Here is a 129,487-nt window from a genome sequence, read left to right as displayed (position 1 = left end):
AGAACAGGATCGGTGCCCCGACCGGGACTAAAACCCGGTGTGCCGGCTCTGCAAGGCGGAGGATTAGCCTACTGAGCCACGGCGCCGGCCTCTTAGTCTCAGTCTTAAATTGAGACCTTTGATTCATATTGAGTTGATCTTCGTATATGTTGAGAGGTAGGGATCTAACTTCAGTCTTCTACAAATGTACACCAAGTTTTATCAGCACTATTTATTGGAGAGAATATCCTTTCTCCAATGTATGGTATGGGCACTTCTGTCAAAAATCAGTTATATGTATGTGTGTGCATTAATTTCTGGGCTCTCTATTCTGTTCCACTGATTTATGTATCCATTTTAATGTCAAAGCATGGTATTTTAATAACAATAGCTTTATGATATGCTGTGATGCCTCTAGCTTGCTTTTTTTCCCCTCAGGGTAGCTTTGGCTATCCTGAGTCTTTCGTGATTCCATGTGGTGGAATGAGGTGAAAAGGTCATATCAAGATGGCTGCTGAGGTGAAAAGGTCATATCAAGATGGCCACTGAGGTGAAAAGGTCATGCTAAGATGGCCGCTGACAACAGAAACTGCCTGGCAACAGGCCGTGATTGGATGGCTTCGGAAACCACATGACAACAGAGGAAACCACATGACAACAGAGCCTGACTGACAGCAGGCTGTGATTAGATGGTTTCAGAAACTGCCTGGCAACAAGAGCCTGACTGGCAACAGGCTGTGATTGGATGGCTTTGGAAACTGCCTGGCAACAGGCTGTGATTGGTTGGGGCATAGACTGCCCCTTGGCCAGATTGGCTGGTCTTGGCTATATAAGCTGTTGTACCGCCTGAAATAAATGAGTCTGCCGGCTGCTCGCCTCAAGCCTGCCTTCACCCGACTCCCGGGGTCTGTGTGTTGACTCCGCGCCTCTTGCCCCCACCACGCTGCTCCTCTCAGAAACGAACCCACTGCAACATTGTTGAGAACTCAACGGCAACAATTCCATATTAATTTTAAGATTTTTTTTTTCCAATTCTGTAAAGAAAGTTTTTGGTATGTTAATAAGAATTGCATTGATCTGTAGATTGCTTTAGGTAGCATAGACATTTTAATGATATTAATTATTCTAGTGCATGAGCAACAAATATCTTTCCAATATTTTGAGTCTTTGGTAATTTCTTTTACCAAATGTTTTATAATTTTCATTGTTCATCTCTTTAGCTTCTTCAGTTCAATTTATTCCTAAATATTTGATTTTTGTGTGTGGCTATTGTGAATGAGATTTCCTTTACTGATTTCTCTATGAGTTTGTCACTAGCATCTAAAGAAGCTACTGTTTATGTATATTTTCTTTGTAATCAGCAACTTTACTGAATTGATTTATCAGTTCTAACAGCTTTTTGGTGGAGTGTGTAGGTTTTTATGTGTACAACATCGTGTCGTCTGCAAACATGGGTATTTTGACTTCCTCTTTTCCAATTTTGTTGCCCTTATTTCTCCCAAGTGCTTCTGCTGATGTTTCCAGTACTATATTAAGAGTGGTAAAAGTGGAGATCCATGTCTTTTCCTAGATTGAGGAGAAATGCATTCAACTTTTCCCTGCCTAGTATAATATTGGCTGTTGGTTTGTCATATATAGCCTTTATAATTTTGAGGCATGTTCCTCTTATACTTAATTTGTGGAGGATTTTAATCATGAAGGGATGTTGAATCTTATCCGAAATCTTATCCAATGCTTTTTCTGCTTCTATTGAGAACACCAAACAGTTTTCGTCTTCATTTCCTGATGTGATTTCTGACATTTATCAATGTGCAGATATTGAACCATCCTGTACGAGATAAATCCCATTTGACTGTGATGCGTGATCTTTTTGACATGGTGTTGGATTCAGTTTGCTGATATTTTGGTGAGAATTTTTGCATGTATGTTCATCAAGGATATAGGTCTGTATTTTCTTTTTGTTTTGTATCTTTGTTCAATTTTGGTATCAGAATGATGTTGGCCTCATAAAATGAGTTTGGCAGCATTCCATCCTGTTCAATATTTTTGAATAGTTTGAAAAGTATTATAGTTAGTTCCTCTTAAAATGTTTTGTACAACACAGTTGTAAAGCCATCAGGTCCTGTACTTTTTCTTGATGGAAGATTTTTAATTACTGCCTTAATCTTATTAATGTTATGGGTCTATTTAGATTATCTATATATTCTTGATTTAATTCTTGTTGGTTGTATGGATCCAGGAATCTATCCATTTTTTGAGATTCTACAGTTTATTAGCATATAGTTTTTCACAGTAGTTTCTTATGATGCTTTGTATTTCAGTGATGTCAGTTATAGTGTCACATTTTTCATCTTTAATTTTATTTATTTGAAGTTTTCTTTTTCTTTGTTAGAATAACAATTTGTCTATTTTATCTTCTCAAAAAACCAGATTTTTGTTTTGTTGACCTTTTGTGATTTTTTTAGTTTCAATTTCGTTTATTTCTGTTCTTATTCATATTTTGTTGATTCGCTACTGATTGTACCTGCTCTGTGAATTTGGCAGTGTCATGTGTTTGTATGATGTTTACTTCTAATGTAGGACTCCCTTCAAAATTTTTTATAAGACTGATCTGGTAGAAATGAATTCTCTGAGTTTTTGCTTATGTGAGAAATACCTTATTTCTCCTTCACGTCTAAGTTTGAATTATAAAATTCCTTGTTGGAAGTTTTTTTTTTTTTCTTTTAAGATCTTCAATATCTAATACCCCTCTCTTCTGGCATGTAGGGTTTCTACTGAGGTCTGCTGTTAGTCAATTGGTTCATGTTCTATGTAACTTTGATGATTTTTTCTCACTGTCTTTAGGATTCTCTTTTTGTCTTTAAATTTTGGCAATTTGAGTACAACATACCTTGGAGAAGATATCTTTTTGTCAAGTCTGCTTAAGGTCATTTGACTTTATTGTATCTAGATGTCCATGTCCCTTTCAAGACCTGAGAAGTTTCCAATGATTATTTCATTTAGTAGATTCTCAATGCTTTTTGTTTTTTTTTTCTCTCCTTGGGAATCCCTACAATATTAATATTTGGTCACTCAATACTATCCCATATTTTGTGTACATTTTCTTAATACTTGTTGTCATTTTTATATCTTTGGAGAGATGTCTATTCAAGTATATTGTCTATTTTTTAATATGTTACTTTTTAGTTGTTGAATTGTAAGTCTTTATATATTCTGACTATTGATCTTATCATTTATATGATCTGTAAATATTTCTTCCATTCCATGACTTTTCAATCAGTTGACAATGTCCTTTGATATACAAAACTTTTTAAGTTTTTAAGATTTATTTTACTTATTTGAAAGGCAGACTTACAAAGAAGAGGGAGTGACAGAGAGAGACAGAGACAGAGACAGAGAGACACAGACTGAAAAACAGAGAGAGACAGAGATATCTTCCAGCTGCTGGTTCACACCCCAACTGGCTGCAATGGCCAGGGCTGGGTCAGGGCTCAGTGAGGAGCCTGGACCTTTATTCAGGTCTCTCATGTAGGTGGCCAATGGTGAGGCATTTGGGTCATTCTTTGTTGCTTTCCCAGGCACATTAGCAGGGAGCTGGCTCAGAAGTGAAGCAGCTGGAAATGAAATCAGCACTCATACACAATGCTAGTCTCACAGGCAGCAGCTTAACTTGCTGAGCCATCAAGCCAGTCTCAGAAATTTCTAATTTTGATGTGGTCATATATCTCTTATTTTGTTGCCAGTGGGTTTTGATGTCATATCCAAAAATCATTGTCAAATGCAATGTCATGAAGCTTGTCTCTTGGGTTTTATGCTGATAGTTTTATACTTTTAGCTTTACATTTAGTTCTTTGATCCCATTTAGTTATTTTTTGTATGTAGAGTAAGGCAGGAGAACAGCTTAATTGTTTTTCATGTGGATATTCAGTTTTCACTTTTTTTTTTTTTTTTGAGAAGACAAATCCCTTTCCTATTGGATACTCTTGGCACCCTTGTCAAAAATGATTTGTCCGTTTTTAAATGCTTTTAGCCCAAAACAAAACAAAACAAATTCCCCAGGTCTTTTAAATTTGACAGTGTGTTAGGGGCACTCCTTCAACACAGTTTGGCCATTTAAAATTCTTCCTTCTTTGCAACCTGCTTTCTCTGAGCCAAAAAAACAGCCAGTGATGGTCTTTTCTACGCATGCATCTTGCCCTGCACACGCACATGGCTTTCTCCATTCCCCACTATGTGTGAGAGTTTTCCAGTGTCCTAACTCCCTGAGTATCTTACTCTTTACCTTCTTTTTCAAGACTTTCGATGTCTCTGTTGTTGCCCCAGTAGTCATCTTCTGCACTAAGTGGCTTCTCACTGTTTTTGAGCAGGATCTTCTATCTTGAAAGAATTCTAGTTAGGAGCAACAAATTCAAACCTCTTGAGTTAGTGTGTCTCAGGGAGCCCTCAGACAGATCAAAAGGCAAATGTAATTTTTTTTTTTTGACAGGCAGAGTGGAAAGTGTGAGAGAGAGACAGAGAGAAAGGTCTTCCTTTACTGTTGGTTCACCCTCCAATGGCTGCCGAGGCCAGTGCACTGCGCTGATCTGAAGCCAGGAGCCAGGTGCTTCTCCTGGTCTCCCATGGGGTGCAGGGCCCAAGCACCTGGGCCATCCTCCACTGCATGCCCGGGCCACAGCAGAGAGCTGGCCTGGAAGAGGAGCAACTGGGGCAGAATCTGGCGCCACAACCAGGACTAGAACCCAGTGTGCCGGCGCCGCAGGCAGAGGATTAGCCTATTGAGCCGCGGCGCCGGCCAGCAAATGCAATTCTTTAAAACAACTGCTCTCATTCCCCTGATCTGAAACTCAGAAAGGGAACTGGACTATCTTCACCAAGACCACCACTCTGCCAGGGATTTAGGTGGAGCAAGAGTGAATTATAATACTGAAGATTTCCTCCCCGTTTCAGTGGATTTTCTCTTGATTATGTGCTCACTTGGTCATGGTAAACCTTTATTATCTTCCAGGGTTTCACTAAAGTTGATTCTGGCTATTTTTATTGATGTATTTTTTAACTTTATAATTTTCTTTTTGTCATTGACTAAGTTCATTTTCTTCTTATTTGTTTGATTTGTTGCTACCATGTCATTTTGATTTTTTTTTACTATGTGTTCATTCTTGGAAACTCATAAACTACAATAATGAAGCAAAGCAAAAACTATTTTCATAATCTCTTTTGTCTACTGTCAACTAGTGCTAAATGTTGAAGAATATTCTTAAAATCTTTTCTAATTCCATCTACTATTGTTTGACATTTAGCTTGGTGATATCTTTTTTGCTGTTATAAAGTATCCAGGGTTTGGCTAAGCATAAATTAGAATTTATAAAAGGAAATTATGAAAAATAACTATTGTTATATATACTATTAGGAATGTATAATAGTTTGCAAAACTGCTCAAAGAAGATATGTGAATGATTTTCAAAACTTAAATAAATGGGAAACCTTAGTTTTCAGTTACATATAAATGTCAATAAAATTCTGCTTCCAGTAACTTTTTAATTTTAATGTATATAATATGAATATATACATCCATGCATAGAAAACTTTTATATGTAATTCACTACAATAACAAAAAAAACTTCTTCAAATCTAAAACAATAATAAAACATTGTGAATATGTTGAGATAAATAATAACTGGAATTTTGGCAAATGCAAGAATTATATTTGGAACATATAATTTGCACCTTTCTACCCTTGTAGCTACCAACAGATGGAATGAATTGGCAGGTGATGTGGTGGGACTCTTCTTGATGACAAGCTAGGATAGATGGTCCATTTTACAGGATAGTAATGCATGTAATGAACTGAATGTGCCTCTACCTCTCTGATATTCATATGCCAAGCCCTAATCCTTAATGTCACTCAAAAAACTGGTACTGGGGGCCGGTGCCAGGGCCCAGTGGGTTAATCCACCTGTGGTGCTGGCATCCCATGTGGACACCTAGTTCTAGTCCTGGCTGCTCCACTTCTAATCCAGCTCTCTGCTGTGGCCTGGGAAAAGAGTGGAGGATGGCCCGGGTCCTTGGTACCCTGCACCTGCTTGGGGGACTGGGGAGGGGGCACCTGGCTCCTGGTTTTGGATCCGTGCAGCTTTGGCTGTTGTGGTCATTTGGGGAGTGAACCAATGGAAGGAAGACCTTTCTCTCTGTCTCTTCCTCTCACTGTCTGTAACTCTACCTCTCAAATAAATAAATAAAATATTTAAAAAAAGCTTGTAAAAAATAGAATAAAATATAATGCAAATTTCCATGAGCTTTAAGCATTTTTTATTTGTTTGAGAAATAGAGAGATAAAAAAAGATAGCTCCAGGCTGGCGCCGTGGCTTAACAGGCTAATCCTCTGCCTTGTGGCGCCGGCACACCAGGTTCTAGTCCCGGTCGGGGCGCCGGATTCTGTCCCGGTTGCCCCTCTTCCAGGCCAGCTCTCTGCTATGGCCCTGGAAGGCAGTGGAGGATGGTCCAAGTGCTTGGGCCCTGCACCCCCATGGGAACTGTGAATTCAATCAAGTCTCCCACATGGGTGGAAGGAAATCAATTACTTGAGCCATCACTCCTGCTTCCCACAGTCCACACCAGCAGCAATCTGGAATCAGAAGTCAGAGGCAAGCTTAAAACCCAGACACTAACATGAGATTCATGCATCTTAATCATTAGGCCAGATGCCCATTTCTCTGTGAACCTTTCAAAGCAACCTCATAGACCAGTAAGGAACTGATAAAAGAGGACAGTACTCTCTATTGGTCACAGTGGGAAGGCAGCAGTCTGCAAGGCAGGAAGTTAGTCCTCATTGGAACTTGACCAGAGGATGCCATGACCTCAGATTTCCAGCATCTAGAACTGTGAGAGAATACATTTCTATTGTTTAAACCTCCCTGTCTGTGGTGTTTTGTTATGGCAACCTGAGCCAACTAATACAATCTGGGAGAGAATTCGTTGCATGGATGGTTACAATAAATGACTTGCATGATCTCTTCAAACTCTAAAACTCTATGTTAAAAACAAACAAAATCTGGGGCTGGCACTGTGGTGTAGCAGATAAAGCCACAGCCTTGCAGTGCCAGCATCTCATATGGGTGCCAGTTCATATCCTGGCTGCTCCATTTCTGATTCTTCTCTCTGCCATGGCCTTGGAAAGCAGTAGAAAATGGACCAAGCCCTTGGGCCCCTGCACCTGCGATGGAGACCCAGAAGAAACTCCTGACTCCTGGCTTCAGATCGGCACATCTCCAGCCATTGTGGCCAACTGGGGAGTGAACCAATGGATGGAAGACTCTCTCTCTCTCTCTGCCTCTCCTTCTCTCTATGTAACTCTGACTTTCAAATAAATAAATAAATAAATAAATAAATAAATAAATCTTTTTTTAAAAAACAAGCAAAGTCCAATAAAAACTCATTCACAAACTAATATTAAAGTGTTTGTAGAAAACAATTTCTTCTAATGTCAAATCTATAGGCTATTCAACTTGTTGCTTTCTTGATCATTTTATAGTACCCTATGTTGTTAAATAATTTACTCCTAATGAAATTCTCTCCTCCTTTGGTTTACATAACAGTAACTGTTTGGCTTTCCTTTTTATTTCTCCCAATATCATTCCAATATCCATTTCACCACAGTGTTCCGTAGCATTGTTTTTTTATTGGGTAATGTAATCCATTTGATCCACAAATTTCTGTACATATTTGCTATAATTCTTCCACATTCAAGTTTTGGATTGTCTTTTGCCTCCTAGAATCCTTTGTGAATTTGTTTCTGACGTGTCAAATTCGATATGTGTAAACTAGGGATTATTCTCTAATTTCCCTCCATCCATTCCTTGGTCTGTCATATTCACTCAGTTGTCATGACCTGAATGTGCTCACCTCAAAATATCCCTCCCATTTACACTGGAATCTGAGCTTGCTTTTATTCTTATCACTGTTAAACTTGGGTCATAAAATATATCAAATATTCTCCTAGAACAATGAGTTCCAGTGGTTAATGATTTTTTGAGGGGAGGGATGACACAGTGGTTTAGTTTGTTCTGACTGAATTTTATTCTGTAGCTAAATACATAAAACAAACCACGTTGAAGCAGTTGTGGTTATAGTGGTTTGCGTGTACCGGGAATCTCATATACTCAGCATTTCTTTAATGTCTTATGAGGGATGTTCTCTGTGAAAGCAATTGTCCTGAAAGTTTCATGATTGTTTAACCTGTTCCTTGGAAAAGAGGGGAGAGGGAATAGCGGAAGGGAGAGAAAGAAAGAATGAGAAGAAGAAAGAGAAAGAAATGTAAAGAAGGAGGGAAGGTAGAAAGGTGGAGAAAGGGAAGGAAAGTGAAGAGAAGGGAAGGCAATGCAAGGACAGGGAAGGGAAGGGAAGGGGTTGAATAACTGTCTAGGAGGATCTTATCATAATTATCATATTGATTTAATTAATTAGGCCGAAAAGATGGGATTATGTTAATGTGCTTATGCTGTTCAAAGTTGTCAATTAGTTACAAATGTTTGCCATAGACATGACAACCTTTTAAATGAAAAGATTGGTGTTCAAAACCTTTCTATTTCTATTTTTCCAACTCTGAGAGATAAAATTATGTTGGCTATTTTACATAGAGTGGTTGGATGATTCTTTATCACTTACTCTAACAACCTTGGGAAATTTATTCAACCTGAGAAACTTCTCTCCTCACTTTGACAATTAAATATACAGCTGGATCATTGATTGTGTTCTAATCTGAAGAAAATGTATTGGCATACAATTTGACAGTGACTGATGTATGATATGGGATGCTACAGAATTCCTGGGCTGTTAGGTCGTGAAAATGCAGCATGATGAACAGTTAACTGCTTCAATATGCATTTCATAAATTTAATTCTTGCCTACACTTGACATTGTTCCACTTTGTCAGAGGCCACCCGACAAACCACACGGAGACACGCAGCACTCAGTCAATTCATCACCACGTTTATTGCCTCGTCGCGTTCCAAGCCAAAGTAGGGGGCCCGGCGATGAGGGACTGGAGGCAGTCTCCCTAAGGAAACCCTTCAGTCTCCAGCCAGGAGCACCAAGAAACACAAGGATATACACCCTAGGCCCCATACAGATAACATTCATTGTGTGCAATCATGCATAGCACAGGAACGAAACAAGTTTACAAGGTAGCAAAGATCAGGGTACAAGCTCTGCTGATAGAGCAAAGAACATCATACACCTTCATCAGAAGTCACATCCTGCCTGCAGGAATGTGTCTTGTGCCTTCAGAACAATAAGCACAGGAGACAGGATTAGATAAGGGACAGCCTCAGCCTGCTGCATCTCATGTCCGGCCAGGGCCACTAGCCCCGACACCACTTGTCTGTTAGGTGTAAAGTGATGTCTTACTTTTGTTTTAATTATATTTCTCTGAATATTAATTATATGAATATTATTTTCTTGCTTTATAGCTCTTTTTGGTAATTGCCTTTTCAAAACTAAGGTATTGGCCGGTGCCGTGGCTCAATAGGCAAATCCTCCACCTTGCGGCACTGGCACACCGGGTTCTAGTCCTGGTCGGGGCACCGGATTCTGTCCCGTTTGCCCCTCTTCCAGGCCAGCTCTCTGCTGTGGCCCGGGAGTGCAGTGGAGGATGGCCCAAGTGCTTGGGCCCTGCACCCCAACTAAGGTATCTAGGTTTTTAGGATCACGAGACAGCTGGCCAGTTTTACTATTTGTAAAACATCTTGTCTTTTGCAACAAGATGGATGCAACTGGAAACCATTATACTTAGTGAAATAAGTCCAAAATATCAAATGTTTTCCTTGATCTGAGGTAACTAATAGAGTACCTGAATTGTAATGTGTTAGAGTGAAATAGACAATTTTAGATTTGATGATTGTTTATAGCCTTTGTCTCTTCCATTGAGAAACAGCATTTTTTTTTCTTCTTTCTTTCCTTTCATACTATTTGTTGAACTCTTTTACTTAGAGTATGGTTAACTGTATGATCATTAAATATACTGAAAATAGATCTTTGTAAAAATTAAGAGTGGGAATGCATGAGGGAGGGGGAGGAAGAGTTAGAATGTTGGTGTGAGGGAGGGTGGGGGGGAGTGTCGCTATCTCCCCAAATCTGTATATATGAAACATGAAATTTGTATGACTTAAATAAATTTTTAAAAGTAGCATCTGAATAAATATGGATACTGGAGGCACAAAACATCATTATGGATTCCCCTGTTAAAGTGAGAATTTATGGAGACCAGGTGAATCTTGGGTATGAGATTTAGGTTTGTCATTTCTTTCTTTTAGTACTTCAAAAAAATATTCCTCCATTGCTATCTTGTTTCCAGTGTTTCTTCTGAGAAGGATGATACCATCTGATTTTGTTCCTTTTCGGTGATCGGCTGTTTTGGTAAATTTTGCAATGTTTTTGCCTTAATATTTTATAATATACTGTAACATGTCTAGGTATGGATTTCTCTTCATCTCCCCTACTTGGAGCTCTATGAACCTTGTAAAATAAAAGTTTTTCATTTTTCTTTGCTTATGAAATTTCACCTTCATTATTTTTCAAATGTTGCCCCATCACTATTTTTATTCTTCATTTGAGAATCCTTTTCTTGGGATGTTGGCATCGCTACTTCAATTCTCCATATCTCTGAAATTTCAAAAGTTAATGTATATCTTAAGTCAACAATAGGAGTCACTGTGCACTTACTCCCCATGTAGGATCTCTGTCCTTAATGTGTAGTTCAATGTGAATTAATGATATGACTAGTGCTCAAACAGGATTTGGCAATTTGTGTTCTGTGTGGGGGCAAACTGATGAAATCTTTACTTAATATATACTAAATTGATCTTCTGTATATAAAGATAATTGAAAATGAATCTTGATGTAATTGAATGGGAGAGGGAGCAGGAGATGGGAGGGTTGTGGGTGAGTGGGAAGTTATGGGGGGGGAAAGCCATTGTAATCCATAAACTGTACTTTGGAAATTTATATCTACTAAATAAAAGTTAAAAAAAGAGAAAAAAAGTTAATGTATATATGTTTATCCCTTCCTTCTGCCTTCTGCAAAAAAGTTTCTCTATTTGAGCTCCCAACTTATTAATTTGTTTTTCAGCCCCACTATCTGACTGTTCATATCATCAACTTTGCTTTTTTATTTAAACATATTTTTCAGGTCTAAAATTTCCATTTCACTCTCTTTTGTACATTCTTATTAATGTCTCAGATGACTGACATGAGCACTGACAAAGGACTAATAGCCTTCCATATTACGCATTGGTATCATGCTTATTTTGCTTTCTTGATTTGTCTTTTCTGATCCTCCTGCTTCAGAGATGTGATGACTTTCTTTTGAGGAAGTTGTTCTGCTCAGAGTCTGCTAATTTTGAACTAGGATCTCATATTTCCCATACTTTATCTGAAAGGATGCACTGTGGGAAGCAAAAGGCAGGGCTTTGCCATTCAAGTTGAGTTTAGGGGAGAGGGTGAGTTGCATAGAGAGCCCCCCAGGGCCACAATCACCGTATTGGTCTTTCCCAATGCTGCCTCTTGAGCAGCCCACTCTTCTAGTGGGAGATGCACTGACAAACTTAGAGTGAAGCAGCACCGGATGGAAGCACTTTCTCTACATTTTGATTCCCTAGAGGTCTGGATGGATAAGGATAGGAAAAGCAAAAATGAAAACAACTGATTAATGCCATACTTCCCAGAAATTCCTCTTCAGCAGGTTTTTTCTGTGATACTTCCAGAGTTAATGGTCTGGAATCTCAGAGTGGTTTCTGATATGAAAAGGCATGTAAACATTGACTCCAGGTAATACAGGGCAAGGCAGGGTGTTGGGGGAATGCAAGAATAACACTTCAAAAGCTTTTTCCTATTATTCTCTCTCATGCCACTGCAGTAGTCAACCTCCTCCCCTTCCTTGCACTGCAGTTCTGGATGGCCTCATTCTTATAGTTGTGGCCCCAAGTCCATGTTAGCCTCTTCCTCTTATAGTTTATCTGCAGTTGATATGGAAGAGGAAACAAGTGTCCTGTGCTAACTCACTGTTTTGGCAGAAAAAAATATACAGACACACATGTGTGTGCACTTATAAAAGGAGTATTTTTAAAATTTTTTTTATTTGCATATTTTATTTATTTGAGGGGCAGAGGGACACAGAGAGAGAACAGAGAGAAAGAGACAGAGACAAAAGGACATCTTCCATCCCCTGGCTCACTTCCCAAATGCCCATAACACTGCTCTAGACAAAGCATGGAATTCCATCCTGGTCTTATATGTGGGTGTCAGGGACCCAAGTATTTGAGCCATCACCTGCTGCCTCACAGTGTGAGCATTAGAAAGCTGGAATTGGGATACAGGTGGGAATACAACCCAGGGATTCCTATACAGAATTTGGGCATCCCAAGGGGCGTCTGAACTGCTGTGCCCAAAGTTTGCCACTAAAACCTTTTTTTTTTTTTTGAGATAGAAAGTGGGGAATCCCTTGATAAGCAAATAGATATATTTATATAGTTTGTTTAAACAGTGAAAAACATAAAAAGGATATACAGAACTTTAAACTTTTGTTTTCTTAGGAACAAATCATGGAAAGATTGCCATATTTTCCTTTATACCACTTTATGTTGGGAAAGTACTTTATAGCTTGAAATGAAATGCCAATTAGTATCTTGAAAGAAGTATCCTGGATCAGCAGGTGGCAGCATAGTAACACATTTGGTCTAAGTGTCTTCATGTTATTTCTCACGCAACTGTGTCACAGTGATCTGTTGCTTCCATGTTTTCTGCATTTAACCACAATAAAATGACATCAATAAATTGTGTGATCCAATTATTGTTTTATTTGGGCTGGATGCCTGCTTAAAATATTTTTTTTTCTTAATCTCTGTGATTAAGTTCCTTTGATTCCTCTCAATGAGGCATTCTCTTTTGTTTGGTTCCTATTAATGTATCTGTCTAAGTTATAAGAAATACCTTGGTGATTTAAAAATGATAAAAAAAACCCTTTTTTATTCTATGTACTATTAATTGGATAAGTTCTAGGAACTTTTCCAGGGCAGATTGAAAAGCTGGTTTGTGACCGCTTTAATCTTACCTATGGACCTGCTGTAGTACAAATGGAGAATTTCGTTTCTGTTAGTGGCCAGGGCCATCAGATAAAGCACAGTCTAAAAACAACGGAGCTATGCCTGGCCAGCACTTCCCAAGAGGGCTGCTGCTTTCAGCAGTGGTTACGAAAAATGCTTATGTCTCTTTATGTGGTCTTGAGAATGGGGACTTGAGTTTTTATTTTTTATTTTTAAGATTTATTTCTTTATTTGAAAAGCAGAACAACAGAGAGAGAGAGAAAGAGAGAGAGATCTTCCATCTGCTGCTTCACTCCCCAAATGGTCACAATGGCCAGAGCTAGGCTGATCTGAAGCCAGAAGCCAGAAACTTCATCTAGCTCTCCCACGTGGGTGGCAGGGGCCCAAATATGGGCCATCTTCTGCTTTCCCAGGCACATCAGCAGGGCACTGGATTGGAAGTGGAGCAGCCAGGACTCAAACTGGTACCCATATGGATTCCAGGGTCACAGGCTGTGGCTTTAACTGCTATGCCATAATGCCAGCCCTGGGGGAGGGGGGAGGGACTTGGGTTTAAACACAGTTGTACTCAACATCTAGAATATATGATACCAAACACATAGAGGTTCAGGAAATATCTGTGGGGTGAATGAACAAGTGATTATGGAAGAGGTTTGCTGGAAGCTCCAGCTCAGGGATGTCCAGTAGGATTTTCTGTGCTGATGGAAATGCTCTTTCTCAGTGCTGGTCCAAATGATAACCATAGCCCCAAGCAAGCATTTTGTGCTTGCAATGTGGTTAATGTGACTGAGGAAATAAAGTTTTAATTTGTTTAATTAATTTAAATCTAATTAGCTTAATGGAGCTGCCATACTGCACAGTGCAGCTTTTGGTATGTAGAGGTTTTCTGTTCTCCATTTTGCAGTGTTAGCAGGTGACAGATTGAGCCATTCTCACTCAGCTGCATACATAAACCCCTTTTCAAATAGGATCTATGTATGCACTCTGAGGTTATCAAACACAGTGTTCTTGGTGCAATTATTCAGGGTTTAGTGATTTGACAAATGTCTTGCTAAGTACACTCACATTCTTCTTGTAGGAATTATTTGCCTGTAGCGGCTCATCATTCAAAAAGAATCTTTCCTCCATCATTTTCCTGCCTGATTCAGTTCCCAGATGATCCTTATTTGGTGAAGACTGTATAGATAGGAGTATAACAAACGGGTTTTTGTTTTAGCACTTTCAAGGCATCATAACTAAAAAGAGAAATAAGAAAAATATTTCCAAATTTATGAAGAAAATTTGAGTGCATAAGTTTTAGTAGAAACCTTTTCAGGGCCAGCGCTATGATGTAGTATACTAAGCCTCTACCTGAAGCACTGGCGTCCCATATGGGCCCCAGTTTGTGTTCTAGATGCTCCTCTTCTGATCCAGCTCTTTGTTGATGGCCTGGAAAAGCAGTAGAAGATGGCCCAAGTGCTTGGGCCCCTGCACCTGCATGGGAATCCTGGAAGAAGCTCCAGGTTCTTGGCTTTGGATTAGACCAGCTCTGAGCATTGTTGCCATCTGGGGAGTGAACCAGCGGATGGAATACCTTTATCTCTGACTGTTCCTCTTTCTGTCTGTAACTCTGCTCTCAAATAAATAAATTAAAATCTTCAAAATATAGAGACTTTAAAAAAAAATAAATTAAAAAAAAAAAAAGCCGGTGCCATGGCTCAACAGGCTAATCCTCCGCCTTGTGGCGCCGGCACACCAGGTTCTAGTCCTGGTTGGGGCACCGGATTCCGTCCCGGTTGCCCCTCTTCCAGTCCAGCTCTCTGCTGTGGCCCGGGAGTGCAGTGGAGGATGGCCCAAGTGCTTGGGCCCTGCACCCCATGGGAGACCAGGAGAAGCACCTGGCTCCTGCCATCGGATCAGCGCAGTGTGCCGGCAGCAGCACACCAGCCGCAGCGGCCATTGGAGGGTGAACCAACGGCAAAGGAAGACCTTTCTCTTTGTCTCTCTCTCTCACTGTCCACTCTGCCTGTCAAAAAAAAAATATAGAGAGAGACTTTTTCTCTCCTACTATTGACTCCATTGTAGTGGTTCTTAACTGGTTCTTAATTTTTGCTCCCTAGGGGATATTTGACTTTTTCTGGATTTATTTTTGGTTATCACATCTTAGTGAGAGATATTATTGGCATCTAGTATGTAGAGGTAAGGAATGTTGCTAAATATTCACCATGCACAGGACAGTCTTCCCCAACAATTATCTGTGACAAAATCAAAGACACCATGATTGAGAAACCTGTATTCTAGTGATGATTCAAAAGTAATGTCTGAATTTATTATCATAAATATTTTTAATGTATACAATAACATATGTAGGGCAAGAGAGACTGCTACTTGATATAACCCCCCAAATCCTTTTATTTATTTATTTTGACTTTATTTCATTTGGAAGTCATAGATACAGAGAGGGGTAGAGAGAGAGAGAGAGAGAGAGAGATTTTCCATCTGCTGGTTCAGTCCCTACATGGCCTCACTGGCCAACCCCTTGGCTGAAGCTAAGAGTCAGTAGTGTCCTCTGGGTCTCCCACATGGATCTACTGCTTTTTCCAGGCCATTAACAGGGAGCTGGACCAGAAGTGGAGCAGTCAGGACTCAAACTGGCACCAATATGAGGTGCTGACATCACAGGCAATTTCAGCTGCTATGCCACAATGTTGGGCTACCCCTTGTCCCAATCTTAGCATATAAGTTATCTCATTTATTTATTTTTCATTTTGCTTGTTTATCTTTTTTAAAGTTATCTCATTAACTAAATTACTTGTAAATGGGAAGAAAGCAAATAAACATTCAAATTCAGCAAATTAGTTTTGTTATATACTAGTTGATAACCACATACAGTACTATAAAATATGTAATCAAATACATATGGAAATGACATTTCCATAATAATTTAACCATTCCAAAGATGCCTTCTTGATTATCTGAAGACTTTGTATAAATATCATTCTTCAAGAAATGCCTATGTTTATTTTAATTTAAATATTCACAATAAGGTCTTTACAAAATCCTTTATCAAATTGTTTATGAATATCTTATTTTATCTTGGCTTCTCATGTAGGTTGTTTAGGAATATCTAACTTATATTGACTCTCCACTCTGAAGGCCCCCAAATTGTCCTAAAGTGGGTTGAAAAAAATGTTTAAATAAAATGCATGAACAGATCATGAAACAGCAGTGAAAAGTAAATTTATGCCAAGTGTGGATCCTCTCTTGTTTTTGGAGACTGAGCTCAGTGCCGTCCATTCTTGTTGAATTCTTGCCTCTTCACATTCAACTTCATGAAAGGCCAAGAAACTTGATCTTTTGTTTCTGAGCATTAAAGGCACGTTTACATAGTTCAGAGCAGAATCCTATGCTAGACAATATTTCCAGTTCTTCTGCTATCTTATCCAAGGACTTATCAACTGCTTCAAAATAACCAACAGTGTAATATTTAAAGAAGTTGAAAACCGCACCATATCATTTGTGATAGAATTGACCAACACTAATTCTTTGATCTGTCTATTACATATAATGAGCCTCATCTGTTGAAGAAGACAGAAACTGTGGAACCATCAGGGAAGGGAAGTATGATGTGTCAGAGAAAATGTGGATTGCTTAGCCCCTTGCCTGGGTTGAATTGCCAGACTACTCTAAAAAGTAATAGTGACTGGAAGGCGAACAAGAACGTGATTAGTGACACTTGGATGCAATGGAAGATCTTCATGGAGTTGGCAGTGCCTCCTATGCTCTTGGTCAACAAAACACAGCCTTCCAGCTGTTCAAGGGGAAAGTTGTCAGATCGCAGTTACTTGCATCTTGAATTCAACGACAATGCACTTAGCTACACTAAACACAATCTGATAGAAACCACACATGACATTTGTAGTTAGAACGTAAGTGTAGTTGTTGCACTAGATGTTAGTTTTAGATTTAATCCAGTCCCGATAATGAGTCACTTTGGTATAAAGTCCAGGTTTGTTCTTTTTCCCACAGTCTATTCCCCAGCTTACTATTCCAATGAGATACCAGATGTTTCTGTTTTGTGCAATAACTAGAGGTCCTCCAGAGTCACCCTGGAGAAGGAGAAAAAACATGATCAGTGTGAAAAATAAAAGGATGTCAGAAGTAATGGCTAATTGGCATATGAATATCTAATAAATTTATCCAACAAATTTGAATTAAATATAGGAAACTAATTTTATTTATTTATTTTAGTTATCTAAATAACTGTCATACTAATGTGGTAATTAAGTTTATTATTTACCTCTTATTAATACCTTCAGTTGGAAGCTGGTGTGAATAAAGATAAGGTTTTCATGTTGTCTTCATAAAATTTTTAATTTTGCTGTAATTGGGTACTAGAAAGTGAACCTAAGGCCAGGTCATGCATCCATTATGACCTCAAGGCTCAACTAAATGTTATGTCCTCCACAAAACCTCTCCTTACTCTCTTATCTAGAAACAACCTCTTCCTTTGCATTTGAATCTCACCTTGTCCCACTCACATGCATTGATAGTGAGATGTTCTGGATGTTGTACTGCTATGCAGGAATAGATTGGAGAGGAGGGAGACAAGCAGAGGACACTCCAAGCAAATGTACACTATTTATTACTGAAAGGATTTTGCCCACAAACTAATGTTCCTTACTAGTGTGTCTTAGTGAACTGGTTTAAAATATGTGAATGAAGAGACTTCACTGTTATCTTTAACCCACTGTTTAGACAAATGTTTGTAAATGTATCTTTTAGTAATGGAGCTATCCTTTCAAAAGAAGTGTTATTTGGAAGCCTATTACAGATTAGCTTCACACACACACACACACACACATGAAAAATTAGTCTACTTGAAGCAGGTATTGAATTCTAGGGTCTTGTGCCCTTATCTCTAGTGTCTAGTGAGAAGAGTTTGAAACTCTGTCTGCTAAAACAATCCTCTGCAGTAATTATCCCTTGTGCCCATATGGTAATTTAGTTCCTCAGTGTTCTGCTATGCTAGTGGTGGAAAGAAATAAGGGAGTGTGAACCAATGGAAAGAGATTGTTTCTGTGTAGATTTAGTTATATTTCTCTCAAGTCATGAGATTGAGGTGTATTTTAGATCATCCACATGGTTTTTCCTTCACCTGAGACAGTAAAGTGAGTGAAAAGAGACCATGTATTCCACAATATGTAGCCAATTCCTGATTTTTGGTTAACATGTTTTAGTTACTTTTGTGTTATATTATTGGACTGTAAATCATGATGTGGATTCTTTATGATTTTTAAAACGAATTTGCTTATTTGATTGAGACAGAATTCTTATCCACATTTTCACTCCCTAAATGCCCAGAATGGCCAGGTGGACGGGGCTGGGCTGTGGCTGATGCTGAGAACTGTGAACACAATCCATGTCTCCTGTATGGGTGGCAGGGACCCAATTATTTGAGTCTTCATCACTGCCTCTCAGGGTCTGAATGAGCAGGGAGCCACAGTCAGCAGCTACAACCCATATGGGATGTAGGCTAGGCAAAACATCCGCCCTTGACTTTTTTAAATGTTCATATTGGCTTCAGTAACTACCACAATACCTCGCAGTTACAAAAAAAAAATGCTAATGCTAAGTGAATGAATGCTTACTACCATCATAGGACACACAGCCATTGGCAGATGAATTGTGGCACTTCTGCATCACATCAAATTCTCAGAGCCATTCTTAAATCTGCAAAGAATTGCTAAGCTGTTGGACTCATTTTCAAATGCTATAAATTAAACCTTTATTATTTTATTTTTTTAAAATTTTTATTTATATAGATGGAGAGAGAGAGAGAGAGAAAGAGAGAGAGAGAGCGCGCGCACTCTCATCTGCTGCTTCACTTCCCAGATGTCCATAATGACCAGATCTGGCCCAGGCTGAACACAGGAGCCAGGAATTCAACCAGGTCTCCCACTTGGATGGCAGAGACTAAGCTGCCTCAAAGAGTACACATTAGCAGAGAGCTGGAATCAAGAGTAGAATTGGGACTTTAACCCAGGCACTCTGATGTAAGTCACAGGTATCCAACCAACATCTTAACTGCTAAGCCAAGCACCACATCTTTTGGTTATTTTTATTTCATTAAATAACCAGACTTTAAAATTTGTGTTCTCCTTACATGCTAACTGCTTAAAATTAAAGCTTTGACTGTGGAAAAAACTATTTACTTACTTAGTTTCTAGAAATGACCTGTGAGGTGACACTTGAATGTTATTGTAGATGAATATGTACTATCGAATTTAGTTCTAAATAGTATAATTCTACCTATGGCCATACAACCTTCAAGATGCTCAATCTTGTCTAAATAGTGTAATTCTATCTGGATGTACACTGTGTAAAGATGAATGTTTAAACACTGGTGTTGCAAGAATTTATGGACGATGGAGATATTTGCAGATCTGTCCCACAGTGCCTTGCAATTAGCAAGGATTAGGTACCTAACTGTTGGTGATGACTATGGCTTGAAGCAATAATTACATGTCTTCCTGACTTGGTTTCTGCTATTTGCTTTTTCTCTAACCAAAGTTCTATTTTGCAGCTGACCACCATTTTTTACAGATGACTTTCCTCAACAGCAAATTATTAAATGAGTGTGTCTTGTGTATCTCACACTCCTTTTGATTGTTCTCCTCTCTCCCTTCTCATCCATGAATTAATTTGATGGAATCAGATGAAGTAACATGAATTTACAGTCAGCAAGTCCATCCTTGCTAAACAGAGTAACTTTTGTGAATTTGAGTCTACTCTTACCTCACATGCATCTAGTTTTCCTGTCAAGAATCCAGCACATATCATTCCTGATGAAACAGCACCACCATACACCTTAACTTGATTACAAACATCATTACTTATGATCTCTATCTCAACTTGTCGTAGAGTATTGGGAAAGGGACCTAAAGAAGGAAAAGATAAGTATATGAAGAATATCCACATTCTTGCTACAATGGTGAATTGTTGTGTCTTACAAAGGATGAACCAGTGATAAAACATAAATCTTAAAGTTTTAAGGTTTTGGGCTGGATGACAGTGTTCGAAACCAAGTCACATTTCTTGAGTGCTCTCCATGTGCCAGGCACCGTGTTTGGCATGCTTCTTCTTACTATCCTATTTAGTTCTTGCAATAACCACGAAAGTTAGATATGGGAATTTTCTTTCTCAATTGAGCAAACCAAAATTTACCTGGTCAAAAGTCTTGCCATGACCACATAACTAAAGGGGAGACAACGTTATATTTAAACTTGGGTTTTTTTTTCTCACTACCTGGGAGAATCTGTAATAGCTTAATTTACCCTACTTGGAAATTTATCTCATAACCCTACAAAGTACATAGCTGTCTTGAGGATTGGGAATTCTTTAGGGAAAGCAACACAGAACAAGACCTTACTACATGAAATAATGTTAATACTGTTGGAATCCTACTGCTTCATAGGAATGATCATGTTTACTTTGCTAATGGAAGTAGTGTAACTTGCTATTCAGAACAAATACCAGGGAAAGTTAACAAATGTTGAGATAAAAAAACAGATTTTGTTAGAAAAAAAGCACATAGACTCTGTGAATCTTATAAACGGTGACAATGAAATCTGAGAAATATACAAAATCATGAGAATTTTAAACTCTAATAAAATGTAAAATGCATTCTGAGTTTAAAAAAGAAATAATCTTTTATTAACTAATTACAAGTATTGATTCATTATTATAAGAAAGTATTATTTACTTGCATGTAGCATTGTTGTCATCTTAGTATTGTGTTCATTTTCCATTTATGGATTGTATTTTTAAATAAATTATTCACATAAAATAGAGGCTCTGTTTAAAAGGGCTCACAGTGAGAGACTTGTGTTATCAACTGTTCCTTTGACAGATTTTGAAATCATCTAAAGTATTTTTTGTGTAAGTGTTTCATCAACACTCAATACTATCCATTTTGTGGTCTCTAATGTCATTAAATGATTTGGGTATTCCTAGGCTTTAATCAACTGTATTTTAACTTATACTTTCCTTGTGCCAAGGACATTTTTATTTAACTAATTGGTATGCTTAATTTTAAATTTAAAAGGTTTTTTTTTTCCCCCACAGGCAGAGTGGACAGTGAGAGAGAGAGAGAGAGAGAGAGAGAGAGAGAGACAGAGAGAAAGGTCTTCCTTTGCCGTTGATTCACCCTCCAATGGCCGCTGCGGCTGGTGCACCGCGCTGATCCGAAGGCGGGAGCCAGGTGCTTCTCCTGGTCTCCCATGGGGTGCAGGGCCCAAGCACTTGGGCCATCCTCCACTGCCTTCCCAGGCCATAGCAGAGAGCTGGCCTGGAAGAGGGGTAACTGGGACAGAATCCGGGGCCCAGACTGGGACTAGAACCCGGTGTGCTGGCACCGCAGGCGGAGGATTAGCCTATTGAGCCCCAGCGCCGGCCTAAAAGTTTTATAAGTCTTTAATGTCAACTTAAAAAAAATGAATTCAAGTGCTTAGCTATATAACCACTATTTTTCTTTATCAAGCGTTCAAAGGAGATAATATCCAAGAGAGTAAAAACGTTGTGTCTTGCAAGTTGTCAGACAACAATAATTCTGATTAAATATAGTTGGTTAAATCTTGGAAGATAGAAGAAGAAAACCTGAATAGTCCTTGTCTTCAAAACGCAGGAAAAAAACCATAATCAAATATCTATTAATTAGGGACCTGAGTTGTGACATAGCAGGTAAAGTCGCCACCTGCAGTGCTGGCATCCCATATGGGTGCCAGCTCGAGTCCCTGCTGCTCCTCTTCTGATTCAGCTCTCCGCTGTGGCCTGGGGAAGCAGTGGAAGATGGCCCAAGTCCTTGGGCCCCTGCACCCACGTGGGAGACCTTGAAGATGCTCCTAGCTCCTGGTTTTAGATCAGCCCAGCTCTGGCAGTAGCAGCCATTTGAGGAGTGAACCAGCAAATAGAAGACTTCTGTCTCTCTGCCTCTGCCTCTCTGTAACTTTGCTTTTTAAACAAATGAACAAATCTTTTTTCTAAAAAAAAACTATTAATTAAACTTAGTCTGATGTCTTAAAAATTTATAACATTATTTCTATAAAATATTTAACTTATAGGAGTGGATAGCCAATTTCACAATAGTGTGTACATCACTGGGCTTTGAATGATTGATGAGAAATCTCAAATCACTCCCAAATTACTACTCTGGGAGGAGGAGATGATGAGTTTAATTAGATTCTAGAGGAAGCATATGATGCTATTTAAGAGGTAGATGTGTACCTTTTCTACTCTGATCAGGGAATAGCTTTACACACCAAAGGATTTAATTCCCCCTTCTCATGACTTTTTCTTGTAGAAGAATGTAGAAGCCCCAGAGTTGAAGAATGGAGCTCTCAGGTCATAAGGATAGTGTCTCAACTTGGAGTGCACATCAATGTTTATTGGAGAGACACAAAATTCCATAAACAAAAACAACTGATAAAAATGAAGTATACTGGAACTATAATTTGAACAAATACATAAGGCTACAACTTCATAATAAGTGACTAGAACTAGAATCAGAAATTTTAGAGCATAAACTATATGTAAAAAGTCCAATCAAGAGGCATAGGACCTGGGGACTCATATCTAGTCCTAAAAGTCTATGCTTGCAGTTTATTATGTATTATTAATTGAAGTAAAATTTTGTACTTATAGACTTTATAAATTTTAGGTTCAAGAACAACTCCACTGATACATGGATTACAGGGACCCAGAGTAATATTTAGCACCAGGTAAAGACCAGCCATTCAGACTCCTTGCTCAAGGCTACTTCTATTTACTTGCATGACACATTACAGAAACTTATCATTACTGTTGCTTGGAAATCATATACTTTATGAATTAGGCATCCATAGCAGACACTCTAGATATGAAAGATGGCAAATTAAAGGAAAGAAACGCATGTTAGTGATTTTTCAATAAAGGAAGTTCTAACCAGTTTCTGCAATAGTTTATTAAAAAGAAAATAAATGTAGGTATGCAGTAATAGTAACGGCAAAGTTTTTGGTATTAACCATATCAATTTTTTGTTTTAGTCATATTTGTCATAGTATATCTTGATTCCATCTTGTACATATTTCATTTTGCATGTTATCTTATCCTCCATTCACATGGGGGATGGTTTCGTATTTTTTGCTCTGTTGATTTTACTGATACTCACCATTCACTTTCAATGCTCCCCATCCAGTGACAAACACTTTACTCTGAGGCAAGACTTCAAAGGTAGCATTTGGGAGACACACTCTGCGCACATCTTCAGAAAATAGGACAGGGGTGGAGAGCTTCACCACAGCAATGTCGTCTTCGTGCTTGTGGGCAGCATAGTTTTCGTGAACAATAATTGACTGCACATTTCTTCTCATCAGTGGAGGGCTTAGGGTTGTTCCAAAACTAGCCATCCATAGTTTGGGGTTTTTGTAACTAATCACAGATTAAAAGGAGCACAGTTGGTTCATTCCTAATCTGAGGTTGCCCAAGACACTGGATGGGCATGGGATACAAGTGTGAGGGAAGGGCAAATTATTTAAGGTAATGGAAAGGTAATGGATGATGGAGATATTCCCATCTTCTTTTAAATAGTTTTTTTTTTTAATTGAGAGGCAGAGACAGAAAGACTGAACTAGAGATACAGACAGACAGACACACACACACACACAAATTTCATTTACTAGTTCACACCACAAGTGCCTGAAATGGCTGGCATTGGAACCATGAGGCAGCTCTGGAAAGGAGCCAGGAACTCAATCCAAGAGTCTGATGTAGGAATCCAGTTACTGAACCATCACTGCTGTCTCCCAGGGTCTCCATTGATTGGAAGCTGGAACTAGGAGCCAGAGCCAAGAACTGAACTCAGGCAAACTGATGTGGGACATGGCATGTAGCCCCTAAGATAAATTCCTGCTCCTCCTTCTTTTCTATTGATGCTCTGCTTCCAACTAGCTGATAACAAATCCCTCATTCCATAATAGCTTATTTTTGTCCTTGAAGGGATTCTATATATTTTTTAAAAAACTATATCATTGCCATTGTCAATTATAAAACTAATACAGATCAATAAATGAAAATATAAATAAAATCTAGACATATATACATACATACACACATACATATATATATATATATATACATACACACTCATATACATGTATGTGTAACTGTAACTATGGAGAGAGAGCAAGAAAGGTAAAATTTTATTATTGTTTTCTCATGCTTCCTTTTTATTTAGTATTGTATTTAGAATATTTTCTCATTTTTTAGAAATTTTACTAGCATTACTGTATCTCATCTTGTCCATATATCCCACATGCTAAAGATACTCTCTCTAATTTTTCTACTAATTATGAGATTAGAATTATTAGATGTGAAAGTGAGAAAATGAGATAGCATTGGTGATTTTTTGGGTCCCAACTGAATACTTACGTATCAAAACAGTGGGCGGCAGTCAGGAGCCAATCTTCACTGATCAAAGATGCTCCACAGAAGTGGACACCATCCATCTGTAGACTGGCTTGCCATGGCCAATCAGCTTTCTTTGCAATTTGACCATCAGCAATTCTTTCCATGGATGGGTATTCCATTCCTATACCACAACCTGTTGGAAGGAAATAAGATGGCTATTTCCTGAAAGTACTATATGTATGGATATATTTGGCATATAGTTAAAGATGGGAACATCTATACCTATGACTTGCTTTAAAAATTTGTGGGTATTAACCTTACATATAATAGAGTAATAATTAGTCACAGAGATAAAAGGTGACTATTTACATTTTAAATGTTTATTAGTATTTAAAAAATAATTATTGAATATTTTCCTAATGTATTTGAAGTAATTTTACTTTAAAACTTGCTTTTTCATATATTCTAGGGTCATGTTCTATATAACAGTTTACCCCAGTGAGAACTGACACACTTGAGTATTAACTGTACACTACTTATTATAGAAAAATGCCATTTGTGGTCTTTTAAAATACGTGTTGGACATTAGGAGCTTAGCAGTACTATAGTTTAAAGTTTCCATATTGAAGTTAATTAGTACCAGTTAATTTTAAACAAAATTTTCTACTTTAGCAAAATGAGGAAAATTTTAAAAATTCACAATAAAATAAATTGTTAAATAGTCATTAGTAAAACTTTCTGTGAAAAAGAAGTATTTCCAATAGACATTTTCAATTATTAGTAGTGATTTTTTCCCTTGAGAAGAATGACATCATGCATCTATTTAGAGATGTTCTATAATTTTGGGAAATTATAGGCATATGAATAGAAAAAGGCTAAAAGTATTTTGAGTTTTAGTGTTAGATTTAGAAGCATCTCAGTGAGATTCTTGAACTTACAGCTATTCAGAATGTGCTCTGCTTGTACTTCATTGATAACTGGAAAAAAAACAAGGTGATTAATCATCACTGGAATTATAATTTAAAACACTATATCTATTAAATGATTTTTTTTCTGATTGGGAGGAATTGTAGTAGTTAGTTTATCATTAAATTTAACTTAAAGCTATAGAGTAAATCCTATAAAAAGGAGAGAACTGGGGGGCGAGCCTTTTGGCATAGTGGGATAACCTGCTCTCTGGGATGCCAGCATCCCATATGGGTGCCAGTTTGCGTGCTGGCTGCTCCACTTCCAATCCAGCTCCCTGCCAGTATGCCTAGGAAAGCAATAGAAGATGACCCATGTGCTTGGGCTGCTACTCTCACATGGGAGACCCAGATAAATCTCTTGCCTCCTGGCTTCTGCCTGGCCCAATCCTAGCCATCAAGGCCATTTGAGGAGTGAACCACTGAATGGAAGATCTCTATCTCTTTGTCTCTCCCACTCTCTGTAACTCTGCCTTTCAAATAAATAGATCTAAGAAACCAAAAACAAAAATGGTAACTGAGATAGAAAGTTTCTGAAATTCTAGAAGACTCTGCTATTGCATAGGTCATTGAGTTCCAGAATAGGACTCTTTCCATAGTCACCTGCAGTCTCTCCTACGGTATACTCCATACATTTCTGATTTTTTAATATATAGTATATCTATCTATATATACATATATAGATATTTAAATGATCTCTTATCATATGAAACTCAACTTTGCTTGATAATATATATATTATATATATTCGCTTTCTATATATATATGTTTATGTACATATACATAAACATATATATATATATTCTCAAAATAATTCCCAAACACTCTTGCAAAGCAGAAGAATTAGGAAGATTCACCACTCTGAGAAGGTGACGAGGATGGTAATAAGGAAGTCTCAATGCTATCTTACTAAACAAGCAACTGAGGATCTGGTGAGGGGGAGGTGGATCTCCCAGCGTGGCCAATAGCAACCGACACCTGACACTCTCTTCTCAATGCAGCAACACTGTGAAGGACTAAGTTCCCCACATCAATAGCTTCTGAAATAATGAGTTTGTTTCTAACATTTGACTGGACAAGAGCTCAAAATCAAACTTAGATTTCTTAAAAAACTTCCATGTCACTTACACCTACATGTCCTCAAACATTCCCTCTGGAAACCTTGTCTCTGCCTTCTATAGTCCAGCGCCTTGGATGCAGTATGCCTGTGTGATTGATAGAACTGGACGTTGGGCATCCCTCACAGAAGGAGCTTCAAGTTGATTTTTCTTGTTTCTGACTTATGCCAAACGTAAAGTATAATCTTCTCCTCTGTTAGCATCTGCTACCTGCTGTACCCACCCGGAACTATTTTGTAGAATAGTACTGGGGGAAGATTTACTGGCAACTTGTAATTTTCTGTTACTTTATAATCTCATGTCATGGCTTAAACAAGTTCTGGTAAAATATGACAACTTCAGAGTTCACTCATTGTCCTGGAATTACAATGCTCTTTGTTTAATCTCATCTCACAAACATCCGTCAGTTAGCTCTTATGTCTGGGTTACAAAGGAGAGGCTGTGCTTATCCCAGAGACAGGTCCTATCAAGTCTGGCATCTTTCTTCTTCATTGGCCCCTTCATGTCCTGGGCAAAATCTATCCTGGGTGCTGAGGGAAGGATGGAGAGGCGGAGCTCTTCTAACTTGAGCCCAAGTCCTCCTTGAGTCCCACAGACTGTGCTCTGTGTGTCCAAACTGCTCTCACATTTTGGATCCAGACTGTAGACAGTATGGCAAGTGAAGAGTGAGGCACCTATGTCAGCGGTGCAGGTTAGTTTTTATCACGTGCATGCTTCACTAATTCAAACAATTTCAATATGATTTTTTTAAAAAGAAGAAATATTATTATATTTGCATTTTCATACAATGCTTGCTTTAAAATTATTTTGATCTTAGCCAAACAAAGATAATCTTTGGTGCTTTGTGGGGGTTGTTCATTTTTAAGTAAGTGAGAAACTTTCTCTGCAGCTGAGAAGATTAAGAAAGCAAGTAACTGTAGCAAAGGAAGAAAAACAATATTTCTTGCCTCTAAGGTAAGGAAATGAAGTATCGATCATCAAGAGGCTTTCATTTGAATTCAGCTTCTGATGTAAAATGTCATCAGCTTGCTTTCTCATTGTGGCTGCATTGTTAGCAGGGAACTGAAACATAAGTAATGCATCTGTTTTCAAACCATCTTTGCCTGGCCTGAAAAATAAAATCACCAGAATGAGTGAGGGCATAACCACAGAGTTACTATGTTATCCATTGTTACTTAACCATTAATTGTATCTTCAAGAAAATATAATAACAATAATTTTTTTGATTTGTCATGAAATTATCTACCCTTCATATGTACACAGATGTTAATACCTGAATTATTTCCTGCTTGTAAAACTTTTTCATACTCAAGGAGAAGAAATTTATATGAAACTTCTTAGAATTTTTTTTCTGGAAAAATGTCAAATGCACCTGTTAAATTCATTAAGCTTGTGTATATATACATATTTTGTGTTTTAAAAATTCAAAATATCTATATATTATTCTTATAAAGTAAATAAAATTGGGGTAGATGTTGGTCGCAGTGGTTAAGACAGTGCTTGCTGTGTCAACATTCCATATTGGAGTGCCTGGCTTCAAGGACCAGTCTATCCTGATTCCAGCTTCCTGCTAATGAGCATCCTGGGAGGCATCAGGTGATGGCTCACGTAGGTAGGTTCCTGCCACTCATATACAGAGCTGGCTTTGACTTGGCCTGCTGCTGGCTTTTGTGGGCATTTGAGGAGTGAATAAACCGATGAAACACCTTTCCCTTTCAATCTATTTGCCTTTCAAGTAAGTAAGTAAGTAAATAAATAAATAAAATTGAAAAAAGTAGCTAATGATTATAATAATCTTCAACTGGAATGCAAAAGTCTTAAAGAACAACTAGTAGAATGCATTTCATTACTTTTCAAGAACTTCTTACTACAGGTACACAGTGTGGGAGGAATAACAATTAAATATAATATTATAAAGTTGCTTTCATCCTTGGTATACATAAGATCTTTAGCTTTTTTCCAAAAAGCACTAATATAATCATTTTATATATAAATACAAATTAATTAGTTGTGGTTACCTAAAGTTGACAACATGAGATTTGATGTAATGATCTTTTAAACTGGATCTTTGAAATATGTTATCTATCTGAGAAGAGAAAAGAAAAACAGCAGAACAGAACTTTGTTAAATGTGAATTTCACACATGTCAATATGTCACAAGGTGCTTGTATAAAATCTACAATGACACAAATATGATTTGGTTCAATGTTTGTTTAGAGTTATCCACAAAGCTCATTTGGGCTTCATCCTGATGTCATAAAGGTCATACTTACAGTTGAATGTTTTGAACAACTTTTCACATGGCCAGAGATGACTGATATAAAGAATTAAATTAAGCTAGAATTGGAGGGTCAGTATTTTAGAATTTAGTGAAAGTTTTTAGATCATGTTTTGAACCTGTGGTGAATGAGGGAGTGTGAAGAGTATATTAGTAAATACAGACGCTTGTCTAAAATAAATATACTTTTTAAGAAAATTGCATGAAATTATTTCTTGGAATAAGACAATAAATGCCTCTTGGGCATCAATTCAGAATTTTTACATGTAATAATTTCTCTGTGGTATAAATTCATAGGTCAAACTATTTCTCAATAAAATCAAAGCTTGTTGCAGTATCTGTGATTGCATCAACTTTATTACAATTGATTCATCAAGGTGGCCTGTCAGAAATAAGACTGAACCATAAGTATACCCATATCTGAAGAGTTAGGCAGAAACTCAAGAGTAAATGTTGTACTGCAAAACTGATTGTAGGGCTAACAAGTGCTTGCAGTCACCTGGTTTGATTTATGAAATGCTCTTTGGTGAAGTTTCATGTGGTATCATGTTGGATAAGTTGGTGAGTACAAGTCTATTAAAAAATCTATAGTTATTCAAAAACAAATGACCATGTATTTTCCTTATAAAGGACTATGAAGGTAAATTATTTTTTGAGGAAATAATTTTATATACAGTACATACATGTGCATTAATATGATACATATATACTAATGCATATATATTATAAAAAAACTTAAGAAGCAACTAGTATAGAAGAGTAGGATAAAGACATTCAAATCATTTCTAATGTCTAGAGACCTGTTATTTACATTTTTGGTATATATCCTTCAAGATTTTACATATATGTTTTACATATTCATATGTAATATAAATAATGTATATGCATATGCATATATATATATAGTACCTATACATTTTCAGCTTGCCTCCTTCCATTTTCTTTCCAATACCATCACTTTTTTTCCTTTTTAAATCATAGCTTCATGGACCATATTTTATTCATGGCAAATGAGCACATAAACAGTCTGGGTTTTTAACTCTACAAAAAAAAATCTATAAAATTTATTTTAGGTTCTGTCTTTAGTCCTTCCTTCTAGGAAAATATTTGTTCTAAATGTTGTCCAAACTGTAAATCAGGGGTCAGCAAATTGCAGCATAGAAGCCAACTCTTGCCTGCGCCTAATTTTTATTGCTCATGATCTGGGAAAGGCCTTCACATTTTTTGATAGTTAAAAAATGAGAGAATAATATTTCTGAAAACTTAGAAATTTTACAAAATTGAACATTCGGTGTTTATAACAAAGCTTTATTGAAATATCACATTCATTTGTTAATATGACTTGTAATGACTGTTCACACTACAATGACAGCTATGAGTAGTTGTAGAGACTGTAGCTTCCAAGGCTAAAGAATTTTATACCTTGTACTTTATAGAAAAACACTGACTCCTAGTCTAAATCATTATACTTATTATATTACACATAATAAATAATATACTTTCCTTCTTTATCTGATTTCCACTTACACAGTAGGCAGCAGGACTAGTATTGACGACTTGGTCATTTGTTTACTTATCTCTTATATGAATATTTTTATGGTCCTACTAGGTGGCAGATACCTTGAGAGGTGCCAGAAATATAACAACAGGTAGAATTAGCCCAAATATCAATAAATTCACAAGTCTAGAAGGGGTATAGACATACAAGATAATAATGTTAAGACAGTAAGTACTCTCACAGAATGGTATAAAAAGGTTATTGAGACATCACTTTTCATACTTTTTATTCACTATGTTTATTACTTCTCAGATTGACTGAGAAGTGGGTGAAATTATAGCTATTTCAGAACTGAATTTGTGGGGTTGAGTAGCTTTTTCTAAGTTGTTAAGCTAACAAAGGATAAAATTAGGACATGAATCCAGATGATTCTGATTCCAACACTTGATTGGAATATATTGCTTGATGTGACAACATATTCTATACTCTATACTCTTCCCCAGTTTTTCCTCCCTTAATCAGAATACACTTAGGATTTGTTTTTGAAAGGCAAACCCATTCTACTGAATCACATTCTCCAATTCATTAAATCACTTTTCAATCTGAATTGGCTAAATTATTTCTTCAATTTTTGGATGAAAGTATGATCTTCCATCTTCGATTGGTCCTTGCTGGGCTCAGTAGAGACTGTAGCTATAGCTGAAGCCTCCAGGGAAAGAGTTTTTTTTTTTTTAATGGCATAACTTTAGGAGTAAATGTTGGCTATAAGCTGCCTAATGAGAAATGCACTGCTATCCATAGAATAGGTGATTAAATTCCAGGTAACTTAAGTAATATGTTTTGTATCTGAGCTATTTATTTTTTTGATAAGCTTATATTGTTTAGTTTCTGGTGCAGTTGTCTTTTGTCTAATATATTTGAATGAGCTTCCTGAGGTAATTTTGTTTAGAGATTTCAGAATTAACAAATAAATATAAAATGAAATTTGAATTTCAGAAAACCAATACATGAGGTTTCACTGCAAGCAAGTTTCAAATATTGCATGAAGACCTTTTCAGGAGAAAGTGAAATTGGAATTTAACTGGGCATTCTGCTGCTGCCAGGCAACCTTACCATAGGTGGACTTTGCTGTGCTGACAAGTTGGCTCTTGTTCTAATCTTCTCCACAACAGTATTGTCAGGGTAGACTTGATGATAGCAAAGCCCACACTTACCTCACTGTTGATTTTTTCTTTCATATAAGTCCTAACATTTGAGTGTTCTACTGACAACTCAGGATTATATTCCACACTGGGAATCTGAAAGGAGGTGTGGTAATAGTGGGACTTCTGATCTGAAAGGCAGAGCAGAAATAAATTGCTTCTGTTTGGTTCATTTCAGTTGTAGAAACACAAGAGGACTTCAAGAAGTTCATGCAAATGGAATTAAAAGATACATTTAATTTGGTACAAAAGGTTTTGAAATTCATACTTTTTTATAATATACATTTTCCATGTGCATGAATTTGAACTTTTTCCCACCCAAATAAACTATCTTTAAATTCTATTTTCTGGGGTTAGAATTATGGTGTAGCAGGTAAAGTCACGACCTGCGACACAGGCATCCTATACGGGTGCCAGTTCATGTCCTGGATGCTCTAGTTCTGATCCAGCTCCCTGCTAATGTCCTGGGAAAAGCAGTGGAAGATGGCCCAAGTGCTTGAGCCCTGCAACCTACCTAAGAGACCTGTGGCTTCAACCTGCACAAATGCTGGTCATTGAGGCCATCTAAATAGTGAACCAACAGATGGAAGGTGTGTGTATGTGTGTGTCCCTCTCTCTGTAACTATAATTTTCAAAATAAATAAATATTTTTAAAAATCCCGCTTTCCATGAGTTTTTAAGTACTCCTGTACTTAAAAAGAAGAGGTGATTATCATCAAAAAGGTTGCATAGAGATTGGTGTTTAGCCTAGCATTCAAGCCACCGGTTATCCCTTTCCTACATCAGAGTATGTGGCCTTAATATCTTGTTCTGGCTCCTGACTACAGATTTATATTAATGTAGACACTGGGAGACAGTGGCAACGGCTCAGTAACTGGGTTTTTGATACCCATGTGGGAGACCTGAATGGAATTTCCAGCTTCTGGCTTTGGCCTGGTCCCTGCCCTGGGCATTATGAGCATTTCAGGAGTGAACCAGTGGAGGCAAGTTTTCTCAGTCTATCAAATAAATTAAGAAGTTTCAAAAGTTGGTATAATTGGTGAATTCCTGGGGATTCAATTTTCAACAGTTCTGGCCAATAGCTCTCTATAACCCTTTTTTAAGATTTATTTATCTATTTGAAAGTCAGAGTTATATATAGAGAGAAGGAGAGGCAGAGAATGAGATAAAAAGTTCTTCCATCTGTTGGTTCACTCCCAAACTGGCTGGAATGGCTGGAGCTGTGCCGATCCGAAGCCAGGAACCAGAGGCTTCTTCTGGGTCTCCCATGAGGATGCAGGGGCCCAAGGATTTGAGCCATGTTCCACTACTTTCTCAGGCCATAGCAGAGAGCTGGATCAGAAGTGGAGCAGCCAGGACTCCAACCAGCACCCATATGGGATGCTGGCACTGCAGCAATATGGCCCAACCCGCCAGACCACATTTCTGGCCCCTCTCTCTTTTTTAAATGCATATATTATCACAGTCACTGTGGTTGTCTGTTGGATCCTGAAAAAACTGTCACTTGTTAATGACAATTAATAAATTGAAGCTGTTAATTTAGTAAAGGCAATATACAGCATTGTAAGTGCCTGATATTAAAGTTATAATTTTTACTGAAATAGTATTCCAATTACTAGTATATTAAATATTACTAAAACATAAAATCACATAGGAATCTATTGGATTGCTCAAGAGATACTATTATATCAATTGAACCAAATTTTAAATGTTGGAAGTAATTTTTACACAGAATTTTATCATTTTTCAAATGAATATGTTTATTCAAATGAAAATGGCATTGCAAATGTTAGAAGATTGTTAGACTTTCAGACAAATTGAATTTTCAGATTTTGAAAACAATGTGAAATAGGTACTTACCATATGACAAAAAATAAACAAGGAGACCAATAATTATTGCCAAAACCAACACAATGGCTGTGACAATAAGTGCAATCATCCATGGTTGAACCGTGCTTATTCTTCTACCCAGTATTGCTGGCCTTTTGAGAGAGAGAGAGAGTTGTGTATTAAAAACAAGTCTTTAAGACTGAATATTCTTCTCAGCATACAGAACTTATTCTGGAATTTTTAGTTAGCTTATATTGCATTTGACAACATTTAGGTATATTTTTCTATGAAATATTAGAAAAGCACTACCAAAAATCTAATTGACATTTAAGTTTTCTATTATGATTTTTGGAAGTAAGTATTATACTATAGTTGACTACTATTTCCTGATCATTTTACTAAACATCCTCAACTATTTCTTTATAAATGTACCAATATCACATATCTGGTCCAAGTGCTTCAAGTCACAAAGAACCTCAGAGAGCAAGAGCATCTGTATCACTTTTCTCATTATAACATGGACAGATAGCAGTTCACAGATTAAAAAAAACCTCAAAGTTGAGTATTGAGAGAGCCAGAAATAAAACTTGGGCTGTTGGGGGCTCTTTCCCAACTTTATACTTCCAACTTTATACTTTGACTTTATAGAACACGCAATCTGAAGTGCATATGAAGAACATCTAAATTAGGGCAGATTTAAGAAGATTAAAGAGAATTATAAGAGGCAAATCATTAGCAAAAAAGAAGAAATTCATAATAGAATGGACTCAGGCACTCTGCAGTGTGATACGGTTACTATCTATTACAGGGTTGTAAGGCTTCAAGCCTGTGATTTATATAGATGATGTTGCATGGGATAAGGCCATATTTGAGTAAATAGAAAATCAATTTATAGAAAACATTTTAAGACAATAATAGTATCAGTGTTAGATGAAGATGGCAAAATGCATGAAAATTATATGCAGATGACTGACATTTGGGAAACCCTCACAGAAGCAGGGAAATATGACAAAGCTCTGTATCCACACCAGGTCTGAGCAGTTCTAGAGTTGAGACGGTCTAAGATAACACAGTCTTGGGTTGTCTGGAGAGTTCTAATCCATAGAAGAAACGCATAGCATTATGGTTTTGGGAATTTAAGATGTTAATTCTTATTCTGTCAAATTACATATGGAAAAGAACAAGAAAGAATCACCCTCTCTGGGATTGGAACCTGGTTGTGGTGAAGTGGAAAGTAGGCCTTGGCTAAATAATTATAGATACCAGTTGAGCCGCACCTTTGAACACTGATGATCTGGAGAGAATGATGATGACTCTGGTATTCTTGGGTCTGGGCAGAGGAGAATCTACAGGCAGATTCCTACCCAAAATCCATCAACCTAAACTCTGCAAAGTATTCAGGAAGCACTAATTCTGAGTTCAGCTGGGTTTCTGGCAGGATCTAAAAGTTACTCTGTAACTGGTTGGTGGTGAGAGGAAAACATTACAATCTGAATGTATCTGAAGTGTCTTCAGAAGCTGTGGAGCTGGAGCACCAAGCAAGAGCTGATGAACTTATCCATCACCTTTATCAATAGAAAACCATGGTGATCATGAATTCATTCACTTGACATTTACTGAGTTTCCTGTTCATGCTAATCAAACATCTTCTGCTAGACCCACAATGATTAAAACATCATCTCCTTTCCAAGCACGTGTAATTGAGAGACCCAGGAAGTAATCACCATGACACACGTGATACCTGTCATCATGGAATGATGACCCAAATGCAATTAGAGATGAGTAAATATAATTTGTTTTGCCTTAGAGAAGTTGTCCTTTGTACTGGGCCTTGAATACAGAGGTGGGGTGGAACTGGGGAAGGTGCCTTAGGCAGACAAAGATACACGAGAACCTAGGGCATTCTGGAAAAAACAACATGTTAATGAGAAGAGAGGTAAACTTAATGATTTTTACTCATTAATTAACTTGACAGGTACTTACTGAGCATTACTTTATAAAACACATAATAATATAAAAAAGAGTCTTCAATAAGTCTTCCTTTTGAGGAACTGATATTCTAATAAAGAAAGCACATTATATATATATATATTACTACCAGGATTTTGGAAAATTTCTAATGGAATTTTGGAGCTGGACTCATTATTTCCACTAGAGTAAATAAGGGCTAAAAATATGATAATTTTTTTAAAGTTTAAGAATGCTGGGCCCATCTTATTTCTGTCTTTTTTCTCTTTTTTTAAAATTTATTTTTACACATTTGAAAGGCAGAGAGAGAAAGGAATCTTCACTCCACAAATGGAGCTCCAGTCCAAAGTCAGGCTGGGAACTCCATCTGAGCCCCTAGTGAGTGGCAGGGTCACAAGCACTTGAGCTGTCTTCCATTGCTTTCCCAGGCACATTAGCAGGGAGCTAGATCAGAAGCAGGGCAGCTGGGACTTGAACTAATGTTCCCATATAGGATGCCAGTACATAAGTAGCAGCTTAATCCATTGCATCACCACACTGTCCCCTATCTTACTGAGTCAGATACAGAAAATAATTTATAAAGAAGGAGCTTGTTTTGCAATGAAATTCTCATCCACAAATAAATGTGGTTACCTGTTGATGATTCAATTTCTAATGCCAGAAATGCATTGTGACCTAATTACGGTCTTATGTTCACAAGTGAAAAATTGCTCAGTTTATATCCTTACCTGTAAAGCCATCACCTTAGATTATTTTCTCCTAATTTTTAAATTATATAGTATTTCTTTTGTATTTCTTTCACCAACAACCTAATTTTAACTTAAACCTTGACTAATTTCAATGACTGTTCTAGGCTGTAAGAAGATTTAGATTTATAGATACTGGTAAACATTTTTCAAAAAATAAAAGAATATGTCATAAAGTAGTAGACACCTCTAAACCATTTATGCCACAAAAACTATTTTTAATAGTTTGGTAGAGATGGATTGCTCCATCCATGATAGGAGGAGCGATGAGATTAAACATTTACCTGGACTCAAGGTAAAATTAAAAGTTTTACACTTAAAAATTGCTGAAGGACAATTCTTTCCTGCTTCCTTCTTGGTTTCTCCCTACCCCTAATCCTTCCCATTAAAAGAATTTATATTTGGTCAGACTTTCCCAGCAAGATGACTAAACAGGTTCACTGTACTGCAGGAAAATCTAGTCTTAGAACAACTTCTGATATGCAAACAAAAGAAACATAAGCAACCTCATTCTGGAAGCATTCATGCCTGCTCTAGATGAGCAGTGACAAAAACTACACATTCAGCAGGTCAGTCTAGAAAACATGTCTCAAAAAGTCAAAGCACTTTTCAAAGTGTCATTTTCAAATTCATCCCTTGCCTTCATCTAGCTTCTAAGTGAGTCATTATCCAGACTGCCTTATGAGCAAGTGTCCTCTGAACCAAACCTCAGCAGCATGGTAAAGACACTGGCTCTTTTCAGCATTAACTATTATCTTTCATTGTTATGATCTATTACTGACATGCTTTTCCTTCCCCTCAGATAGACCCTCTAGTATCTGTTCCTTTTGAAGATTTTCAAATTTTTCAAATTAAATATATATATATATATGTATGTAAATACATTTTTATGTATGGCAGAGAGAGACAGAGATCTCCATCTGTTGGCTCACTCCTCAAATTTCCACAACACCCAGGGCTGGACCAGTTCAAAATTAGGAGCTGAAAACTCTGTCCAGTTCTCCAATGTGAATGACAAAAACCCAACTACTGGAGCCACCACCTGCTACCTCTTGGGGTGCATATTAACAGGAAACTAGAATCAGGATTAGACCCAGGACATAAACCCTGGCATTCAGATGCTCAATGCCAAATGCTTCATTTAACCAAAATGTTACCTCTCAATGTTTCAGAAATGAGGAGTAAAGGGATTTCTCTGTTATAGCAATGACCACAAGATTTGAAAGCCTTTCAAAGAGATGTTCAGCATAGCATTTTTAAATGTAGTTTCCAGAGCCATCCCAGACTAATTCTTAAGTTTTATTTATTTATTTTATTAGTCTAATTTAGAAAGCAGAGAGAGACACAGAGAGTAAGACAAACAAAGAAAATTCTTTCACGTGCTGTTACACTCTCCCCAGATGCCCAAAATACCTGGGACTAGGCTAATCTGAAGCCAGAAACTGGAAACAGTCTGCATCTACCACATTAGTGGAGCACCAAAGTACTTAAGCCATCACCTGCCACCTCCCACGTGCACATTAAGGACTTGAATCAAGGCAAGCATCTCAAATGGCAGCTCAACCATTTCAACAAACACCCATACTTCAATGGAGTTCTTATCTTAGCTCTCCTCAGTGTAAGATCTGGGGCTTAATTCTTTTTTTTTTTCTTTTTTACTTTTTCTCTGCGTGCTTTTTTTTTTTTATTAAACTTTTATTTAATGAATATAAATTTCCAAAGTACAGCTCATGGGTTACAATGGCTTCCCCCTCCCAAAACTTCCCTCCCACCCACAACCCTCCCCTTTCCCGCTCCCTCTCCCCTTCCAATCACATCATGATTCATTTTCAATTCTCTTTATATACAAAAGATCAGTTTAGTATAAATTAGGTAACGATTTCAACAGTTTGCCCCCATATAGCAACATAAAGTGAAAAAAAAATACTGTTGGAGTACTAGTTATAGCATTAAATAAGAGTGTACAGCACATTAAAGGCAGAGATCCTACATAATATTTTTTTAAAAAATTAATTAATTTTCTACGCCATTTCCAATTTAACACCAGGTTTTTTTTTTTTTCATTTCCAGTTATCTTTATATACAGAAGATCGATTCAGTATATAATTAGTAAAGATCTCATCAGTTTGTACCCACGCAGAAACACAAAGTGTAAAAATACTGTTTCAGTACTAGTTATAGCATCACTGCACATTAGACAACACATTAAGGACAGATCCCACATGGGATGTAAGTACACAGTGACTCCTCTTGCTGACTTAACAATTTGACACTCCTGTTCATGGCGTCAGTAATCTCCCTAGGCTCTAGTCATGAGTTGCCAGGGCTATGGAAGCCTTTAGAGTTCGCTGACTTTGATCTTATTCCGATAGGGTCATAGTCAAAGTGGAAGTTCTCTCCTCCCTTCAGAGAAGGGTACCTCCTTCTTTGATGGCCCCGTTCTTTCCACTGGGATCTCACTCACAGAGATCTTTCATTTAGGTCTTCTTCTTTTTTTCTTTTCCATGGTATCTTGGCTTTCCATGCCTACAATACTCTCATGGGCTCTTCAGCCAGATCCGAATGCCTTAAGGGCTGATTCTGAGGCCAGAGTGTTGTTTAGGACATCTGCCATTCTATGAGTCTGCTGTGTATCCCACTTCCCATGCTGGATCTTTCTCTCCCTTTTTGATTCTATCAGTTAGTATTAGCAGACACTTTTCTTGTTTGTGTGATCCCTTTGTTTCTTAGACCTATCCAAGCCATCGAATGTGAACTGAAATTGATCACTTGGACTAGTGAGATGGCATTGGTACATCCCACCTTGATGGGATTGTATTGGAATCCTGGGGCTTAACTTCTTTGAGCTTCAATTTCTTCATGATTAAAAGGGGGTTAATAATATCCACTAAGTGGTATTATCACAAAGACTAAGTGAATTAATATATGTGAAAACACTTGGAATGCAAAATGGAACATGGTAAAAGAAATGATTTAGAAGACTTAGGAGTTTCAGCTATTTTATTACTATTATGATCCATAGCATGTAATTTTTCAAAAGTAGCTGAGAAAGGATTCTAAGAAGTTAGTACAGAGATGGAGTGAAATGAGCCGGTAGAGAGTGTGTTGGATGTTAGATGTGCTGCTCATGAAAGGAAGGGAGGCAGGGACCAATTCCCCAGACTTTGGAATTGAGTGACAATACGGATACAAAACTAGATACAGATGGAAGGGCAGTTGGGGGAACTCAACAAAACCCTGCCAATCCCCATGGAGTGTTATAGTAGATGAAAGATCTTGAACTTTGAGGAAGGTTTGGCCAGTGTCCACAGGAGAAGCCACAGTCTGGTGACGAACATTATCTGATCAGTATCTATGGAGAAAGATTTACTGGATAAAGATTATAGTTATGGGAAAGTGGAACTAGATGGATGGATCAACAAGTTGGAGTTTTACTTCATTGCTTAGGGAAGACAGAATAACTCTGGAAGAAAAATGATGTCATCCAAAAATCAGGAATAGTAGTGTTATTATTCATGGTAACAGTGACTTACTAATGATTATGATGACCATTCTAATCAAACCACTAGATACAATAAATCTCATAAAATTGGTGATGTGGGCAGAAATACCAAACATTATGTAAACAAACATTATGTAAACAAGTGAGCCAGCGCTGTGGCTCACTTTGTTAATCCTCCGCCTGCAGCACCGGCATCCCATATGGGCACCCGGTTCTAGTCCCTGTTGCTCCTCTTCCATCCAGCTTTCTGTTGTGGCTTGGGAAGGCAGTGGAGGATGGCCCAAGAGCTTGGGCCTCTGCACCTGCATGGGAGACTAGGAAGAAGAACCTGGCTCCTGGCTTCAGATGGGCGCAGCGCTGGTAGTGGCGGCCATTTGGGGAGTGAACCAACGGAAGGAAGACCTTTCTCACTGTCTCTCTCGCTCACTGTCTGTAACTCTACCTGTCAAATAAATAAATAAAAATCTTTAAAAAATAAAAAAAATGAGATTTGTTCTTCTTTTACAGTTCATGTTCTGACAAGTTGAATGTCTTGTTTTAATAACCTCACATTATATGAATAAAAGGATTTCATGTTTCATAACTGGAAAGCTTACTGATGTCATAATTAAAATATGATTATAATAACTGGTCTTTTAGTAGATAAGAGTTCAAAAGGGAATAATTTCAGAGACAGTATCCTTTCAAAGATTTGCTCTTAATGCAAATTTGCAAAGTGAAGCTGCATGAGAAAATATCCCTAAAGGAAATTTCAGAGTACTGAGATCATTAAAACCTGATTTTTAAGGAACAGAGTACATATGTCATTGACCTGGTCTATTTAACATAATGTAACTGGCCAGCACAATTCTTCCCACCTGCTTCTGCCAACATGTCTACAGTTCTGTTGTGCTTCATTTGGTAAAATTTCCAATTTTCTTACTAAGATTTTTCAATTAGGCTTTGTTTATCATTAATCTGACCTCCACAAAAATGTAAGGTTTGTTTTGAATGTTGAAAAATGCACAAATATATTATTTACACATATTTTCTAGTGAACAAGGCCTCCTGCCACTGGATCTGACCATTGGGAAGTAGTTTTCATTTAAAAAATAAAACTTGAGGCTTACAAAGAAAATCACCTAAGGTCTTCCTAGAACTGCATCTATGTAATACATGAAATCTGTTCTGCTTCTAGTAATAAAAATTTTAAAAATTAAAAAGGAAAAAATAGAAATAAAAGGTGAAAGAATTGTTTGAAACAGCTGGAGAAATCACCCATGTGCTGAAAAGTCAGGGAAATGATAAACATGACTTTGACAGTCTGGGTGAATAATAGCTGTGGGGAACTTTTATATTTATGTAAAACACACTTTTAAACCTCCTGAGGCATTTTTAAAAATAATTGAAAGGGAGAGAGGGTGAGGTATCTTCCATCTGCTGAGAGGGACTTGGCACAATCTGGGTGTTCCCCATGGGTGGTGGGGAGCCAAGTCCCTGAGCCACCATCTGCTGCCTCTCAGGGTGTACATTAGCAGAAAGCTGGAAATGGAAGCAGGGCTGGGTCTCTGACATGGGATGGCGGCATCCCAAACAGCATCTTAACCACTGGGCCAAATGCCCGCTCATCCAGAGGATGTTAGTGTTTCCCGTTTTGTCTTCCTTCCTTTCCTTATTTCTTTAACATTTATCTGAAACATAATTCACATATTATATTGTTCATAAATTTAATTAGGTGGTTTTATTATATTCATACTTTGCTGCTAATACTAAAGTCTGTTATTTAAACTTTCATCGCCCCTCTTGCTTTCCATGAATGTTGAAGGACCACCTCTGAAAGACATTGTCATTGCTTGGGTAACTCCTGCTGGAGCTGCAGGAGGCCCTGGGGTTTGGTAGGGCTGCTGGCAGAGGAGTACCAGCTGGGGTCTCCATTACCCAGGCACCTGCTGGATAAGCATACCCTGTCCCAGGAGTTGTGGGCAGGGGGCATCACAGCAAGGAAATGGCTCCACAGGAACGAGACACAGCTGCTGTTGCTGCTACTGCCAACACTACTGGAGCCCCAGTGCCATCTTCACCAAGACTGGGGATTCTACACCTGTCAGCAGAGCAACTCCGCCTCCAGGAATTACGGCTGCTCAACCTGGTATGAGACTGCCCATGAGCCCACCAATAGAACACCAGGAGGCATGGCCCCTCCAGGAATGAGACCCCCCACACCAGGAATTAGAGGCCCACTTCCCCCAGGAACGCACCCACAGACACCCTAGGATGCTGTAGATCTAGCTCAGTCACTTTTTTCTCTGCAATGCATCTTGTGAAACTGTGCTGTTTGTGAGCTTTTGGTCTACTCTTTCTGCATTAATAATAGCAAAAAATAAATGCATAGAGCAATTAAAAAATTTATCCTCCAATAGAAATTCTATATTAGGGCCGAGGTTGTAGTATAGGGGGTAAAGTTGCCACCTGCGATGCCACCATCCCATATTGGCGCTGATTCATGTCCTGCCTGCTCCACTTCTTATCTAACTCCCTGCTAATGGCCTGGGAAAAGCAGCAGAAGCTGGCTCAAGTGTTTGGGCCCCTCTCAGCCATGTGAGAGACCCAGGTGAAGCTCCTGGCAGCCTTTTCCAGAGTGATGGCACAGCTTTACATTCCCATTTTCCTCCACATCCTTGCCAACCTGCTCTATTTTTCCTCAGGGTTTTGTGTCTTTTTATCCTTCTCTCTGTTGCTTCTTTTCTGTTCTTGTTATATCCCCCCTTCTCTACCTCACCCGTTCATTCCTTCTCCCTTCACTTTTAAGTTTAAATCCTGTGTTTGAAAACAAAAGCAAATCTTAATAAATCTGTTCACTGTTTACATATTATTCACTCTCAGAATCCTGAAATCATAAGACATTTCTATCTACAGAGGCCCCTTACTCCTGTCAGTCTACTTCTGAATTTTTTCCTGTTTTTCTCATTTGCATTTCCCTAACACCCACCTCAAATACTCAATGTGTTTCATCTGCGCATTCACAGTCACCATGAACAGATCTCTATCTCCAAATAATTTCCCCTCCAATATGTCCTACAGCACTTTCACCATAAATCACTTCTAACTATACAGTTCTTATTATGTGATTTTCTAGTTCAAAAAATATAAAATATTTCTTATTATGTGGACTATAAACTATTTTAGCTAAGTATTCATTTAATAAATATTTATTAAAATCCCCTGATTTGCTAAAAACTGATTTTTTTTCTTTTGCCAGGAAAACTATGGTGACCATGGCAAACAAAATTCCTGCTATCAAATGGTACTCAGGCTAGTAGAGGTAGACCGAAGAGAACAGGTTAAAAAACTAAGTTTAGACTTCTGAAAGTGAACCTCATTAATGAGTGATTGGAGGTGGGAGTGGGAAGGTGGTAGGGGATGCTTAGGTATGTAGCAGGGAGTCATCCCTGAAGAAACTTAGACTCAAGAAGTGAATTGTGAAGAAAGAGCTTCAAGAAGATCTGGAGCCATCGGTGGCTGAAAGTTCTGCAAGCTGGACAGGAGTGAGCTTGTTGAGTTTCTGGAAGAAATCAGGCCAGGGTGCTATCTTTTGGCAAGTCCCAGGGGGAGTGGAACAAGATCCAGGGAAACAGATAAGATCAAATCGCAGGGCTTTTGGAGATCCTCACAAGGTATTACTAGGTCTAAGAATTGCAGAATAAACTGGAGAACTTTGAATAATGGAGGTTACATAATTTATATTTTTAAAGAAGACTCATTTGCTGACTGAAATTTCCTTTTGCACTCTCCCTCACTCCCATATCTTATGTGGGGAAATATTTCATTTTCTTGACTTTGAAAAATGTTTTCCAAGAAATCAATTCTTTTTATGGCTTCATTTAGACTTAACTCATGTACCATATAATTTACCCATTTAAAGTATACAATTTAATGGTTTTTAGTATATTCATAGATATATGCAATCATCTTGTGAGTTTTAAACAGATTCACCACAAAAATGAAATCCTGTGTCCTGTAGCTGTTCTCCCACAAACCTCCCACCCCAACCCTTCTTTCCCAGCCATGAGCAACTGCTAACCTATGCTCTATTTCTAGATCTCTCTGATCTGTATGTTTCATATGAATGAAATAATATAGTTTTGTATATGGATTTTTTCACTTGAGATGATGTTTTCAAGGTTCATCTATGTTATAGCATGTATCAACACTTCATTCTCTTTTTTAATTGCCAACACCGTTACATGATTATATCATATTTTACTTGTCCATTCATCATTGGGGGAATATGTGAGTTGTTTCCACCTTTCATCTGTTATGAAGATATGCTACCATAAACTAATGTACAAGTCTTTACAAGGATATATGTTCTTTTTCCCTGTGTTGGGCTCATTTTCACTGTGTAATTGAAACCTCTTGAGGTTGATTTTAGAGTCTTAAGGCCCCTGAGAATGGTAGGAGTTCTTCTTTACCCTACCTTGATCAAAACAGGTTTTTTAGAACAAAGGGCAAGGTATGAACAAAAGGTGAAGCACAGGTCACCATAATGATGATGATGCCTGTTAACATCTTTCATTTATATAGCACTTTACAATTTATAAAGGGTTTTGACAGGTTCTGTAACATGTGATCCACCAGATGTCCACGTAAGATTAATATAATAAATCTTATGCTGCTCTTTCTTCAACTGAGGCTACTGAGGCTAAAGAGATTTACCCAAGAATATAAAATAGTAATGAATTAAGATCATCTAAATTCTTTATCTTCTATTTATAAACATTTTCCTCTGTACAATACAGATTCTAATTCAGATTACCATGGAAATGATCAATGGGGCATATTAGAAAAACAGAAGCTTGACAATAGGATGTAGATTTTGCTGAGTACAGTTATACCATGTAGAGGTAGCCATGACCAAGCCTTTCAGTGATGCTGTCCAGAGACCATGAGAAAGATACATGCCCAGGCCACATGGTACATGTCCTGAGATAGTGAAGCCACTGATTCCTGCACTGTGATCTTCAGGGCACTCCAAAGGAGGTGGGGGCCAGGAAAGGATTATTCCTCTTGGAAACACCAAGACCCTTTGGTGAAGATGGTTAATTTACTTATAAGTAGGATACAAGAACTCTTCTGTTAGTTCTGTTCTCAGGTGTCTGAATAGAAATCCAAGTCAAAAAGTGGTTTGAAAACTGACAAGAAAGTTACCTGGTCATTTGTTCCTTAAGAGTTATAATAAAATCCCATGTTAATATTCTGAATGCTTTTCTCAGAGGCACCACCACTGCGTCCATTAGCAATCAAAACAGTTTGCTTCACTGTATTTTTCATGTGTGTATCTCGAGTTTGGTTACAGAGGTAAAAACAGGTTTACAAAGATCTTAGATCTGGTCTACACACAACCATTAACTGGAAGAGTCTTGATTAAAAATCATGTGTTCTGAATCCAAGCCCAGTGCTTCCTCCACATGCTTTACTTTAATAAACTTCTATTTCTTTTATAAAGAGAGCATTCTAGAAACTAGATTATAGTTATTAATTGTTCATCAAATACAGGATTTTTAGACAGGCCATGAGTATTTTAAGAGAATTGGTATTTGAATTTGATGAACTACAAGAAGTATAGAGGACTCCATATGTACAAACTACATAGTGTTGGTAAATTGTATAACCATTATCAAAGCAATGTTTAACTGTACTAATCATAAAATGACAACAATCAGACTTAATATTAAATCATTCACAGAATTTTGCCCTGCCTTGTCTGTGATTTATTTGTATGCCAACTAAAACATGCAATGTCTTCTGTAAAAAATCTTTAATATGAGCACTTGTTTTAACAAGAAAGCTTTGTAAATTATATTTTCTTCTTGAGAATGTCAAACTGGTCAAAAACAAAACCAACAGAACACCTATTTCATTAACCAAAAGAGCACCATGCATTGTTAGTCTAACTGTCCCAGCTAGGATCACCAACCCCCTTACTTCTTTACTTGTGAAAAATGTACTAGCCTTTAAGTCTTCCCCCTAATGCTCTGTTTGAAGTGTTCATTTATGTGTTGCTAAGAATTGCTTGCTCTTTCTTGTTACAGTGTTTTCAAAATTTCAGTTGAATCACCACAATTTTTCCAGATCTGCTAAGACCTCTAATCTAATTTTTTTATTCTTTTTTTTAAAAAGATCTATTTATTGTACTTGAAAGTCAGAGTTGCACAGAGAGAAGAGAGGCAGAGAGAGAGAGAGAGAGAGAGAGAGAGGTCTTCCATCCACTGGTTCACTCCCCAATTGGCTGCAATAGCCAGAGCTGCACCGATCTGAAGCCAGGAGCCAAGAGCTTCCTCCGGGTTTCCCACATGGGTGCAGAGGCCCAAGGACTTGGGCCATCCTCTACTGCTTTCCCAGGCCATAGCAGAGAGCTGGACAGGAAGTAGAGCAACAGGGTCTCGAACAGGTGTCCATATGGGATGCCGGCGCTTCAGACAGTGGTGTTAACCTGCTGCGCCACAGCTCTGGCCCCTAATTTCTTTATGTTAATAAAATTGACCTGTTTTTAATATAGCTAATCTTCTATGATAATATCATCAAAATTGAGTTTGGCATATTTACTTTATTCCTTCTAGTTTACATTGGAATAAATCCTACCTAAAAATCTCATCAGTAGTTTGAGTATTGATTTTGTACTAACATCAGTTTTTCTACTAAAATGCATTGATTATATCTGTGCTTAACATTTATTCAATTCTAAATGACATTATATTTGTTTCTCAGATTAGTCTTATATTCTTCCCCTGACTAGAGATGATGTTTGCTTTATTCCTATATCATGACCTTAGCTACAAGTCTTGTTCTGGCACTAATTATTGTTATATTTTGCTTGTTAAAATGAAATAATGTTGAACTTATTGTTTTGCAAATTCTTGGTTGACATGAGAAATTTTCTCAGTATTCAATCACTATGACTCCTGTGTCATAATGCGTGTCTCTGAAATTCCCTATATGATTCAATTACTAAACCTATGGAGCAAGACTTAACAAAATGCCAATACTAAAAAATGTCAAAGGTGATACCTCTTAGATATCTAATAAACTACAAAAAATGTAGACTATGTTGTGAGTTTGTAAAAGAAGATTGATTATGAATGTTTGATAATAATTTCACACTACAGACAACTTTTATAAATCTGTATAACAAAACAATTCTTGTATTAGTCTTTTAGGAAAAATATTATAAGTATTACAACCTTTTCACTTATCTCCATTCTTTGCCTTCATATTTGTGAATGTGATATTTATTTTTTAAAAATAATGTATTGCTATGGTTTGAACAAGACTGGTTCCCCAACTCATGCAGACATTTAAGGTTCAAAGTGCTATGTTAACAGTTAATGGATTAATGTTAAGCAATGATGGATTAAGTGTAGAGATTTGATACAACTACACTATCTAGGAAGTAGACCTAGTGGGAAGCTTTCGGTTACTGGGGGCATGATCTTGAATTATAGTTCTCATTAGAGGGTTGATTATATAAACAGAGTTCAAACTAGACTCTTTCCTCTGCTTCCAAACTCACTGTGTGATCCTTCCTTCATGTGCATTCTGCTATGAACTGCGCTTATCAGATGCAGAATAATGGAGACATCTGACCTTGGACTGCGAACTTCCAAAGCTATAAACCAAAATAAATGTTCTTCTTACTTTTTTAAAAAAGATTGATTGATTTATTTTGAAAGTCAGAACTACATGGAGAGAGAAAGGAGAGAAAGGAGAGAGCAGAGAGGAGAGCAAGACAGAGAGAGAGAGAGGAAGAGAGAGAGAGAGAATTTTCAATGCACTGGTTCACTCCCCCAGAGGGTCACAATGGCCTGGGCCATGCCAAGTCAAAGCCAGGAGCCAGGAGCTTAATCCAGGTTTTGAATATGTGTAGGGGCAGAGACCCTGAGGCCATCTTCTGCTGCTTTACCCAGGCCATTAACAGGGAGCTGGGTTGGATGTGGAACAGCCAGGACACAAAGGAGTGCCCATATGCCCATATGGGATACTGGGGTCACGGGCATCAGATTTAGCTGCTGCTTCACAACACCAGCTCCCAAATTCTTCTTTCATAATTTATTCCTCTCAGATATTTAAAATTTATTTATTTATATGGGGGGGGGAGAGAGAGAGAGAGAGAGAGAGAGAGATCCCACCTGCTAGTTCACACCTCAAACTTCCACAATGGCCAGGACTAGGATGGGCTGGGAGCTAAGAACTCAAACCTAGTCTTCCATGTGGTGTCTTGGAAGCATCATTGTTGTCTCCCAGGGTCTGCGTTAACATGAAGCTTGAGTCAAAAGCAAGAACTGAGTATTGAACCCAGGCACTCCGATAAGGGACTCAGTTGTCTTAACCGGTGTCTTAGCCACTTGGCTTAATGCCTGCCCTAAGGAATTCTAGTTAAGTAGTGAAAAGCTGACTAATACATATATGGAGGCAGCAATTTATCAAGAGAAATATAAAGTAAGTAGATCTTAAAAAGGAAAAGTCGACTTAAAAATGGAAAAACGTAATAACATCCAAACGTTTGGGGGCTGTGGTGTAGTGGGCTAAACCTCCACCTGTGGCGCCAGAATCCTATATGGGCACTGGTTCAAGTTCTGGCTGTTTCTCTTCTCATCCAGCTTTCTGTTATGGCCGGGAAAGCAGCAGAAGATGGCCCAGGTCCTTGGGCCCCTGCACCAATGTGGGAGATCTGGAAGAAGCTCCTGGCTCCTGGCTTCGGATCAGCTCAGCTCCAGCCGTCGCGGTCATCTGGGGAGTAAATCAGTGGATGGAAGACCTTTCTCTCTGGCTCTTCCTCTCTCTGTCTGTAACTCTACCTCTCAAATAAATAAATAAATAAATAAATAAAATCTTTTTAAAAATCCAATCTTTTATCAAATTTCCATAAATAAAATGAAAGTCAAATGGCACATTGGAAGTTATGCATTACAAATATGAAAAGGGGTAGGTTAACTTGTCAACACAAATTTAGAAATCCATTAAATTTGCATTCATTTTAATTTAACAATTTTACTTTACCTTTTAATAATGATTACTGGGTTTACATTAATGCTAGGGCCTGGTATTCATTGAGATGATAGCAGTTAAGTAGCATGTTTCACATCTGTCATTGTATTTTTACCATCTAGAATATGGTAGATGCTCAAGAATTTTTTAATTAAAAAATATGAACATAGGAGAACTCAGAATTCTAAAGATGACTAACATTTAGTATATGGACAAAGAATACATCGGCCTGAAAATCAGAGAGAAACAAGAGAGGAGATAGGGAGAGTACATGTGATTTGATGAAAAAGGATAAGAGTCCTCAAAGAGTAATTTGTGCATATTCAGAATAAATATGATAAAAATTTAGAATATTTACTGGATTAAGCAATGGGAAATATTTGTGATCATGACAGCAAAGGGAACACAGTAGTGAGGTCATACATCAAATGTGAATTACTTGGAGGATAAATGAAAAGTGAGAATATGGGAGAGTGAATAACAATTTTTTTTCATAGATTTGTGGAAAGAAAGTTACCAGTGTATATGGAGCTGCTGTGATTGTTGTTCTTGTGGAGGGGCAGTTTTTGTGTATACCTTCAAGACTATAAACTAACCAGTAGATGTCTGATGCTAGGAGAGGTATTTGGTTCAGGACAAATTTGAATTATCAGCAACTCTAAGCTATTGAGCTTAGTTATATGAAACTGCTTTTATGTTGGTCAAAAGTAGTCATACGTTCACCTTTTCATGTGGTTCAATCTAATATCTTGGGGACACTATAGATATTGTCTTATGAATATGAATGGATACAGGTACGTTGGTTGATTAATTATCAGGAAGTTGAAAGGATTCTCTTAATTTGAGCAATTACATTATCTCTTTGAAGTAGTAGAAAGATGATAGGAAAGCTTATGAGAACTGGAAATTTGAGGAGTCTGGAGACGTTTGAAGCATCATTATGGAAAATAGACTAAGAGGATGTGGCAATGGTGGGCAGAGTAGACAGCCTGTATAAATAGGCATCTCCTGCACATTTGTGAGATTTTTTTTCTGTAGCACTCCTCAATGGTTTCAGCAGAGGGGAGTCATTGTTCTGTTGTATTTTTCACTAGAATGTAGCCTATATGAATAATGAAAGAGATAATGGACAAGAGAATTTAGTGATGTTGAAGATGTTATGGAAATTTTTGTTCAAATGATGAGCCTAAGGATCACGAAAGAGAGAGAGAGAGAGAGAGAGAGAGAGAGAAAGAGAGAGAGTTTTGAGGGTGGCATTTGATGGCTATAAAGAATTCAAAGATTAGGGGGAGTCAATGAATTAAAAAATAACCTGATGTATTAGAAGTAACTAAAAGGAAGTTTAGAATAGTGATTGTAGAACTCCAAAATTATGATCAAATAGAATAATTCCAAGTCGTGAAAAGTCCAAGATGTAGACATTAGAATAGTAGTTGAAGAGAATATTGTAAAGAAAAGAAGAACAAGGAAATAAATGACTAGGATATGGAGTATCAACCACAAAAGCAATGATGCCACCTAGGATCAATACATGGCTTAGAGTAGAAAAGGAGATAGAGAAAAAGTACCAGTCTTCAAAAAATGGAGAGCACAACCCTGGGTCTTTGAGACAGAAATGAGAAATGAAAGAAGGAAGATAGCAGAACTGTGTGAACCTCAAAGGGAAAAAGGCAATTTTATGAGGGTATTGAGAGTATTGATCCTAGATGACATGGATAACAAGGATTAAATCTTCAGTCACGAAACTGAAGCATGGAGGAGTAAGAAACTCTTATTTGAGTGTACCGTAAGGAAAGCTGTGTCCTGAGGAAATAGCAATTCAGCTTTCCAGAGCAATACAGAACAGTCTTGAAAAAAGAAATTAAGCCTGTGGTTTATTAGTCATGGAATGGCATTCCAGGAATAGTGAAAGTGCTGGGTAAAACAGAGTGTATCCTAAAGAAACAATTTTAGGGCCGGTGCTGTGGCGTGGCAAATAAAGCCACCGCCTGCACTGCCGACATCCCATAAGGGTGCAAGTTTAAGTCCTGGCTGCTCTACTTCCGATCCAGCTTTCTGCTATGGTCTGAGAAGGCAGTAGAAAATGGTCTAAATTCTTGAGCCCATGCATCCACTTGGGAGACTCGGAAGAAGCTTCTGGCTCCTGGCTTCGGATCGGCACAGCTTCGGCCATTGCAGCCAACTGTTGAATGAACCAGTGGAGGGAAGACCTCTCTCTCTCTCTCTCTCTCTCTCTCTCTCTCTCTCTCTCTCTCTGCCTCTCTTTAGCTCTGCATTTCAAATAAATAAATAAATTTTTTAAAAAAGAAATAATTTTAAATATGTGCAAAAATAATCAGAAGTATGTTCATTGTTACAGAAAATAATGCTACAATACATTATAAGCATAGTACTGACTCCAGTGTGTATAGATTTGCCAGGATGGAAAAATAGAGAATGCATTGCAATTAATGATTATCATTACAATTTTCCAGTATAAATACTTATACACACATTGACACATATTTGTGTCATATTATGTTCTATTTAAAAAGTCAGATGCATTCATTATTCTTATTCAGTTTTGAGTCCACCAGTCTTCTCTCTCACACACACTTTTTTGTACTGATTCTTATTACATTCATGACACTGATCTCCTAGAGCCCAAGGCACTATCACAGAAGACAAGTTAAAATAATGATGTATTATTAATAAAAGTAATCATGTTTCTATTAAACTCGTTTTTATTTTTTATTTTAATTTTAAAGGCAAAGAGAGAGAGAGACAGAGACAGAGATCTCCCATCTGCTAGTTCATTTCCCAAATGCTGATATCATTTGGGCCAGGCCAAAGCCAGGAGCCAAGAATTCAAATCAGATCTCTGATGTGGGTGACGGGGACCCAACTATTTGAGCCATCTTCTGCTGCCTCCCAGAGTGTGCATTAGCAGATTTCTGGAATAGAGAGCAGAGCCAGACTCCAACTCAGGCATTCTGATATAGGATGCAGGCATTTCAAGTATGACTTAGCTACTGTACCAAATGCCTGTCTCAGTTCATTTTAAAGTAAACCCTGCTGAGTACCAGTTCCACAAAAGAGATTGGTTAAGTGTGGAAAGTTTGTTTTTGTTAGTTTATTTTGTTTTGCCTTTTAATAACCTAAGCTTTAATTTATCACTCTAAAATGAGTTGGTTGGAAGAGGAATATTTTAAATGACTGTAAAGAGTTAAATCTGTTTTAGCGATCATGGTTTAGAAATCTATGTGTATTTAATTGAATTTTATATACAAATATGAAATTACTGCCAATGAGTAAAAAAATGTAACTTTGGTTAATCATCTAAAAATACATATGTCATTCCTTCATTATCTTGAGTAATTTGTATTAATTGGCTTCATATTTGTGTATGAAGAATTAATGTTCATGGTTGGCATTGTGGTACAACAGCTTAAGTCATTGCTTGGGACACTGACATCCCATATCAGAATTGTTAGTTTGAGTCTCAGTTATTCTGCTGCTGATCCAGCTGCCTTCTAATGTCTGGGAGCAGTATATGATGATCTAAGTATCTGAGTTCCATAGGATACCCAGATGGAGCTCCTGGCTCCTGGCTTCTGTCTGACCCAGCCCTAGCAGTTGTAACCATTTGGGGAGTGAACCAAATGATGGAAGATATTGCTCTCTCCTTTCTCTCTCTCTCTCTCTCCCCCTTCTGTGATTCTGCTTTGCAAATAACAATTAAATGAATAAATTCTTTTTTTAAAAAGGAAAATATTTAAAAATGTCAAAAAATGAAGAATGAATCAGAAGAGTAAGGGTCAAAAATCCTTTAGATTTCCTGTTTATATACTTCCTTACTAAAGCATATTGAGATTCAAAAATCTTAGTTTCACATATTTGTTTCTCACTTTTTTCTTATGTTGTTCATTAATGTTATTCTATTTCAAAAGACAAAGAAGTTCCAAAGGTCATGAATATTTGCATTTATTTTTTTGGAATTTAGCTACATGTAATAATTGTAGAATGGAAATTAAAATACAATACTTCCTATACCACTGGAATAGTTCCCCTCTTATCCATGGATCAATTAAATATATGATTTAAGAATGAAGATCACAAACAGTATTATTTATTATAAACTCTTAAGAGAGGGTGACAAACTTTTGCTTCCTTCCCCATTCCATCCTTACAACTTTCACAACTAAACTCAAGCTCTCTTTCTTTCCTCCCTCTAATTGTCACATAAAATCTTCTAATTAAAAAACAACATGTTAAACTTTTCAAATCTTAATTATAAAATCATTAGTATGGTTTCCTGAAATAAAGAAGATTATTATCATTGTTACTATTTTCTTCAAGAAAAGTAGAGAAAAAATGGTTAGATTGCCAGTTTGGAGTAATTTCTAGTTGTCATTGGAAGCCACAAATGCAAAATGAATCTTTCAAACATGAAATAAAGTAAGTACTTACTGATACATCATGCACTGCTGGGAATGAAAACCCTCCACCTCTGTGCGTTGCGACTTCTTGTCAAATGAATAGTATCCTGGGCATTCTTTCAGACTTGTAAGCTGACTAAAGTGAGAATGCTTAAGGATTTAAAAGAAACTAGTTGAACAAGTTGGGATGGGTACGTGTTAACCAATGGTATGGTTTGAGATGAAGAACCACTTGATCAGTCTTTGTTGCAGGAAGTAAGAATTTCCGGGTTCTGGCTAAGTAAGTGGGAAACATTATCAAGTCCACAACTGGGCAACACCCTTTGATAGTTTGAGACATTTTCTGTTTGTGTTTCAAGAGGTAACCTCTTCCTTCTGAGTCAGTACAAGTCTGGTCTCAGGCCCTGCCATTCATCTCTCTCAGAGACAAGCCTCAAACAAGATCTGAGGTTTTCATAAAACGTCAGTTCACGCTTGACTCGTTCTTTTCTTAGCACAGTGGCACAAGTGCTCCTTACATCTGGTCCAACAATTATCTGTGTCTACCCTAAAGGGGGATTCTGCTCGAAGGTGGGGAAATGGAACTCATTTTGAGTCCCATGCCATTTGCAAAGGCTTCACTGTTTATCTCCTATCTGTGTGTGCTGCTATTTCACTACAGTTGTATACCTTCTCTGACTTAGCTGAATTTTTCTTCCTGTTAACTTAATCATTATGTTTCCTATTGAGTCTTTGCCTTATATCGCAAAAAGGTCTCAGCCTTCTTATTGCAGCTTTCAAGTCACTTAATTAGCATTGGGCAATACATGCTCTGAAAACCTGTACCCTAAGGTAATCTCCAGGATGCACCTGCAAACCATGCCCCACACTATCTGAACAACCCTTAACCTGCAATGTCTCCTCAAGTAAGCTTCTAGTTTCAGTTTTTCTTGTTTTCAGGCTTATAGATGCATTTCTCCTGGTAGCGAATGTTTTGAGGTTCAAATCATGCACTTACCCACACCTCTGCAAAACTATGGTATTCAATATTTATTGAATCTTTGTTTCCACCAATTTAACAATTCACATGTCCACTTATTTTTCAGCCCTTCTTTCACTGTGAAAAAATATTTCTAAAAGAGGATAATGTTAATACAGTCAATAAATAGTATATATAGGAAAATATTCAAACTGGCTAATAAATAGAAAAGTCGATTCATTTATCAATTTTTATTGCTGTGCAACAAATTGTTACAAGCTTGATTGCTTAAAATAATAGCTGTTAATTATCTGTTCTTAATCTGTAAGACTGAAGTGAGGGTGAATCGAACTGTGTTTGTCCTCTGCTTAGAGTCTCAAAGGCTAAAAGTGAGGCACACACTTTTGTGTGTGGCCTAAACTTTTTTCTGGAGGTTTGATGAAGCAATCCAAGTTAATTTTGTCTATTGTCAGAATTCCATTTCTGATAGAAAGACTAAGGTCCCCATTTCCTTTAAGAGGTAGCCCATGTCCCTTAATGCAGTTCCCTCTTTCATCTTCGTGCCAGCAATATTGTATCTTTTCACACTTGGAATCTGACTTTCCTGCTACCGGGAAGAGAAAATTATCTGCTTCTGAATGGCTTTACTTTTAAGGTATTAGGTTGAGCCCATTTAGGTAATGACCCTTTTGATTCACTTAGTCAACTGGTCAGTAGCAGCAATGGTCTGAACATCTGTGTTCTCTCAAAATTCCTATGTTGAGCCGGCATTGTGGCGTGGTGGGTAAAGCCGCCCCCTGCTGTGCTGGCATTTCATAGGGGCGTCAGTTCAAGTCCCGGCTGCTCCACTTTTGATCCAACTCTCTTCTCTGGCCTTGGAAAGCAGTAGAAGATGGCCCAAGTCCTTGGGCCCCTGCACCCCCATGGGAGATGTGGAAGAAACTCCTGGCTCCTCGCTACTGGCTTCGGATCTGTGCAGCTCCAGCCATTGCAGCCAACTGTTGAGAGAACCAGTGGATGGAAGGTCTCTCTCTCTCTCTCTCTCTCTCTCTCTCTCTGCCTCTCCTGTTTTCTCTGTATAACTCTGTCTTTCAAATAAATAAATAAATCTTAAAAAAAAAATTCCTCCATTGAAAACCTTCTATCAGGGCCAGTGTTGTGGTGGGCAGATTAAGCTGCTGCTTGCAATACTAGCATTCCATATTGGGAGTGTTGGTTGGAGCCCCTGCTGCTCTGCTTCTGATTCAGCTCTCCACTAGTGCTCCTGGAAAAGCAGAAGCAGATGATCCAAGTGCTTGGGCCCTTGTCACCCTCATGAGAGACCAGGATGGAGTTCTTAGCTCCTGGCTTCAGCCTGAAGCAGCCCCAGCCATTGCAGCCATTTGAGGAGTGAACCAGAGGTTGGAAGGTCTCTCTCTCTGTTTTTCCCCCTCTCTCTGTCACTATGACTCTCAAATAAATAAATCTTAAAGAAAAACTCGAATCCTCAATGTGGTGCTATCAGGAGGTAGGCTTTAGGAGATAATTCCATCACAAGGTTGGGGCCCTTGTAAACGAGATCCCAGAGAGCTGCCTTAGTCCTTCCACAGGAGGATGCAGTGAGAAGCTGCTTTCTATGTCTATTCACTGACACCGAACCTGTTACCATCTTGATCTTGGACTTCCTAGCCTCTAGAACTGTAGGAAATAAATGTTTATTGCTCATAAGCCACCCAGCCAATTTTTCAAGTTTGTTTATTTATTTTTATTTTGAAAGACAGAGTGACAGAGAGAAAGAATGTGTGTGGGGGAGAGAGGTAGAGATCGACAGAGATAGAGACACATAGAGAGATCTTCCATCCACTGGGGCCAAAATGGGATTGTGCCAGGCTGAAGCTAGTAGCCAGGAGCTCCATCCTGATCTCCCAGATAGATGGCAGGAACACAAGAACTTGGGCTATCATAGGCTGCCTTCTAGGCTGCATATTAGTAGGAAGCTGGATTGGAAGTGGAAACTGGACTAGATCCTAGTACTCTGATATGGAATGTGTGTGTCCCAAGCCAGCACCTTCTATGCTCCAGAATTCCTGCCTTTAGACGTTTGTTAGAGCAGCCTGAACACATCGAGATAGTGGCCTTAATCCTATCTCCAAACTCTCTTGTGCTATGGAATGTGAGATAGTCATGGGTATGATTTCTCATTGTATTCACTATGGGATTAGGATAAAATAATTCTACCTACCAAAACAAAACAATTTCTCTATAAACTGTGTATTTCATAAGGCCAGGCAAACTTAGTGAAAATATGGTCAAATTGCTAATGCAGCTTCAGAAAGCAAACTTAAAGTGATGAGGGAAAATTATCTATACAAAGGAGTCTGTTGGTGGGTGAGACATCACAGTTTGTTCAGAGAACTGTGAATATTTTTTAATAACTAAAATGAAAAATAGAGGTAGAAGAGCAAATGAGCAAAAAACAAGATGGGAATTTAAAATAGAAAATGAATAGTCATGAAATTGGTGTAAATCAAGAAAATGGATTTTATCTTTACTTTAGATGTCAAGAGCTCTTAATATCTTTTTGTCCCAGATGCTCCACTTCTGATCCAGCTTCCTGATAGTGTGCCCGAGAAAGGGTGCAAATGATGGTCCAAGTACTTGGGGCCCTGCCACCCACACCTGGATGGTATTCAGATCACCTAAGAGATGGAAGATATTCTCTCTCTCCCCCTCTCTCTCTTTCACTATGCTTTTCAAAAAATAAATAATTTTGAAAAGATTTATTTATTTATTTGAAAGTCAGAGTTACACAGAGAGAGAAGGAGAGGCAGAGAGAGAGAGAGAGAGAGAGAGAGGTCTTCCATCCGCTGGTTCTCTCAACAGTTGGCTGCAATGGCTGAAGCTAGGAACCAAGATCCAGGAGCTTCTTCTGGGTCTCCCATGCAGGTGCAGGGGCCCAGGGACTTGGGCCATCTTCTACTGCTTCCCTAGGCAATAGTAGAGAGCTGGATCAGAAGTGGAGCAGCCAGGATTGGAACTGGCGCCCATATGGGTTGTCGGCATTGCAGCTAATGGCTTAACCTGCTACACCACAGCACCGGTCCAAATAAATCTTTTTAAAAAATTATGTTCATACTATGCTGTAGTCTATTAAGTACATAATTACTTTGTGTCTAAAAACACCATGTAAATACCTTAATTTAAAAATGTTTATTGCCAAAATAAATGATAGTGCTTGTCCAAGCCTGCAGTGAATCTGGATCAATTTGCTGATGGAGCATCTTGCTTTGATGGTGATGGGTGCTGACAAATCAGGATGACAGTTGGTGAAGATTGAGGTGGCTATGGAAATTTCTTGAAATAAGACAACAGTGAAGTTTGCTGTATAGATTGACTCTTACTTTATTCTTATTTCTAAAAAGTTTAGGGAGAGACAAAGAGAGAGAGAGATCTTCCTTCTGCTGGTTCACCCCTCAGTTGGCCACAATGGCCAGAACTGGGCTTGACTGAAGCATCTGCATCTCCTATGTGGATGCAGGGGCCCAAGGACTTGGGCCATCTTCTACTGCTTTCCCAGGCCATAGCAGAGAGCTGGATCAGAAGAGAAGCATCCAGGATGCGAACTGATGCCCATATGGGATGCAAACATAGGCTTAATCTACTAAGCCACAGCATCGACCCCAGTGAATAATTTAACACTGTATAAAAATGTCTTTAAATCTTAAAGATTTATTTACTTATTTGAAAAGCAGAGAAAGAGAGAAAGTAAGAGAGAAAAGGTGGAATATCACCTGTTGGTTCACTCCCCAGTGGCCAGGGTTGGGCCAGGCCAAAGCCAGGAGCCTGGAATTCCAAGTGGATCTCCCTAGTGGGTGCAGGGGCCCAAGTATTTGGGACATCTTCTACTGCTTTCCTGGGTGTGTTAGCAGGGAGTTGGTTTGTAAGCTGAGCAGCTGGAACTCAAAGTGGTGCTCTGATATGAGATGCTGGCATTGCAGGTGGCAGCTTAACCCATTGTACCCCAAAGTCAGCCCCTTCTTAAATCTTAATACACGTGCAGCATTACATCTAGGCTGTTATCAGTTTGAAATAATATATTTTGTAATATTTTGTACTTTTTGAACAGATTTTAAACATTCCTGACATTTGTAATTTATGACTATATAAGAAAATCTCAACAGCATCATCAGGTCACAGCTTAATATTATGTTTGATAACCTGCAGACAGGAACAAAGTCTTGTTTGTCTTTTTAAGTCATGTGAATGCTGCATTTCCTCATTCATTAGTTGTAGTGAAAATGTTAAGGCAAGAACATATGGGACCCTGTAAAAAAACATTCATTATAGATATTTCAAAATGCAACCTAATAAAATGTTTTTCGTTTTTGGCATTTTAGGGGTTTCTTTTAGTTTTGTTTATAAAACGAATTTTCTAATGAGGTATTAAAAAGAACAAAAAGAAAAAGAAACATGTAAGAGCTCAAAAATTGAGCTGCCTCTCATTTTAAAACCTAGAATGGATTTTTTATTTGAATGATATCAAGGCTTTAAATTACTTCATATTTATAAAGCTTAATGTGGAGGATAAGGAAAACAAAGAATGAGGGATGACTGTGGGGTGAGTTTTCCATGAAGTGTTGCCACCAGCCAGTTTAACTAGTGTAGCAGCTTTGCTTACACTAAAATCATCCTTCATTTCCAAGGCGCAGTCGGATATGGTTTTGAATGGGTTATTCTTTTAATCAGAAAATGAGTTTATTCCAACAATCTATCTTGCTGAACGTTGTGTTTAGCTTACCTTATCCTATTTTTGCAAGAAGAAACAGTTTGACAATAGTCAAATAATTACAGTGACTTCTAGAACAGCAATGTTCTAGTTACTCAACCTAGGAAACTCAGGTTAGAGTAATGGAGATAAAATTGCACTAAATATGCAGGCCTCTGGATTCTGTTCCTACACTGCCTGTAACTACTGTATGACTTCCCAGAAGTTTTCTTGTCCTTGATCACAGATCAGCCAAAGCAAGATGTCATTAAAGATAATCTTGTGGGTCCCTCCAGCTCCCACAGCTATGGTCCTAGCATTAATTTCAATCATCTGTAACAAGTTGATTTTTCATTTCCATGACAGCATGAAGGAATGCTTCCCACAAATCCCCTCTCTGTCAACTAAACATGTTAACAAAAAAATATAAGTTAATGAGCATATTCATTTGAGTGGGCAGACCACTACTAATATATTTTTCTTATTGTTGAATCATGAATGTTTCACTGAGAGATGGTTGTTAATCATGGGCAAAAATTTTGTACAATCTTGTTTTAGCATTATAAACTAACCCTTTAGTTCTTGTGGCTCCCAAAATTCCATTAAGATTCCACTGGGATTACGTGCTACAGAACTTAATGTCAGCCTAATGGATTTGTCCACTCTTTTATCACAATGAGTCTGACACGTTGTAGATTTTTTCCAGTGAAAAGCCGTGCATATTGTTATAGCATAACAATACAGAAGTTTTTGCTTTGTTTTTTTTTTCTTTTAAACACAAATGTATTTGTAAAATTCACAAAGCAATAAAAATGCCAACACTGTAAAAAAATACTTCTTTACAATTACAATGCATTTCAACATCATGTGTACTGATACAGGTTTACAGTAACATATTTTTCATTTTTAACAGATTTTAACCATTATACTTTTCCAATTTATTAGTCACCAAGAAAGTCACAACATTGTCATGAAATAGAGAGCTTTGTGTCCCACCTGGTGGATGGAAAACCTGAGGTAAAAGATATTACATAATTCCTATAAAACCACTTAATAGTTCAAATACCAAACTAGATAGAGGGCCTACAAATCCCATTTTAAAAATTCACTTTTCCATTTCTTTGATTTATTCATGGCATTTTGTATTTATTAATCTCCTTTGTGTTAAAATGTCATTGAATTGAATTAAGGCAAGAAATATTTAAATCAGTACACATAAATTCACAGATGGTTATACACAAAAAGTTATCACAGTATTATTAAATATAAGTAAAATTATATGAAAGTACATACCCATTGCTATAGAACTTGCATAAGGAAAAGCTATATATATATATGGAAATATATATAAGACAGAATTACTTTCTTGTATCTAACAAGGGAGGGGTTTAACTTTAATATAAAAAGCCCATCATCAATCAAGTCCATCTTTTTTTATTTTTTATTTTCTATTTCATAAATGTGAATTTACAAAGTGCAACTTTTGTATTGTTGTGGCTCCCCCCGCCCCAACCTCCCTCCCTCCTGACAGGAGTCACTGGGTACATGCTCCCCAAGTAGGATCTCTGTCCTTAATGTGTTTTACTATGAAACTTAAAATCAAGTGCATCTTAATAATGCTGAATATATTCTAGAAAGCTTTAGATGTTTCTGTGCTACCTGCAGATAGCAGGAGTTTAAATTAAGGAAATGTGAGAATCTAGGCTTTTGCTCTGTTTTTTTCCGATATAGTTCTTTCTGGTCATCAGCTCAGAAACTTGATGACATTTTCTTTTTAAACGGGAGGTGTGTGCATGGATGATACCTTACTGAGATGTAAGGATGACAAGTAGGAGTTTTTAAAGTTATATTCATTTTGTTTAATATATTACATATCAACATACATACATGTAAAACAATGAAACTTTGTCATTAAAAAATTGGACAGGCCATATTTTTCTCCAGTGAATCAGAACAAAAAAATCTAGGCTTCACATTTGATGGCTAGAGATGAAAACAGGTACAACTGTACAGTCATAGCCATGGTGACAGAAATCACAATGTCCTATTAGTATCCATAAGCAAACATAGTGATAAATATATTAGTGAGATATAAAAATGATTTTGTAAATCTAGTAGCTCATGTATTTTTTTTTTTTACTATATAATTCAAAGTATTTCTAAATCAATTACTTGGCTTTAAAGAATCAAGGAACAATTTTGAAAATGTATAGGAAACTTTATTAAGTCCAATAACACTAATAATGATGAATAGCACCTAACTCATCTTGAGAGACTGCTGTGCACAGGCCTTGTCTGTAAGTACTTTTCTTGTATTAATGCATTTAATTCTCGTAACAACCATGTGAGGTAGGGCCATTTTTATCAACATTGAAGGGATGAAAGAGCTTCTGAACAGAGATGTAATTTGTGTAAGAACACATAGCTCATTTGTAGCAGAGACAAAGTTCAAGCTCAGGCAGCCAGGCTCAAAGACTGTGGTCTCCGCCACTGTGCCCAACCCTAGGCATTGGCTGGCCGGATTTGTATAAAAGTCTTGGGACTGTGTTTGGCATAAACTAAGCACCTAATGAATGGAAGTGGGCTCACCAAGGCATTCACTTCCATTCATTAGGTGCTTAGTTTATGCCAAACACAGTCCCAAGACTTTTATACAAATCAACTCTCCCAACCTGATGGTCTTATAGAGAGTCAACTTGTCAGAGAGTTGAAGACTTATAAAAGCACCAGTTGTCATGTACTGGTATACATATTTCTAAAAATAATTAAATATCTCATTCAAAAAAAAAACTTAGTGTGTTGGTCCTGTTACTAATCATTTCATAACCATAATCTCCTTCATTTGATCCTTCTTGTACTCATACGATAATACTTCAAATGGTTTTTCTCCTTCCTGGCTGACTACAACTGATGTATGAATGGCAAGACACTGTTACAGAGTAAATCAGAAATACTTCTTAAAAGCACAGCATACTTCCTAAAGTTAGTGCTTGGATACAAAACATAGTGGTAATGACAAGTTCCATTACATTTAAATACTTTTAAAATGGCACCTCTTGTGGTTAATAACAATGCTTTGTATTGTCACCCAGGGTACAGTTCAAGTTATATTGCAAAGACTATGATCCTCTATTCTAGCCATTGAATGTCCATTCATTGATTCTAGAAAGTTGAAGACCTGAATTCTCAGGGAAGACTGCTATTTGGTAATTTTTCTAAAAGGATCCCAAGTAGCTCCAGGTATTATATGAGGTATAATTTTGGCATCCCTGGCAGTTCTTCATATCCCGTGGAAAATGTTTTTCCTTCTCTTCATTGAGGGAAGCCATTTTTCAATACTCATCTTAATAAGAAGTATCACAAACAACTCCCCTTGTGAGTGAGGAGAAATTTGAGTGAAATTTGCTGTGTCGTTTTCCCTCGTGAGAGAGACAGTTTGGTCATATGGACACAAAGGCTACATCATATTAGTCCGGTCCAGGTCCAAAAAGGTTCTTGACATCTAGCAAAAACACTGATCAAAACCAAATGAACATAAATAAAAATACACAAGATGCAGATATTTCCACTCCACATGCCATGCATCCAGAATTCAGACAATTCACACTAGATACCAGTCTTTGAGGCAATCCAATCTCTGTACTTAGTCACTCTAGTGTAGACTCCAGGTTTTTTGGGAAGAGCACATGACTGTCCCCAACTTACTATACCCACAATATACCAGATGTCATGATTATCATAAACCAGAGGTCCACCAGAATCACCCTGAAAAATAAAAACAAATAAAAATTTGATATCATTAAATCTAATTAAATTCAGTAGGAAGGTTATTGTAATCATCTCTCTTCCACAGAAAAAAATAGAAATTGGTACATAAGTTACAAAGCCAGACAATAAATATAGTATATATTGGTCCTCTCAATCAAGTTAAAATGCTAGGCTAAAATTTTTAAAAAGGATTTGTTTTATTTATTTGAAAGAGCTACAGAGAAAGAGGGAGAGTCAGTGGGAGAGAGATCACACACCACACACACACACACACACACACACAAACTGAGAGAAAAAGAAAGAGAAAGAGAGAGAGAGAGAGAGAGAGAGAACGAGAACTGACCACAATAGCCAGGGCTGGGACAGGCAGAAGCCAGAAGCCTAGAATTTCATTCCGATCTCCCATGTGAGTTGCAGGGGCCCAAATACGTGGGCCATCCTCCTCTGTTTTCCCAGGCACGTTATCGGGGAGCTGGACCAGAAGGGGAGACTTGAACCTAGGCTTATATGGTACGGGTATGTTGATGTCCCTGGTGGCAGCTTAACCTGCTGCACCACAACACTGGCCCCAAAGTAGTTGAGACTTGAATTGTCCCTTCCATGCGAGATGCAGGCATCCCAAGGAGTGGCTTAACCCACTGCACTGCAATGCTTGCCCCATGGGCGTACTCTTAATCTGCTTTTCTTTTAGTCGTCTACTTTTAATTTTGTTTTCCTGATAAATTTTACATAAAATATTCTTAAATCTCTTTTGGAACAATGAATATGAAGTAAATAAATACTTATAAATGTAGAGATGAAAAGTGTGGTCTCAAAAAATTGGGTTTCAGACCTAGCAGTATTAATAACTGTGACCTTAATTAAGATTCTTAACCTTTTTATGACTCTTCCATCAACTACTTACTGAATTCCTATTATGTGTCCCAGGCATTTTTAAAAGAGTTATTTATTTACTTGCAGGTCAGAGTAGCACAGATGTCCTACCCTAAGAAACTCTGCTACTTTGCTTACCACTGCAGAGAGAGAGAGAGAGAGAGAGAGAGAGAGAGAGAGATCAACCCTCAACCCAGGCATTTCGCTGGATATTGAGGATACAACAGTGACCACAGTGAAAGATCATTGAGCTCCAAGAGCTTGGAGTTTAGGTTAAAATAAAATATTAAATAATCTCAGGACAAAAGACAAACTGTGATAAGTGCTATGGAAAACTACAGTAGGAAAATTGGACTGGTCAGGTAGGACAGGAAGCTTTCCCTGATGAAGTGTAACTGAGCTGGTATCTGATGGAAGAGGAAAGTGGGAATGAGATGCATTCTAGGCAGAGGGATGGTGTTGCAAAACTCTGGGTCATGAAGGAGCCTGGTCCATGCCTGGTCCTGCAAATGGAAGGGGGCTGGAGAGAGAAGAGCAAGGGGGTCAAGTGGTATATGATGCAGCTGGAGAGGTAGGGAAGGACTTGTCCATGAAGAGCCCTGTGAGCCTTGTTTAGAGGGTTTTTGTTTGTTTTCTTTTGTTTTATCTTAAGACCAGAAGAAAACCATTGAAATGTTCTACTTGAGGATTTGACATGCTCAGATTAGCATCTTCTTAGAAATCATTCTGGCTTTTGCTTGAAAATTCTTAAGAGAGCATTAGACTGAAAATGAGGAAATCAGCAAGATGGGTAGTGTTACTGACTGTGGGAAGAAAAAGGGATGGAAGACAGAAGCTAAGGTGGCAGGATTGGGGGAAGGCAATGGGAACATGGTGATAAATGGATAGTTAAAAAGGTAATTTCTAATAATTTGCTGGATATGGGGTAGGGAGAGAAAGTTAGAATGGGTTCTAGTCTTCTGGCTTGCTTAACAAAATGAAAGGGGCTGATGCTCACATGAGTACAAAACATAGGAAGAGGATCAGGTTGGATGGGTAAGGGCATAAGAGCAGAATCAGGTGCAGCATTTCACATCTGAGATGCATTTGAAATGCCCAAAGTAGAGTTGTTCAATAGGACTTGGATATTTGATTCCAGAGCTCTGAGGAAAACTGGGCACTGAAAACATAAACTTAGGAATTATGTGCAAAGAGATGGTAACTGATGCTGTGGAAGATATTTAGATTCTCCAGGGAGAAAGCAGACATTAATGTGGGATGCAAATCATTACAAGATAAGGAAAGATAATATTTTAAGAAAGGACAGTGTTGAGCATCATCAAATGCTACAAAAAGTAAAAAATAAAAAAAAAAAAGAATAAGGCCAATAAGCATTTGCTGGATATTGAAAACACAAATGTCAGTGGTGAGTCATTGAAACTTCAGGAAGCACCATTTTAGTGGAGGAAGGGAAGAGAAAGCTGATGGAAATGGATAGAGGAATTAATGAGTGGTGAGATAATTGAGGCAATGAGTATAGAAGTTTTTCAAATGGTTGATGATAAAGTGCCAAGGTAGGGTGCTAGCTGGAGACATCCATGTAAAGAAAGACCATTTTTCCCCCTTAATTTAAGACATATGAATAGGGAATATCTCAGTAGCAAGATAGGCATTGACTATAAAAATAGAGGGAGGAAATACTTGCTAGTGTAAGTGAACAAGAACAGAGACCTGAGGAGGTAGGATTAGTCCCAGGGCAGATGCAGCTTCTTTTCTGAGACCTTAGTTGAAAGTGGAAGAAACAAGTGAAGATGAAGGCAGGGCTGCATGGTTGGTGCTGGGGAGATGGGAAAATTCTCCTTTCATGACTTCTCTTTATCCTTGAAAATTGTGGAACAAAGTCATCCCTTGAAAACAAGGATTAGGGAAAACCAGAAATTAAAGAAAATTTGGGAAATTTCAAAGAATGGTAGAGTTGGGGAAACCATGCAATCAATCAATCAAACAACTGAAAAAAAAAAAAAACCTCAAAGATGCATTTTCAGATTTGCTATCTAGAACTTCTGATAGAACCAATGTGTTCTCCTATGATTTTTTCTTCATGAAAATTTACAGCTTGGGTACAGATGGAGTGGCAGAGAGAGAGAGTTTTTCCCAAGTTTGGAACTTTGTCAAACAGAACCATTGGAAAGAGAGAGCAACAAGTGAGCTTGGGGTAGAAGCCAAGAGTGTGCTAAAACTGATGGCAACAGTGTCATCAGCAAGATGGAGTGGGAGCATAATTATTCAGTTCTGTCCAGTTCCATTCTCCCTGCAAACACTTGCGAATATCCCATTACTTGCGAGTGAAGCTGTGACATTTTCTTGGACTGTGGAAGAAGACTCTGGCCATGTTGTCTTTCCCAAGCCAATACAGCACTGCACACAGAGGATTCTGTGAGACCGTGGTTTTTCACAGAGAAAGGAGGGAGTTAGAGATGGACATTCAGCTTCCTCATCATTCTGGGATTTTTCAGAGCAGGTGCTCTCTTGTCTCCTTTCATGGGAAACATCAGTGATTGGCAGGGTTAGGCTACCTGGAGTCAGTTAGAATAAAAGAATAAGAGGTGGGGCTCCTGTTAATTGGCACAGATCTTGGTGGTGGCTCAGCATTCCAGGCAGCAGAAGCAACAACCAGGAAGGTTAACCACTAATATTACTCTGCAGGAAATACGGTCTTTGGTTTTCCCAGGCTTAATTCCCTGGCTAGCCTCCCTATCCAGCCCTGGTGCTCTCCGTAAGCCTTTGCTAAGCCAGGAGGCAAGAATAGGTCAATGAATATTTGCTGAGGGGAGCATCTGGCCTCTCCCTGTCCTAGCATCTGAACCATTATTCCACTAAGCCTCAGGGCTCTGCTTGAGGCTACCTTAGGATGGGAGGCAAGCCCATGACCTCATAAATCTGTGGAACAGGCCTCTGACCCCTGCACACCTTAATTGATTGAGAGTAATCCCAGAGACCTTGCTCAATCTTGGAGCTGAGTACATAACCCTGCCCAATGACAGAACCCAAACTGCAGTATTTGCCAGCCAGTGAAAATAATCTACAACACCACCTGATTAGAGACGAGCACAGAGTTTGGTCAATAGCTCTGCCTTACAGCAGAGGACAACCAGTAATATATATTTAAAAAAAGATTTATTACAGGCAGGCCTTATACCTGCTAACTACTACCCAAGAAAGTGCCCCCCAAAAATGTTTTTTGGGGTCAAAGTAGATGGATACACAATCATGGTCATACTTTCTTAGATGGGGCCAGGCAACTCGAAGACCAAGTCAGATAAGAATAAAGTATCTGGTCTTGAATCTGGTATGAAATTCTGGTCATTGCCTCTCCTTGGCAACATAGTGTGCACATTCTTTCTGCATCTCTGTACACTATTGTGCTTTAATGTCTTTTTTTTTGTCTCTAACAGAAGACAAGCCATCTAGCTCCAGGTGCTTCTAGGTCAGGGCTTCCAGCCTACCCCATCAGACAAGACGACCAGTCCTCTAGAGTGAGCAGGACAATGTTTTCTGAGGCCACCCTCAAACACTGTAGGACAGATAGCAAGAGAAAAATATCCATATCCAGCTCTATGCCCATTTGTCAGCTTCTGTAAGATGGATCTTCATCTGTTCTATCTCCCATAAGATTATGGATATTTTCTCTTGAGGGGGTAATGTTAGGTAGGAAGTTAGAAATTAGCCTATGTATGTGAGAGGAGCCTGATGAAAATAGCATCTGCAGAAGCTCACCTTGGAAGTAGCTCGGTATTTTACCCTCAAAGTCCTGCCCAGACCTTAATAATTTCCAGGTGGTCTCAGCCCATCCCCCAAGGGGTGCTCCCCAGGACAGTCCTCTCCCAGCACCAAATTGGTTACCTGGCATACGGTGCAATAAAAGTTTCACAACCTTTCTCCAAGGCAGACACCCTAGGGGAAGCTCTATCTGCCCCATGCCAGGTTGGCTACCCAGTCCGATAGCACTGGGTAGTAAAACCCCAGGAGGAATTTCCCCAATTTACACTCAGCAAACCCTTTGTCCTGGAGGAGAAGGAGGAGAAGGGAGAAACAGTGGGAAGAATTAGACCCTTTTCCTTAAAAACCCCAGTCTGAACAAAAACCACCCTCTCAGCTCTTAGCTCTCTGCTGAGCAGCCTGCCTGGCCTGCCAGCTCTATTTTCTCCATTTAACCATGTAACCTTGCTTTCCCCCAGCCTGAGTGACTGGGCACTTTCTCTCTGTCTCTTCCATTCTGATGGATGCCCAACCCCAAGAAGCTTTGCTACTTTGCTTACCACTGCAGAGAGAGAGAGAGAGAGAGAGAGAGAGAGAGAGAGAGAGAGAGAGAAATTTATTTGAAAGAGTTACAGAGAGAGAGGGAGAGAGATAGAGAGAGAGAGGGAGAGAGAGAGAGTTCTTCACTGGTTCAATCCTTAGATAGCTGCAATGGCCAGCACTGGACCTGGCCAAAGCCAGGAGCCAGGAGCTTCTTCCAGGTCTCTCACATGGGTGCAGGGACCAAAGCACTTGGGCTGTCTTCTGCTGCCTTTCCCAGGCCATCAGCAGGAAGCTGGATTGGAATAGGAGCAGCTGGAAATGAGCTGGTGCCCATATGGCCACTATTCTACACACTGGTCTCCAACCAGTGGTCTAAACAGACCCTGGAGCACAGCTGGCAGTTCCACTTTACTCCAGGGAATGGACAACAGCCTTGTCCAATAAGGAACATGACAGAATCTACCTGTCTGGGGTTGCTAACAACTGGTCCAGCCAAAACTGAGGCTAGACTAAATAGCAAAGGTCTATAAGTACCAAAGAGGACCAACAAAGGCTGGAATAAGTGGCTGTTTCCTCAAATATGTAGGAGCTAATGTAAGGACCCAGGATTATGAAAATTCAGGGAAATATGATACCACCAAAGGACACTTAGCAAAGCTCCAATAATGGACCCTAAAGAAATGGATATATCTGTGAAATGACTGACAAATAATTTAGAATAATTCCCTTAAAGAAGTCCTGAGAACTATAAAATATGAATACGGAGCAAGCATTTGGCCTAGTGGTTAAAATGTCCACATTTGTTATCAGAGTGCCTGGGTTTGATGCTGAGTTCTGGCTCTTTATTCCTGCCTCCTGCCAACGCAGACCCTAGAAGGCACCAGTGATAGCTCAAGTAAGTGGATTCCTGTGACTCATATGAGGGATGTGGATTGAGTGCCTGGTTCCCTGATTTGGCACTAGCTGGGGTCTATTGTTGCTATTTGAGGAGCAAATCGGCAAATGTGAGATCTCTCTCACTCTCTCTCACTTTGCCTCACTCTATCAATGAATGAATATATTACAAAATTTTTGAAAAGAAAATATAGATAGAAAATTAAATGAAAATTTGAAATTAATTCATGAACAAAATAAGTTTGGCAAAGAATTGGAAAGAATAAAAATAGGAATCTATTAAAAAAGAATACCTGAAATATAAAAATTCAACAGAAAACTTCAATAGCTTCAAGCAGAAGAAATAATTAGTGAACTCAAAGATAGGCTATTTGAAGTTATCCCATTATAGGAGCAAAAAGACACAACAATGGAAAAGGATGAAAAAGGCCCATGAGAATTAAGCATCATCATCAAGAGAATAAACTTTAAGTGCAATTGGAGTTTATAAAGGAGAATAGAAAGGAAAGGACCTAGAAAGTATATTTAAGGAAATAATGGTTGAAAATTTCCAAAATCTGTGGAAAGATAAGAATATCTAGGTATAGGAAATTCAAAGGTATCCAGTCAAATTCAACTCAAAAAGAAGTTCAACAAAACACAGCATGATCAAGTGATAAAAAATCAAAGACAAAGGAACATAACAATTAGCTAAGTGTCATCAATAGATGAATGGATAAATAAAACATGGTTTACCCACAAATGTTACTCAGTCTTTAAAAAAGAACAAAATTCTGTCACTTGGGGTGATATGGATGAATCTAGAGGACATTGTGCTAAGTGAGATAAACCAGACATAGAAAGACGGGGGCCAGTGCTGTGGCAGAGCAGGTAGAGCTGCTGCCTGCGATGCCAGCATCCCATATGGGCACTGGTCTGAATCCTGGCTGTTCCCCTTTAGACCCAGCTTCCTGCTGGTGGCCTGGGAAGGCAACAGAAGATGGCCCAAGTGTTTGGACTCCTGCACCCATGTGGGATACTCAGATGAATCTCCTGGCTCGTGGCATCGATCAGGCTCAGTTTGGCCATTACCGCCATGTGGGCAGTGAACCAGTGGATGGAAGATTTCTCTCTCTCTCTCTCTTTCTCTCCCCCCTCTCTGTAACCCTGACTTTCAAATAAATAAATAAATATTTATTTTAAAAAAAGAATGATAAGGACCACATGACCTTCCTTATATGTGACATCTAAAGAAGTTTTAATTCATAGATGTAGAGACTAGAGTGATGCTTACTAGAAGCTTGGCAGGGGACACTGCAGAGAGAAAGAATGAGGAGTTGCTGATTAAAGGGTACAAAGCAGCAACAGGAAGAACTATATCACATTCTATGTAGTGCTCAAATGACTATTGGTTAGTTTCTCAGCAGAAATAGTATAAAATCTTCACAGTATGGATTTGTTCAAAGAATTTTTTGGATATGATTTTGAAAGGTCAGGCAAGAAAAGCAAAATAAACCAATGGGATTGCATCAAGCTAAAAAGATTCTGCAAAAAAAAGAAGCAAATGACAAAGTAAATAGATAACACATAGAATGGGAAAACATATTTGAAAATCATACACATGATGTTTAAAGAAGGCAAATGGCACAATAGCAAGAAAACAAATAACCTCAGCCCCCCAAAATGAGCAAAGAATTCAAAAGAGGGCATTAAATGGTCAATAAGCTCATGAAAAAATGCTCAATATTCCCAATTATTAGGGGAATGCAAATTGAAACAACGAGACATCAACTCACACTTGTTGTAATAGCTCTTATCACAAAGATGAAAGACAAATGTTGGTAAAGATGAGGAAAAAATGCATCAGCTATTAGGGAAAATATTATGACACTTTCTCAAAAACAAAAAATAGAACTATCATATGATCTAGTGGTCCATTTCTGGGTATATATCTGAAGTTATCTAGATCAGTGTTTAGGAGACATTCATCCTCATGTTCATTGTAGCATTATTTACAATAGCCAAGATATAGAATCAATGTAATGTTGGTTTAATGGATACAGAAAATGTGGTTTATATACACATAATCAAATACTATTCAGCCTTAAAAAAAGAACAAAATTCTGTCACTTAGGGCAACATGGATGAATCTAGAGGACATTCTGCTAAATCAGGTAAGACAGGCACAGACAGACCAGTACCACATGATCTCACTTACATGTTGATTCTAAAAACAAGTTGAATACATCAAAGTAGAGACTAGAGTGATGATTACCAGAGGCTTGGCAGGTGAGGAGGGGAAATGTAGAACGTGGAGTTGTTGGTCAAACAGTACAAAGTTTCGAATGGACAGGAGGAATCTACTACTGAGTAGGATGACTATATCAATATGATGTGTTGTATATTTGAAAGCAACTAAGAAATTAATGGTGAAGTGTACCACCACAGAAACTGTTGAGCAAATAAGTTGATGGATATGTTAATTAGCTTAAATTAATCATTCTACATTGTGTACATATAGCAAAATAACACATAAATATAATACAATTATGATTTATCAATAAATAAATAACAAATAATGAAATCTAAGCAGGACGGGATTAATGAATTATAAGAACAGAGAAGACCTAATAGTCTATAAGTCTCTATGAGGTTGAACAAAGAACCTATTTTATTCAATCAGTCAACAGCAAATATTTGCACCAGGCACTGTTTTAGGGTCTGGGAATATAGAAATTAAGAATATAGCTTTAAAAAATTCTCTGCCTTCATCAAGCTTACATTCTACTTAGCAGAAAAATAGTGAAAAAAAATAAAATAAACCAAACAAAACAGGTACATAAAAGTGTGGTGTTCTGCGTGGTGATAAGAGCCAAGCGTGATGGTGGTGGGGACAGAGAAGGCTCACAAGGAATGTATGTGCATGTTGCATGTGTTGGGAGTGAAGGTTGGTAGGATGGACTAAAACATAGGGAGTGTATTCTTGAAAAGCAGGTGGCAGGGAGGATTAGGGAGAGTAATCAAACACTGAGATGGGAATGGAGATGAGGTCTAGGAACGGAGTCCAGCATTTAAACAGGTTGATGTTGATGCCACAGGGCATGGGATGGAGAAGAAACAGGTTTCTGTTGCCAATGCCACAAAGAATGAGAGCAATGAAGGGGAGCAGCGAGGAGGCTGGGTGAAGAAAACAACATGGATGTGATACGGTAACAGAGGGGAGTGGCAAGCCCTTCAGAGGAGAGGTTTCTGGGTTTGTTTAAGAAAATAACAAAAGAACATAAAAGTAATTGTGGGAACCAAAAATATGGAACAGTAGATTTTAATTTTTTAATTTGTAAAATAGGAATAATTACAACACTCCTTTTATCTCATTATTCAAATGAAATGATGTATAAAAAGTGCCTAATTTTTGTTTTGTCATACAAAAACATTCAGTATGATTATTCAATAGACATAGATCTTGGTGAAACAGATGTCATCTTTTTTCCCTGGTAAAATATATGCTGAGTTTACAGAGAACAAATGGAAACTTTCCTTGTGAAAATTTGCCCTTTATTTTGGCCTTACCTTACATGCATCTACTTTTCCTTCCATGAATCCAGCACATAACATCCCCGGGGTTATCAGGCCATCATACACGTCTTTTCTATTACACACATCAGTGCTTATGGTTTCCACCCTGGCTTGCCGAAGTTTATTTTGTGTAGGTCCTATTATAGAAACAAACAGTGTTTTTATGATGAAACTATACCTAAGATATGAAGGCGGAGCAAAAACACACAATTATTTTATTCACAGAAATTATCACCTAATTTTACTTTCTGTGTTGTTAAGTGTCTATATGCAAGGAACTAGCAATACACATGTCCCACGAATATATGTGTGTATCTTTCAAGGTACTCTGAAAACTATGTGCAGAACTTTGTATCTATACCCATATATATGTCTGTGTTTATTTTTCTTTTCTTTTTTTTTTTTTTTCTTTTTTAACAGGCAGAGTGGATAGTGAGAGAGAGAGAGATAGAGGGAAAAGTCTTCCTTTTTGCCGTTGGTTCACCCTCCAATGGCCGCTGCGGCTGGCGCATTGAGCTGATCTGAAGCCAGGAGCCAGGTGCTTCTCCTGGTCTCCCATGCGGGTGCAGGGCCCAAGGCTTGGGCCATCCTCCACCCCTTCCCGGGCTATAGCAGAGAGCTGGCCTGGAAGAGGGGCAACCGGGATAGAATCCAGCGCCCCAACCGGGACTAGAACCCGGTGTGCCGGCACTGCAAGGCGGAGGATTAGCCTGTTAAGCCACGGTGCCGGCCTTTTTTTTTTTTTTTTTTTTTATGAGAGGAGAGTCCACGTTTTTCTGTACATTCTGAGAGGTTCATCATCCTGATCTTGCCCAAATGTCGCATTTTCCATATAAGGGAACCACCGCCATGGAAATCATTGACTTCCCCAAAGTTTTTCAAGTAGAAACCAGTACCCAGTTAAACAGGTATATTTGCTCTGCTCTATTTGTAATGTGTTGTTAGGGGTGTCTCGAAATTTGGGAAACAAAATTGATGCCCCTTATGTGCATGCAATCTGCTGTCAGTACAAAAAGTTCTGGGGGTTAGGAGTGGGGGACACTGCACCATTGAATACAGGAAGGGAAGTAGGTAAAAGTTCCTGATGAGGAGCCTTGAGCCAGCTAACAGCAACAAAGAGAAAAATAAAACAAAACTTCAGGGATTGCTCCCAAAGCCACGTTGGATATGCATGGAGAATTTGGAAAAAATTTCCCTACAGTTGAATTCTGTTATTCTCACCCAAAAAAGTGTTAGATTAAGATATACTAGTACTTGTTTTCTGTTTTTTTCCTGATATCTTTGATAATATTTTAAGAGGGGCCGGTGTTGTGGCACAGTGAGCTAAGCCTCTGCCTGCTGTGCTGGCATCCTATGTGGGTGCCAGTTTGTGTCTTGGCAACTCCTCTTGCAATCAAGCTCTCCGCAATGGCCTGGAAAGTAGTGGAAGATGGCCCAAGTCCTTGGGTCTCTGTACCTGCATGGGAGACCCAAAGAGGCTCCTAGCTTCTGACTTCAGATTGGCGCAACTCTAGCCATTGTGGCCATGTGGGGAGTGAATCAGCAGATGGAAGGCCTTTCTCTCTGTTTCTCCCTCTTTCTGACTGTAACTCTACCTCTCAAATAAATGAATAAAAATCTTAAAAAAAAACCCTTAAGAACATTTTATTTTCTTTATAATATTTAATTATTAATTAATTATATAATTTTCATTAAAATATTTAATTAATTTCTCTCTTTAGAACAGAGTGAACTAGTACTTAGGAATATTAATGTTCTGGCCTTAAATTTAGAAAATTCTTAGACTTAATAGTCTTTTAGCACTCCTAAGATGGTGGAACAGAGAAAAAAATGCAGATTTTTTTAACTAAACAAGATGAAAATTCTCAAAAAACTCAAAACCCATTTTCATGTTTATGGCTATCATAGAGTCTCATTAAAATGAGGAAGAACTGAAATAAACAAAGGAAAAAGAAATCTGTCAGATTAGGATGCAAGGTACGTGCTGATCAGAAGTCTTTATGTCTAGGAAGTATACAATTTTTTAAATTTCAATTTTATTTAAGTCATATAAGTTTCATGTATCTCATATATACAGATTTAGGAACATAGTGACACTTCCCTCCCTAACCTCCCTCCTGCCCACACTCCAACCATTCTTCCTCCTCTGTCTCCCATTCCCACTCTTAATTTTTACAAAGATCTATTTTCGCTTTACTTACTGATTGTAAAGTTAACCCTGAACTAAGTAAAAGAGTTCAACAAACAGTATGAAGAAAAAAACACTGTTCCTCAACAGAAGAGACAAGGGTTGTAAACAATCAGCAAATCTCAAAACGTCCATTTCACTCCAAACATTACATTTTACGTACTCTATTAGTTACCTCGGACCAGGGAAAACGTATGCTTTCTGTCTTTTTTGGGAATACAATTGGTAATCAGGTACTTCTTGCTGTCCCACAGTATCTAGGCCCTCTTCTTCCACCTAACGTCTGTTCCTTTCCTCTGTTAGCCTCTTCTCTTTCTTACCACAGCTCCAAATGTGAACTGAAAAATTCAGACCTGATCCTTTACTTTTTAATATTCAACCCTCTATTCTGCCTGGGGCCACACACTTTGGAAGTGTCATCACTATTGTTATGAAACAACTGAAGAGGGATTCCCTAAGACAGATGTTTGATTGCAAGACATTTTTGTGATAAGAAAATTATATTGAAACTACTCACCATCATCCACAATAGAGCCAAATCCTGTGACAAACACACTTGTTTTAGGTGGCAATTTTATAGATGAATCTGGGAGGCAAACTCTCTGGACTATATTTGAAAACTCAACTCGGGTAGTGAGCTGAGCCAAAGCAATGTCATTTTCATTCGTGTCTCTATGATAATTTTCATGAAGGATAATTTTCCCCAAGCTTCGTTTCACTGCAGGTGGTGTTATAGTTGTACCAAAAGTAGCAATCCATTGACTAGGGTCTTTATTTCTGCAAAAAATTAAAGGGAAAGATGAGTGATGTTCAATTTTATTCTTTAAAAAAGATGGAGACTGTATTTCTCCCCCACTATTGGTGTTATTTTCCTAAAACCTCCCTATGGTGAGAAAGTTTGCCATTGATGACTTATAGACAAAAAAAGACTTCTTATAATTAATCACTTAATTATGTACAACTGATTATATTGATTAACATTTTTTAAGATTTATTTATTTATTTGAAAGAGTTACACAGAGAGAGAAGAGGCAGGGACAAAGAGATAGATACAGAGAGAGAGAGAGAGAGAGGTCTTCCATCCATTGGTTCACTCCCCAATTGGCCACAACGGCTGGAACTGTGCCGATCCGAAGCCAGGAGCCAGGAGCTTCTTCTGGGTCTCCCACGCAGGTGCAGGGGCCCAAGGACTTGGGCCATCCTCTATTGCCTTCCCAGGCCATAGCAGAGAGCTGGATCGGAAGTGGAGCAGCTGGGTCTCAAACTGGTACCCATATGGGATGCCCGCGCTTCAGGCCAGGGCATAGCCTGCTGCACCACAGCGCCGGCCCCTTGATAAACTTTTAATAGTTAAATACTTTGCTTGCTAGGAACTTTTTGGATTCTTTTCTCTATTTTTAATGAACTGGGCAGAAAATTAATTTTGATCAGCTTCAAATAATATGCACACTAATATCAAATCCTCCATCCATTCTTATTTTATAACTCACTGGTTGGCTGTTTGCTTACTGGCTTTTACTTTGTTCTTTCAGACAAGTATAATTTATCTGCTTTGCACACCTCATGGGTACCAGGGCTATATCTTCATCCTATGCACATACCCCTCCTTGATTTTCAAGGGCCCAGCAGTCCTAACTTGACCATACTCCGTTGCCTATTGTTCTGGCCTGATCAGTCCTTATTGGACTCCAGTTCACTCTTTACATAGATGCAGGTTTTTTCCTGCAAGCTTCCATCACAAGCAAATTCTCTCTAGTCCTATCATCTCTTTATCTCCATATTTCTTCCCTAAGTCCAGTTCCCTCTTTTTATTAAATTATCCTTGTTAAGGAAAATTGGACGTGAAATTCTCTGGGTGAGGGAAAATTTGGTAGAAGGAAATCACACACAAGATATTCAGAAAGGGGACTTCCTCTTTTATGAGGGATTACTAAATTAGTGATTCATTAACTTTTAATTGAAACAAAAAACCTGAAAGGTCAGTGGTTTTCAAAATGCTCTGCACTGCCCTAGGGATGAGCAGAGAAAGCCAAGGGTGTGGAGTTGAAGGGGGAGGGAGAGGGTTTTTTGCTCTCGATATGTTTTCCTCCTTTACATGTCAAAGAAAGATTTTATTCAAAGAAAAATCTTAGGACGGAAACATTCATAGGAGAACCAGGCACTGGTTATTTCATAAAAACATGAACACACATATGACCCCAGGCTTTAAAGCAATCACAAACTAATTGGGAAAACAAAATAGTTTTCCCATCCCTTCATGCACTGCTAATGAGAGAGAAAGCCTCACCTAATACACCCCATTCAACACGCTTTGTGGATAAGGACATGGAGACCCGGAAACTCAGTGACTTGTCTAGGCAAGTGACATACTCAGCCTGTTAGGGTCAAAAGGACATAGCCCATGTCTCCTGACATCCCGTTAAGAACTTTTTCCCTGCCCACACAAAGCTGCAGGCATGTTTCACAGACTTGAAGGCACTAAGATTTATCTTGAACAAAATTTATAAACATACTATTTCCGCAGAAGAAAATACAGTTCCAAAAATGTAATGACTATTTTGTAGCTGCTATGCTGTCTTTAAAATATGTTTTCTCTTCACAACAGTATTCTACATATAGTATGCAATTATATGAAAAATCACCTCCAAAACTGAACCACCTTTCTCCAGCATCAACACCTTAATCAACTTTTTTGAACTATTATTGTCATAATAAAATATTCTATAATGTGTCTTCCATATTTTAGCAACTACTTCCTCTGACTACACTACTGCCCTCTCTGCTCCCTTTCATTTACAGACTTTTTAAAAGAGGGCTGTAAATTTCCTGCCTCCAATCCTCCTTTCATTGTCTCTTGGATCCATTCCCATCACCATTGCACCAGCAAACAAATTTTTCTTATCATGGCCACCAATGATTCCTGATTAGCAAGCTGACTGGCCAGTTCCCAGGTGAATCCGTGAGTACACAGAGACTGCTTGGGACCTGCTGAAAGAAGTTCTCAATCACTAGAGCTTATATTCTGCACTAAATATAAATTTGATATTCTGGTTTTATTTTTTAATTTGCCCAAAGACTAATTAGATATAAACTCTCATGGAAACAGAAGTGCACAGATAGGAGGACTTGTGTTAACATGAGGAAATCAGAAAGCCTTAACAAATGGGTGGGGCCCAAGTTCACTTCCAAGAAATGATACTGGTTAGGTTGAGAGTCATGTTTGTATAAGTGAGGTCCTTTTCTCTTCTCTAGTGAGGGAGTGGCAGACAGTCATCTGAAATTTATTAGGTCATTCTAACTATAATTCTACAATAAAGAATGATGTTAGTGTCATGGAACTATTTAGGGTGCTACCCTTAGAAGGATGATGAAGAGCATCCTAGACTGATTCAGGATAGTTCCTTTAGAAGGGTGTAAGAGTAGTGTCACGGGCCAGGCAAAGGGGCTTTATTCAGAAATTTTGTCGTTTGAAAATCTGAAAGGAAGAGCTTTCTGTACAAGGTGGTTAAGCTTCAAGAAAGAAAGATGTGGCGTCCTTGATCTCCTGACGCAACAGGAGCCTGTGTGTCTGTGTCTCTGAACTGACACAGCCAAGTGTGAAAAATTTATCTATGTACTTTATTTGAAAGGCAGAGAGACAGGGGTCTTCTCTCTGCTGGTTCACTCCTCTGGTGCCTATAACAGCTCAGCTTGGGGCCAGGCTGAACCCTGGAGCCAAAAACACAATCTGTATCTCCCACATGGGTATCAGGGACTCATGTATTTGGCCACCATCTGCTGCTTCCCAGAGTGCACATTAGCAGGAAGTGAATTAAAAGCAGAGCCTGGACTCAAACCCAGGAACACTGAGATGGGATACAGACACCCCAGGTGAAGCTTTACTGCTGTGCCAGACACCCACTCCCAGCTGAGTTTGAAGAGCTACAACCACAAAAGCCCAAGCAGAGAGCTCCTGCTGGATTGTCCACGGATAGTCTTTAATATTTCTTTTTCAAAAAATTTATTTAACAGGTAGAGTTACAGACAGTGAGAGAGAGAGACAGAGAGAAAGGTCTTCCTTCCGTTGGTTCACTCCCCAAATGGCTGCTACGGCCAGCGCTGTGCCGATCCAAAGCCAGGAGCCAGGTGCTTCTTCCTGGTCTCCCATGCGGGTGCAGGGGCCCAAGCACTTGGGCCATCCTCCACTGCCTTTCTGGGCCACAGCAGAGAGCTGGACTGGAAGAGGAGCAACTGGGACTAGAACCCGGAGCCCATATGGGATGCCGGCACCGTAGGTGGAGGATTAACCACATGAGCCCCTAGTCTTTAATATTTCAAGGGCAGTAACACAAAGTAGCAAGTCTCTCACATGCTGGACCATGCAAACCAGCAGAGACTGTTGGATGATGCAATGACAAAACAGTGTCCCAAGACAGATAGCTATGATTTCTTTTTACTTATTCATAAAGTAAGAGTGGGTATCAATATTAAAAAATTAGAGGGATTAGTGAGGAAAAGAAGAAGAATAGAGTAGATGATTTTGTCCTTGTGTGTGTGGAAGACATGAAACTTGTGACATATATTTATTTTGGTGCAAAAAATTAAAATGCATAATTTGTTCATAAATCTTATGTTCTATGAAGTTTTTGAAGTTCCCTTGTATAATGGCTACTCATTGCACAAGACAATCTATGATATAGTAGGGAAGATAATCCTAAATCACAGTGCTACACAGGATTACATGCTGTACAATCCTAGCACCACGGATGCAGCAAGAAGCAAGCACAATGCATTGTGGCGACAGAGCAGAGTCTACCCTGAATGGAGCTGAGGATAAGCTGGAGACAACTTGGAGAAGAAGGCTCACAGCTGGCCTGGTGCACTTACCTCCTGAAGCAGTGAGCTGCAGTCAGCAGCCACGTGTTACTGATGAGACTAGCTCCACACTGATGGCCTGCCCCCACGAGCTGCAGGCTGGCCTGCCAGGGCCACTCGCCATCCATAGCTGTCTCCCTCCCTTGGACAATCCTTTCTGTTGAAGAGGATGCTGGCAATGGCATGTTTGAGGATGTCATCCTTATCCCACAGCCTGCCACAGAAATGTACATTTATTTTTCATGAAAAGGGGAGGAAAAAAGCATATCCTGATTTGCATTGGGTGGAGATGCTTAGAAAACCTGTTGCCCCAGGTACTTGTTAATCCATTCCTACTACTTAGCATTTGAGGTTATTTTATAGGGTTCCAAACTGATGCTATTGAAGTTCAGAAGAAATATTAGCTAACATCACAAGATATTCAGTCCAGGAATCAACTCCTGTCTCTCTATATTAAAACACGTACAATGGACGCAGCCATTGTGGTGTAGTGGTTAAAGCTGCCACCTGAAATGCCAACATCCCATATGGGTGCTGATTTGTGTCTGGGCTTCACTTTAGGTGCAGTTTCCCATTATGGTCTGGGAAAAGCAACAGAAGAGGGTCCACAGACAAGACTTGTGGCTTCTGCCTGGACAACCACTGGCCAGTGAATCCATCTGGGGATTGAACCAGTGGATGGAAGATATCTTTATTACATATTTGTTTTGAAAGGCAGAGTTACAGAAAGAGAGAGAGGGAGAGACAGAAAGAAAACTCTTCCATCCTCTGGTTCACTCCCCAAATGGCCAGGGATGGGCCAGGCTGAAGCCAGGAGTAGGAGCTTCTTTCAGGTCTTCCATGTGGGTGACAGAAGCCCAACCACTTGAGCTGCTTTCCCAGTCTTATTTGCAGGGAGCAGCAGCCGAAGTGGAGCAGTCAGGACTCAATCCAGCACCCATATGGGATTACAGCATTGCAGGCACAAGTTCAACTTGCTATGCCACAATGCGAACCCTAAACTAAACAAATAAATCCTTATTTAAAATGTACAATGGGGGATGGCACTGTGGCACAGTGGGTTAGGCCACAGCCTGCAGCTTCAGCATCCCATGTGGGCACCAGTTTGAGTCCCAACTGCTTCACTTCCCATCTAGCTCCCTGCTAATGCACCTAGGAAAGCAGAAGATGGCCCAACTGTTTGGGCCCCTGTACCATGTGGGATGTGGGGAAGAAGCTGTTGATTCCTGGCTTTGGCTTGGCCTAGCCCCAGTTGTTGTGGCCATTTAGGGAGTGAACCTACAAATGGAAGACCTGTGTGTATGTGTGTGTATGTGTGTGTGTGTCTCCTTCTCTCTCTGTAACTCTGCCTTTCAAATAAATAAATGCATCTTTTAAAAATGCACAATGAGCAAACAGATAAGTTATGGTTCATCACAAAGTTATAGATCTTCTGCTGCCTTTTTAGGTGTATTCATAGCGATTCACTTTTTACATGAGAAAACTAATCCTCTGAGAAGGAAGATAAGTAGGTTTCACTTTTTACATGAGAAAACTAATCCTTTGAGAAGGAAGATAAGTAGCTGAGTCAGTCACAGAGACAGAAGGAGAGAGAGAGAGAGAGGGAGAGAGAGAGAGAGAGAGAGAGATCTTTCATCTGCTGGTTCACTACCTAGATGGTCACAATGGCTCAAGTTGGGCCAGGACAAAACTAGGAGCTTGCATGGCAGGAGCCTAGACACCTGGGGCACTTTCCACTGCTTTTCCCAGAAAATTAGCAGGGAGCTGGATTGGAAGTGGAGCAGCTGGGATACAAACTGGCACCCATATGGGTTGGGATGCAGCATCATATCAAATATGCCACATCACCAGAACCCCCGAAAATTGTTTTGACAGAAAAACAGAGAGAGAGACACACACAGAGAGAAACAGACAGAATGAAGTGCTCCCATCCCTGGTTGATTCCTCACTTTCCACAATGGCTAGAGCTGAGCCTGGCAAAAACCAGTAGGCCCCAGGTGGATGGCCAGGACCAACCACTAGAACCATCACCTGCTTCCCCACCCCTCATAATCTGCATAGCAGGAAGTTGGAATCAAGAGCCAGAGATAGGACTAGAACCCAGGCACCCTAGCGTGGGACACTGTCCTCTCAACCACTAGGAGAAATGCTTGCCCCTTACATTTTTGAGGGGCATGTATTTGCCCACAAAAGACCCTAAATATGAATCAATGCTGGAATGTGAGTGATATAGCAGCAAAGAGGCAGAAAATGTGCAAAGCAAATATTTCAATAAAACTGAAAGAAAACTGAACATTTTCAACAAGAAAAAGTTTAACTAGTTACTAGTTTAGAATACCCTCATGAAGTGTGAGAGAAAATTTTAAAAAGAAAATTTAGAGAATTTGAGTGTAATATCAATAATACTATGTGTTTTAACTATATTCTATGTATCATAAAACTTAAAATATTTGTTAAAAATTTATAAATTTAAATATCTTAAATATTAAACACTATAAAAGGATGCTTTTTTAAAAAAGATTTATTTTAGTTATTTTGAAGGACAGAGTTACAGAGAGGTAGATACAGAGACAGAGGTCTTCCATTCGATGGTTCACTCTCCAGATGGCCACAACGGCCAGAGCTGCACTGATCTGAAGCCAGGAGCCAGGAGCTTTTTCCAGGTCTCCCATGTGGGTGCAGGGGCCCAAGGACTTCGGGCATCCTCTATTGCTATCCCAGGCTGTGGTGGAATGAGAAGGCCATGCCAAGATGGCTGCTGGCAAGCGAGCATCAGTTACTCAGGAATGGCTTTGGAACCCACCTGGTAAAGGAGCCTGTCTGGCAACAGGCAGTGATTGATTATGGCGTAAACCACCCCTCAAACGGATTGGCTGCCTCGGCTATATAACCTGCTGCACCAACTGAAATAAACGAGTCTGTGAGCTGCTCGTCTTTAGCCTTTCACCGACTCCCAGTGTCTGTGTCGTGATTCCATGTCTCTTGCCCCCACTGCGCTCCTCCTCTCAGAATGAATCCACCCCAACACCAGGCCATAGCAGAGAGCTGGATCAGAAGAGGAGCAGCTGGGACTGGAACTGGAGCCCATATGGGATGCCGGTGCTTCAGGCCAGGGCTTTAACTCACTGCACCACAGTGCCGGCCCCAGAAAGACATCTTCTTACAAAAATAGAAATTAATGGAAAAATATCCTATAGGCAGCCATATAACCTTGTGGTTAAAATATCAGTTAAGATGCCTGCATTCCATGTTGGAGTACCTGAGTCTGATACTGGACTCTGGCTTTTAATTCTATCTTCCTGATAATACAGACTCTTGGAGGCAGTGGTGAAGACTCAAGAAACATGAGTAGGAGACATGGGTCGTGTGCTAGCTGATGGCTTCAACCTAGCCCAGTCCTGGCCATTGTGGTAATTTGGGGAGTGAAACAACAGATGCAAGTCTGTCTCCATCTCTCTGTCTCTCTGCCTGTTATATAAACAATTAAAAAATATAACACATCTAAATGAGAAGTAATAATATTAAAAGAAACTTTTAAAAGCTTTGTAAATTGTATTGCTAACTTTTCTATGACTTTTTTATTATATTTGCTGTGAAATAAACAGATAATTGTGGATTTTTGAACTTACGGCTGTTGAGAAGATTTCTCATCTTTTTATTGTCAATAGCTGTAATAAATAAAACATGAATTAGTTGGTAAAAAGAATATATTCCCATTTCATGCTGCTTTGTTTAAATGGTCATTAACAGAAACACTTATTATCTAAAACATCCATATTTCAAAAGAGCACAAGATTTTATATAACAAGTGACACACAAGAGATCTTAATAAAGTACACAAAAACTATGAAAAAGATATGACTAGTACTCAAACAGTACTTTATACTTCGTGTTTCTGTGTGGGTGCAAACTGTTGAAATCTTTACTTAGTATATACTAAATTGATCTTTTGTATATAATTGAAAATGAATCTTGATGTGAATGGGATGGGAGAGGGAGTGGGAGATGGGATGGTTGAGGGTGGGAGGGAGGTTATGGGGGGAAAAAGCTGCTATAATCCAAAAGTTGTACTTTAGAAATTTATATTTATTAAATAAAAGTTAAAAAAAGTTTAAAAAAGATCTGAATATTTTTCAAAAATTTTTGCACTGAAATAAACTTATCTTTTCATTTCATTCTTTCAAAAACTTTTTGAGGTACCCTCTTACATAACAATCTCTGATTTTGAGTACAAATGACATAATTTCACTTTAAAATAAAATCAGAAGGCACTTTATTTTAGGACTTTGCTTAAGAAACAGAAAAAGAAATTAGGAAACAAAGGATAAGGGTAGTGTGATTGCTTTCTGTGGGGGGCCAAGTATAACTTGAGGAAGCAATCTCCTCTTCCCATCCCAGCTGGTGTTGATCAGACTTCTAGGTTTAGGCATTTCACCACTGGCCAGTGTTGCTAGAGCAGTTCCAGGGAACTATTATGTAATAGACTCCCCCCAGGGCTTACAACACCCTGGTCTAACAAACGGTAGGAATTGAGTTAATGAGAGTTGTTGTGACATCAGTGACATCTTTTTCCCATCAATTGTATCCATTTCTACTCATTTTAAGTCAGCGACATTGAACTTTTGTAATGATTTGGTGATCAAAAATGGAGACTTATACAGTGATTTTCTCAAAAACATGGATTTCCCATTGTAGGGTTCCTGATTAGATCTGAAATAAAACTGATAATGACAGATTAACAGGAGAAAACATGAAAACTCATTGAATAAAAGCTTTTCATGAAATGAGAGCCTTCAGAGATGAAGACACAAAGATCCAGGGAAAGCTGGTTGTGCAGAATGGACAGCTGTGTACTGCAGAAATATACCTGGACAAAGAGTGTAATCTAGTGGTAACAGATCGAAGGGGGAGCCACAGCAAAGCCTGTCTGTTCAGATTCTTCTTGGTCTCTCTGCGTAGCATTCCTTCAGCCTGGATACATGGCAGGGCCCATTTGGAATGAGGGTCTTATGATCTACTATCAAACAAGGTAGGTCATAAAGTTTCTGTAAGGCCAGCTTCTACTCAGAAAGGCAGGGGAAGGTTGGAACGATACGTCTGAGTTTTATGGCTTATTTTGGGGAGGAAGGGTTCTAGATACTGTAGCTCACTTTGGGGAGGAAGGGAAGCAGGGCAGGATAAAGTCAGAAATACCTTCTCCCAGGGCCTTTTCAATTTCTTTCAGTTCAAAGTCCTCAATGAACCAAGGCAGGACACTTTGGGATATTGGGACATTGCATTGTAAACCCTGACATTGAAAAAAGCGATGTGATCTCCAATCTCTTCTAGAGGTTTCCTGGATATTTCTCTATTTAATGAAAGATGTGTGTGGCAAAAGAAAATACATGCAGTTGAATTTTGTTATGGAACATGGTCACAGAATGTAGTTATTTTGGTTTTAAAACAATATAATAAAAATCACTGTGCATGTCTAACAAGACAAAAGATATTTTTAAAATTTATATATATATATGGTAAATGTAATATTTCAATATATGTGTACAAAGCTGTTTTCATAAAGGAACAAAGAAGACTTACGTGTGAGGCTAAAAGATGGTTTATTTATAGTCAAAGGCAACTGTTTGATCTTCAGATTTTGATGTAAAATCCTTTCGATCTTTTTCTTGACTCTCTCAGCACTATCAGTAGATGGATAGCGAAACATGAGCACCATGAGAACATTCACACCTTGTTCATCTGGACTGAAGAGCAGAAGGCAGTGAGCAACGCCATGTCTCCAACATGAACCACTTTGTATCTATTAGGACTCATACTGAATTTAAAGAAACATAATGGATAGTTTATGTACATACCATCTTTTTAAGTTATCTCTATATCAGAGAATAAGAGTGGATTTATAATGATTAGACTGATGTCAGCATTGTAGAAGACACAAAGGAGAAATATCTGAGAAGTACTGTATATGGGGGCCTATGTTGTGCCATAGTGAGTGAAGTTGTAGCTTTGGATGTCAGCATCCCATATTGGCATGGGTTTGTGTCCTGGCTGTTAAACTTCCAACCCAGCTCCCTGCTAATGCCTGGGAAAAGCAACAGAAGATGGACCAAGTACTTGGGTCCCTGTCACCCCTGTGGGAGACCCAGATGAAACTCCGGTTTCCTGGCTTTGGCCTGACTCAGCCCTGGACGCATTGCCACCGCCTGGAGAGTGAACCAGTGGATGGGGGAGATCTCTCTCTCTCTCTCTCTCTGAGTCTTTACAGTAAATAAATAAATCTTTTTTATAATTTAGAGAAAAAAAGAATTATGGTATATGATATTTACCTAGAAAGTTGCTCTTATTTAGCTAAGTTTAGTGGGATTTTGGGGAGGAGATATTCATAAAATCAGCTATGTATGAATTTATAAGATTTTCTTTTTAAGGCATTATCTGCCAAATTGGTAACCATGGTTATTCTTGTTCAGAGCAGTATGGCAGAGACCATGACTTTGTTTACTAAACTCATGTGCTCTGCCTCCTGAGCACAGAGCTGGATTTCATCACTTAGTCTCTCTTGAAATTATTAAAATTCCTTAATGAATTCTAGCCAAAGGAATGTGTGCAGCTATGCTGTCCTCCACTTGCAGACCTGGTTCCTGAGAAACCTCCCACACTGCTTTCTTCCCTTTGCTCTTCCTTTGTCTGCAACCGGATGCAGAAGATCCCATGTGCAGTTCTTCTCCACAGTTCTCACCACTGCCCACTCCTTGCCCACTTTTGACTCTTTGGCCTCTAACATGAGAATAAGATGAGCCTGAGTGTATCAAATCACTGAAGTTTCAGGGTTTGCTCATCAGTTAATGAATGAATGATTAGAGAAACTCTTATAAAAGGAAAGCATTTGATAATTGTTTCAAATGTATAAGTTTATAATGGGATATTAGGGCTAGAAAGCCTTTGGTGTCCTTTTGAGACTCACTGAACTTAAATTTACATATAAAGGAAAAGAAGAAAAGAAAGACGTGAAAGAGAGAGAGAATGATGGCAGGAAAAAGGGAAAAGGAAGAAAAGTAAAGAAGGAATGAAGGAAGAAAGGACAAAAAGGAAAATCAGATGTGCATTTTCTTTACTATCAAGAAGTGAAACAAACATTACAAATATATGCATTATCACTGTGAAATCTAAGTCTTTTAGACCTCACATAAAACGTATTTAAGATGGATTGTAGTAATTTAGTCTCTAATAATAATCCCCTATTTAATTTATGTATATTGCTTTTCATCAAAGCATGCAAATAAAAAGTCATTTAGAAAGAGCAATAAAAATGTACTGGCATTAAAGGAAAACCTTATTGCAGAGAAAGTTATAGTCTGATGGTTAATAGGATTAAAGTGAAGAAAATAAAATGATCAATTTTTCTCCAGCCAAAGGGGCAGAGATGTGTTAGCAGCATCATCCCTTCTCTTCATATTTTTCCTAGTTTTTTTCTCCCTAGTAATTGGGACACTTCTGTTGTAAAGCCCTTTACATTTCCCATAGTGCCTGGGAAATAAGTAGCATGGCCTGGGCTGCCATTATGCCATTTATGAAACCTTTATGTGGCTGCAAAGATGTGTTCAGAGCAGCTGAGCAGTCGTGTTGAAATATTCCATCTTAATAGCAGAGGGGTGAAGCTACAAATCACTGTACATACCTTAATTTAATAACATGTGATTTGATGAATCGTCCTCCTCCAGAAGAACGTCGAAATATCCTAGATATCTGGTTACAAAAACAAACAAAAAGGAAAAATATTTTTATATTAGCTAATATTTTTATATTAGCTTTATTTTTATTATTAGCTTTAAGAAAGATGATATTTCTTGTCTTATCTAGAGATTTGAGGCAAAATCAAAATTTTAGTTTATTCAAGTGGTTTATTTACAGTGATAACACTAAATCTGAGTTCTAATCCTAAAAAACTTTAACAAAATTATTCAACTTGACAATTCTCCGTAGCTTGGCATGGCAACTGTTGGAAATGAAATCTAATCACACATTTCACACCTTGTCTGGTATCTAGTAGATTATTGACAGTGGTAATGTTCATTATTCTATCATTTAAAATATGTGCTGTTTTATAAGGCAGCATCCTGGTTTCTAAGATGGCCTACCCTGTTTGCTGCACTCATTGCCCAGTATAGCATCAAGCCCACTACTGATACCAATCAGTTGACTTCTGAAATTATTCTGTGATTACTAGGCCATTTGACATAACTTGAGATATCTGTCATGTGTCTCCAACACCCTCACTTGTTAGTCATCTCTGTGCAACATGCAGGGTTTCACAACCAGTACTGGGGCTGGGAATCACTACACTCCATACCATTAGCATTTCATGACTCAGCTGTTCCAATCTGAGCCACTGACGGATTTAGAATGTTCAATGAGATGATTTCTTAAAGAATTCTGATTCCCAAAAGGGAACCTAGTCAACTGATGAGGCATTGCCTCTGTTCAATGAGAAATACAAACAAAAATAGATGAACATTAATATTTGATAGAAGAATGTACCAGTTTCCTGGAAGAAGAAACAGACTCAAGATAAGGAAGGCTAAAGAACATTTACAGCAGAGAAAATCAAATTTACATTTTTAGTCAAATATTGGGCTGAGAATCAGAAATCAGAAACTTCAGATCCATGAAAGCTTACATAAAATCCACTGCCAAGGTCAAGTCTTGCCTCTCCCAATTACTATATCTTCTGGGAAGAGAAAATATGGTCTCTCTTCTCTGCTATATTCCCCCTTTCTCTGAATCCGCTAAACTAGAAATAATGCCTGGCAGATTTTACTTTGTAAATGCTTAATCCCCTTCCTTTGCTACAAATATACAGTTAGGGACCAAAATGAGTTCCTTTAAAACTTGTGTCTGGGCATCTGTAGTAGTCTCTCACTGTCATGGTTATGTAGTCCCACCTTCTTTCTCCCCTTGAATGCCAGCAACAAAGAGTACATCTAGAGTACACACCTAAATGTATTATACTTCTGCTTCAAGTCCAAGACCTCTCTCAGTGTGGGCACCACCATCTCACCCCTTCATTGGCTCATATCTTGCCCTGCCCAACCTTCAAATCTTCTTTTTTATTTCTTTCTCTAAAACTTTAATGTGTTCATTTTACAAAAGCTCATATGGCAACACCTAAGGTACTACTGAATAGGCACATTATATACATCCAGTGACAAGATTATGTACATCAACAGAGAAGCACAAATAAAACCAGATGAATGATAACATTTAATAGGAGAACAAGCCACTTTCCTGGAAGAAGGAAGCTCCTAAATATAAGATTAAAGAACATTTACAGCATAGAACACAGATAATATGTTTAGAAACCAGAATGGAGTTAATAGAAAATCTTGTTTAACATTGTGGCTCTTTTCTTGATTCCCATTAGGATAGCACAATTTGTCAAATAAACAAGAAAACATCGATGCTATCCCCTCTACTCACAGTGGAGGGTGAAACCATTGTCCAAACAATAAGGTCACCTTCATGCTTAATAGATGGCATTACCTTGTCAGCTGGTGGTAATTCAGAAGTTTCAGCCATAGTCATTGAAAACTCTAAAAATTCCTGCTAATGGGACAACAGCAGCACCAGTTAAAGCCATTCCACGATAGAAAATTATTTCACTGCCAAAAGATCTCCAATTGTGGCCACTGCATACTGCTGGTTTTCTTCCCAGTTGGATGGTCTGAATCACTGGTCTGGCAAAAGCACACCACTGACACTTCTCTTCTCAGGATAGGTGGAGCCCTTGAAGTAGGTAAGTTCTCTTCATGCCCCTTTAGCCCAGCTGGAACCTGAGCCTGCTCTCCAATGCTACTCCTGCTTGTCCTCAAGATATACACCAAATAGAAAAGGGCATGAAAGAAGCCACAACCTATCAATGCAGACCACAGACCTGTTATCTCAAGTTCAGCAGGAAACGTCAGATATACTTCCATGGGAAAGCCAAACATATTAACAACCAATTATATTCAAGACAGCACCAATCTTTTGTCTCTCTAAACCTCTCAGGACTCCCTCACAGGTGCCCACAGATGCACCAGATAGAAGGAGCCATGTAGGCACCACTTGGCTCACGAAGAGAATATTTTTGTCACTGGTGAATACAGAGGGAAGCAGGTCCTTCAAGGCTTCAAGCGAAACACCAGTGCAAGGGCACACACTGGCACACAGGAGAACGCTGCTGTGGGATCATCGAGCTTGCTCAGTATTCCCTGCCCACATAGCCTTTCCCATTTGGACACTGGTTGTCACACCAAAACTAAGGGACCATGTGGACCACACAGGTCAGTTTATACACAATGGCCTGTGTCCAATAGCAAAGTTCCGGTCTCAAACATCAGTGCACACCATGAACATGCTGGGAGTGGCCAGTGGAGCTGGAACTCCACTGCTGGAGCCTGTACCTTCAGGCTCTAAACTTCCCAGGTTTCCATGTGCATTTTTTCCCGACTACACATCCAGGAAGAGAAGAGCAGACAGGAAGAACAGGGAAGTGGTGTTGGCCCAGGAAGAACCTACCACTTCAATGTAGCCAAGGGGCATACAGTGAGAGTGTATTCATGCCCACATGGATGACATTTACTGTAATCCCAGCCATGATGAGGCCCAGGTCTTCACCTGGGGCTGGAAGAGCAGGAACAAAATCATCACATAAATTTGAGCGCTCCATGTGATTTGAGAGTTATGCTTGGCTCTATACTGATGAAGATGACCAGCAAGGAAAGCAATACAACTTCAAGATGAAGACTTCCATTTGAAGTATGGAGCTGTGAGAGAGCAAGGGGTGTGTCTGGTTCATCCTAAGACCTCCAGTGCTGGTCATCTGGAGGGTGCTGGAGGATGAGGTGATCAGATATTTAATAGAGATTCTGGCTAACTTGACATGGCAGGGTTTGTTGCTAAAACTGAATTTTACAAGAAAATGCACAAAATCTTATGAATCCTAACTAGAGTTTACTAAGAAGCTTTGTCAATGGGTAGGAAGGTTCTGGGGAAATAAACCTTAAAAAAAGGCCACAAATCCAGTTTTTCATCCATAAAGCTAAGCCTTACAAAAGAGAACCTCCTGAGAGGTTGCCTTTGTTGCTTCTAAAGTTAACAGACTAAATGAACTTTTCCTCTACAGGTAACTATTATTATAATCATTTTCAGAGAAGTTTAATTAGTTTTTATATTTTTTCTTCCAGAACTCAGTAACATGATAGTCTAAACTATTAATTGTAGCTTTCCCTTTTAATGATCAAAACCTAAACTAAGTCATTTTATCAACAGCTATTCCATTTAAAATAAGATAGTCTCTAAGATTCTAAGTCTATTCCATTTAAAAAAAAAAAAAGACAGTCTTTTACTGAGGGTAAAATGGGGAAAAAGTTCACCTTAAAATCAGAGACCAACTGGAGACCTTGGTTTGAACTCCAGCATTACAAAATGACAAAACATATTTAAAGCATCAACTGTGACTCTTTCTAAATGGCCTGGGGCTCATCCAGTGATTGGCAAGTTTGAACTCACAACTTTCATCAGGCTAGGACTGAATGCAAATTAAGTACTCAGGAAAAACCAGGAGTTACTGATGCTAGCCAGGGAATTCCTCTGAGGTCCACTCATGAAATTAAGTCAGGCAAATTCTGCAAATATCCTTTCCAGTCAGTCAGGGATTCATATGTACCAGTAGAGACCAAAAACACCAACAAACTGATTCCATTTCCCTTTCTGTTCAAAGAAAATCTGCTAACTCAAAGAGATTTTCCTTCCTCTGAACTTCTAAAATAATGATCATTCAAGTCATACATTTTGACAATTGTATGCTGCACTGTGGCATGTCTTATTTACCACTTTGTTATCTAAATTTTTATATTCTTGTTCATGCTTAAATTTTCATACACAAATCATCTTACAAATTCCTTTAAGAAGGGACTATCTTTTCCTAACTTTGGTTTTATCACCTTGCACAGGTAGGTGTACAACTTTTCATTAACAGTTGATTCTCCAGCTATGATTAATCTTAACCAAGAGTATGAAGACAAAAAATGCTTACTTTTGTTCTCTTTCCTAAGTCTTTCAATAAACTCCTTCTTCCTTTTTTGTCATTTATTTATTCACTCAATACAATCAATTAGGGATCTCCTGTTTGAAACACTGTAACAGTAGCATAAAGCATTGTGAACGCAAAGACTATAGGCTTAAGATTCATAGTATAGACAGATATACAAAAAGACAGTCATTACGAATGCAGTTAATATAGCAAAATAACATTGAAAAAAATGCCTGGGGGACTATAATAGAGGAGGGTTATAAGTGATGTTTAAGTGACAACTATAAGATGAGAAGGACTCAGAGCAAAAGAATAGGGTCATGAGGTAATCTTCCAGGTCAGGAAAGATTGTGCAAAGAGTCCAAAAGAAGGTCAATGAGGTAGTGCATGTGAGCAATGAGGAAAGTGCAAATGTGGGAGGAGTCAGAATGAAGCCTGCAGGTGCATGGAGATTTTGCTGAGGAGAGTGGATTTTATTCAGACTGCATTTGGAAGCCATTTGTGAAATGTGGTGTACACAAAAAGATAATAGAATATGAAGCAGAAACAGTGATAACTTTGAGTTGCCTCTTTGAAGGATCATATTAGCTAGGTTTGTATAGGATGGGATGGATATAATGATTTAGCAGTAGAAACATGACTTTTGAATAAATTAGACTTGAGGATAAGGGAAATGAAAGTATTCTAGGAATGAGGTAGACAATGACGTCATTTGTTAGGTGGAAAACAAAATAAGGACAAGAAAATAGGAGAGGAAAACACCTTCAAGAATGGGATTAGGACAGGATAACTTTGAGAGGCCTATGAGAGACCCAAGTGAAAATGTTAAGCAGACTGTTGAATGCAGAAGGGTAACGTGGTTTTCTTCCTTGTAGTTTCAGTACAGCTAAACTTGCCCTCTTCTCCCATCTCCCATTAGAGTGGCACAGTTTCATGTGATCACAGTAATTAGGGTAGGAATCGGTAAATGTTTCCAATTGGGCCAACCTGAAAGCTGGACTTCTTCACATTTCCCAATAAGGAAAATTGTGGAAAACATGCTTTTCTTGCTTCAGTTATTACCCTGGCAGAATGTGAATTTAAGGTAGCTATTAGGTAACTTATTTGCCACATAGAGAAAAATGGAAAGAACAAAAGCCCAAGAACAGTGTTTGTTCTGGTCATTCCTAAAGCCAGATGATGAATCTTTAGGTTTCCCCAATAGCATTCATTGCCCTATATATTATTCTATCTATCTATCTATCTATCTATCTATCTATCTCTTTTTATTATGTATCATCGAAGTACATCATCTATGAATCTATCATTCATATATTGTTACTCTATTAGTTACTTCTATTATTCGTTACCAAAAGTGTCTATCATGGGAATGGATAATTTAAAGACCAACAGAAGAAAGGGAAGTGAATTCAGAATATTTCTTTGAGTGATCTAGAGATCTAGGCCAGCAAGAAGTTATTCTTTATAGTCATTTACCAGGAATTTTTTTCTTAAATTTCTTAAGAAACAGAATTCACTTAGTGATGATTAATTGTGATCTAAGAATTGCAGCAGAAACTTATTCTCTACTAACGTTGCAAATTCAATGGGCAGGTATACCCACACTTCTGTAAGTGTTGACTAGTAACATCTCATCCTTGCATTTCTCCAGAAGGTTGCCCTTGCCGTACCTGAGCACTGGTCCAGTGATGTCTGGGAGGTTTTGCTCCACCTTCCCAGGGCAGCCCTTTTTGGTATAATACCAACAGCCCCTCTCATCACCCATTCTTCTGTCCAGAACCACCTCTGTGATGGAATGTAGGCTCCAGGTCTCCCACAGAAATCTACCTAAGACTGCATTATTGAAGCCACATCATTGTCTAGCTTCTCCCTGTGCCTTTTCCTGCTGTCCTCACTTCCTGTTATTGATTGAAGAGTAATTGGCTTCCCCAAACTCATGTAGATGTTTCAACACTGAAGTCATAATGTGAAGGGTTGAGGGATTAAAGGTGGAGACTTGATCTACTTAAGGTGTCTGGGTGGGGGAGGGGGGGTGTCTGATGGGAGGTCTTTAGGTCATTGAGGGCTTGCCCTTAGAAGGCAGCTTTTGCAAGAGACTTTGTTATTTCAACTTTGTAATTTCAAGCCTAGCTTCGCTCTCTGATACCTGGCTCACCATGTACCTTTTTGTACCTGCTGCACTATGACCTGCCTCTTCCTGATACTGGCTAATGGGGCCACCTGATCCTCCACTGTGAACTTCCAAACTGTAAACTGAAATAAACTTTTTCATTCTCAGGAAGCTCCTCTTGGGTATTTAGTTAAAGTAACAAAAAGCTGACTGATACAGAAAATTGGTATGGAGAAGCGGGGTCATCACTAATAAGTACATCTGAAGATGTGGAGAAACCTTTGGAGTTGGTTTAGCAGGGAAGGTTGGGAGAGTTTGAAGAAGAAATCTAGAGGAAGCCCAGAATGATGTAAGAAGAGCATTATGGACAGTTTGGAAGAAGATCCCGAAGACCTGAATGCTGGTAAAAATGTGGACAGTAAAGGCAATACTGATATAAAATGATGGATCCTTGCTACATTGTGATATTATGTCCTTGTCCTGAGACTGTGGGAGGCTGAACTTAAAGATGGTAGACCAGGGGCTGGCGACATGGCTCACTTGGTTAATCCTCCACCTGCGGTTCTGGCATCCCATATGGGCACCAGGTTCTAGTCCCAGTTGCTCCTCTTGTAGTCCAGGTCTCTGCTGTGGCCCGGGAGGTCAGTGGAGGATGGCCCAAGTGCTTGGGCCCTGCACCCGCATAGGAGACCAGGAGGAAGCACCTGGCTCCTGGCTTCGGATTGGTGCAGCGCGCCGGCCATAGCAGCTATTTGGGGGGTAAACCAACTGAAGGAAGGCCTTTCTCTCTGTCTGTCTCACTGTCTATAACTCTACCTGTCAAAAAAAAAAAAAAAAAAAAAAAAAAAAAAAAAAAAAAAAAAGATGGTAGACCGGCTTATTTGTTGGGAGAGATTTCAAGGCAGCAAAGTGTTCAGGCTGTAGTATGGGTGTTATTGGCTACTCTTAGTGTCACAACAAGAATCAGGAGTAAAATGGAGCAGAACAGAAAGATTTAGAAAATTTGCAGCACGGTCAGGGAAGAAATGAAGAAAAAGCTTATTGGGGACAGGAAAATGAGTTGGAGAAACCACATGTTAAAGAGATTAGTGCAAGTGAAAGGGAAGCATGTGTTAATGGGCAAAACAATGGGAGGAAGACCCTGGGGGCATTTCAGAGACCTCCCAGCCTGCCCTCCCGTCATCAGAGGCCCAGAACTACAAATTTGTTTTTAATGATCTTCCAGGGAAAAAAATCCTTTCAAGAAAGAGTACCAGTGTGCTCTATTGGCCCAGGAATGCTCTGGATTCTGCCTCTTTGAGTTTAGGTGTGGCTCCTGCTGGTGGCAAACCTTGGTGTTATCCACATGATATTGATTTTGCAGGCATGCAGAATGCAAGAGTTCTGGGGTCATGGGGTCTCCCACTGAGATATAAAGGAAAGCCTGGAAGACCAGGCAGATTTATGCTATGAGATTGAAGCCCATGGCTGGAACAATGAAAAAGGAAATCTTAGAAATGCAGAGGTGCCAGTAATCTGCCAAGGAAAGTAGCCGATTATCAGTGTGCAGCCCCAAAGAGCACCCCATCAGCAAAGTTTGACAGTGCCAAGGAGGCACGGAGGCCTCTAAGTAGATTTCAAAGGCTGTTAGGGACAAACTGGGGCCTGGAGAGAGATCAGTTCCAGGATCATAGTCATGACAGTGACTCCCCAGCAGGGCAGTGGCTTAGTGAAACCAGAGGTGAGACTCCAGCCCCTGAGAACTGAAGCAAGGGCTGTGACCAGCAAATCTGTAGGCGTGGGGCTGCCTAAGCTGTTGGGAGCCTAGCTCCCAACACAGGAATTTGGTGATGCTGGACATGGAACTTTGAGAGTTAACATTTTTCCTGTTGGTTTTCAGTTTTGCTATAACCCTAAGAAATGCATATTCTTGTCCCTTCTTTTTACATTTTAGCTAAAAAAAACCAACTGCTAATCCTGTGACTTATCTATGATTTGTCTTGTTACTTATCTTGTGACTAATCCTGTGATTTTTGTACTAGACTTGTGAATAATAATGTTTGCATAACAATTTCAAGAGCCAACTGAAAGGAAATGTCTAGAATGGCATCCCAGCTAAGGAAGAAATTTGCAACCACTAACTACAAACAGCTGAGCTCTATCCATAGCAAAGAAATTTCCACCCATCTAGTGCCAGGATAATCATCGGAACACATCCTGAAATATGCCTGATAATTAACTGACTACACCTACTGTTTTTTTTCAAACTCCCCCTGTGGCTTCCCCTTTCCCTTAAAAATCCTCCTGTAGACTGGTTGGACATCAAGAGTGTATTTCTGATCCAGAGATCCAGAGATCCACTCTTTCCCCAAGACTGCCATTTTTATCTTATCAGCTCTCATCTCTGGTGAATTGGCTGTCCAGTGGTGAGAAACTGATTTTGTAAAGTAACTTTGCTTTGGCCCTATTCGTCCTTTCTATTTACTTGTTTCCTCTGTTTGGAATATATATTCCTCGCCTGCCTCTCCTCTGTATCTTGGAATTAAGTTACTTGTTTTTTCTTACATAGTTTTACAGCTAAGAAAGTTTGCCTTGAGTGTCAGATGAGATTATGGACTATGGACTTTTAAATTAATGTTCTACTGCATTTAGACTTTAGGACTCCTGGGTTGGTATGATTGTATGTTATATGTGAGAAGAGCACAAGTTTTGGGAAGACAGGGGGTGGAATATTATGAATTAAAGAGAAACCCATTGCTCAAACTCATGCAGATATGAAAACTCTGATGCCCAACTATTAAGATTCAAGAGGTCATGGGTGGACAGTTAATGTGATTATGGTGTCTGAAAGGAGGTTCTGATGGGAGGTCTTTAGGTCTTCAGATCAAACCTAGCAAGAATTTGTTAGTTGGAGCTAGAGAATGCTCTACTATGTTTTTATCTTTTGGAAGATCTCTAATCACACATCTTTAATTTTCAGATGTAAACATATTTTAAGAGGTAGTGCTTTACATCATCAAGGAGTTTTGGTATTGTAAGTATTAAGAAATCTTTAAGATAGTCCCTCAAACTGTGTTATAGTTTTAGAGCATGAGGAGAGAAATAAAGAGAGTTTTAGCAGGAAGCTACTGCTATAGATATAGATATAAAATATATAGATATAGAGATATAGAATCAACATCTATAGGCTTTTGTTATAAAATGATGCCTCCCATATGGGAGTCATGAGATTATCTCAGTCATTATTTTGGAAGTCATTTACCTTTCCAACTATAGTAACTGTCACATCATTTATAGTATTTTTATGAGGGATTCTGACCATTTATTTCCAAAGCAAATTCTTGGAATAAATAAGCAGGCAACTTCCCTCTGTGTGAAATGGAAGCCTCTATGAAAACCTCAATTGTAATTCTATCCTCTAACTTTTATCAATCAAAATGTCCCCTTTCATGAGATGCACCTGCTTCATCTGGGACCTAAGGAGACACCATGAATATATGGATATTAAATCCCATGTGGAGCTGGTGGAGGAATCATAAAGTTCCCAGGTGGCAATATGCCTGCATATTTATGTGATAGGGCACCACCCCCTATCACATAAAAGGGGCCAACACACAAGTGAGTCTCTCTCTCTTTCTCTCTCTCTCTCTCTCTCTTGCTCTGGATCACACCCGAAGGTGTTGCACAGATGCCCTTTCTCTCTCCCTTTCTTTCTTTTTTTTATAATTAATTTGACAGACAGAGTTAGACAGTGAGAGAGAGAGACAGAGAGAAAGGTCTTCCTTCCGTTGGTTCACTCCCCAAATGTCCGCCACGGCCGGTGCTGCACCAATCCGAAGCCAGGAGCCAGGTGTTTCCTCCTGGTCTCCCATGCAGGTGCAGTGCCCAAGCACTTGGGCCATCCTCCACTGCCCTCCCAGGCCACAGCAGAGAGCTGGACTAGAAGAGGAGCAACCAGGACTAGAACCCGGTGCCCATATGGGATTCCGGCTCCACAGGCGGAGGATTAACCAAGTGAGCCACAGCACCGGCCCCTCTCTTTCCCTTTCCATTGGCCCGCTACCCACTATGATGGATATTTTTCTGTGTGGGGCAACCCATGCACACATTTATATATATTTACTTTATCACCTTTTGAATAAATTTTGTTAACATGTTTGCACCTTATATGTTTCTGACATTGGAATGTTTATCTTTGTGCAAGACGAAGACTTGGAGTAAAAATTAATATGCTCCAGCCCACATCAAGACAATATATCATGAAGAGTATAAGAAAATATTATATTTTTCTGTTTATATTATGTGAAAAAAACAAAATTTTATAGCACTAGATTTGAAGTATGGAATCCATACAAAGGGCACTAATTATCTAATGTTCTCCAAAGGAAGGTGGAGACCTACTTGTGATAGAATGACATCTAGCACTGTACCAGTTCTAGGGTAGGCACTTGCTAAATCCTTTATACATGACATTGAATTGAATGCTCCTACCTTACTCCTAATTTGTATACATTCAAATTAACAATTTTTCTTAGGAAGGAAGTTATTTTAATTGGCAATTTTAACTGCCAAAAACAAAAGTACTGTCAAAACATAAATCCAGTTTTTAAATAAAAAAGTTACAGGCTTTGACATTTCCAGTTGGTTTTGGGTTAGAGAGTGATGCTAGAGATACTGACTTCATATAAACAATTTTACTGAAGAACCATGATTTAAACTCAATAATTTAAAACATTGAGATATTATTCTATAAAGTAGATAATTTCTGAATGGTAAAATTTGACCATAAGTAAAATAGAGGACATTGGTTCAAGATTATAGGTTTACCATATATTCTCTCCTTTTTTGAAGACTCAACTAATATATTAAAAATATTAAAATAGAGAACTCCTAGCCTTTACAAAAATAAGAGAAATTTCTTTAGTTGATGAAGTATTCAACTCATGTCTTCAAGACAGTCAAAGAAAGAAAAATGATAATGTAAGGGCAGAGAAGTCATAAACTAGACCAAGATTTCTTAGCACTATGGAAATTTTGGGCCAGATAACTCTTTATAGTGAGGGGACTATTTCATCTTTTAATTAAGAGAAACAATGTAGAAATAATCCTAAAGAGACATACTAGTACATATTATTTTCTATACATGCATCAACAGTGAAATAATTCTCAACAAAGTTGTCAAAACATACAGTGGGGAAAGGACACACATCAATAAATACTAATGGGGGAATTGCATATTCATATGCAGAAGAGTGAAAAGTGACTCCTATTTCCCACTTTATGTCAAAAAATCAGCTAAAAATGCATCAAAGATCTAAACAGAAAATCTGAAACCATGAAAAATCTAGAAGAAAACATAGGGAAACACTTCAAGACATTGATATATGCAAAATCTTTTTGGGTAAGACCCCAAAAATTCAGGCAACAAAAGAAAAACATAGGCAAATGAGATTATACAAACTAAGAAGAATCTGTACAACAAGGAAAATGAGCAAGTGGAGAGACAACCTACACACTGGGATAAAATTTTTGCAAACACTACTCTGACAAAGGATTAATATCCTGAATACATTAAGAACTAAAATACTCAATAGCAACAAAACCCAAATAATACAGTTAAAATGATAATAATAGAGCCTATTCTAAAGGAGAAATTCAAATGTCCAACAAATACATAAAAAATTCAATAGCATTATCTATCAGAAAAATGCAAATCAAAACTACGTTTAGATATCTCAACCCATTTAGAGTAACTATTATCAAAAAGACCAAAAATAAATGCTGATGAGGATTTGTGGAAAACAAAAGTCACACACTTTGGTAGGAATGGAAATTAGTACAGCCATTATGGAAAACAGTAGAGTGGAGGTTCCTCAAAAAGACTACTATATAATCTGTCTATCCCATTTCTGGGCATATATCAAAGGAAATTAATATTCAAAGAGATACATATACTCCCACGGCTTTTGCTGTATTATTAACATCCAAGATATGGAATCATGTAGGTTCCCATCAACAGATGAATAAATAAAGAAAATGTGATCTATATAGACAACAGACTATTAGAAAGAGTGATGTCCAATCATTTGCAATAAAATGGGGGGACTGAGAGGACTGGAGGATATCTTATTGTGTTAGGTGAATCAGACTCAGAAAGACAAGTACTGCATGTTCTCTCTCATGCATGGAAGGTTAAAGAGTCTATTTGAACACAGAATAGTGGTTACTAGGGACACTAGAGAGGATGCACAATAGGTAACAAAACACAGATAGAAGGAATAAGTTCCAATGTTGTACAGCACAGTAGGTTGTCTGTGGCTCCTAATAACTTATGAACTACTTTATAAACAAATAAAAGAAAGGAGCTCAAAGGCTCCAAACACAAAGAAATGTTAAGGACAGGGAAATGTCAATTATCCTGATTTGATCAGTGCACATTGCATACATTTATTGAGATATTACACTGTATCCTATAAAGAAGTACTATTACTAAGTGTTAAGAAATTTTTTAAAAAATTAAAAACTAGGAAATGCTAGCTAACCTGATACGATCAGTATCACTGAATGCATGTATGGAATTATATTGTATTCTACAAATAGATACAGCCAACAAAAAATAGGTTCACACAATTATAAAATGTATTCCCATAGATGGTAATTAAATTAAAACTGTTAGTTTATAAAGAAAGTTTTAAAAATAAGGCAGCATTTATTTCAGCCAACATTTTCATCAAGAGCTAATCAGCTGCCCATTCTAATCTACTATACACATTTAATAGAGCACAACATGATTCTAAATATTTTGCATCAATTAAGTCATTTAATCTTCACTGTGAATATTCTAGTATTTCTTTATACAGAAGAACTTAAGGTGCTGGGAGATTAAATTATTAACATGCTCACCTTCACAGTGCAGCTGAAATACATATTTATAAAAATTAAGAATTTCTATCATTCTTACCATTCTTTCAATCTGATGACTCCTTTCCCTAAATTCTCTTGAGGATCTTATGCCATAATTCTCTTTGTATTTGATATTTGTGACTTTAAAAGAGGCAAGGTAATAGAATGACTTATCATCTGAAAGGTAAAATAAATAAAAGATCCATGGTTAAATGTGATCAGTTCCTTGTCACCCACTTCTTTACTCATCTCAGTAAAATAGGCTACCATATTGCAGTTTATTTCCACTTAGTATAAAAATAATTGCAGACTTTTTCATTATGGCATGTTTAACACCATGGGATATTAGTCAATAATGACGATAAATAGAACTAATGTAACTTATGAGAGGGCTTCAAAAAGTTTATGACAAGATTGCATTAAAAGATAAAAAAGGGGGGGGGGTGGCTGGTGCTATGGTACAGCAGAGTAAGCCACTGCTTATGACTGTGGCATGTCAGGCTGGAGTGCCAGTTCAAGTTTGGCTGTTGTACTTCTGATCAAGTTCCTTGCTAATGTGCCTGGCAAAGCTATTGATGGTGAACCCATTGCTTGGACTCCTGTCACATGCATGGGAGACCTAGGCTGAGTTCCTGGCTCTTGGCTTAGCACAGGCTGTTGTGGCCATTTGGATAGCAAAGATTTCTCTCCATCTCTATCTCTCCCTCTCGGTGTCACTCTACCTTTCAAATAAATAAATGCTCTTTTTTTAAAAACTTTTATTTAATGAATATAAATTTCCAAAGTACAGCTTATGGATTACAATGGCTTCCCCCCTCCCATAACTTCCCTCCCACCCACAACCCTCCCCTTTCCCGCTCCCTCTCCCTTTCCTTTAAAAAAAAAAGATAAAAATAAAAAATTAACTTTATTTCTCAATTTAGCCTCCAGGAATGAAATTAGCATATAGTTCATTCATAAAGATGCAGTCATTTTTCCATTATTAACAAGAAAAATTTGTGCTTTTAAAATATTGTTTAAGATTAGGCAATATAAAGAAGTTAGAAGTAGACAAATCCAGACTGGAAGGTGACTTTCAAATGATTCCCCCATCAAAACTCTCAGAAAATCACCCTTGTTTAATGGGTAGAAGTGAACAGGAGCATTGATTCTAGTTTAGCTTCCCCAGGTATTTTTCTGCTAAAGCTTTGGCTAAATCCTCAAGAAACTTTCCCAATAATCAGATGTTATCATTGTTTGACCTTTGAGAAAGTCAGTACGAAAAATGCCTTGAGCATTCCGCAAAACAGTTGCCTCTACTTTTGCTCTTCACTGGCCCACTTTTGCTTTGGCGAGACCATTTGCACCTCTTGGTAACCATGTTTTAATTGTGCTTTTTTTTTTTTTTTTTTTTTTTGACAGGCAGAGTGGACAGTGAGAGAGAGAGATAGAGAGAAAGGTCTTCCTTTTTGCTGTTGGTTCACCCTCCAATGGCCGCCGCGGTAGGCACGCTGCAGCCGGCGCACCGCGCTGATCCGATGGCAGGAGCCAGGTGCTTCTCCTGGTCTCCCATGGGGTGCAGGGCCCAAGCACTTGGGCCATCCTCCACTGCACTCCCTGGCCACAGCAGAGAGCTGGCCTGGAAGAGGGGCAACCGGGACAGGATCGGTGCCCCGACCGGGACTAGAACCCGGTGTGCCGGCACCGCAAGGCGGAGGATTAGCCTGTTGAGCCCCGGCGCTGGCCTAATTATGCTTTGTTTTTAAGTTCAAACTGGTAAGGCTGTATTACATTCCTTGTTAAAAGATTATTGGAAGAAATGCTTTAGGATCTCGATCCCACTTATTTCAGATTTCCATTTAAAGCTCTGCTCTCGTCTGCAGCTGAGGTGGGTGCCACAGCATAGGTACCCATACCGCGGAAAGTTTGCTCCACTTTAGCGTCTGTCAGACTTTTGTAAGCTGAATTAATTGAGAGATCTACAGTGCTGGCTATTTTTTCTGTTGTTCATTGTTGGTTCACTTCAATTAGGGCATGAATGGATTAATGTTTTCCTTGCAAAGGGATGTGGCTGGCCTGCCACTATATACTTCACCTCTGACATCATCTCATAACTTCCTGAACTGAATTATGCATTTGTGAACTGCTAATTTCTTTGGTGGCATTTGCTCCATAATTTTTTGTTAAGCATCAATGATTTCACCATTCTCCTCAAGCTTCACTATAAATTTGATGTTTATTCTTGTTATACTTTTAGCAGAATTCATAATGCTACGAGAGGAGCTCTTTAAAAACTGATGTCTTGGGGCTGGTGCCGTGGCACAGTAGGTTAATCTTCCACCTGTGGCACCGGCATCCCTTATGGGTGCTGGTTCGAGTCCTGGCTGCTCCTCTTCCGATCCAGCTCTCTGCAATGGCCTGGGAAAGCAGTACAAGATGGCCCAAGTCCTTGGGCCTCTGCACCCACGAGGGAGACCCAGAAGAATCTCCTGGCTCCTGATTTTGGATTGGTGCAGCTCTGGCCATTGTGGCCATCTGGGAAGTGAACCAGTGGATGGAAGACATCTCTCTCTGTCTCTGCCTTTCTCTGTCTTCCAAATAAATAAAATAAATCTTAAAAAAAAAACCAAAAAACTGATGACTTATCCTCCTTAGTCCTCAAACCAGGTGCTTTCAGATATAGTGTAACACCAATACAAGTTATTTTGGTGTAAAAGCATTTTGAAATCCATGCATAGTGTTTTCCATAAAATAGGATTTCTATGAATTTTTTGAAGAGTTCCTAATAATATAAGGTGAATGAGTCCTGCAACTCACAGAGAATCTCAAGGTACTAAGTCATAAAGTACTTGGACAATAGAAATGTGACCTGGATACTTACCCTCAACAACAAAATGAGTAACAATTCCAATTGCAATTCCTATGATGGCTACAATTGCCAATGTGAATAGAGCTAACCGTATAGGGTCCCAAAATTGCTGTCTTCTTTGGTATTCAACTCGTGGGTATTCAGCTTCTGAAATTTCAACTGGTCTGTGATAATAGAAAGAAAAACAATAATAAGACATTAAAAGTTCACTATGGCTCTGCTTTATGTATTCTTACTATGTTCCTCTATGAAAATAGTTTACATTGCTAATTAACAGTGGGATACCTAAATCTTGAAAAGAACAGTATGTTTTTTTTAAAGATTTATTTTATTTGTTTGAAAGTTAGAGTTACAAAAAGAGAAAAGGAGAGGCAGAGAGAGAGAAGTCTTCCATCTGCTGGTTCACTCCCCAACTGGCCACAATGGCTGGAGCTGTGGTGATTTGAAGCCAGGAGCCAGGAGCTTCCTCTGGGTCTCCCACGCAGGTTCAGGGGCCCAAGGAGTTGGGCCATCTTCTATTGCTTCCCCAGGCCATAGCAGAGAGCTGGATCATAGTGGAGCAGCTGGGACTAGAACCAGCGTCCATATGGAATGATGGCACTGCAGGTGGTGGCTTTACCTGCTACGACACAGCGCCAGCCCCAAGAACACTGTTTTAATTTGCATACCTTCCCCTATTAAATACAGTACAAATTTCAGTTAAAAGTCTACCGATGTTGATGCTTCAGAGAGGATTTCCTCCCTCTGCATTTTGTTTGGCATAATGTCAATTGAAATTTTAGCAAAATACAAAGATTCACTTTACTAAAGATAATTTACAGATAACATTTTTATGTCACTAAGATAAGGGAATTTTTAATAGTTCAGTTTCAAAGTATTCTCACCAGTTTTACTTAATTAAAAATAAAAATTTCAATGTGTATTTTTTAAAAATGACCTTTTGAAGAACTGATTATGAATCTTTGCATTGTATTAACCTCCCCAGTGAAATCACAGAGAGCGAATTGTACTTGATAAAACTCCAGTACAAATGCACACTCCCATTTCATACTTTTAAAAAAGATTTATTTATTTATTGATGGGGCTGGTGCTGTGGCTCACTTGGTTAATCCTCTGCCTGCGGGGCCAGCATCCCATATGGGTGCTGGGTTCTAGTCCCAGTTGCTCCTCTTCCAGTCCAGCTCTCTGCTGTGTCCTGGGAAGGCAGTGGAGGATGGCCCAAGTGTTTGGGCCCTGCACCCACAAGGGAGACCAGAAAGAAGCACCTGGCTCCTGGCTTTGGATTGGTGCAGCGCCAGCCATAGTGGCCATTTGGAGAGTGAACAGGCAGAAGGAAGACCTTTCTCTCTGTCTGGCTCTCTCACTGTCTGTAACTCTACCTGTCAAATAAATAGTAAAAAAAATATTTATTTATTTATTGAAAAAGCAGAGTGACAGAGAGAGAGACAGACAGAGAGAGAAAGAGATCTTGAATCTGCTGGTTAGCTCCCAAAATAGCTGCAACAGCCCATACTGGGCCAGGTTGAAGCCAGGAGCCAGGAATACATCCAGATTTCCCATGTAGGTAACAAAGACCACATGGGCCCAACCACGTGGAAAATAATCTACCTTTTTTTTCCCCAGGCAAATTACCAGGTTGCTAGATCAGGAACAAAGCAGTTGGAACTCCAACTTGCAGTCTCATATTAGATGCTAGCATCACCAAGTGCTAACTTAACAACACTGTGCCACACCACTGTCCCCCTATTTCATGGTTTTTAAAAATTAAATTCAGAATCCATGAATTTCTTCAAGAAAATAATGCATTGTGACACTTCTTTGTATCTAAACTTATTACCTAGTGCAAACTCTTAAGATAAATATTGTTGCTATTTGAATGCATGAATGAGCAGATCATGAATGAAGATTTAAATCTAATAGCTCCAGAATAACTGTATACAAAGCCTAATTAAAGAGAAAGGTATTACTTTAATACATAACAAGCAAGTTTTTCATAAGCATGCACCATATTTTAGGAACAAATTGGCAGGTACTAGATATACAATGAATAAAAATAAATACTTGGTCCAAAATTGTGCACTGGAAAATGGTTACTATGTTGAATTTTGTTATGTGAACTTCATCACAGTAAAAATAATTTTAAAACTACAACGATAACAATACATTGTCCCTGATATCATGATGCTTGTATAGAGAGACTGAGAAAACTCGTACATAGACATGCTTACAAGTATGAAAGGATCTACGGAAAAGAGTAAATAAGATGCGATTGAAAATAGGAAGGTATAAATCAGGTTAGGGGAAGGGGAATACTTGGAAAGAGTAAATAGGCTTTATGGGGGTAACACTTATGCTGAGATATGAAAGATGAGAAGAAGCCGATCATGGTTGTTTGCAAGTCATTTCCTGGCCAATGGAAACTGTGGGAAGTGCCTACATTGGAAAACAACTTGACACATTGGCAGAACTGACCATTGAAAACATGGTCATGGAGAAGCAGTAAACCAATGGACATTTCCTCACTTACACTCTAGGTAGTAAAGAGGTGGCATTGTGGTAGAGAGGGTTAAGCCAGTTTGATAAATCATTTATGGTTTCAACAGTCTAATTTAGTCCAGCTGCTGACAGTGCGATTTTTTTCTGGGGTACGTCTTCCTGCAGTGTGACCATGGGCAATACTGGAAAACAGGAATGAGCAACTCTAATAATGCAGAACAGTAATGGACATCACCCTTACAGCTGAATAGAGGTGTCCCACACTCATCTCCACAGGAAAGAACAAAACAGCAATTAGGTAACTATATTTCTAGGACAGTGTCTGAGAGAAAACAATGGATATCAACAGGGTGGTGACTGGGATTGGAGCTGCACTAAGAAGGGAAAGTAGCAGCCTGCAGCTGTGACTCCTAGCTCCCGATAGCAGCTCAGTACCAAAAAAGGCTACCTCATTGCAGAGAAAAAGTAAACAAGAGGTCCTTAGCAGCCCCCATTACCACCACTGACACCTGCAGTCTTAGCAATGATGGGAGAGTGCAACAGTCCTCATAGAACTTGAGCCAAGTTTAGGAAGCTGGTTGGAATCTGCACAGCTGCACTGCTATAGAGAAGGAACTCTTATTTGTACCTGTGACCTCCTCCCTGGGACTCAAGCTGCTATGGCACAGAACCACCTTGAGATGGCCCATCTAAAGGACATCCTAGGGGCCAGTAGCATTGCACATGCCCATCCCTGAGACCCTGCCATAATCCCACCATGTTCACACAAATGGTTTCAATGTCACAACTCCAACTAGACACAAATAGCGTAGTCATGGATCCAGCACCCATACCTGCATGGTACCCTGCACTCTAAGGAACTGGTGGTCCAGCACAGCAAGCAGGCCATCCTCAAGATGGCAGGGACCAGCTTGTGTGCTCCCCAAGGGCTGAGGAGTCTGCCAGGTGGTTTCTGCCTCAGTGATGCTGCCGCTTACCACCAGGAGCCCTGCCATACTTTACACGTACCCCAAAAGTCTGGGTACCAGTGTGCTTGGCAGGGCCTATCCCCAGCAATGTCACATAATTGCTGCCATACACACTTCCCAGCTAGCCCCGCTGAGGCACATGTAAACACCACTGATACTCAAGAAATCACATAGAGACTATGCTAACCTACCCACCCAGATCCAAAGCAAAAATTCTATTCAATCTACCCAGCATCACCCTCCTGCAGGAAAAAAGTCTTGCCCTAAAAAGTTACTCCATAAAATTGGAAGAGATGATTTCTACCAAAATGATATCAATGTTGTTGCATAAGGAGAAAAAAAAAAAAGGAGGAGGAACTGGAGTTGTGGTGCCACAGTCTAAGCTGCTGCTTACAATGCCAGCATATCATTCGAGAGTGCTGGATCCAGTCTCAGCTGTTCCACTTCTGATCCAGTTCCCTGCCAATGCACTTGGGAAAGCAATAGAAGATGACCCCAGTACATGAGCCCCTGCTATCCACGTGGGAGACCCAGTCAGAGTTCCAGGCTCCTGGATTTGACTGCACCCAGCACCGGCCATTGTGGCCATTTGGGGATTGAGCCATTAAACCTGTGGTTGGAAAAAATCTCTCTGTGTGTGTATGTGTGTATGTGTGTGTATGTGTTTGTATCTTCCTCCCTCTGTGTCAATCTACCTTTCAAGTTAATAAAATGTCTTTAAAAGGATCAAGAAACCTTGGCACCTCCAAAGGAACACAATTACTTGATCTCTCTTTCCTTCTCTGTGTCACTCTACCTTTCAAATTTCTCAATCAAGCTTCCATAAATGAAACCAGCCATATAGTTTGTCTATAAAGAACTGAAGTTTCTGGAAATTTGATAATGTAATATTTTTTACATTATTAACTAAAGGCATATGGGTGCTTTCAAAATATTTTTAAAGACAAAGCAACATAAAGAAGGCAGAAGTAGCTAAATCCAGAATGGAAGGTGAAAGTCTAAGGACTTTCCATTAAACTCTCAAAAAATTGCCTTGAGTAGAGGAATATATGATAGTCCAGTGGCTTTGAAACATTTTGAAAGCAGCACAACTCTTTAAAGCAGTGAAACCTTCTTAAATTAATACTTATATATAATAAAATTCACATTTAAACCAGCTGTGCAGGCATGGAGAGGGTACCCAGAACTGTCTTCTCTCTTGGGGAACCCGAGACATATTTGCAAAAGTTAACTATTAAATTTCACACTGCAATGAAACTCTTTTGTGTAATCCCGTGTATGCTCCATGATGGAGCCCTTGGCAGCCTGATTTCTCACACATCTTTGTTCATCTCTCACATTCACTTCTCCAGGCTTTCCCCACCATGCATACCTACATTATTCAAATGTTACCTCCATTAAGATACCTTTTATTTTCTTTCTTAAAAAACATTCAGAGTTAACAGAAAGAGGGAGAGGGAGAGCCAGAAAGAGGGAAATCTACCATACTGCTCCCCAAATGGCTGTAAGAGCCAGGCTAGTCTAGGCCAAAGCCAGGAGCCCAGAACACCATCCAGGTCTCCCATGTGAGTAGCAGGGGTACAAACTTTTGGGCCATCTTCCACTATTTTTCCAGGCATGTTAGCAGGGAGCTGGAGCAGAAGTGGAGCAGCAATAGTATCTTATAAGGGATGTTAATGTTGCCTGTAGCAGCTTAATCCATGGCACCACAACGCTGGCCCGAAGGATACCTTTTCAACACTGGAAATTCCTGGGCAGCCTTTGAGCTGTAAGTGAGGAACCAGCATTTATGTGGTGGTTATAGACAGGAGCCATTTGTTTTCTCTCTGTCCTAAGACCTCAGAGGAGGTTGAAAAGTTTAAAATCTAAACAGGTCAGTCTTTGACAAAAGGGCTCGATTCCTTTGTACGTACATTTGCAAGTACATTTGTAAGCATCAGGTAGGGATTGAAAATACTTCCTTCTTGATTTTCCCAGGACTCATTTAGAATCACTGAATTTACGGTTAAACATAGCTTATAATTAATCCACTTCAATCACCAATGTTAAAATTCCCTTTCTCATAGCCTCGTCAAGATGTTGTCATCCATTCTTTCTTAAGAAATTTCCTTTCTAAGCTTCTGAGGCGGTTCTTCTCACCTTTGATTAGCCTGAGTTGTATTTCCTTAGAAACGCACAAAACAGATTTAATCCCTTTGTTGCTTGTAATTAATTCAACAAGTTCTTAGTTCAAGCACTTACTTCTATGGGCTCAGCATTAATCTATACACTGGGTATTCACTGATAAAGAAGCAAAGGTCTATTTTGCCACAAAAATTAAAATCAGTTGTGTAGGTGCAGCATCTCCTACCACTCATCCAAACTAGAGGGTTAAATCCTCTTTCTGACATGGGTGAAAAATTAGGGACAAGTTGGGGAGGGATTTTCCAAATATCTTTTATAAATTGAGAAATATTAATGGAAATTATGTAACAGGCTGTGATAAAGAGCTCCCATCCTCTGGCTTATCCTTAAAGCCCATAATGGCTAGGCGCTGGGAAGAGAATCCAAGTCTTCCAACTGGGCAGCAAAGACACAGATATTTGAGTCATCATCTGGTGTCTCCCAGGGTTTACATTAGCAGGAAGCTGGAGTTGGAGTAGAGTTGGAACTCAAATGCACTCTGATATGGGATGCAGGCATCTCAGTCAGTGTCCCAGTTGCCAGATCAAATGCACACTCTACCTCCGGGAACTTTACAAGTCTGCTTTTGGTCATTCAGAAATCAAGGCTTTGGCTTTTTTTATATCAACTCAGTGAAGTCTCTAGAAATTAGAAACAGAGAACCAAGAGTTTATGTTGCATACATTTACATGTTAATCTGACTCAGTAATACATACAAAATAACAGTGAGTTGACATATTTTAAGTACAAAGGAGACATTATCTTGTGGGGAATATATAAATATCCTTTAATAAAGTATGACCAAAATTATGCAAATCCTTATGATTACCCTTACATGACTTTATTATTGGGATCATTCCTATATTTGTCTTTATTGTCATTAAAATGTTAGAGGGAAATATTATGTAATTTATTTCAAGCTGGTGAAGTGAATTAATCTGATAATTGATGCCATCAAGATGAGGATTTACATATCTGACTATCCTTATTATTAGAGAAATGTAAATAGAAAAACATAAATTAAATGCAGTACACTTCTGTGTGTAACATGAATATTTATGAGCAAATCAAGTATTCTCCCAGAAGCAGCCCTGAGGGAAAATTCTTTTTATGTCCTACACATGTCTTAGCATATTTATATGCAACCCAATGCATAGATAGACACCTGATACTCTGTTTAGGCAGAGTCCTCTCTACTTCTTGCCAAAATGCCTTCATTTCTGGGAATGACTATGACTATAACATATCTTTAACAACATGAGTTAACTGAGGTTAATGATCTTCCTTAACACACACACACACGCACACACACAATGTACACACATGCTAAGAAAGAGAAACAGCAACAGAAGATAAATATAATATTGATTTTGAATGCACACGGAAACCTATGAACTTCAGTAATATCTGTGGACTTGGCACTTTTCTCCTCAGTATTTAGTGATGCATTCATGGCAGAAATGGAATTAAATCACAGAGATTGGGTTGTCTTTCATTATTATCTGTTCTTCAGCAGTTAAAAGGCATAAAGTTTGTTCTTGAGAAATTTGAGTTTAAAGAGTATAGGTTGATGGGTAGAAGCATAGAGTCTGGTGTCCAACTATTCAAAAAATTTTTAAGTTTATTTAGGTACTTGAACTATAGAGCCACACACACACACACACAGAGAGAGAGAAACAGAGAGAGAGAGAGAGAGAGAGAGAGAGAGATGCCATACTCTGGTTCACTCCTCAAATCTCCCCAAATGCACAAAACAGATGAGATGGGCCACACCAGAGCCAGAGCCAGGAACTGTATCCTGGCCTCCCACCAGGGTATCAGGCACTTGTAAGTTCTTGAGCCATCATCTGATGCCTCCCAGGGTGAACATCAGCAGGAAGGTGGGTTAGAAATGGATGCAGGGCTCAGTCCCAGATACTTTAATATGAGATGCAGAAGTCCAACATGGAGACTTAACTGCTGTATCAAACACCCACCCCAACTTCATATTCTTACATTAGAAAATAACAAAACATTGATCTGGCCTCCATCTTAACACACTACTAAAAAGAAAAAGTAAAACAAGAAAATATCAAAGATATGAAATGATAATAATAATGAGAATAAAATAATTAAACTGAAAATAGTTACCAATAAAAACATTCATTCTTTATAAAGACATGAATTTGATAGATCTCTGTATAGAATTATCAAGAAAAAATAAGACATAAATTTTCAGCACTAGGAATACTGGAAAATACATGACTATAGATGCTTTAACCCTTAAAATGATAATAAAAGAATATTATGAAACATGTTTAGCACATTATTTAAGTTATCCAGTCCCCAGCCTTATTTTTTTTACAAAATAGTATATAACCCTGCCAGTACCAAATCAAATTCTTGACAAAACAACTGAAGTATTTCCTTTACCCTTGCCTTTAAATCTATTTGAAGTCTGTAAAAACTCTTAGCACATTCATAACCGACAGATTTGCGTTTCTTCAGCTATAGTTCTAAACAAGCCCCCAATAAGTTCTTGTTTCTTAATTGGTTTGTGACTTAGTTGATCTCACTCAAGGGGCTGGTGCTGTGGAGTAGTGAGTAAAGCCGCCACCTGCAGTGCCAGCAGCCATATGGGTGCTGGTTCGAGACCCAGCTGCTCCAATTCCGATCCAGCTTTCTGCTCTAGTCTGGTAAAGCAGTAGAAAATGGCCCAAGCCCTTGGGCCCCTGTACCCATGTGGGAGACCCAGAGGAAGCTCCTGGCTCCTGGCTTCGGATTGGTGCAGCTCCGGCCATTGCAGCCAATTGGGGAGTGAACCAATGGATGGAAGACGTCTATCTCTCATCGCTCTCTCATCTCTCTCTCTTTCTCTCTCTCTCTGTGCTTCTCCTTCTCTCTTTGTGTAGCTCTAACTTTCAAATAAATAAATAAATATTTAAAAATAAATAAATGAAAAGATTCATTCAAAGCTTAAACAACACACATATCTATCTGCTGCTGAATGGATAAAGAAATTGTGGTGTTATCATGCAGTAAACTACTTTTCAGCAATAAGACTTTGGAAAAGGCAAAACTATAGAACAAAAATCAAACCAATGGTTCTTTGGAGCTAGGAGAGGAATATGGTGTTAACTATCAATGAGGATAAGTAACTTTTTGGGGTGCTGGATATATTCTATATTCTAGTTGTGTTGGCATTTGTACAGTTGTATATTTGGCAAAACTCCTAGAGCCTTATAACTAACTGAGTAGATTTACTGTAAAGTACAATTGAGAAAAAATTCCATGAATATAAAAGACAAACCAACCACTTGGCATACTATGTATAATTCTGCTGACTACACTCAAGGAAAAAGCTAAGAAATACAAAAGTGGTCCAAAGGAAGGCAACTGAAATGGTCATTTGGGATCTAGAGTTGCTCCATGAACACAGAGTAAAAATAACAGATTTTTCTGGAAATATTAAAACTAAGTAGTGATATTAACCAAAACTTATTTAATAAATCCCATTTTGTTAATGAGAGAGACCCATCTTATTAAAATTGGAAAAAGAAAAATTAGGACATGTCAAAATAGATGATATATTTGTGAGTCTTGGTCCAATAAATTGAAGTGAAACTAAATTCAGCAACACTTATAAAAGGATCATAAACCAAGAACAAGTCATATTTATTCCTAGGATGCAAGAATGTTTACACATGGATAAATCAACCAGTGCGGTACACTGTATTAATAGAATGAAGGACAAACATGACAAGACTATCTATATATGTAGAAAATAAATTGACTATATTCAGCATCCGTTCATGATAAAAGCTCTCAATAATTTACAGAAAGAATTACTTCAACAAAGTAAAGGCCATTTGTGAATAGTGCGTGGCTAACATCATGATGATTGGTAAAAAGTGGAAAGAATGCTGTCTAAAATTCAGAGCAAGCAAGGATGCTCATCCTTGCCTCTTCTATTCAACAAAATTCTGGAAATCTTAGCTAGAAAGATAAATAACAGGTATCTGACTTAGAAAGGAAGAAGTAAAATTGTTTGTCAATGACATGATCTTTCATGCAGAAAACCTTAAACACTCCCAAAAACTGTTAGAATTAAACAAATGAATATATTAACACTTCAGGATAAAAAGTCAACATACAAAATCACTCGCTTTTTATACACTATCTAGTATCCATCTGAAAAAGTAATTAACAAAACAATCCCATTTATGATAGCATCAAAAAGAACAAAATACCAAGCCATAAATTTAACCAAGGAAGTGAAAGTTTTGTACATTGGAAACTGTAGAATATTGATAAAAGAAATTAAAGACTATACCAATAAACAGAAAGCTATCCATCTTGTGAATTCAAAGAATTAATATTGTTAATGTTTCGGTGCTATCCAAAGTGATCTATAGATTCAATGTACTCCCTATCAAAATCCTAATGGCATTTCTCACAGGATAAAAACAAGTAGACTTAAATTCATATGGAACTACAACAGATCCAGACAGGCAAAGCAATTCTGAGAGAGAGAAAAAAAAAAAAACCTAGAAGTATCACACTACCTGATTTCATAATAGAAAAGATAAAGTAATCAAAACAACATGATACTTGCTTGAGAATTGACATATATACCAAAGCAATAGAATAGGGATATCATAAATAAATGCACACCAAGCAATCTGTGACAAGGGTGCCATGAATACACAGCACAGAAAGGATAGTCTGTTTAATAAATGATGTGGAGAAAATTGGGCATCCAATTATACTTTTTTTAATCTCTCAAATAAATAAATAAAATTTGAAAATGGGGAAAGGACATGAACAGACATTTTACCAAAGAATACATACCAATTGCCAACACAAGGACAATAAGTGCTCAGAATTATTTATTATCAGGGAAATGCAAATCAAATGTACACTGTTGATGGAAATGTATACTGGTACAGCCACTATGGAAAACAATATGGAGTTTATGTCCCACAAAAAAAATTTTGCAATAGAATTACTAGTTAGTCTGGCAATGTGACTTCTGGAAACATATCCAAAGAAATTGAAGTTAGAATTTCTGAGTTATTTACATTCCATGTTCAATGTAACATTTTTCATAATAGTCAAGATACAGAAGCAATCTGTCTATTGATAGATAAATGGATCAAGAAAATATGATATATACATACAGTGGACTATTATTCATTAGAAAACAAGGAAATGCCACCATTTGTGACAACATGGATAAACCTGATGGACATTAAGCTCTAAAATAAGCCAGAAATCGAAAGACAAATACAGAATTATTCCCTTTTATGATAAATCAAAATAACCAAACCAATAGAACCAGACAGTGGAATAATAGTTACCAGGGACAGGAAGAACGTGATCATGGGGAGACGAAGGTCAAATGGTCTAAGTTATGCAAGATGGATAATTTCTGCAGATTTACTTTATAACTGCTGGGCATACAGTTAACAGCATGCTGTGTACTTCAAAGTTTCTTAAGAGGTTAAATCTTATGTTAAATACTCTTACTACAAAAATAAAATATTTAAATATAGTTTTAAAATGGAAAGAAATAAAGGAGATGAAAGGAAACACTGGGGAGATGGTGGATCACTTTATGACCCTGACTGTGGTAATGATCACACAGTTGTATACTTATATCCAAACTCTATACATAAATATTTACAGCTTTCTGAATGCTAACAATAGCTCAATATAGTGGTTGACAGTGAAATAAAATAAATAAAACAATGTGGTAATAGGAAATGAAGTAGATCAAAAGAAAATTTGTGTGTGTTTAAAATACTGAAGCCATACATGACAACTAAAAGAATGTTGCAGTGTATTTAATCTTGGAGTTTATACCAGGAAGGACATAACATACCATTACTATGCTACCTCTTCCAGAGTTGCCAACATGTTATTAGTCTGGATGAGCTCCAATGAAAGAATTAAAATATAGTATTGGTTAGTCAAAGTGCCAATAGAATGAGTCACACAAATATAAGCAAAGGAGAGCTAGTTTTCTTCTGTATCAAATATCTTGGTGGGGTCTGTCCCTATGTGGTAAGTTCCTTGGACACCCATTTATATTTTGTTTGCTATTTTGTGTGTGTGTGTTACGATTCCTCAACTAGGATCTTTTTCCCACTAGGTGACTTGTTTGGCAAGGCTTAAGTCATTCCATTTCCACAGGCTAAATAATACCAAGGAGGCAGAAAAAAATCACTTATCTCTAGTTTCCAGTAAAGGAAATCTGTCAGCTTTTCAAAAGGAGATTGGAAACTTGTAATTAGAAATTTTTATTTTTCGTTTATCTTGAATGTCAAAGGGAAGGAACTTAATATCCAGGTTTGGGTGTCCAAGTCCTGTGTATAGAAAGAGAAACTTTCTGTCCGTATTCTATGCAATTTGGAAGCATCTATTACTCATGTCTCCTATGTTAATAAGAATGTATTTCTAGCAAATATTTCAAAATAGGTCATTACTTTTAGGCTTGGTAGAGAATTCTGACATTTATATATTAATTTTTTTAAATGAATTAAAAGTTTAATTCTGAACCCTTTTTATAACCTCATGTTTTTCTCGAAGCATCATATCACAGCAGGTTACAACAACTTTGGGATAAAAGGCAACTGGTAAACTGTCCAAAACAAGGTTCCAAGTAACACCTCTTACTGATGTACCCTTCCCATACATATCTCAAATAAAGTTTTTGATCAAAAACATGAAATAGATCCACCTGCTTATTTTAAGCATATTAAAAAGGAAACTAATTGGACCATTTCTATTTGTCTATTTTATACAAAATTCTGACATTTATATATTAATTTTAAAAAGTAGTTATTGAGTGTGGGTGTTTAGTGGATAAGAGCACAGGTCTCATAATGAGGAGCCTGGGTTTTATTCCTAGCTCCAGCTCTTGACTCCAGCTTCCAGCTAATGTAGACTCTGAGAGACAACAGTGATGGCTCAAGTGATTGGGTTCCTGCTACCCACATGGGAGACCTGTGTTGACTTCCTGGCTCCCAGCTTTGGCCCCAGCTGTTGTGGTCATTTGAGGAGTGAGCCTGAAGATGTGAGCTCTCTCTATGTGTCTGTCTATCTTCTCCTCTCCCTGTCTATGGTGTCTCAAAAATATTTTTAATATTTATAGAAAAATTTCATTGGTTATGGATGGAGTGGTTAGCCAGAAAGACTCATAAGACTTTATAGTCTAGGGAGTAAAAATGCCATAGAAACATGCATATAATTATTATGATAAAAAATGGTGAGAGAAATGGAAGGTGCTCTTGTTTGTCTAGAAGAGAGAAATCTTCTCTAGAGCAGTGACCATGGATTAGAAAAGAGTATATAAAGAGAATTGAAAATGAATCATGATGTGATTGGAAGGGGAGAGGGAGCGGGAAAGGGGAGGGTTGTGGGTGGGAGGGAAGTTTTGGGAGGGGGAAGCCATTGTAACTCATAAGCTGTACTTTGGAAATTTATATTCATTAAATAAAAGTTTAATTTAAAAAAAAAAGAAAAGAGCATTTAAACGAAGAACTGAAGGATTGTGTAATTATCTGAAATTGAAAGGAGCCACACAAGCAGATGAGGCAGCACATGGCAGGTGAGTAGGAGCTTGTCAAGTTCAGGTACTAGATAAGCCAGTGAGATAAAACTAGTGGGCAAAGAAGAGAGCAGTCCCAAGGGACATGCTCAATAATCTCCCATGATCCCCAAAATGGGTTGTGAGTGTGAAAATCAGCTTTAGAAATCTGGCTGATATTATAGCATATAAAGTTCATTAAAGAATAAGTATGTAAACATATAGTATTGCATCACATTTCTAAATATTTTTAAAAAATAGTAAATGTAAGATTTTAGAGATACCCAGTAGAAACAGGGATACCATATAGACAAAGGTCATACAAATTATATAAGTACTGCCTAGGATGATCTGAACATCTTTTTTTTTTTTTTTTTTGACAGGCAAAGTGGACAGTGAGAGAGAGAGAGAGAGAGACAGAGAGAAAGGTCTTCCTTTTGCCGTTGGTTCACCCTCCAATGGCGGCTGCAGCCAGCGCACCGCGCTGATCCAAAGGCAGGAGCCAGATACTTATTCTGGTCTCCCATGGGGTGCAGGGCCCAAGCACTTGGGCCATCCTCCACTGCCTTCCCGGGCCACAGAAGAGAGCTGGCCTGGAAGAGGGGCAACCGGGACAGGATCGGTGCCCCGACCGGGACCAGAACCCGGTGTGCCGGCTCCGCAAGGCGGAGGATTAGCCTATTGAACTGTGGCACTGGCCTAATGTGAACATCTTGACACATTATTAATGTGCTTCTGCCCTGGCTACTTGTACTTCATACTCTATCACAATGTGCAGTCCTGGATTGCACGCTCCTTTATTTTTATCCTTATGTGTACCAAGTTTACTTCTCTGGCAGGACTTCAGTCTCCTGAAGAGCAGAAGTTTGGCTTCCACCTCTTGTACTTTTCTATGAGGCAGTGACTTAGACAATCTTGTTGACTTGGAAAATTACAGCTGTGACTATGAGTCACATGAATGTCAGGATAACAACTTGACAGAAGGTCACACAGACAAAGGGGACATAAATCCATATTTGACACATGACAATCTAGAACCACCATCATTTATTCCTAGAATCTAATCAAGAACTCCTGGTCTGCAGTTCTATTTTGTCTTCTTAAGCTCTGGGATAAATAGTAATACATGCCATTTAACATAGGAAGGAGAACTGCAGGACTAATCCATTGGGTTTGAACCTTCTGACCAGGTAACAGGAAAGAAGTTTAATTTCTTTCCCAAAAGAGATCTCAGGAATTGCATTTTGAAATACTGACTTAAGAAAAATGCTACGTAACAGAAAAGTGCCTATCAAATCTCACCTCCCCTGGACACACTGAGATAAGTGAATCCATACATCTCACGTCAACTTTTTAAAAAATGGTATTAGATATGCCAAGGACTTCAAGATGATTTTTTAACTCAAATCCAATTATTTTTCTCAAAACAGTTTTACCCATCCTCATCTGGCACCCAGAAAAGTGATGCTTAAGAAATCAAATTCTGGGGGGCCTATGTTTGTGGCACAGCGGGTTAAAGCCCTGGCCTCGCAGGGCTGGCATGCCATATCGGTGCCGATTTGAGTCCTCGCGGCTCCACTTCCGATCCAACTCCCTCCTAATGCACCTGGGAAAGCAGTAAAGGATGACCCAAGTGCTTGGGCCCCTGTACCCATGTGAGAGACCTGGAGCTCCTGGCTTTGGCCTGGCCCAACCATGGTTATTGGAGCCACTTGGGGAGTGAAGCAGAAGGTAGAAGAGCTCTCTCTCTCTTTCTCTCTTTCTCTCTCTCTGCATCTACCTCTCTCTGTAACACTGCCTTTCAAATAAGTAAAAATGAATCTTTTTTAAAAAAATCAAATTCTGTAATTTGTTACTGAGTTTGGGAGAATATCTCAGGAGACAAAAATCAAATTCTGAAAAATACTGAAAAAGAATTCATAAACTGTTAAACATATTCTTTTATGGAAAATGTTTTGAATATGCATTGATTTGAATACTTTTGGCATGCTATTCTGAAAAACAAATCAATATTTTGTCTTCCATTCAAAGGCTATATGGTTAAACAGGATGCTACTAGTTGCAATAGATTTGAATAGAATTTAGGCATGTAATAAATACTAGCTTTGCTTTGTCATACATACGTATATGTATATATATATATATGTGTGTGTGTGTGTGTATATATATATATATATATATATGAAGCTTCACAACTACCAAACAGAATTGCTATTATTATGCAATTTCTGTCAAGATAAATAACGTATTTAGTGTTTAATTTAGTGTTAAATGTGTGTTTTTAAAATGCAACTGTTTTCAATAAGCAGCCAGCCACCTTCACTTAGCTTCCTGTATGATTTTCTGGTACAAACGTTTGTATTTCAGTGATATTTTGCAATCCACTTCAGAGGGAGGAGCTATGATTAAGATATAAATGTCCTAGATAAAGGACATCAACAATGTTCTCATTTACAACTCATATAATCTGCATGTCAAATAAACAAAATTAACATGTCCCAGAATCTTTCTGTCACATTTCTGAAGAGCCCTGTGTGAGAGGTAATGAGTAGGTTAGACTACCATGGACAAGGAAGTTACAGAGCATCTCATGCTTGGAATTTTCCCCTCAGATGTTGAGTTGTCTTATCATTGACAATTACTAAAAAAAAAAACATGAAAACCAAATAATATTTCATAAGATACATAACTTTTTCAAATTACCATTTTTTAACTTTGAGGGTCTGAGTATGTATTAGGTAGTACATTGGTACTTAATAAATTGGTATAGTAAGAACGCTTAGTACTCAGAAATGTAAAAAGACACGTTGTGTAACTTCTTTAATTGGATTATAACTTCTGAGCCTTCAAATAAAGCTTACAGACTGTGTGGACAGTTTAAGCAGTGTAAACATTAAATTTTGTATGATACTCAGGGTTCTATTATTGTATTTCATATTCTGATGGATGCTTTTATTTTCATAAATGTGTCAAAAGAAATGTACTTCTACATTTGTTTAAAAACTCATTAATAAAATTATTATATTACTACATGTTGCCATATGAAGAAGCTCTGAAAAAGAATTACAGCCAGGAAAAAAGCTTATTTCATAACTATAAGTGTAATAACAGCCCTATTACATTAAGTACACTTTGTGATTTCGGATCTAACTTCCATGTAGTTTGTCTTATACAGTTAAACAGTTCAACATCATACATGCAATATTAGTTTCCTAGACATTAGCATATGAATAAAAGAAATTCAAGTCTAATCAGTAGATTCCATTGTAAATAATGTTTATGTCATTTATTCTAAAGTACAAACAATACATAATGCAAGTAGAAAAGCAGTTCCAAGAGCCTAAAACAACTCTTAAAACAAGACTGTTTGAATGTAAATAAATATCTCAAAATTAATCAAATCACTTCCAGCAAGACAATCATGAATGTAGAACATGTAATTCTTATTAGTTTAGAGATTCAGATATTTTAATGCTGTCTGAGCTCCTGACTCTTTTTTTAATGAAGGAATGCAGCGTGATGCTTAAGTATGAACTCTAGCTTACCGACGTCAAAAACCTGTTTAAGATGAGCAGTGAAGTAAGAATATAGTAACACTTGGCTATACTATATTCTCTGATTATAAATTGCAACCACCTTACTCATCCAAATTCCTTGATAATGAAGGGCCCAAAGAGAGTCAAGGGAAATAAACCCCCACATTTCAAATAGAAGCAACATTAATAAAAAATGGACTCAAAGTCTATAAGTTTGTGAATAAAGAAGAAAACACCTAAGAAGCCATATATTCCGTGTTGCCACAATTGAGTTACAAACAGTGTTTAATATTCTATTTAAAACTAATGTCAACAAGAGGAAGATGATGGCTGAGCAGTTAAATGAATTAAACAAGAAGAAATTAATGGTTTTGTTACTTTTGAAGAAATAGTAAACACCAGCTAAGTTGTTTCTGCTCTCATTAGGCCAAGGAGTAAGAAACATAGAAGAAGTCCTAAGCAAGAATTAGTTGCCCAAAAATGAGTAAATCATGAAAGGCAACAAGTCTAAGTCTGTGTACTCCTGTAAAAAGACACATTTCTTGAGTTAATTTTACTGAAATTATTCTGCTCCTTCTGTAAAAAGGTTAAGAAACTTGTCTTAACCACTTCATGTGATAATATCCCAGCATAGCTCAATGCAATATCCTGAAAGTTAATAATTTAAATATAGTGATATGATTCATAAGCTATGTAAAAGATAAAAGAATTGATCTTTCCTTTACCTAGTAGAAATGGTGGCCAGCACCATCTGAAACAATTGAAGATTGAGGTTGGAAACTGATCTAAAATCAGGGACCAGGGATCACCACGGAGAGCAATGATTAGTCGAAAGAGGAATGATAAGAGGAAGAGAAAGGCAGGCAGAGGGTCAAAATGTGGCACGAAACTTCTCACCGATTTAGTAGACAGGAGAGCAAAGATGATTCACTGGCGCTGAAGCTGATGCAGTTTCGAGGCGGAATCTATGCTAATACGTCAAATTCAATACTCAATAGGTCTCCACAGTCTGCTCAGGTTTAGGCATGAGACTGAAATAATGAGTTCAATGTGAAAAAGGGAGCAACAAAAATAACGTGATTTTTAATCTATTCTTGAAAAAGCCTTTATCAAGATAAAACTGTTGACATTTTTGCTTTGTTTATATTGCTTCTCTTGTGATTTAACACTGATATATTACAATGAAAGCCTCATCCATTTTAGGTCTTCCTTTGTGTTCAAGTTTATTTGGCTGATTATAAAAAGAAGTACAGAGCTAAGAATAAGAAATTGTCAATTGTTGTAAAAGGGAAAGATGCATGAGTTAAGCCAGTTGTTTGACACTTTCTAGAACAAATGATTAACTGGATTTTTTTTTTTCATTTTTTTTTGCATCAGTATCTAAACACATCCTTACACTTTGTTTTGCACTGATTTTCTTTTCTATTTTTTAGCAGTAAATCAGTAAATTCTTGCCAACTTGTTCTTTATTATTCATCTATTGGACTGAGTTTAAAATTGACTGATATTTCAGTATCTATGGTATCATATTTTAGAAGTACATGGGATTTTTTTCTTGATATTTAGTTTTTAAAAACCATGTATCCTATAGATTGTCATAGATGTTCCACATATTTTATTCAAGAAAAATAAAACTTTATAAATTTGAGCCATATGAACTTGCCAGTATTATATAATTTTAAACTATAAAAGGGGATATTTCATCATATGCACTTGTAGATTATATTTTTTAAAATCATATTTTAAACTAGTTAAATTTTATTTTATATAAGATGTCTAAGATATGGGTTGCTGTCTTGGCAAAGTTTTACAAATTGTTGAATGTCTCAAAGGAGCTTGTTTTCAAATTTTGAGCAATAATAAAAAATTAATTACAAAATTTAAAACACTTTGCTACAAAGTTAGACAAATTAATACATTTTAAATATTGGCAACTACAGGGAACAAGTGGGACCAAAGTTTTGTTCTGACACTACTGGAAAACACGATGCATAGAATCCAGAACAGCCATCTGTTCTAAACATCTCTAATTTGTCTTTGACTTGGATTTTGACTGCCAATTTTGAAAGTGAGTGTTCCTGAACTGCAAAGAGTTTATAATGCTTCAAAACAAATAATGAAGACTTGTCATGATTATGCCATTCAAGAGTGTAGAATCTTTCTTGTGATTGTCCCTAAATATACATCTATCATGCCAACCACCTAACTCCATGGTACTCCAAAGACATGATATTGATGATATTACAGAGATAAAATATCCCTTTTAAAGATAGACTATTTTCTTGATCAAGATATTGATTTTCATGCAACCTTCCCATGTTAAAAAAAAAAAACTTTAATATATTTAGTTGAGAGGCAGAGAGATAGAGAGAGGGAGAGCTCTGATCCACTGGTTTTCTTCCCAAATGCCCAACATATGCAGGCCAAAGCTGGAAAGTAGGAATTCAGTCCAGGTCTCCCATATGGGTAGCGAGGCCCCAACCACTTGAGTCTTTATTGCTGCCTCTCAGCATCTTCATTAGCAGGAAGCTAAAATCAGAAGCAGCGCTAAGTATCAAACAAGGCATTTTGACGTGGGACATGGGCATTTTATATGCGAGGCCAAAAATCAGCCCATTTTCCTAGTGTTAAACTCTTTGTAGGAGCCGGTGCTGTGGCACAGAAGGTTAAGCCTCCTCCTGCTGTGCCAGCATTCCATATGGGTTCCAGTTTTAGTCCAGGCTTCTCCTTTTCTGATACAGCTATCTGCTATGACCTGGGAAAGCAGTAGAAAATAGCCCAGGTGCTTAGGCTTCTGCACCCATGCAGGAGACCTGAAAGAATCTCCTGACTTCTGATTGGCGCAGCTCTGGCTGTTGTGTCCATTTGGGGAGTGAACCAGTGGATGGAAGACCTCTCTCTGTCTATCCCTGTCACTCTAACTCTACATCTCAAATAAATAAATAAAAATATTTAAAAAAAAGATCTTTGTAGAGTTAAGATTCTATTTACAGCTTCACCTGTCTTCTCTAAAGCATAGTGGGGAACTCTCTCAGTATTAAATGTTTTCAAAACACATTTCACAAATTTGAGCTTCATTTATTTTCCAATAAAGAAAAATAGATCATAAAATGTTATGATATAAACTTAATAGCTACTTTTTAAAAAAGCTAACAGTGGGGTGGGCATGGTGGTGCAGTAGATTAGGCCATCACTTGAGACACCCACATCCCTTAGTGGAGTCCCTGAGCTTTTTCTCCCACCTCTAATCTGATCCAACTTCCTGTTAATATGCTTCCTGGTAACAACAGATGATGCATCAATCACTTGGGTCTCTGCCATCCACTTGGGAAACCCAGAAAGACTTCTGAGCTCCTGCTTCAGCTGGGTCCAGCCCTGGCTGCTTCAAGCATTTGGAGAGTGAATCAGCAGATGAAAGATTCTCTCTCTCTCTTCATTTCAAATAAAAATAAATAAATTTTAAACATTTTAATAGCTAGCAGTTCAATAAATTTACCTCATACTTATCATACTGATAATTCATGTCTATTTGTTATGCCTGTTTTTTGAGATTGCAAACACAGTAAAAGTAGTGATCATGTTTGTTTTCTCATATCTGTTTATGTCTATGTTTGTTTCTGTGTATCTGAGAGATATATGTGTACATACAGGATATATACACACAACATACAGGTGCACTTGTAATAGATGCATATTTGTATCTATTTAAGTGTGTATGATGCTTACTAGTACAGTATAAGCTAGTATAAGTATTTGTTGAACTGGTGGATCAATGCAGCTTTAAAACCTATTCTGAGCACTTATCTAGCATTTTCATCTCATCAACAATAAATCTCCATTAGCATCATGACATAAATTTACTTGGCATAAACTCTCTCCACCCTCTAGCTTTTTGTTTACTTTCTGAATTACTGTGTCTCAGATTGCTTACGGACCTTCCTTAATAGATTTGTAAAGAGTAAACTGGACATTTTTATTTACTCCTGGCCTTTCCTCTTTTCTTAGCATCTGTCCTTTGGTTTTACTCATTTGTGATCCTAAGTCAACACACAAATATTGAGAGTCCACTGTGGGACAGACAATGTCTTTGGAATGCAGAGAGCTCTCTGTTGAACAGTGGAAACATAATTGAAAACAAATAATTAACATCCAGGTAGAGAAATGTCAACAGAAATATACACTACACGGTGTGTGATGCAAGATTGAAGAGGATGACAGGAATAATTAAGATGTAATGGTAAGAGACAAATTTCGTAGTAACTTCTATCAGAATTTGACTTTAGACTAGAAGGCTTAACCAAATGTGGGTGGGAGCATTGGCTGTAGGCAGGAGAATCAGCGTGTGCCTGAGCGTCTCCCTGCCCTTCACTTCATTGTGTTCTTTAACTGGACCCAGATGGCAATGGAGTGACCAGAGTGCGCTGTTCTCAGTGGTTCCAAATTGTGAATCTCATTATTTCTCCATCCTGCCCATATTTTTACTCAACTCTCATAATAAAGTTCAGAGACTTTAATCTGCAACAAAAGGATGTTCATAGGCAGATCAATCACTTGTCAATCACATCAGTTTCATCTGACAATTTCCAGAATCTATTGGGGAGTGTATTTCAAGCCTCATGACTTTTGGAAGTGTTAAGTCCTTTGATCCTAGAATATGTCCTTTCTTCTTTAAATACTTCCTCCTCTCTCAATCATCACATATTCATGAAAGCTTTTCTGAGATTGAGTGGGTAGCTCCAGAGTAATACTTCTTTTTTCATATTTATCAGATTGTGTCATCGGAGTGTGACCTCTTGGTTTTACCTACTAGCTGGTAACCATCTCTCTTATCTCTGCCTCACTTGTATAGAGCACCAAATAAAGGGATCAGTAAACCAAGATTAATAATCTACTCTTGGGATAATATAAAAGATTACCAAGTGTCTTAATGTTCTCCATATCGATTAGCTATTGATTGTTTGAAATCATAGAATTAAGCATTCAGAAGGACTTTAGGATTCTCTAGTGCAATAGTCTAAAAATATTTTCCATAACCTATAGCAACAGGGAATACTCATATATCCAAAACAACAACTCCTCAATATAATACTTAGAACTTGAGATGTAGTAACAATATAACAAAATTATTGTCAGGTACTATTTCAATTCCACTTAAATATAGCAAAGAATAAAGCAAAAATTAGTAATGCCCAAATAAATAAAATAATTAATAAGCCAAAAATAGCTTCATGCTTACTCACAAAAATGATTCTATGATACACTGACAATGACAAGATCTCCTACCTCGTTTAGTTCTCTGTAAACTCTGCACATTTTATAGATAGAGGTTTAGTCTTGATAGGTAAGTGACAAGTCCAAACAAGTGAGTCTAAAGCTGAGTATAGAACACATCCAAATATCATGATGCTCTCTTTCTACTTCACCACAATGAGAAAGACTTATTCATTCTTGTGATCCCAGATTGCTTTGGTAAAAAGCTTTTACTAATGAATTCAATGAACCCTCCAACCTTCCGTGTTAAATATGATACTAGTCTAGGATCTTATTAGAAGGGATCCTGAAAATCCTCAAAACCATACTCTGAATTAAAGTTGACAATGCCTCAATATAGAAATTTCATATATCTGTAAGGAAATTTAAGAGTATAAATGTGAGTGAGTAGAGATGATATAAATTTGGAAGAAGAGAACCAGGCTGATAAAAAAGTCACACCATGGGACAGATGGTTGGCACACTGGTTAGATGCTGTGTGGGAGCACCTGGTTGGAATCTTAGCTGCTCCACTTCTGATTCAGCTTCCTGTTAATGCACAGTCTGGGAGAAAGAAGTGATGACTAATGTACATGAATCTCTCTCACCCATGTGGCCCAGCCCTGGCTCTTGTGGGAATTTGGGGAGTGAATCAGAAAAGCTCTCTTTCTTTGTCTCCCCATCTCTCTCTCTCTCTCTCTTTTTTTTTTTTTTTTTTGACAGGCAGAGTGAATAGTGAGAGAGAGAGAGAGACAGAGAGAAAGGTCTTCCTTTTTGCCGTTGGTTCACCCTCCAATGGCCACTGTGGCCGGCGCATCTCGCTGATCCAAAGCCAGGAGCCAGGTGCTTCTCCTGGTGTCCCATGCGGGTGCAGGGCCCAAGGACTTGGGCCATCCTCCTCTGCACTCCTGGGCCATAGCAGAGAGCTGCCCTGGAAGAGGGGCAACCGGGATAGAATCTGGTGCCCCAACCAGGACTAGAACCCGGTGTGCCAGCGCTGCAAGGTGGAGGATTAGCCTGTTAAGCCACGGCGCCGGCCTCCCCATCTCTTTATCTCTATCCCTCTGACTTTCAAGTAAAAATGAAAAGTAAAAAGTAAATAAATTTTAATAAGTCATGCCCCTGGCACCGCGACTCACTTGGCTAATCCTCCACCTGCAGTACCTGCACTCCGGGTTCTAATACCGGTTGGGGCCCCGGGTTCTAGTTCCGGTTGCTCCTCTTGCAGTCCAGCTCTCTGCTGTGGCCCGGGAAGGCAGTGGAAGATGGCCCAAGTGCTTGGGCCCCTGCACCCGCATGGGAGACCAGGAGGAAGCACCTGGCTCATGGCTTCAGATCGGCACAGCGCACTGGCCATAGTGGCCATTTGGGGGGTGAACCAACGGAAAGAAAACCTTGCTCTCTGTCTCTGTCTCTCTCACTGTCTAACTCTACCTGTTAAAAACAAACAAACAAAAAAATCATGCCCCAAACTTTTGAAATAAATGGGTATGAGAGAACAAATTCTTTGCTAATTTTTTAAAAACTGAATTTGGTATAATATTTTATATGAATCTTTATTAAAGATAAAAATGAGTTTTTTCAATTGCATATTTTGTTTTGTTCTGTCTTGATAAATAATAAGTACATACTCTCATATTTAACAAGTACAGGTAGCATGATATATGACGATATTGTAAAAGGTCACTAGGAAAATCTCTATGTGTAAAATGCACTGCCTGGCCAGCGCCGTGGCTCACTAGGCTAATCTTCCACCTTGCGGCGCTGGCACACCGGGTTCTAGTCCCGGTTGGGGCACCGGATTCTGTCCCGGTTGCCCCTCTTCCAGGCCAGCTCTCTGCTGTGGCCAGGGAGTGCAGTGGAGGATGGCCCAAGTGCTTGGGCCCTGCACCCGCATGGGAGACCAGGATAAGCACCTGGCTCCTGCCATCGGATCAGCGCGGTGCGTTGGCCACAGCGCGCCAGCCGCGGCTGCCATTGGAGGGTGAACCAACGGCAAAAGGAAGACCTTTCTCTCTGTCTCTCTCTCTCTCTGTCCACTCTGCCTGTCAAAAAAACAAAACAAAACAAAACAAAACAAAACAAACAAACAAACAAACAAAAAAAACACTGTCTTCCTCAGTCTCATACTGTTACTCGAAAGTAAACTAGAGAGAGCAAGAACACTCATCATTTAAGAGTGTCAGAGCCTACAGGCTTAAAGTATTTTATTTAATTGAAGACAAAAAGCAAATGACTGAACAATTGGAGATTATCACAAGACTGTGATTAAGTCTGAAACATCAGTCAGCGCAGAACTAGTGAGAAATTCATTGAGATTAAGAATCTCTTTGAGAAACAAGTTAAAACCAAGCAGGAGTTTGAATGAAGTCACTCATCAAATATCAACTACTCATTTCTGCACTTGATCTTAGTCAAAAGGCCAAGCAGTGATCAGCTATTCATTTCTTATCCTATAAGACAGTTGCCTAAATTTACATAAAAATAAATATGTATGGCCAGCGCCGTGGCTCACTAGGCTAATCCTCCGCCTTGCGGCGCCAGCAAACCCGGGTTCTAGTCCTGGTAGGGGCACCCATTCTGTCCCGGTTGCCCCTCTTCCAGGCCAGCTCTCTGCTGTGGCCAGGGAGTGCAGTGGAGGATGGCCCAAGTGCTTGGGCCCTGCACCCCATGGGAGACCAGGAGGAGCACCTGGCTCCTGCCATCGGAACAGCGTGGTGCGCCGGCCACAGTGCGCTACCGCGGCGGCCATTGGAGGGTGAACCAACGGCAAAAGGAAGACCTTTCTCTCCGTCTCTCTCTCACTGTCCACTCTGCCTGTCAAAAATAATAATAAATAAATAAATAAATATGTATACACCCTTCTTTACCTTAAATTCATTAATTAACCAATGCTCAATTATGAGAAATGTCACATAGTCTATATTTTGTTAATTTAACAAATATTTACATATAAGTATTTTAATTTTAATCATTTCAATAAGATGAAATTTGCAATAAATCCATTGTTACTATACTTTTGTTTTTTTACATTTTAAAAACACAAATTCTAATTGACTCTCATCTAAAATTTAATTTGATTATATGGAATGCATGCATAAAAATGTTAACCATGTTATTAAACATGAAATAAATTAAATGAACTATGTTAACACGTTATTCTTTGAAACATGGGCTTTTCAAAGTTTTTAAATATAATAAAGTCAACCTATTACTTATGTAATTTGTATTGCTATTATTTAGAAAGGACCATATATTAACCCCTTTTATATAAAAAAATTATTTTTCAAAAAACAACGAAATAAAATTCAAACACGACGAAACACATGCAGAACTTATTTTAAAGCAATCTGTAACAGACAGCATCTGCATTGCACGTCTCAGCAGTGCAGTGGTAAACTTCTGTCCCCACCGACAGCCCTTAGTGAGAAAACCGAGTACTTACGCGTACATCATGGACCCAGGACTGGGGCAGCTTCTATTCAGTCACCATCTGATCTCTATCAGCCAGGTCAGGGCTGGGAGGATAAAAATAATGACAGGCATTGGCAACAAGAAAGGGAACAAGTCCTACAGGTTAAGTGACTGAAGTCTGCGGTCTTGATACAGCCCGATAAGAACATGATCAGTTTTGTGCCATCTGGCTACACACAATGAAGTAATTGGCAATATTTGCCTAGAGAAGCTCCAAGCGATAGAGTGCTCAGCGCGAGCAACTACCCATGACTCAGAAGGCCATACTTTTCCGGTTGGGGAGGTATGATCAGCATTGAGGTGTGGCCCCGATTTGGTTTTCAAAAACAAACATACAAAAAAACCAAGGGCAAAAACTCCACTAGAGCACAGAGATGACTCTCCTTGCTTATTCATAGGAAATGCTTGTGTCTTCCCTGTGAGGGAATCACAGGGGTGTGGTAGAGAGGACCACACCTGTCTACGGACCCAGGAACTCGTCTCGGAAGCCCTGGTGGGGAGATCATAAGTGAGCAGTTCAATTTGTCGGGACTTAACTTTCCTCACAAGTAGGAAGGCAGGACTGTAGGGGCTTTTTCTAATTCTATCCACTTTGGTGTTGAAAATTATAGATTTTATTGAAATAATTTATTTACCCTTTAAAAAGGCACTAAAAGAAGCATAAGAAATAAACCAAAAAACCCTAAAACCTCTTTCCCGCTTTCTCATCCTTAGGAATACCGTGGTCCATCTTTGTGGTGTGAGTTCTCCAGTATTTATAAATTGTCCCTTTCAATTCAGAGATTTTAGTCTGAAGGTATGACCTTCTGAGATCAATAAACTTACAGGATAGATACTACAATTTCAAAGTGTTCACAATCAGGAAATATTAAAGAAACAAAAGAAAAAAGCTATAAACATGCATTTCTGTTATTCACTGAGTACTTTTATCTAAAATACTACAAATATATAATAAATTCAAT

General features: G+C 38.4%; 2 protein-coding genes and 1 pseudogene across 2 annotated transcripts; 1 reads left to right on the top strand and 2 right to left on the bottom strand.

The window, feature by feature from the left end:
• Window positions 1-16,629: 16,629 nt before the first annotated feature.
• Window positions 16,630-53,120, bottom strand: LOC133765715 (transmembrane protease serine 11G-like). The gene is made up of 10 exons (XM_062199255.1): window positions 53,078-53,120; window positions 33,419-33,540; window positions 31,571-31,689; window positions 28,599-28,666; window positions 27,528-27,688; window positions 25,436-25,474; window positions 24,519-24,690; window positions 23,260-23,519; window positions 19,851-19,993; window positions 16,630-17,161 (listed from the first exon to the last, which is right to left on the bottom strand). Exons 1-10 carry the CDS (start codon window positions 53,086-53,088, stop codon window positions 17,000-17,002), a joined length of 1,257 nt encoding a protein of 418 aa, XP_062055239.1. The 5' UTR covers window positions 53,089-53,120; the 3' UTR covers window positions 16,630-16,999.
• Window positions 36,369-41,856, top strand: LOC133765796 (small nuclear ribonucleoprotein-associated protein N-like; annotated as a pseudogene).
• Window positions 53,121-62,354: 9,234 nt separating the features above from the next.
• On the bottom strand, window positions 62,355-128,576 carry LOC133765714 (transmembrane protease serine 11F). Its single transcript, XM_062199254.1, has 10 exons — window positions 128,497-128,576; window positions 103,081-103,232; window positions 100,279-100,397; window positions 86,834-86,901; window positions 84,739-84,902; window positions 82,791-82,829; window positions 79,174-79,375; window positions 74,825-75,084; window positions 72,114-72,256; window positions 62,355-62,513 (listed from the first exon to the last, which is right to left on the bottom strand). The coding sequence occupies exons 1-10, from the start codon at window positions 128,505-128,507 to the stop codon at window positions 62,355-62,357; spliced, it is 1,317 nt and encodes a 438-aa protein (XP_062055238.1). The 5' UTR covers window positions 128,508-128,576.
• Window positions 128,577-129,487: the final 911 nt, after the last annotated feature.

The sequence above is a fragment of the Lepus europaeus genome, chromosome 8 (assembly GCF_033115175.1).
Source record: "Lepus europaeus isolate LE1 chromosome 8, mLepTim1.pri, whole genome shotgun sequence".
Lineage (NCBI taxonomy): Eukaryota > Metazoa > Chordata > Mammalia > Lagomorpha > Leporidae > Lepus > Lepus europaeus.
The sequence above is the reverse complement of the archived record's forward strand: the minus strand, read 5'-3'. Positions and strand labels throughout refer to the sequence as shown.

Bases quoted from the DNA above. Each gene is read 5' to 3' on its own strand.
- LOC133765715 (XM_062199255.1), bottom strand. The intron at 25,475-27,527 runs GCAAGAAATATT...TTTTTTTTCCAG, and splicing joins TTCATTTCCTTACCTTAGAG to TTATCAATGAAGTACAAGCA. The intron at 23,520-24,518 runs GTAAGTATTCAG...ATCTGTGATTAG, and splicing joins GCCGCCCACTGTTTTGATAC to TTACAAAAACCCCAAACTAT.
- LOC133765714 (XM_062199254.1), bottom strand. The intron at 82,830-84,738 runs GTAAGTCTTCTT...TATTTATTACAG, and splicing joins ACCATCTTTTAGCCTCACAC to CTATTGACAATAAAAAGATG. The intron at 79,376-82,790 runs GTAAGTTCAAAA...TTTCTGTGGCAG, and splicing joins GAGAAATCTTCTCAACAGCC to GCTGTGGGATAAGGATGACA.